Source organism: Microplitis mediator, chromosome 5 (genome assembly GCF_029852145.1).
Source record: "Microplitis mediator isolate UGA2020A chromosome 5, iyMicMedi2.1, whole genome shotgun sequence".
In the NCBI taxonomy this organism is placed as follows: domain Eukaryota; kingdom Metazoa; phylum Arthropoda; class Insecta; order Hymenoptera; family Braconidae; genus Microplitis; species Microplitis mediator.
Window position 1 is genome coordinate 11,986,958 of NC_079973.1, and position 121,896 is coordinate 12,108,853.

Below are 121,896 nucleotides of genomic sequence, written 5' to 3' on the forward strand. Positions count from 1 at the left end.
ATTTTACAATCGCCAACAGAAAACCTGACGTCAGCTATAAATTCCATTACCATTTCGTAGAACTGGTAATCCTAATAAGAGACTTACATACGGTAATAATTTTAAATTCGAGATAAAGAGGTCCAAGTGTATGTATTCGAGTTATGGAGGGTTAAAATGTATAGAAATAGCTTGTTGGGACTTACTAATTATTTCGACTTATAGAGGGTAAAAATTTCGAGCAACGGAGGTTTTGGAGCTTGGAGGGAAGGGGATGAAACGTTGCTTCGAGATTAGGAAGTTTTCGACTCATCGAGGTTTGACTTACAAAGTTTCTATTGTATTTCGGACTTTGAAGAATTTTAGATAGAAAAGGTAGGGGAGAGAATACGTCGAATGAGACATTTAGGGTTCGAATGTGGATAAAATTATGCCTTTATGTTTTGAGTATTTTGATGCTCTCATCCAGATTATGTTATTCCAGTTTATTCCTCACATTGGTAAAATGGGTCATAACTACTACTTTGAGGACTAAACTAGGATAACTTTCTATACTGTTGTCAATCTTAAAATTCTAAATTGATCCTCAAAAACTTCATTGAGAATTTTGAGACTTAAATCCGAATTTGTTTTTCGACTCGGGTAAGAATGGTTCGATTCAAGAAACCACGTGAAATAACACCATTTATTTAACAATATCGCTAGTTGTCCCGAGTTAGTGATTGGTTTCAAGCTTAAGTCGGCTAAAAAGAATTTTGTGTGATTAGTAGTATGCAAAAAATGTAAACTGATGTAATACAAAAGACCGAATTATTGACAGAGGGTATTTAGAATAGAGGCTCGAGATTATTACATTATGTACTGAACTTCCTTCGAAATTTAAAAAAATGTAAATATTGTTATGTGTATTCTTCGGAATAAAAAGAATCCTAGAAAATACAATTTAAATCCATAATACAAAAGATTCGACCAAAAGAAAATTAATTTCGTGATGTCCTGGGAAAGATCACGAGAATGATAAATTACCTAGAGATTATATGATATGTCAATAATTGGGACATTTAAGTGAATATGGAACAATTTTATATGTATCACTTAATTTTTCTATTGTTATTTCCACACTAAAAATTTTTTACAGTGTAATAAATAAATTATAATATCTTACATTTTTCTCAGAGTGCCAACAATGCAGGCTTTCATTATAGTGTAAGATTCAAAAGTAAGGCTATTTACATAATCACAATAATCTAAAACTCTCTTAAAAATCACAAAACTGATGACTGAACTATCTTGAAATTTGTGATTTATATACAACCAATATTCTTCAGTCATTTTGAACACATTGATAATAAATAACTTCAATTCGAATATGATTTACATACGTAGTATGAAGACTAATGTGAACTACGCTTTACTAAAACGAATCTATATGAATTTTAAATTTTACACAGCAAAAGATATTGTGTTAAAATCAACTCCATGTGTGAGTTAGAAACGGTCTACACAATATTTGTGTTATTTTTTAACACAAACTATTTGTGTTGAATTTCAATTCAATTTCAAATTTTTCGCTCAACCGATTTATTTCTAAGTTTGATCAAATCTAAGTCTCAATAAGCTCTTTCGGTTGCGGCAAAGCACGTGCAAATTGGTCAATTTGTTCCAAAGATATCGTCGATGAGCTCCAAAGTTTACCAATAGTAACGTTGTCAAGTTCTCTGAGCTCGAAAACATCAAGAAGTTTTGGGTTTGGCCCACCGAGTCAAAAATCAAACTTGATTCAGACTCGCTTCACCTTATTTTCTTTTAAAGTTATCGATTTGCCGACGATTTTTCGATAAGATCTCAACTTTTTTGACTTAAATTAAATTTTTTTTCAACTTTTTTTATCTTAGTATCAACTTATTTCAATTTTTTCATATTTTTTGGCCTTAGTTTCAACTTATTCATCTTTACTTCGAGCACAATAGTCATTCACTTAACTTTTGACTTGCTTAATCAAGTGAAAAAAAAGATATTTATTTGTCTTACTTTCACCTTAATATATAAAAATTATTTCACCTTAGTTTTGACGTTTTTGCGTTATAATTTAAGTCGAATAAGTCTAAACCAAGTCAACTTCGACTTGATCTTGACGTTTTCGTCTTCAAATTTAAGTCGAATAAGTCTAAACCAAGTCAATGTCGACTTGATTTCAACTTTTTCATCTTAAATCGTGACTAAGTAAGCCAGTTAAGTCTAAACCAAGGCGAAAATATATTTCATAGCTCCGTAAAAAAGTCGAGTTTGTCTTGTGAAAAACGGCTCCAAATTTCGACTTGGTGTAGACCAAGTCTAAATCAAGTTTCATTTTCGACCCGGGCAGGGTCAATCACTTTTCAGATTTTTTTTATAAATATTTAAGTGAAAGAAATAATTTTTCAATTTCAACAGTTCATATTTGTTTTCTTTACCTACAACATACGGAAGCAAAGTAATGTTGACTACTTCCCAGATAAAACTTTTTTTAAAGCACATCTTATCAAGTTTTTAACCATAAGAACCAAATAGGAGCACACTGGTGTATTGCATGCCCAACCGTCTTTATTTCTTTTTCAATTCGTCTTTCCGGCCTATTTTATATACCTCTTCTTGACAGCATTCCATTTTACGGCATTCGAATTGCAAATAACAGAATGTTTGCATGTTGTAGCCATCGCATCGAGTAACTTGAGGGTGGTATAAGGGTGCACAAGCAAGCAAGCGGCGCAGAGGGTGGTCTCTTCAGCTAGGGAGCTGTTGAGAAACTCTTCTCAAGAGGAAATGGAGAGGAACCGACGCGAGACTCGTAGATAAAGACGTATAAAAGTAGGAGAGTGAGCAAGCGAACGAAGAGATATAACGTGTGGGATGGAGACGGTGTTTCCTGCCTGGGAAACATTAGCGCTTTCGATACTCTCCGTACTTCCCCAGCAGAAAAAGAAAACTCTTCATGTAATTCCTCCATACCCATTCCTGCTTTTTCGTCTGATGATATCAATTATAGCTCAGTTCTTTTACATTTATAAGACATTAATTTATAGCTTTACAGATTTCAGAATAACATATAATTATTTTCGATATTATAATTATGGATGCACAGTAAAAAATATTGTGTCTCTGTGTTGAAAACGATCCGTGTTAAATTTTTAGTGTTGATTACTTTATGTTAAATCAACAATTTTCCCTGTGCTACTTAAAATTTTTAATCGATCTACTACTTAACTCTTTAAAAGTATTACTTGAAACGAAAATTGACATTATCAACATTGATTAAGTGTTACTTTAAAAGTAAAACAAAATTTATGTTGAAAACTCAATCAATTGCCACGGAAAGATTTTTATAAAAATGGAATGGAAGTCGACGATTTTCAAATGTCAATTTAACTTAAAAATTGTAATTATTAATCATTGAATTTACGATTTACTAAAGGGTGGAATGTTTATTATACAAGTAAAAAAGATATAGCTATAATTTCAAATTATTTCATGAAACGTAAAATTATTTTTCCGCTGAATGAAAATGTGTTTTGATCTTTTTTGAAAAAAAATTAATTGATTTAATATTTACATCCGATATGAAATATTTTGTGACTTTTTTTAATCTTCCCGAATCAAAAATAAAACTTGGTTTAGATTTGGTTTACCAAGTTCTAATTTAGAGCCGTTTTTTACAAAATCTTAGTTTTGACTTTTTCGTCTCATAATTATGCACTCAGAAAATTAAATAATAGAAACTACTATCTAGTTATGGTAAAATTTCTAGCATCAATCCGATAGTAGTGAATATTATCTAGACGATTGTATAAATCATCTAGATTGTAATATTTACCATATTTATAATAATTGTTACAATCCTGTATGTTAACTAGAGCTAATTATTATTATTATTCTAAATAATACAAGATTCAAACAATACTAAATGTTAATAATGACCAAATTTTATTTATTACTCAGTACTTGGATGGTTCTTATTTTGAATCGCATACTCAATCATTCAAAGATATTGACAGAAGCTCTCTCGCTTGGAAATATTTATTTTACGCTGATCTAGACGACTGTGCGGTTACTTATTTCAAAACTTTAAACAATAAAATGTACATTACTAAATTATGGATTTAAATACAAAATATTTGTTTACAATTTGAAAGTAAAATTAAAATAGGGCTAGTACGCCAATGAAGAGTTTATAATATAAATAATTTTAATACTTGTATTTTAACTTTGAAAAACTTGTGATTTTCTTGTAAAAATTTAACAAATAAATCTTAACTATGTTTGTCATCATATTTGTATTAGAAAATTAACAATTTTGCAGCAGTACTTGAAAATTATTGAATTTTCGATCGATTTTTTCATTGCAATCAATAATCTTAATTACCATCCTTGATAGTAAGTATTAACATCCTGATAGTAACTGTTACGAAATTTATTGCAGAAGTTATTATTAATACTTATTATTCACGTCTAAATAATTTACTTAAATACTAGCAAAGGATACTGCGGTGATTTTAAGTCTAAAAATTGTACGCTTAAACAAAATCACTAAAAAATGTGAATCAAATTATTCCAAAGTGAAGCACATGGCCAACAGCAAAAGATATGATTGACAAAGATTTCGACTTGATTTAGAATTTTTCGTCTTAAATCGTAGCTAAGCCAAAGTTAGTTAAGCCTAAACCATGGCGAAAATTCACTGTATTTCATATCTCCGTCGAAAAATTCGAGTTTGTCTTGTGAAAAACGGCTCCAAATTTCGACTTGAAACCAAGGTGAAATTAAGTTGAATTTTTGACCCGAGTACCAAAAACTACAAGAAACGCGGCTGACTCTGAGGGTAAGCCTAAAAACTTCCCCCTCCTTCCTGTTTTTCACGAAAAATAATAAATTTTTCCATTAAGTTATACTGTAAAAAGAGCGGTGTTAAAAATGGACTCATTTTAACTCCGCCCGGTGTTAAAATAAAATTAAACCGGTGTAGGAGGAGTAATTCACCAGTGTTAAAAATACCGGAGTTAAATCAGGATAACCGGTGTAACAGCGGAGTAAAATCGGTGTAACCAGTGTAAAAACTAAGTAATATCAGTGTAAAAGCGGGATTACCGGTGTAAAAGCGGAGTTATACCGGTGTAAAAGCTGGGTAACGGCGTTCGCTAGGAGTATTAACTTTAAAGATTATAAAACACAAAAAATGTCAGTTCTTTATGAAAATTAGTAAAAAATATCATTTATTAACTAGTATAGTGATCGAGTGAACACAAATATTCACAAAGTAAAATATTTTAACACCGGTCTAGAATATTTACACCGGTGGCGGTGTTATTTTAACACCGGAGAATTTTTTTTAACACCGGTACAGAATATTTACACCGGCGGTGGCGTTATTTTCACACCGCTTACGGGGGTAAATTTAACACCGATAATTTTAACACCTACACCGCTTGGACTTACCCCGGTGATTGTTTACAGTGCATGAGTAATAATTTTCTTAACTTTTCCATTTTTTTAAAATTCATAATTGTATTCATCATACGAACTTGAATTTATTCTACAAACAAGTAAAAATAATGACTTGAAAATAAATACTTATTTCTTTGAGCCGTAATAGGAGTAATATACATGAAAGATAATGCTTGGTTAAATCATCCACATGTATAAATAATACATAAATGCACCTGGAGAATTACATATACCTTGTTTTTTCTGCTTTTCCCGACCCTATAATATAAAAGCTATGTGTCAGAACTTGCTTCAGTCCGGAACAGGTCTTGCCATAGCCGCTCATCAAAAAACTACTCCCTAATTATAGTGTACTGAACAATATTAATGGTTTCTGATATATATACAACAGGATGTTTAAAAATCACACCTACTATTCACATGCCTTAAAAAAAAGAAATATTTAATGAATTCTCATTTAAACATAAAAGTACAGTAGAAATTTTAAATTCAATAAGTATTGAAATTAATTTAATTGACGTCGGTAGAATAAGTAAATCGATTGTTGTTTTAATTTCAAATAGAATTCTGGTATGATTGATAACTGAACATTTTTATAGCAATAGAGTTAGAGAAAACTTTACGCTTACTACGAATTGAACTGAGTTGAAATTAATGCATCTACGGAAAAAACTGTTTTGTAAAAATTTTAGAAAAAATTTTTTTTAATTTACTGATCATATTATCTGTAGCATGTACAGATAAAATATCTTATTTGTATATAAAATTATTGTAAGAAATTGTGTAGAAATTACAATACATTTTTTGTGGACTATGCATTATTGCTTTACGTAATATTTACTGATAGCACATATTTTTGTAATAAAATTTTTATTCATGAATTAAGATCTAAATTTCATGACGAAACTCACATCGTGACACAAATATGACTTTCATCATGAATTTGAATCAATAACTGTAATCACGACAAAATTATGACTCAGTCAAATTTTCATCCGAGTGATCCGAAGTTAATTCACTAAAATAATTTTACAATCGAAACTGTTTTACGTAAATCAAGTACTTGATAAAAGAATACGGAAAAAAATGAACTACAGAGATTGAGAATGACAAGTAATATAATGATAAAGTGATCAGTAAGTACCATTATTCTAAATAGTAATTTTTTAATTTATGATTAAAACGTGAATAATTACAGGATAAGTATGAAAATTTATTGTCTATGTAAGAAAAATTACTATTTGAACTTTAAAAATCGTAACTGATACTTAGAAAATAGACGACACGTATTATAAAATTTACTGTTTGAATGTTAAAATTCCCCATATTGACAACCGGGTTCCGGGTTATAATTTCAAATAGTAATTTTTTAAATTTATTTTTTTTTCCGTGAAATTTATTGGTAATTCCTGAATCGATAAATTTGACAAAAGGTTTATTTCATTAAAAATTCAGTCAAGTTTCTATCGAAGTCATCCTAAGTCCAATTCAAAGACGTAATAAATTAATTGTAGGGTTGATACGGATTTACTAGACGAAAAGTTGGAGTAAATTCATGATGAAAGTCATATTTGTGTCACGATCTAAGTCTCGTCATGAAATTAAGATCTAAATTCATTATGAATAAATTTTTATTTACACGGGTATGTTAAATCTACTACAGAAATAAAAATACTCAATTTTTCAGGAAGTTTTGAAAGTTTAAGTATAAGAATCTTTATACAAAATGAGTTTGGATTTCTTCAAAATGCCATACAAGTGTAAAAAAAAAGTTAACGAAAAATTGACAAAAATGTTGATCCAGATTAAGATCACTATTTTTCATAATTTTGAACTTCAAGGTAAACTCGTTTCAGCACTTTAAACTTTACCCAGATCGAAAAAATAACTCGGTTTTAGCGTAATTTTAAGAATTGGAAAAAAAAGGAAAAGAAATTCAAGTTTGAGTTCCTTTATTGAATAAATGAAAAACATATTTCAAGATATGAAAACACATTTGGTTTTTACTTACTTTCGACTAAGTTGTCTTACTTAGTATCGATTTACGCCAACTGAGTCAAATTAAAGTCACGTTGTCTTGGATTCGACTAAAGTGACTTTAATTTAAGTCATTTAAAACAATCCAAGCCATTCTGACTTGAATTCGACTTGATTGACTTAAATTTTTAGTTAAAAACGTCATATAGAAGTTAAAAGAAGTAATGCAGATGTACAAATATTGATAGTATATCAAAATCAAGTTATTTTTTTGACTTGGGTAAGAACCAGAAGCCGTTTCAGCTTAAATCTATGATTGATTTTGAGCATTATTTTGTTTATATAGAAGTTTCTTGTATATAAGTTAAATAAACACTACATAAGCGTATACTGAGATTGTAAGTGAACTATTATTTCAAACCTTATCTACACTACTTAAAATTCGTTAAAGAACATTCCTCAAGATTTATTTATGCGCTATTTTATATAATGATCCCAGTAAGTAATTACGAAATATATAAACATGCAGAAAAACTTTTAGTAAGAAATGAATATAATAGTTTATTTAAATTTAGCCCATGGCTATTCATTTTTACACATTAAATTAAAATTAAAATTAAAATTATCACAGATAAATACAATCAACATAACAGATTCATATCTATACATCAATATTTTCTCTAATATATCGTACCAACGATTGTTTAAACCGACAAACAGTAACTTGAATTCGGATTGCATTTGATAAGTTGTTGTACCAGTTAAAACCTACATAAATTATTGATTTTTCAGCCGATTTGGTTCTAGTATTGATCACGTTTATCAAGCTACTATTTCTGGTTTTGTAGAAACTTATATCTGAGTTAATCTTGACTCGTTCACACAAATATTGTGGTGAAAAACCATTTGCCATTTTAAATACCAAAATACATGTATTATAAGTCAGTCTTTGTTTTATAGATAGCCAATTAAGTGCGCTCAACATATCATTTACTGGTGTCTGTTTATTTACTTAAAAAGTTTGATACTGTGAAGCAGGGATGGGCAAAATAGGATTTAATAAATACTGAGTATTTAAGTAAAATTTGACTTGAAACCCAAATTAATTATTGGTACGTGTCTAAAAAATACTTATCCTCAGAAACAGAAAGAGTACTAAATAGTTTGTAACTTAGTATTTTTTACGATTTATCTATACTAAATACATTGTACTTGGTACTTTAAAGTTGTAGTACTTTTTACTTAAATTTGATATAAGTACTAAGCATAATTGTAATTAGAACTTATAATTGCCACAGTATCTATTAAAAAAAAATTTTTAATACTTATTCTATCACTACCAGAACTTTACATACGACGATTAAGACTTAAACTTATAATTTTTGAATATACTATTGCACTCCTAAGATATTAATGGTCAAATTTATTCATTAGATGATATTAATATATTATTGTCAAATTTATACTGTTTAGTTCAAATAAGTGCACGCGTACAGTTTATGTTTCAGCTTCAAGCAGTAAATTAATCAATCATTTTTATATGCCCCTGCAAAAATGATTATATGAAATTTTATAACATCATTTCTTTACGGGTTCTTAAAAAAAAAAAAACTTTTTTCTATTGACATAAAATTTTAAATAAAAAGTTCTTTTAGAGTTTAAAAGTTGAATCGTTTTAATTTATTATTGGCTTAACTTCTATCATCAATCTAAAAAATACTCTCGGAGTTTTTAATTATTTTTTGTTAGAAATACCAATGATCAAGTACTTAAATGCAACTTTTAATCTCAGTACAAATGTACTTAGTACTTGAACCGTTCTATGAGTACAAAAGTATTCTTATTTAGTTTAAAAATAAAATACTAAATACTATTGTATTTAGTACTAGGAAAAATTAAAAGTATAAAGTATAAAAGTATTTGTAATTTGATAATAAATAAAATACTAAGTACTTCGGTATGTCGTATTTAGTACTTGTTCGAAATACTAATTACTTGCATATTTTTACTCTATAAAAAAAAAATTATTATATATTAAAGTATTTATTACTTAATTAGTACTTAAAATACAAATGTACTTAAGTATGCCCATCACTGCTGTGAAGACATGTGTATAAAATATACTGTTCGATAGCATGTAAGTGAACTGCAATTTCTGCTAACACTATAGTAAAAATTTAGTTACTGGCTAGATGTCCATACAGTACCAAACTTCATGGGTAATCTCCACTCAAAAATTCTCTGCGTGGATAAATTAGTAACCAAAAATTTGTCTTGGTCAAATTTTCAGATAATTCCGAGCTAAATTTATAAATAATTTTATGCGCTACGTTTTATATCATACTTGTATACCTGAATAGGAATGAACCAGTTTATAATAGACAGCATTTATATGTTGTAGAATTTTTTACAGCACAGATTCATGTCGTAATTGCTAAAAAAATACCGGTCTAACAATGGCCCATGATTACAGTTATTGCTGGTATTTGGAATGAATCTTTGAAAAGTTGCTAAAAATTTAGGTCTGAAAACTATTTCTGCTAAATAACTATCTCTCCGTCATCAACAACCATTTGCTATGTTGCATAATTGGTAAACTATATAAAACATAGCTTTAAAAGTATCTAGTAATTATGAAATTGTTGTAGAAAAAAGTAATTCTTACAAAGTGATGTTAATTATACGTGTGCATAGAATATTTATATTCCAAAAGTAAATGATAGTTATATAAAACGGTGTGGCTGTATATTCGTGTTTTTATTCCTGATGCTAACTCTATTATCATGGCTTGTCTTGGTTAGTAACCGGAACTTGTTTCAACATGGCGGCTTATTACAATAATATTCCTTAATAATAGTGTGCTGTTGCATAGCAGTAAGCACCAATGGGATTCGAATTACGGGGATTGGTTCCCTCCAGCACGATAATAACTGTCTGCATGATGGTTATCGGTGGCGGGTATCAAACCGATGGCGATCGAGTTTTGAGGCTTTTTTCTCAATCGGATTGTTTATTCCTATTTTTACTCTTTTTCAATATCCCGCCGAAAAAATAATCATTTAAAATAAAAAAATATATCAACATCAGTCTGATTGTCAAGAATCAATTCCTTACTAGAAAGAAAAGACACCAACCTTAAAGAATGAATAATTCACTAAGAAAAAAAAACACAGTGCGACGAATGAAGCCGCCTTTGGTTAGATGGCTGGTATTTGAATGAAGCAGAGACGAAACGAATAAGTTTTCCGAAAGTTACTTTATTATTGCCCAATGCGATCAAATTATCACAAAATAATTATAATAGTAGACTATAATAAATTTATAGTTCCAGCTACTGTATTGGTTGAGCGGATTTAATTTTATCAACAAAATTAATTAAAAAATCAAATCGTTTTTTCTGTTTTTCAATTCAAGTGAATTATACGGATAACAAACTATAAATGACATTAATATTAAAGTGGGTCGAAAAAAAACTTTTTGTTTTGTTTTTCTTAGCATGGGGGGGGGGGGGGGGGGGTAGAATTTGTACTTTATAAAAAAAAAAAAAATTTTTTACTCAACATTTTTAGGTGGCCGATTTGTTTTTTTAAAAAAAAATAATTGATCAAACGGGGTAGTTCCAGTGACAAAATTTTTTTTTTGTCTAAAACCGTGGAAAACATCTAATAATTGTCGAATGTGATTTTTAATTACACCACTTTTATTTTAATTCAAAAGAAAATGCTTTTCATGTTTTGATTTTTTATTAAATTACAAAAATAATAGAAAAAAATTTTTTTCAACTTCTGACTTTCAGTTAGCTTTCGAGGGGACACCTTACAGATTCTAGAACACCATTTATATATTTTTTACTACCACCCGTTCTCAAGTTATTGATAAGGGAGAAGTTAATTAGTAACTCTGAAAATGTTTAATCGAAAATTTTATGAAAATTTGTAATAAAATTGTAGAGTGTTGAATATTTTTTTATTCATAACTAATCAATAACAACAAAATTAATTTATGAACCATATCAAAACAATATTAACAATGATAAAAATTCAATAATATTTAATTGAAAGTACAAAACCCAACTTCTCAATAACTTGAGAACGGGTAGTAGTAAAAAATATATATGTTAGTAATGTTTAGTTGATACTATTACTTTCAACAAAATAGGTTCCGGCATATGTGCCAATTTTTTTGGAATTTTTGTAGATATTTTTTTTGCTTCTATAAAAAATTCAAAAGTAGTTATTTTTGAACTATTTTGGCATGTTTCTGAAACGTCTTTAGTCTACAATATATGCAAACGTAGTGATTTTGGAATGTTTTAGAATACCTTTTCTGGTCCATAAAAAGGTCAAAAGTGGTGATTTTTGAACTTTTTTGGAATGTTTATATAAAATTCAAGAAAAGATCCAAAAACGTCTTTTTTTGACTCTAAATTTACTCAAAAACTTTTTTTCACTAACAAAATCACTAACGTACCAAAAAAGTTCCATTCATAGTTCTAATCTATCTCATTTTTAGAAGTTTCACATGCGGAACTTTTTTGGAATCTTTTGTACACTTTTTTGAATCACATGTATATGTTAATAATTATTTAGATTCAAAGTATGACTCAGATTTCGATTCGGGTTACAAGTATAAGGACTTTTTAGATCCATGTAAACAAACAGACATGAGCGTTATGAGTTACGAGAATGCCTCTTAAGGTGGGTATAGTTACGATTCAAAAATTGCAATGTAACATCGTAATTTAAATAACTTTCTAATATCACAATAGAGGCCGTACTGTAATATGGATTTTATTGAAAAGTAAAATGAAAGATAAATATATACATAATTATAGTTTTTGAATTGCAACTTTTTTGGTTCTTTTTGAGATGCTAATGTTGTAATTCTTAAAATAGTTCTTACTGAAATTTTTTTTCCGTGTATAATCAATTGCATATTTATTAGAAAATACAAAACTATTTGAAACATTGATAGTTATTGACGATGGCATTTAATTTATTTACACAGAGTAATTATTGGAAGTAGTTAGTTTTAATGATGCTTAGATAATATATATATATATATATATATATATATATATATATATATATATATATATATATATATATATATATATATATATATATACATTTATTTATCTGCAAAAAAACTTAAAATTTATTCCAATTATAATATCATCGTCCCTTATGATGCCACCAGGTGTTACACAGTCAAAGGTTATTTTTTGTAGGTCGACCATGTGTTTACAGTTTTGTGGGTAACTCTGCTGAAAATATTATGAAAAACATTTAAAGTTCACGATTCCATTTGACTGTGGCTACATTTAAATGCGAGAAAAGTAACGCAGTGCGACGGAAATGTGGCTTTTCAAAATTAAGCTTATACGGGCAGAAAATTGTTTAGTACAAATTACCAAAAAACTTTAGTAACGTGAGAGCATCTAGCCGGCATCTAAATTCTTACCATGTGCTTATAAGAAATGGTGTTCCATTTATTAAAACGTTCTTTGTCTGTATTTTTTGTGACTTTTGAGCAACTCAATGAAACAGTGCAATCATAAATCTTTCATCAAATATAGACTTCTAGATAGACTCAGAGAATTTTACGATTTTTTTACAACGATTTTAACATTTCAAAGTATATCGAACAAAATTTATAACGAGCATTGTCATTTTGAAAAAGCAACATAATAAAATGTGTGTTATGAATTTTTACAAGCTGCATCGTAATTTAATATGCTAAATTAAAAAATTAGGGGAGACCGGGGCACAACGGCCCCCTTAAGTCGGTAATTATTTTTTATGGCTTTTAATCTATAGGTCAACCTAATTTACTCCTTTCTTAAGCAAATCCATTAAGGTTTTACCAAAACTCAAAAAAAAAAAATTTTCTGTAGCAAATTTCATTTTGGTGGTCCATCTTGCCCCAGATATCGCAAATCAGCCTAAAATATCTTTAAAACATCAGAGGTGTCATGATTTGACCAAAAATGAAAAAAAAAAGTTTGTACAAAATTTTTAAGGGGGGCCGCCGTGCCTCGGTATCCCCTACATCGAACAAAATTTACAACGAGGACTGTAATTTTGAAAGAGCAACATAATAAAATGTGTGTTAAAAATTTTTACAAGCTGCATCGTAATCGAATATGCTAAAGTAAAAACTTACGTAAAATATTCGCACAATATGAAATAAAAGCACCAAATAAAAAAAAATTGTGATTGAAAGAAAGCTATAAAAAAGTAAAATAGGTATAAAGTGCGCATTTGCCTTGTGTTAAAATTAACTGTTTTACTTGGTCACGATTTAAGACGACCAAGTTTAAATCAAGTTTTATTTTTGACCCGAGACGTCATTTTCCAAAGAGTCAAACGTTATTAATTTTCCAAATGTCTATGGTTCAAATAATGAGGAGTACCTCAAGAACTCATTTTTATAAATTGGTAACAAAAGCTCTTCGATATTCTTTTTCTGCAAATTCAGAAAATTGAATGCTTACAGAAATCTTATTAGCGAAGTCAGAAAAAATAACTCTTCTTTAAGACGCCCTGTTGAGTTCGCTAGATGCAACATTTCACATTCAACATCTTGAGAACTTCTTGAAGACTTCTTTAAAGTGTTAAATCGGACGTCCAAATCATAAATAGTAACTCATCCGGAATTCATTAAGTTATCATATTGCTATCTGGCTTAATTACTGGTATCTTCAAAAATCTGTAAAATCGTTCGATGCGAAATTCACAGGGTAGTCGATGGTTAAAGAGTTCTTCCGATTGCCGCAAGAAAGATTTCGATTAGTTCATTAGTCGAAAATTTATAGAGAGTTTACACACACACACAAATGTGCGGAAAACGCTGTGAAAATAAAATAGTTTCTTAAAGCCTCAATACGATGCAATTCGATTAGCAGTCGTTTTTCTTAATTTTCGTCATGGGACGTGGAAAACGGACGATAATATACATCAATGAGATCGTCACATTTATGACAATTTCTAGGCATAATTATTGTTGAAACCACCAACAATTGCTTCAACCCAATCGTGGGAAATTACACATGAAAGTTATGATATCATTACATAGCAATTTGCTCGACAACTGTTATACAAGCTTGCCATAAGTTCATAGATATTCTCACGTAATATAAACTTTACATGTTATAATGGTTTCTTAGTATTTCAAAGCATAAATAGAATAAAATTTAATGGCATAATAACTATACGTGCGTGGTATATAACACTGAAATAGTTAATAATGAAATAAGTTGAGTTCATCAATGGAATGAAACCAAATATTTATTTAATGTATACTCAGATAGTTTCTTACAGGAATAAATAGTAAATTCATATTCAGCGATTCAGAAATCAACGCATTATAGTTCAACTTTGTAACCCAAAAAAATTTCTCAGTCGTAGAAATCTGATTATTGCAATGCATTTTCTGAAGCTAATCTTTCAAAACTTACTCTCATATATTTTTAATATATTGCGTATCGGATTCGGAAACTCCAATTAATGATGGAATAATCTCAAATAGTTGATGTAAATAGCTGATAAAACAACTATTGAAAAATTATATTTTATGAGTTTATCTTTAATTGAATTTAAAGTGATGACTATTCACTAAGGTACATTTTACTATTTACGTCTTTATCAATATGATTCTGGACTAAATTATTTATAAATATTCTAACTTATTCATAATTTGAAATTGAACAAAATCAGTCTATGGTCCTCCACTGTCTGCAAACTAAGTAGCATCCGCACCTCTATCTGGGAGTCTGAATCGCAGCTCAACTCTAGACGAGATCAATGCATTTATACGAGACTCAGAATTGGACGCACGTCCTTTTCGCATGGTCACATCATGAACAAAACTGAACCCAACCGTTGCCCAGCATGTAATAAGACGGTAACTGTCGCACATGTCTTCCCTGTTTAAAAATATTGATTGAAAAGAATTAGAAAAGAAGTGATAAAATTCGAATTCTTTTCAATAATTTCGACTGATTTCAATTTTTTTGTTTGTATATTTAGATATACAGTTTGCATGGAGTGGCCGCTTCTCAATTCTTTTCAATCAATATTTTTAATCAGACAGACTGCACCAACCTTGAGATTGAAAGAAGGAACCTACAGCTTCCGCCAGATCTACGAAGTCTACTTAATGACAAAAAAACCTGACACCCATCAAGGACATCATTAAGCATTTCAAATACTTACAAGACATTTAAAATTATAAGACCAGTTATTCTAGTTGAATTTTCGATCATGTTACAATAAAGCTATGTATAATAGTCGCTAAGGACCGTCTAGTTGATGCGACTTTAAATAAATAAAAAAAAAATCAGTCATTATCATTGTATAGTTAGTGCTTTATTTTGTGGTTAATTTTGAATCAAATTACATTGATATATATGGAAGTCATTATTGCGAGTAGAAAGTCTGATATTATACATAATTAAACTCATTTTAATTGTTTAAAAGCTCGTTCAATAAACTAAAAATGAACTAGCAGTTCAAACCTTTTTTGAACGGTATAAGACATGCATTAATATCTAAGTGGATACAGTTGCCCCGAAATAAATGGTAAAAAGTGGGGGGGAAGTGGGGTTGAATGTGATTTGAACTACACATTTGAATGCGTAAGAACAGAATGAAAACGGAATACTGTAGAAAGATAAAATAGATAGAGGTGAAAACCTTACCACTAAGTAGTAGGAGTGAGGAACGAGAAAACCTCGGGTATGTTAGACGAGAAAAGCAGCCACAACACTTGCAGCAGTCGTGCCACCAGCTTAACCAAAGATTAATGTACTATAGCTACGGGGGCAATTTGCGCCAAGTGTTCGAGAACAGAAGACCGTCGCGGTATGTTCTCTAAGTAGAGTAAATTTGTTTCTTGTATGTATTTCTCTAACACCCTGCATTTAAAAATTGTAAAAAGACTTATGATACTTTTAGGATAGAAAATAACAAAAAAACGCATTATCACATTATTTATAATTAACTCAAATATTTGTAGTATACATTTGAAAGCGATTTATTGGTTGCTTAAAATTCCAACTAGAGACAAAATGACAAATGCAAAATTAGATAAAATTATGATACAAAATTATTTTATGATCTGAACCACAGAACATGTTTGTTCATCAGGAAGTAGTACAGAAATAACGACAGTATAGATATTTGAATATCCGAATTGAAAAATTTGTCCTAAAAGAGTCCCCAAAAATTTGTTTTCAATTTCAACTCATAGAAATTTTCTATAAACTCTTTGAGATATCTTTATCTGCCTTCTTACCTTATAGGAAATAAACTATTGAGAACGAGGTCGGCACAATACTGGGCTACCCAGGCTCGGCCTCCAAAAGCTGGTCGGAGATCCAACCAACGTTTACGTGACGAGTCTTGGTGTGCCAGTTCAAGGTTGGGCCAAGATTCAGCCAATACTCAAGTAAGAAGCCTTAGTTTGCCAGTCTTAGGCCAAGATTCAGTCAATACTCAAGTGACGAGTCTTGGGCCAAGATTCAGCCAACGTTTTTGATTTCAAAAATTTATGGAAAAATTGAGTACAATCAGCATAGTATGATCGGAAATATTCCAAAAACAAAATTCTTTCAAAAATGATTTTTTGAGATAACTTGTAATATAATCAGTGGATTGATTCCAAAATGTAATTATTTCTAGAACTTCATAAGCCGCGTCGAATGCCACGTCAACCATCAAATTCGGTTCATTAGTTCAATGAAAGTCGTTGTTGAAAGAATATTAAAACAATCTTTTGTCCTCATAAAATCCAAATCATTGAACTAATTGATGACAGTTTTTTTTGAACGTTAGTAGTTAAGAAACTGCGTCGAATGTCACCTTGAATGTCAAAATCGATTCATTATTTTCAAAGATATTGCTAATATGAAATAAAAAAACAACGATTTATTACTTTTTTTTGTTGTTGTTTATTACTTGAATTTTCACAATGGAAGGTGCGACATTACTATTTTTGAGCTCAAAATTGTATTGAAAATAAGATTTTCGAGCTCCTTGAGCTCGAAATCAGCGGAAAGTATCGAAGCTGGCCCGCAGAGTCAAACGGTGTTCAGATTTTGTCCTATGAATATTACATAAGTCAATTTATAGAGAAATTTCTGTAAATTTGAGATTTTTCCGTAATTCTTACAGAACAGTTTTTTCCGTGTACGGGATTTTCAAGTATATCAACAAAAAAATATCACAAAAAGTACGTAATTTAAATTATAACTGAATAAAGGACATTTACACATCGAGTATTTGGCATGGAACTCCAACAATATTGACAGCCTGCAGTGTGCTTCAAAGACTGAAACAACTCGATGAAACTTTTAATAAATGGCGAAGTCGATATAAAACATAAGACTTTGACATATCGCGTGTCTGTAATGTATAGTTAAATCTGGCAACAGATGTGGCCAGCACTCTTGCCTCTTTTTTCCTCTAACCCTCCAACATCAAACCTAGGGATGGTTCGGGTGCGTCCTTGCAAAAATATTTTCAAATTTCATTAGACGTACCCTTTCTTTTAAACGAACTATATTTCATCACATAATTTATGAATGCTTCAAAACTTAATTTTGAATATTCTACCCGGGTTGAGAAACTAGATCAGTATCAAGTTGATGTGAGAATTCGAACAAATTTTATCTCAATAAAAATTGTGAATGGTGTGTTGTATACCTGTAAAATTAAGCCAAACTTTGTTCGTACGAGCCCATGATCAGACTAGTTTAAGATTTGCTTATAATTTTTTAGTCTGTTTTTAATCACGCCAGGGACCAAATCAAATCTTGTTTTAACACTTTTTACATTGTTTGTAATTGCTTTCAGAAGAATGCATACTTTTCTGCATAAAATCATGATAATGATAACAAATTCTACACGGAAAGAAAATTATGGAAAGGGTTCCCATAATTCTACAAAATTTTTTCCTATGCCAACATAGAAATTGTCATAAATTATGAGAGCAGTTCCTATCATTTTAGAAATGTTTTCCATAATTATAGGAACAGTTCCTGTAATTATGGGAATGCTACCCATAACATCATAGGAATGATTCTTACAATTTATAGGAATTGTTCCTATAATATAACGGGAATCAGTCCCATAATATATAGGAATGAACACTATATTTTATAGGAATCAATCCCATAAATTATAGGAACTATTCCCATATTATTATAGGAATGGTTCCTATACCATTATGGGAACCATTCCCATACTATTATGGGAACCATTCCCATACTATTATGGGAACCATTCCCATACTATTATGGGAACCATTCCCATACTATTATGGGAACCATTCCCATACTATTATGGGAACCATTCCCATACTATTATGGGAACTATTCCCATATATTATGGGAACCATTTCTATACTAGTATGGGTACAGTTCCTATACCATTGTGCGAACTATTCCTATTATGCATAGCAAAAGTTCCCATGATTTTCTTTTCGTGTATCGAGTTTTATAAAATATTTGGAAGTTCTGTCAGCTTTCATGAAATTGTATAAGATTTTATTAACCCGTATCAAAATTAAAAAAGTAGTTTGAACCTCAAAAGCCTCAGTTCTTTTGATCTTGGACTTGCCGCTGAATGTAATATGGTATTTAAGTCCTTGATGTCCTAGAAGTAGCGTATGAAGGAGTAAATCGCCTTTTTAAAACGATGTTTTAACCCTCCAAGGCCTACCATACTTTTAATATGTAATTTCGAATGAGCTCAATTCTTTAGCATGTTATTATTGTTACAATAATAGCTGCGTTCTAACTATATAAATATATTTCCAACTAATCGTGAGCGTCTAAGTAGCAGTGCGGCAGTGGTTGTGCTTCATATTCGTTAGGTCTTGGTTTCGAATCTCAGCGGCAGCAGATTATTTTTCAGCAGTTTTTTTCAATTTTATTGACAGTTTACGTTTTCCAATACATCGTTTGTGTTTATTGTTCACATAAGATAATTAATTAATCATATACTAATAAGTCAAAGGTTCTAATTATTCAATCCGAATTTCGAATGACTTATAGTACTATTCTATTCGAACGTTTACTCGTATAACTTTAGCTATTATTATTAATATTTTAGATTTCTTCATTTTTATCTTACAACAACACATTTATTACTAAAAAATTGTTTGCGGAATTTTTAAGTTTCAAATTTTCTTCGATCATGGCGGCCATTTCTAATTAGTGGCCCCCTTTTCCCGTCTGTTCTTTTACCAATTGTACGCGATGCGATAAGAGTCTTACTCGATCCATAAATTTAGGCTCTCGAGGCTTACTTTACCTGTTTAAAAAGATGATTTGAACCTAAACTTGGTAAAAGCGGACAAAGTTACCACGTTTAGGTTCAAATTACCTTTTTGATGTATGGATATTCATATTCTAAAAAGATGATTTGATCCTCCTTACCCTCGTGTAGGACTTGGAGGTTCAAATCAACTTTTTAATTTTGACTCGGGAAATTTCAAAAAATTTTATAAAGTTACTTTTCTTGTCGGAGGCAAAATAAACTTCAAATCTTATGGGTATTTCATAAAATCTATTAAAGTTTTATAAGATTATTTTTTTCGAAAAGTAAATTCAAGCTTATGAAAATTTAATAATTTAATGTGGCTCATAGAATTTAGTAAAATTTTATTATTGTTGTAATTTCAAATTACATTCAACTTAAAAATGTTTAATTAGATTCGACAAAATTTATGAGATTTTACTAAGTTCCGTGATATTATTTGTCCCGGTGCAGAATGGTTTTAATTTGAGTTATTTAATAACATTGATTGCTCAAAAACTGAAATTTTAACCAAAAATTGATTAAAACAATATTCGACGATTTATTATTGTTGCTGATATAAATGTATAGGTAATATATAGAAATCGTTGCCTACATTACACCACAAAATGAAATTATAAACCGTTGAGATAGAGGAGTGCCAACTACTGTCAGAGAGATTCTACATTATTAGGGACAGTTCTGATGACAGATTGTTCTGATTTGCTTTGTGAAGGAGCTATCGTTCCGACAGGCCGAATGATGGAATAGTTTACCGTACCATATAGCGCATAAAAGAATATCATCGTCTCTTTGAGGCATCACACAACAGATCCATTAAAAAATGCATCATAAGAGTACTTTTGTTATAATATTTATAAAATTATAGGGGAGGGGGCAAAGTGGGCCCCTTAAACTTTTCAAAACTTCAAAAAATATAAAAGCAAAGTGTGCCCCTTACGATTTTCTACATGCCAATAAATTCGGACGGATAATAAGTTTATCGAAATTTCGTACATAATGAGGGCTAAAATAGACCACCAAAACTGTTTATTAAATATAATTTATTAAGAAAGTTAAAGATAATAAAATTACATTTTAAAGTTATATTGCATCAGACTATAAAAATTATTTTTTATGTTATTAAAATACAATTAGTTTATAGTTATTTGCATATGTCACACGTGTAGCTTCGCACAACTTTGTTGAGTACATCGGTACATGAATCATGGGTCCAATTTTTACATTAGCTACATTAAATCCATGGCTCTAAAGATTCTGAATATAATTTGCGACAAAAAATACAAGCTGTATCATCCACCGACTGATTTGATTTGCTTTTTTCTTTTCCCTTTCTTTTGGTTATTGTCTTCTTTGAGACATATTTCAAATCCTCTTTTTTATTCATAAGAGTTTGTCTGTACGGCGAGCTAGTTAAAATCGCAGTTTTATTTTGTCGTGTTCTACGTTTACTAGTTTGATGTTCAGTAAAAGGAAGTATACTTTTCGGCGAAATGTCAAAATTGCCTATGTTTCTGTTTTTTCTGGTTCTAAATCTGTAGAAGAAGCTTCAAATGCTGATACTTATCAGCAGTTAAAGCTTCGCGAAAAAATTGTCGTTTGTATTCATCAGCAGTTGTTTATAATGAATGAGCGACAATTTCTTCTTCTTCCGAGTTGCTTTCTTCCCGATGACATTGACCAGTGCTACTGCGTCTTGTTCTGCGTCGATCAACTTTACTTTGAACCAAAGGAAAGATATTAGTCCCCAATGGAATTTCGGAACCATCCAATATTTTCTGGCTCTCTAATTTTTCATTTTTATAAATCTGAAAAACTCTTGCCCTTCAAAACATTTCGGAAAAATTGTCGCTTATGCTCATCAGCAGTAGTGTTTGAAGAGTGAGCGACGATTTCTTTTTCATGATGAGCTTGAATTTGAGAATCGCTATGTCCCACCTGATCCGCCAAAACAGAAATTGAACTCATTCTGCAACTGAGACACTGCAATTCGGGTCCGTCAACATTATTATCATCACCATCACCAACATTAACATCATTATCATCAAAATTAGCGTCACCATCATCAACATTAGCATCGTTAATATCTTCATCATTTTTCAAATCGTCATTACTACTGAGATTGGTGCTATTATCACCATCATCTTCATCACCATCATCATCAGCAGTAGCCGTAGTGGTAGTGGTTGTAGAAACACTCGATGAATTTTCAGGGCTCATAGCACCAGCTGCTACAAAATCATCATCACTGTAGACTTACCGATTGACAGGCCATATTCCAGTTTTTTTGGCCTCAAGCCCATACTTATCTGGTCAATTCTGCTATACAGATATGTAAGCTACACAAAATTTTCTGTACTATACAGTATGGTGAATAACGCCATACTTATGGTACTTGCTGCAATACTGTAATAAGAGTATAGTGATAAGTACCATACATTTCTTTCCGTGTACAATAGAAATTTTTAACAGTGAATATAGGCAATCTGTCACTTACTGTGTAAGTGCAACAAGGGTAGTATTGTTCGTCCACTTAAGAGGGATAAGGAGAAAAGAAACCTCTTTTAACATCTATATATTTCTACTTCATTCTTGGCAAATGAGTTTATTAATAGTTGCTTATAGAAAAGTTTTGTAAGACGGATACTACTTTTCTAAATTTAAATAATTCTAAACAGTGTACAAAAAAAAAGTTCATTATTACGCTAAAATTTTGGAAAGCTTGTTATTTCCAGCATGAAAAAACGTTATATGTGAAAAAATATACTTTAAAATATATGAATATTAATAATGTGATATATTGCACAATATATAAAATTATATTTATATCTTTGCCGTATTAAAATATGATAATATATTGAAAAAAAATATATTAATTATATATTTATCAATATAACTTTTTTTATGTATGTTTAGCATATATATATTTTGGTATATTTTATTACATATTGATATATTGCATTGAAAGTAGTATATTTATTAATATACAGTATGATGTATATTTTTTATATGTTTTCCAGTATATTGCAAAATATATGGTACTCCATATATTTTGCAATATATAACGTCCAATGTATTGCAAAATATATGGTACTATACATATTTTTCGTACTATGGTATGTTACTTAAAAAAAACTATGCATTTTAGTTTGTAATTTTCATTTCTATGCTATCGGGCAGCTTCTCAAAAAATATAGATATAAAGACTATAATTTTCGATATATCAAGAAAAATATAATTTTTAATATATTGAAAAAATATAATTTCAATGTACTGCAAACCATAGATTCAAACATATAATTTCTTCCATGTACGATCAATTATATACAAACAATATATCACTAATTATATGAGTCAAAATATATATAAATTTTATTATATTATAATTTATAAATTACATATATACCATCCATATATGACAAAAATATATTGAGCATTATATGAGATAATATATATAGAGAAAGATAAAACATTATATAAAAAGAAATATATTATTAAAATTATATAATCCAATATATGTAAAAAACATATATTCATATATATATATATATATATATATATATATATATATATATATATATATATATATATATATATATATATTTTTGCCGCCACATGTTCATCACATTTTCACCATATATATTCTTATATATTTTTAACAATATATAGTATTTCCATGCGGGTTATGACAGTGAGTTCAGTAATACATGCATGTGTTCATAATGTTAAAAGACCTAACGGTCTACTTTCTTAAATTTGAAATAGTGAAAATCGTGACTTCGCACTATTTACTAGTGAGAAGTACATTACTATATAATTTAAATAGTGGTATACTGTTCATAAGCGATAACTGAATATCTACTGCGAAATAGTGATTTCCACTAATTCATTTTTAAAGAGTATGAAAAATTTATTATTGACGTCAACGTTTTTATATTAATATAAGTTATCGAAACTTACTTTTTTGAAAATTACATTGCGTGCGTGCGCGTTTTTCTGATACACACAAAAAAAAAAAAAAAAAAAAAAGAAACACGGATTTGCTAGTGTACTGAGAAAATCTGAGTACATCAAGAGGAGGTATCCGCGTGGTCAGAGCACATGGCAGTGGAATCCCCACCATTATGAATTTCGAATAGCAGCGTTGGCGCGCTCGCGCGTCCCGCCCACAGCCCGATGGGATACTCAGCCGCCCTTGAAGTTTAGGAACCGCGAGTTTGAAGAGTTGCTTGCCCGCACTCGTGCTGTTCGCACCGATGCAGTGTGAGCTTTCGTGACAGAATTCAAGCAAGTGAGCGTCCGAAAGTACCCGTAGGAAATTCGTACCCTGCGTACTTATCGCGGGGGATTTGGGGGCCGAACCCGCCCCCAAACTAAGGAGAGGGTTGAACCTTCGCGAGACCGATACTGTAATTCTATTGGTGTATTCGAAATCACGTGATTACCACACAAACAGAATTTAGTTTTTTCTGGTGCCAGAAACGAAGAAAATAAATAAAAAAATAAGTAAGATAATAGCAACAACAGCGACACGTAACGTTGAGCGTAGAAAAAGTGAAAAAAAAAGACTCACATCAGAACTTCTTTGTGGCTAAGTTCTCTTTCTCTTCACCTGTTTTTATTTTTTCATTTATCATCATTCCGTTTAATATTTTTTTACTTAATTTCTCCTTCTCTACCAACTTTTTAACCTTTTTCAATTTTCACTGTACGCTCTTACAATCAGCATAAGTATTCTATGGGTTTAACCTCTTGTGAGAATCAGTGGCTACCAATCATATGTTTTGCAGTGTCTTGTAAAGTTTATCATCATCACTCACATACTTAAGATTCTTTAGCGGAATCAATTTTGTTGTGTTAACTTATATCAATTTAAATACTATTAGTGATTGTTAACAATGAAAAAAAGTTTTGTTCTAAACCTATTGATGATGGATAGTTGTGTTAAAAATAAGTTCTTACGACAGTTACATTAATGAAAACCATAGAATTTATTGTTCAGTGATGTCGGCTTACTTAACCTAAATCATTATGTTATTTTAACCATGTGAAAGAACAGTCTGTTATTAAACTTCTTAGTGCTACTAGAGTGTTGCAATAAATAAATACCTTAAAAAAGAAAATGAATAAATCAAAAGATTTACCAGTTATCAAGTGTGCTTGTATATTTCTTATCGATGCTATCGATCATTTGCTAAAATACTCCCAAATGATATCAAGTCCTTCTTATGAACTTGGGTTCAACAGAAAAAGTGGTTACAATAAAATTAACAGTTTAGTTTCAAAATCAAAGCCATGAATTATAGAGGAGAATTTTCACACAACGAAAAAAAATTGTGTCATGAAAATTGTTTATTCGATTAAAAAAAAAAATCGAACGTGTGAATTTTGAAAAAGTTCTCTGCAAATAAAGTGTCATAAATTTAAAGTGTAGGATACAGATAAAGAAATAAGATTAGACCAAAAATAGCAGTCCTGGCGAACGACGGGTGTACTAGTACAACGGGCGTTGAAGGCGACTTCTGGCTGGCCTCGGTTGCCGCAAGAACAGGTGCCGGGGCCAGTCCACCGTCGCATGCTTCTCTACCCACGATGGACCCAACCTGTGGTTCAAATGAAACTGGTTTCATCAATAGTCAGCCTTCAATGGCGGAATTTATGACAGCATTACCACAACTCGCGAACGATGGACCTCTTCAAGAAACATCTGGAAGTAGCAGAGCTCTAAGCCCTGGAACCCATCATTCTAATTACCATGACATATTAGATCCTCACAATGTTCCGGATCCATCGACTATAAATGTTCCTGAATATCCATGGATGAAGGAAAAAAAAACTACTAGAAAAAATAATCAACAAGGTAAGTGTAAAAAATCAGTGCGCTTGTTCAAACTCTTATTTATATGAATTTTGAATGGTGAGGATCAATTGAGGTAAACCTCAAAATCTTGCATTTGAGGTCTAAAACCGCCCGGGTCAAAAATAAAACTTGATTTATACTTGGTTTACCAAGTCGGAATTTGGGGCCGTTTTTCACAAGACATACTCGATTTTTTTTTACGGAGATAGAAAATACATTGAGTTTTCGCCTTGGTTTAGACTTAACCGGCTTACTTAGTTCCGATTTAAGACGAAAAAGTTGATATCGAGTCGAAATTGACTTGGTTTAGACTTATTTGACTTAAATTTTAAGACGAAAAAGTCAAGATTAAATCGAAATTGACTTGGCTTAGGCTTATTCGACTTAAAATATAAGGTGAAAAAGTCTAAATCAAGTCAAAATTGACTTGGTTCAGACTTATTTGACTTAAATTATAAGGCGAACAAGTCTAAACTACACTCAGAAAATTAAGTAATTGTGCTTATTATCCTAAATTTTAACTCCATTCATCTAGAATGATTCGAAAATTTTTAAATGCAAAGACAGTGAGTGTTATAATTTTTTTTAATAGAAATCATAATATCAGGATGGTAATGGTTATTATCAGGATGGTAAAAATTACCATCAGGATGATAACAGTTACTATCAGGGATTGTAATTAATATTATTACGATCTAGATGATTTATACAATCATCTAGATAATATTCATTACTAGCGGATCGGCAGTAAAAATTTTACCGAGACTAGATGATAATTTCTATCATTTAATTTTCTGAGTGTGAGGTGAAATAGTTTTTATCTATTGAGGCGAATGACTATCGTGCTCGAAGTAAAGACGAATAAGTTCAATCTAAGCTCAAAAAATACGAATAAGTTGAAATAAGTTGTAACTAAGATGAAAAAAGTTCAAAAAGTTGAAAAAAATTTAAGTCGAAAAAGTCGAGATCTTATCGAAAAATCCGAAAATAAGGTGAAGCAAATCTGAATCAAGTTTTATTTTTGACCCGGGCGGAATTATTTTTCGACTCTGGTGACCACGGCAATCATAATGAATGCAACATTTTACACATGAAACGAACCTACGATTAACCATTATATTTTCCTAAAAATTAGAATTTCTGAATGAAAGATAGGTGTCAAAATTTTTCAAAATATTAATACTTCCTCAAATCGAATCTACTTTAGAGCTCAATTGTTCCTTGTGAATGTCTCAAAGATGACCATAAAATGAATTGATTTGCTTGAGATATAATATATAAAGGATTTTTCCTCATATTTAGCAACCTCCAAACTTCCATCTAACTATAAGCTAGAAGGGCTCAAAACAAATGTAATATATATGTTTTGTGCTCGCAAAGTTCAAAAACACTTTTGTCGAAATACATATTCGAGCTTAAAGAGCTCGACAATATTTTTCAATACATTCGTATTGATGAGTTCTTCGAGCTCCAACAAGCAGTTTTTAAATTTTTTTTTACGATTCAGTTTTATGAAATCACTGAATTCCAAAAAAAAATAATAAATCCGATTTAGATAGAAAGTTGAATGAGTTTTGACTCAGGTCAGAGCGTTTATATATAGAGTATCCGAAAGAAGTGTAAAAAAACAGTGATTTTTCTTGTATTTTTTCGATAATATTACTAAAACCAATGAAACAATTGTAATCAAATCGGTAGTGATCGGAAAAGTCTGTACCATTGTAGAATTGGTTCATTTTTAGGTATATTTGGTAAATTATATAGTGAATTATCCCAGCAAAAATAGCTAATTGTTATTATTGAAATATTTCATCGCTGATATATTTTGAACTAGAAGACCGATTTTAACGTTCGAGGTGGCATTCGAAGCAGTTTTTAAGCCTCTGACACTGAAATTTTTTTTATAATAATAAACTAAACATTTTTCAAATTTTTTCGTCAAAGATATAATATCTTTTGAACAAATAATTTAATTTTGATGGTTGAGGTAGCAATCGACACGGCTTATCGAGTTCTAAAGCTGATCAAATTTTGTAATCAATCTATAAAGTAAGTTAGAAGTTATCCTAAAGAAAAATGCTTGAAAAAACTTTATTTTCGAAATATCTCTGAATATACCGTACCAATTATGCTCAATTTCTCAAGAATAGTTGGATTTAAGAAGCCGCTTCAAACGTCACATCAAACAGCCAAATCGAATCATTCGTTCAAAAATTACAGAATATTTATATACATACGTATACAGCGGAATCTATAAATTCTTAATAGTGGTTACTATATTTACATTGTCATGATAATAATATTCAAATAGGCTTTCTAACTATAGAAGTATGGTTGTCATCATAATTTTCTTCTGGACATGCTGAATAAGAAACTGTTAAATTTGCCACTAAATAGTCACCTTAACTATAATTTTCTGTTACTGTTAACTAATATCATATCAGTTAACGAAACTGCAGTTAATAGTGGAGGTCTCTGAACTATGTTTTTTATAGTTCAGAAAACCATTTTTTTCTCTCAGTGCAAACATATACTTGGATATCGTCTGAAAAGTATTAAAAATAGTTTCGTAGGATTCCAAATCGTTGACATCCGTCAAATACTAAATTTTAGAAAATCAGATTGAAATCTACAACTTTTCGAACGTTCCGTTTAATGTCTTAAGTTTTCATAACGAAAAATGAATAGATTTTTATTTAACTCGATTTTGGTTCGCGCGTCAAACGTTACATTCATTTTTGTAGAAGATTACAAACTTGGAGCAAATGTTGTGAAATCGTAACTGTTTAAATCACCTCATTGTAAACGTGTTACGTACAATATTTTTGTTGGTAATTCCTCAGAAAATTCAACTTGAAAGAAACACAAACTTCATGAGTTTTATTTATTACACTACGAATTATTACCAAAATAGCAATCATAGTGATTTCTTCTTACCTTAAATTGAGATTATATTGAATCATTAATCTGTAGACGGAAAAATAAGTGTAGGCAGCGGGGGGCATTAGTGCTACTTAGTAGGAAAAGAATTGGAATCCTTTCATACGATTAGTCAATAAAATATAATTTTTATGATGAGAAAATTTTGTCACTTTGGTGCGATAAAAAAAAAACTGTATAATACAGTGTCACTTTAAGGTTTAGTCTGGTAAACTATAAACCATAAGTAGAGTTTCTAATAACCGGCTAATTAGGGAAGACTACCTAGTGCTTAGAAATTAAACTTTCTGAGTAACCCAAGTAGAAATTTAAGAACCGATTTGATCGTAAAAGTTTCCAATCTCTTGGATTGACAATCTAAAAAGACATTCTGTTTGACAGTATAAGATGAAACGTACAAATAACTGCGATTAATACAGGCCCAAGATAATAATAATGATAAAAATCATGTTTTAAAATGTCTACCAAGAATGGGTTCGAATCCCATTTCGATTATTTTTTTTAACTTCCCGCTAGGAAAATCGACGATTTTCGAAAAATTGGGAAGTTATTGTTTTCACCCCGATTTTCGAAAGTCGAGTTTTCATCAAATGTCGACGTTTTGAGGTCCTAGGAAACTATTCTGACTATTTTCAGAATGATGTCCGAGTGTATGTGTGTGTGTGTGTGTGTGTGTGTGTGTGTGTGTGTGTGTGTGTGTGTGTGTGTGTGTGTGTGTGTGTGTGTGTGTGTGTGTGTGTGTGTGTGTGTGTGTGTGTGTGTGTGTGTGTGTGTGTGTGCGAAAGAGCTTGTTGGCCCTCAACTTTCCTGAAAATTTCAGATCATTTGATCAAGTAGACTCGAAAATATTGGCGAATTACGAAAAAAAAAATTTTTTTTTTAGTTTTTTAGTGATTTCTCAAAAACGACTTGAACGATCGACTCCAAAATCTAATCAGCTCTAGAACTTTATAAGCCGCGTCGAATGCCACCTCAACCATCTCAATCGGTTAATTTGTTCGAGAGAAATCATTGGCAAAAGAAATGATAAAAAACGGTTTTTTTCGATTATCTTTGAAGTGACTCATCCCATCAATTTCAAAATCTAATCAGCTCTAGAACTCAATAAAACGCGCCGAATGCCACCTCGAACGTCACAATCGGTTGATTAGTTCAAAAGATATCGGCGCTGAAAAGTTAAAATATAAAATGTTATTTTTTCCGGATAAATTAAAATATAATGTACTAAATGTTTTTGAAATCATACCAACTCTTTCTGTTTATAGTCTCTTTCGATTATCATTTATTGTCATCTAACTTTTTCTTTAGTTTAAAACATATCATCAGCAAAAAATTGAGAAAATCCAGTTTTTAATGTTTTTCTCGGATATTTCATATATTATTGCTCTGACCTAAGTCAAAACTCACTCAAATCTTGATTTTGATCACTGACATTAATTTCTGCCTCGATACATTTATTTCATTGAACATAATCGAGAATAAAAATTTGAAAACCGCTTCTTTATTAATAATTTTCAATTCTTAACTTGTCAAACTTTAGCAAAAAACGTAACTTGGTAGAGCTTGAAAAGCTCATAAAAAATAATTTCAGGTAGTAGCATTTTCGAGCTTGAGGATCTCAAAAATATATTCACAGTAATGTTTTCAAGCTCCCTGAGCTCGAAAACAGCGGGAAGTTTTGGGGCTGGCCCGCAGGGTCAACCGACGCCCAGATTTTTTTATTTATAATCATCCGTAAAAAATGAAATTCTAAAATAACATAATTTCATAAAACATTATAAAATTGTATAGTATTGTTTGTTCCTAAGCGATGTGATTTTTTTAACTTCCCGCTAAGAAAATTGAAAATTTTCAAAAATTCGGGAAGTTACCGGTTTCGGTCCGATTTGCAAAAACCGAATTTCTGTCAGATTTTGACGTTTTGAGGTTCTAGGAAGCTATCCTCACTAATTTTACGATGATGTCCGAGTGTATGTACGTACGTATGTCCGTATGTATGTATGTAAATATTTAAAACTCTTGAACGGATGAACCGATTTTGAACTTTAAGGTGTCATTCGACGTAACTTGTCAATATCTTCAAGCTGTAAAAATTTGAGCTTAATCGGTAGGGTGCGTTCAGAGATATTTCAAAAATAAAATTTTTCAAAAATGTTTTATTTGAATAACTTTTAATTTGCTCGATGGATTGATTCCAAAATTTGATCAGCTTTAGAACTTGATAAAACACGTCGATTGCAGCCTCATTCGTCTTAATCGGTCAATTCGTTTACGAGATATCGTTGATTAAAAAAATAGTGAAAAACGTTTTTTTTTCGGATATCTACAAAAAAAATTGAATCATTCGATTTAAAAATCTAATCAACTCTAGAACTTAATAAAACGCGTCGATTGCCGCCTTAACCATCAAAATCGGTTTATTCGTTCGCGAGATATCGTGGGAGAAAGAAATGCTAAAAAATGGTTTTTTCGAAAACAATGGCATACAAAAGTATTTTCAAGCTCGAGAAGCTCGAAAATGTATTCACAATAATGTTTTTGAGCTCAAGGAGCTCGAAAACAGCGGAAAGTTTTGAGGCTGGCCCGCAGGGTCAACCGATAGACCGATTTTTTTTTGACGTTATACTAGCAATAAAAAAAAACAATGATTTTGTATAGAAATTGTCAAAACGTAGTAGGCTTAAAAACATTTTCAATTCATTCTGTTTATACATCTTATTAGCAGAAGGTTATTCGATAATGTATTCGACTAAGAATATAAATTGTAGAGTCAATCATGACATAATGCTCACTTCATTTTCATTTATTAGTAATTCATTAATAATTTAATAAATTTACTATTTATGTTCATGCAATCACGTAAGAAAGTCAGCGCAGTGAATAGCAGCAATGACAGAATCGAATGAATCCGGGTTCGAGCCCATCAGACACCGGGTATTTTTTCATCAATAAAACATATAATCAATCCGTTTCAGTCAAAATCCTCATCCAATTAGATTATATACTACAGGGTCTAATTAAATTTTTTTTTGTTTATCTGTGATTTAAACTGTTATGCGAAATAATTACTGTCTGTAAAATGTTAGGAAACTTCAGAAAATTAAATGGAATTTTATGAAATAATGTTAACTTGAGTTATTACAAAATTATAAATAAACGTAAATGGGATTCGAACCCTCTCTCCCTGGGTATTTTTATACATGATGATTATTATTATTATTTTGGGCCTGGTTTCATCGTAAAGCACTCAAAAGAAGACAAAACTACTAGGTGCGATGAAACCAGGCATACTATAGTATATGTACTATTACTATAGAGATCTATTTCAATCTTCAAATTCGCGCCTGAAATGTACGGGTCAAAAATACGATTAAAATAGGCCTGAAAGTTCGACTCAGGAAGCGTAATAAAAATAGTTACTTCTGTGTCAAGTCAGTGAAGTATTTTATCTCAGTATAAATTATTCTCAGTGTGAGCCGAAAGAGTGAGATATATGTTAGAGCAGCACGAGTGGGCAAAATGTTATATATACTTAGATATGATCATGCATGAGCATACAAATAAGGTCATTTATGAGCATTTATAAAATGATACTAAAAACAGATTCGCTGTAAAAAATCACGCTAAGTATACATTCAACATTTATCAGTTATTTGGTCTGTGCCCGAGTCAAAAATATCACTTGATTCAGGCTCGCTTGACCTTATTTTCTTTTGAAGTTCGATTTGCCGACGATTTTCCGATAAATTTTTGTCAACTCTGAGAGCTTTTTCCATCTTAGATTGAACTTATTTGTATTTTTTGATCTTAGTTAGAACTTATTTATTTTTACTCGAGCGCGACAGTCATCCACTTTACTTTTGACTTGCTGAACCAAGTCGAACAAAAAGTTATTTATTCACCTTACTTTAGATTTGCTAAATCAAGTCAAAAGCGAAAAGTACGTTTTAGTGCAGAGTGTGCTTTTCGCGTTTCACCTTAGTTTTGACTTTTTCGCCTAATAATTCAAGTCTAAGAAGTCGAAACCAAGTCAATTTCGACTTGATTTCAACTTTTTCCTCTTAAATCGTGACTAAATAAGCCAGTTGAGTAGAAACCAGGGTAAAAACTCAATGTGTTTCATGTCTCCGTAAAACAAAAGTCGAGTTTGTCTTATGAAATACGGCTCTCAATTTCGAGTTAGTAAACCAAATCTAAATCAAGTTTAATTTTTGACCCGGGTAACATTATTGTATTAACTCGAAAGACGGAAATCAAGAAAATCACGAAGTAATTGAAATGCTGTACAGTGAAAAAAAAACTTTCCGCTAGAAAATTGTTAATTTCCATAAATTCAGAAAGTTATTGTTGGCAACCCGATTATCAAAAATCGAGTTTTCATCAGATGTCAATGTTTGAAGACCATAGAATGCTATGTTGATATTTTGAGAGAGAGATGTGTGTGTGTGTGTGTATTGATGTAAACCTCACATACCTTTTTAATAAATAAACCGATCTAGATGGTTATTGCGGCATTTAATCGAATAGATTCTGAGAAATTTAAGCAATGTGGACAAAAAAGAATATTTTTTTTATTTATGTTGAATATTTCGAAAACTGTAGAATCGATCAATTTCAAAATCTAATCAGCTCTACAGCTCGATGAAAGCTTTGATTGTCACCAAAAACGTCTGAATAGAATAATCCGTTCGAGAAATGTCGTTGACGAAAGAATCAAAAAAGTTTTTTTTTCCGAATATGTTAGAAACTTATAAATTGATCTATTTCAAATTCTAATCAGCTCTAAAGCTCTTAAAGCTGCAGTGACGCTTTGGCTGCCTCAACCATCGAACCCGGATTAATCATTCAAGAGATTTCGTTGACAAAATAATTTAAAAAAAAGTTTTTTTTTTCTAATGAACTTAAAAATTGCAAAACTAATTGATTCGGAAAACGTTTTAGTGTCAGAGGCTGGAAAACAGCGTCAAATGCTGCTTTAAGCCTAAAACACCACTGATTATTTCGAAAGGTATCCCTGGTCAAAAAAAAATCTTAAATTTGACTTGATTTAACTTAATTTCCTTTGAAGTCGTCGATATGTCGATAACTGTATTCCACATTTTAACTATTTAAACTTTTTTTGACTTAATATTGACTTAATCTTGACTTTTTTTAACTTTTTTGCCGTAGAGTAGACTTTTTTTTTACTTCAATTGTTTAGTTTCCTTTAATTTAACTTTTTTTGGCTTAAATTATTTCATTGCTTTAAATTTGACTTATTTTGTCTTAACAAAACTGATAAAATTCATAGTTATATGCAATTAAAATTTAGTAATATGTAGTGGTGTTTTGAAAAAAATTCTAATACGCGTTTTTATTCCTGGCGAATAAATTTGTCTCTCAGTGTAGTCTTTGCAAAGACTTTCATGATGGTCTACATAATTTATCGCAATCGGTCCGTTAGTATAAATAATATCATTAACAAAATTTTAGAAAAAATTATGTGTTTGACATTTTTTCCGGATGTTTCATATATTAACGCTTTGGTTTGATTCAAAGCTCATGTAACTCTCTATCTTGATCATTTATATTAACTTCTGTCCAAAATAATTAAATTTATTAAGCATAATCATGAGTGAAACGTCAAAAACCGGTCCTCATTGATTATTATTAATTTCTTGAATTCTTGGAAATTTATTCGAAACCTGATTTTTTTCGAGGTTGAAAATACAGAGGTACTAGAAGTTATTGTCATTTTTATTTAAAATATTGAAACAGATTCGACGCTATGAAAAATTTGAATTGGTCTCCGCTCTTCTATTGTATTCTGATTAATATCTTCATCCGAATCTTCTTCAGATAAAAATATAATATTGATTGGGCGGGATGATAAAAATGTTAAGTTATCGAAAATATTGTTGTTAAAAGCTTCTTTATTTATTATTAGAATTCAATTGCTTACTATTAACATTTTATGAAATTTCTCACAAGGACATTCACTTTTTCAATTAGCCTATTTCCTATGAAGATTTAAAAACGATCCGCCAGAGGCAGCAGTAGTGGGGAGTACATATGTTTTGAATTCCCTATTGACAGTAACGTTAAACGTATGTCTAATGATTAAAATAAATAAATTAATAACGCGAATAAAAAATATTAAAACATAAATTATCATGCCGACCAACCATTGTGCATTCGGGAATTGCACTTCTGACAGTCGATAAAAGCTAGATGTTATAAAATTTGTGATAATAATAAAACCTCAAGTTGACACGAACAACTGTTTGAAGTGGTTAATTCAAGTAAAAATTCAATTGTAAAAATTACATTGAAGCTTCGTTAAATTTTCGCTTAGAAAAAATCAATATTTACTTATTCATATAAAAATAGTTCAATCATACAAAAAGTAGAAATCGTTATCAGAATTATTAAGAGTTAGAACATTAGTCAAAACTTCTGTTTCGTAGTTGATAAATATTACATCTCTAATGTGATTCTACCTAGGTTATTGTACATTTTAGGATGTCGGTAAGACAAATTGCTACTCCGGGAAATAAAATTACTATTTGAGATTGTAATTTTTAGTTCAGGGTATATAATGCCATTGATATTGTATCCTACCCATATACTTGCTATAAATTCAGAATTTCTTATCGTCATTGTGGCTGAGCTGTCAATGTACTTGATCAGGGTGTGAAGAAACAGTGAGGACCGGGTTCGATCCCAACGTCGGGCAAATAATTTTATTTTCAAGCTTTGATTACAAATTATTCCGCGTTTGTATACGTATGTGTGTGTGTTGTGTGCATGTGTGTCTCGTAAAAGTGATTCCCCATATTCAACCTATGTGTGTGTGTGTGTGTAAGTCCTGTTCGTCAGTAGGTAGTAGTACCTGAATACCCGTCTCCCGACGCGCATGATTATTATTTTATGAGTGAGGACGAAATTACTATCTGGATTGTAAAAATTACTCGCCAGAATACATCTTTCACAAAGCGCGTTAAATAAAATTTACTAAGTACAATGGTAAAAATGATTGGTACATTATAGTTTTCATTTCGTCGTTAGTAAATTTTATCTTGAATGCAGTAATTAGTAGATTTCATAAAAATCTAACTATTGTATTTGTCCTCATAATGGAATTTTCGAAAAATTTTGCTACCTCTAAACTCAGCTCGGCAAGCTGAGTCAGGAAATACATTTGGTTCAAAAGTTTATGTGTATTTATATATATATATACAATATAACGCGCCGTTCTCCAACGATAGCGTCTGCAATTCTACACCGATCTTAATGAAACTCAGTATACTTATTGTATGGACAATTACCTTGGATGAGTTCGAAGATGAGCCAATTCGGCCAATAAGTTTAGAAGTTATGGTTAATTGAAATTCTGTACAATTTCCAAAAAAAATTTGTTTACTCATTTAACTGGATGTAACTTTCCAGAGGAAAAAAATGGCTTATTTTTGTTTGTTCTATGTTAAAGCTCGTTCGATTGCCTACAATTTTGACTATACAGCTCATCGATTTAACCATTTTTTCTAATAGATAAATGGTTCTGAACATTTACAAAATATTATAATAACTAATTTTATGCAGTTTGTCACTTTGACTATAGCCACGATTTCAAACCGATCGCTTTGAAACTTGGTATACGTATTCTGCAGGTGACTACACTGATCGAGTTTCAAAATGAGCTCAATCTGTCGATTAGTTTAGAAGTTATAGCATTTCAAAATTTTCAAAATGTCCAAAATTCATATTTTTACTTATTCTGTCTTCAATATCTTTTGAATGTGATAACTTATCGACTTTCTATAAAATTCATCTGAAAGCTTTCCAAATAAGCTTTAATTTTCATGCTTACATATGTGCCCCTATGTACCAATGAAATTACTTATTTTACCATTCATTTAATGAAATTTTGCTATTGCATTAGTTCTCCTACTTCTTAGTAAATTCATGGAGCTACTTAAATTCATATTATTTCAGTGTGACACTTATAAAATCCAAACATCTTAATTCAGTAGGTATACACAATTTTGTTTTATCGACAGTGTATAAATGATAGGACATATCAATAACAAGGTTAACATTATAGTTATGATTATAATATTCTCTATATCTACTCGTCGTTTGATATTCTAATAGGCTTTTTATTTCAAATATTAGTACTAATTTCAAGTATGGCACTTAGATATATCACAATCAAATTTTAATCTTAGATTATTTCATTAGTGGATTTTATTGAAAGCAAATTATTGTCTTTGTCCTTATGGTAGAATTTTCGAGGAATAAAACCATAATCTATCATAATTCTTCGAATAGGATCCGAAATACTACTGGTCCGATAGTTTGAATATATGCATACGGATCTTTAAATAACGTCAAATCAAAACATATAGTGCATTATCATTAAAAATTCTTCTGAAGCTCATTAAGTTAGCTTCAATTTTTGGCATCATACTTATAATTTTTTGTTTTTTTTTTTTGTTTTATCATCTTAAGAATTTTTAAGGAAATGTCAAAAAAAAATTTATTTCGTTATCAACTTTTATTTGAAAGGTGAAAAAAATCAAATAATGAGAAATCTACTTCCATTTCGGCTGCCGAATGGCCTTTTTTTTATAATGCACAGATTTTATTATTCTAAATAATATGCTGTAATTTTTACTTTGAGTTATGTAAAAGTTTTGATTTTTTTGAACATTTTGAGATTACTTTCTCGGATTGTAATTTTTTTTTTAAATTTAGTAAAAATTCTTTTTTAATTTTTTTCTCCGTGTAGAAATTTTATGTTGAATTCAACACAAATCGTGTGTTGCAAACGGTCTATACAAATTTTTGTGTTAATTCAACACATTGCGTTTGTGTTGATCTTTAACACTAATTTTATGTTAAATAAAATTGAACACATAAAATCTGTTCTTTTGACAGAAAATTTGTGTAAATTTAACACATTTTTCGTGTTAAAATCAACCAATAAACATAAACACATAACCTAACCAACTCAAGTAAACTGATCTACCCTTAGTAGAACTCACGTAAATTTAGCGAACAATTAAACCAGGTCAAAAAGGTATAAAAGTTATCTAAATTTAATTGTAAAATGTATATATTCGATTGTAACTGAATTATAATTCAAATTTCCCTGCAGACAATGCTCCTACAATGCTTTGCTTGGTTATAGTAATGAAGAATCGCGCGGAATCGTTTAGTCAAACAACACAAATTTTCGAATAACACAAGAAATGCTTTACATTCTAGATTTTCTAATCATTTAACATAAAATATCTGTTAAAGTAAAATAACACCAACGGCTTGTGTTAAATTAACAGATTTCTGTGTTAAAAATCAACACAAAAAATTTAACCAAATAATTTTTCAACACAAATACACAAAATTTCTAACTGTGTAACCTTATTCTATTTAAGAGAAGTTCGTACTTTTCTCTCTATTACATTCAAGCCCACAAACGCTACTATATCTTCGTTGCACTTGTGCAATAAATGGAAACTTTGGCCGAGTTTTTCTCGTAAACAAACGAATATTATCAAACAATTAAAGTGCAATGTGCTAGATAAGACGGTAGTGCATCAATGGGCGGTCTGTATTTTGTATTTAGAGATTTTGTTTCCGAAAAAAACTCAACCGAAAATATCTGATAACCCCTGTTAAAATAAATTATTTATAATTACTTTTTTTCAACAAAATACATAATATTCATTTGCCTCTTCACAATGAGACATTGCACTTATATTTTTTAGCGATCAGAAATTTTCATCGTTTTATTTATAAAAATTTGTCACACCTTCAACGGTCATGAGCATGATTGAGTGCCGTCGACAGATGTCGTTCTCGTCGTGCAGTCTGCCAATACATGTAAATTCTCTGCTCAATATTTATGTTTATTTCTATGTTCAGATTCGGAAATATTTCTGCATGCTAAAAATATACATTATGAAAATATATACAATTTATCAAAAATTAGAGATTTATGAATTTCATGTAAAATCCCACAAATGGCGCAGCAAAAAATTAGAAATGTAAAAATACGGAACTAGATATATGTAGAGAATTCAACAGTAAAAAATATCCAAAAGTTTTTAAATAACAATGGGACAACTCGATATTCTTGAGAATTATATTGTTGGTTTCAGTAATTTTGAATAAAATTTTATTAAAATATACTAGAAAAGTATATTATATATATTTTTAAGAAATCATTTCTTAAATAGTAAGAAATATTTGTTAAATACAAAAAAATGATGTGTAAGAAATGATTTCTTGTATACTAAGAAATCTTTTTTAAATGCTAAGAAATCCTTCTATCAGTGCAGCTCACAAAATATTTCTAATTATTTTCCAGCGTGTGATAAAGAAACATTTTTTTTCATGGTAGCTTGAAATTTGGGTATTTGTTGACAATAGCGACTCTACACATTTTCCAAAGTTCTAAGTGCTAAAACCTCAAATATCTATAATTAAACTTTTTCCGCCGTGTGGCAGAACACGTAATCTATCCGAACCTTGTAACTAAAGTGTGCAAAATTAATAAAAATGGCATAAATTATGCAAATTTTCCAAAATAAATTTAATAAATTTTCTAATAAATATAAATAATTAATTTAATTAATACCGTAAGATGGACGGTGGCGATAGAAAGGTCTAACTAAGAGCTACAAAGATTTTTGAACTCTTGTATAGTGAAAATTGGCATATTTCTGTTATTTCAATACACTAACGGTGTACAACAGCTCACCTAACATTTTGTCGCAAGTAGTTTGGACGGTATCCGCCTTCCTTTGCTAGTATGGTGTCTAGCTGAAGCCCACAACATAGTTTTACACCGGTACGTACTAGTAAGAGATGTCGTCTAAGGCAAGAGTACGTTAACATAGCCTTACTGACGAGTCCGTTAACGTACTTAGGACGAAACTACAGAAATTATGGCAAATAGGCAGACACCTCAAGTTTTGGTGGTTGACTTAAGAGTCAATGCATAGAATAAAAGGAAAAATATGTCAAATGGTGCAGTGTAGCACGGAACTGAAAAATTTCAAACAAAATCGCTAAATCAAGCATTATTTATACCTTTGGTATACACTTATAATTTATTAATGCTTAAATAACAACTAAATAAGCAATTATATCTTTAATCCGCCGACAAATGCCAGAAAATGAAACAAGTCTCTTGGCAATTTGAATATTTTTGGATTTATGCTTGATATAAATAGGTGGAGCCGCGATTCTAAACAACTACCGGAATTCGGTTTAGTTAGTTCGGATAAAAGTCGAAAAAATAAGTTTCCGTGTATTGATTCCACGAATATCCATTATTTCTTTAGCAGTTACGCATTACTATCCACTTTCTTATGGGTCATTATTTTACGACATGCTATTTATTAAATATTAGTCAATCAATTTATCAAATATTCAAAAATTTGCATCTCAATCTGATTTTTGGATTTTTTTTTTAATTTTAATGCAAAGCAATGTATGATTATTTTATTATAAATATATTACATATTTAACTTGTTCATTATATCGTATTTTACTTTATCTTTTTATAAAGTTGATATAATAACAATTCAAGGAAATATTCCAATGTATCCACTCTGAAACAAAGTGTGTTGCAAGTGTATTATTTTAACACATATTAAGTGTGTTCTATGTTTAAGGCCATAAACAAAACTATAGTTTTTTGTAGTCACTTAAAACACGTTTCACGGTGTGTTAAAAATCTATAGATTGCTTACGGCGTTTCAATGTTATTCGGCAAGTGTGTTAATTTCAACTACACACTTGGTTTTAGAGTGTCGTCCAATTATTATTATCATAATTACTGCACTATCAACTATCTGGGTTCGCTTATGACGTGTTACTCAAAATGGTAAAATGCTAAGCCGACAATTATATTTGCTATTAAAGTCTCCTATGCGAGGACCTGAACGATTTTTCGAGTATAAAAAGCTCTATTGTTTCACCAATCGATACCCAGAAGCTTCGAAAGATTCAACGGAACAGTATAGGTATAAGAGATTACAATTTTTGCTTTTACATTTTGAATTATTAGAATTGAGGATAATTTGAATAATAGATATACGGTTTGGAGGGAAGGGGATGAAACATTTCTTCGAGTTTAGGAGGTTTTCGACTTATCGAGGTTCGACTTACAGAGTTTCTACTGTATTATTAATACACGGAAAAAAAAAACTTTAAAAATTACTATTTGAAATTATAACCCGGAACCCGGTTGTCAATATGGGGAATTTTAACATTCAAATAGTAAATTTTATAATACGTGTCGTCTATTTTGTAAGTATCAGTTACGATTTTTGAAGTTCAAATAGTAATTTTTCTTACATAGACAATAAATTTTCATACTTATCCTGTAATTATTTACGTTTGAATCATAAACGAAAATATGTATTGATTACTGTTTAGAATGATGGTATTTACTGATCACTTTATTATTATATTACTTGTCATTCTCAATTTATATAGTTCATTTTTTTCCGTGTAATTTTATTCATTGGATGCTTCTATGCTGTTGCAGACAATTGTGACGTCCATTGGGTAAGTAACAATAATTACACCGGCACACAAAAAAAAATAAGTTCTCTGTACTTTTGACGGGACCGATTTATTCCCATGTATTTTGACCCGCTGAATCCGAATCCGAGGTCCGTTTAACCCGTACACCCTCAGATTTTTAGAAAACTTTAAAAAACCTCAAAAATACACAAAAATCGACCGTTTTTTAAATTTATAAATTTTTTTAACCCTAACTAAGCATGATTTTTATGTATTTCGGTCCTCCACATACTAACCTGAAGTTTATTTAAAACATTAGCCATTTAAAGTCTGAGTAAATTCCAAAAAACCCCAAAAAATTGCAAAAAAGCAAAAAAATTCTTAGTATTGTGATGAAAAAAATTTTATAGGGCTAAATAAATAATTATTTTCATGTATGTTTATCTGTCACATATAATTATCGAACACCCATGGCTTAGATATCTCTAAAATTTTAAATAAATGGCAAAAATTCCCAAAAAATCGAAAAAAATAAAATTTGGTATAACAAAAATCAATTTTTAAATCGAAATAAATAAAAGAAACCATATTGTTCGATCTGTGATATATATATAAAAAATATTTTGGCCTAAAACATAGAAAAATTTTAATATGCTTCAAAAAATTTTTTTCATCACAATACTAAGAATCTTTTTGCTTTTTTGCAATTTTTTGGGATTTTTTGGAATTTACTCAGACTTTAAATGGCTAATGTTTTAAACAAACTTCAGGTTAGTATGTGCCCAGGTAGGAATCGCCAAGGCTGACGATAGGCCGAGCCTTGGCCCTGTTGTCACTTGCCAAGCTTCGGCAGCTGACCATTGGCTCAAGCCTCGGCCAGGGCTTGGCCCAATGGTTTGATTACGTTAAGCCAAGTCTTGGCAGCTAACCATTGGCCCAAGTCTAGGCCAAGGCTTGGTCCAATGGTTTCATTAAATTAAGCCAAGCCTTGGGTAGTGACCATTGGCCCGAGCCTCGGCCAGGGCCAGGCCCGATAGTTAAATTTTTGTTAAATCGAGGCTTGGCCGCTGACCATTGGCCCGAGGATCGGCCGAGGCTAGGTCCGATAGTTTAATTTTTGTCAAGCCGAGCCTTGGCAGCTGACCATTGACCAATGCCTCAGCCTGGGTTAAATTTTTATTTAATATTAAAATTATCAACTTTGCATGTATCTATATATATGTATACAGAGAAGACCAGGGCATAACGGTCTACCGAGTATACGATTAATATCAAGAGTTGATATTTTTTAAAAAGTAAAATTATTTGATATACAATAATTTTCATTTAATTAGTTATTGCTATGCACAAAACTTTAGTTAACATGAAATTTTTATTTTTGGCGGTCAAAATGGGGTATCCTTTAAAAAAGTTGAAAAAAAAAATTCTGAAAGTTGATGAAATTTCATTAAATTCAAATTTTTTATATGTAATATACATAAAGAAAAATTACATTTCACATCATTGGTGGATACGAAGGCAAAAAAAAATTTTTTTTTGTGGGGCAGAGAGGCCCCTCTCCAAAAAATGATAATTTTTTTTTTTATTAAATTGTTTTCAACATTAAGAATATATTTCTTTCTCTTGACAATTATTTTTGGTTTTATAATACTCAAAAAAAATTTTTTTAGGTGTAATAAATCGTTTCCCTTCGATTAGCTTAATTACTAATTGTTATTTAATAAAAAATAACAATTCGATATTTTTTATCTGTCATTATTGTGAACCCAAAAAACGTGTTTTTTGATTTTTTAGATTACAGATTATTTTGCATTAAATTATTCATTTATATCAAATCATAAAATTACAAATTGATATAAATATGTCATTACTCATCAGACAATTTTAAGTTCATTAAATAAAACTACATTTCACCCCATGTTTACGATTTAATATTTTTAAATTAAATTGTATTTAAATAATTAACAAGCAAAAAAATCATGATTATTTGGACATCAGATTTAGCACAGTGGATAGCGTCCCGGCCTAGTAATCAGAAGGATCTCAGTTCGAACCCCGGTAGCCCCCAAATAATTTTATTCGTTATTTCTCATTAATTCAGTAATTAGTTAATTACAATTCAATGTAATGTTGATAAAAGTGTGATCAAACTTTTTTTTAATTATATTTATTAGTTTAAATAATAACATTTTAGATCGAGCATTGGGTGAGCCTTAGATTTTTTGCTTCCCGAGGTTTGGCCGAGGCTTGACTTTTTGTTTCCCAAGCCTTGGCCAAGGCTCAATTTTTCGTTTCCCAAGACTCGGCCGAGGCTTGATATTTTGTTGCCCAAGGCTTGGGACATGGCTATCATCCAAGGCTTGGACCAATCCTTGGCCCAATGCTCAGCCAAGGCACGTGCCAAGCCTTGCATAATCCTAGTGACGCTTGGCCAAGGCTTGGTCCAAACCTTGCCCAGTTGTTCTTTCCTACCTGGGTGGAGGACCGAAATACATAAAAATCATGCTTAGTTAGGGTTAAAAAAATTTATAAATTTAAAAAACGGTCGATTTTGTGTATTTTTGAGGTTTTTCAAAGTTTTCTAAAAATCTGAGGGTGTACGGGTTAAACGGACCTCGGATTCAGATTCAGCGGGTCAAAATACATGGGAATAAATCGGTCCCGTCAAAAGTACAGAGAACTTATTTTTTTTTGTGTGCCGGTGTTATGATACAGGAAAAAAAAAAATCAATTAAGAACACTAGACTTTAAATTCTGACTCATAATTTCAATTTCAATAACATCGACAAGAATTTTTTTTACTAATTTCTCAAAACATTATCTTATAATTTAATATTCGATACCCGTAAAAAAGCGCTCAATTTAAGTTATTTAACTTTTTAAAATGACAGATAATTTTTAAAATTTTGGTTTTACAAGCTCGCGTTACGAGACTTTTGTTGTAAAAAATTTCAATCTATACAAAAAAAAAAAAAACCCTATGATTTGAGCCAGTCAATGTTAATTTATAAAAATTTTAGCCTTTTTCTAAATTGCTATTTGTAGTTTTTTGTTAGTTCTTGCAATCTTTGTGATTGTGCATATTACGAGTGATCCGGATGTTTTAAAGGGATATATCGTTCAACCTACAGAACAGAGACCTTCATACCTATAAATGACTATTTTATAATAAATTAATATCATAAATGGCTGTTTTCAGTGTTCTTTGACCTCTCCTTGTGGCTGTTCAGATTGCAATTGTGACGGATATATCATCGGTAATTGCTTTTATCAACCGTATTAATTCAGACGAATAATACAGTAAGCCCGATTATCTCAGAAAGTAAAGTTTTACGAATTTGTAGTCATCATTGTACTACATATTGAAAATGGTTGCCACTTGTTACAATAAAATGGCGCTTCATAAATTTTGTAAAATTGGTCTTTTTCAATACTAATAAATATAATAATAATAACAATAATTTGTTGCAGTAATTATTAATGAACCTTGAAATAAAAAAATAAATATTTTTATCTCTTTAACAATCAAGTAGTATATTATTACTGAATTATTATGTATATTCGGTTTCTTTTCCAGCTGTACTACTGAGAATTAATAAATACTTATTAATTAATTTGATGAAATTTTATGTTGAATAATTAATTATATAGTTTATTTGACTAAAACATTTAATTGTATTGTTGGCTGTTGTTAAATGTATGATGAGAATTAAATTTATTTGGACATTGCATTTATTGTTAATTGATTAATGAGTGATTTTATAAAATTATAAAATTAGGAAATAAATAAAAAAATTTGTAATTCAGTTATAAATAATATCAATTAAGAAGTTTATTAATTAATATTAAGATTTCGAATTAGAAAATTAAATAATCAAAAAAGTTACCAAAAGTTAACATTCTCGCGGGTAAATTTTTCAATTATTTTCAAATTTATTCATAAGTGAACCCGGAAAGTTGATAGTGCAGTATTTATGATAATAATAATTGAATGATACAATGAAATATTCTCTTGAATTGTTATTATATAAGTTAATCACTGGCTAATTTGACTCATCAACTTTATAACAAGATAAAGTAAAATACGATATAATGAACAAGTTAAATAATATATTTATAATAAAATAATCATACATTGCTTTGCATTAAAATTAAAAAAAAAAAAAGTCCAAAAATCAGATTGAGATGAAAATTTTTGAATATTTGATAAATTTGATAATGACCCATAGGAGAGCGGATGGTAACGCGTAACTGCTAAAGAAATAATGGATTTTCGTGGATTCAAACACGCGGTAACTTATTTTTTCGACTTTTATCCGAAGTAACTAAACCAAATTTCAAGCTGCCATGAAAAAAAAATGTTTCTTTATCACACGCTGGAAAATAATTTGAAATATTTTGTGAGCTGCTAAGAAATGATAATTAGAGTGTAAAATATAAAAAAAAATTCTGGGCGTCGGTTGGCCCTTCGGGCCAGCCCCAAAACTTCTCACTGTTTTCAAGCTCAAAAAGCTAGAAAACATTAGTGTGAATACATTTTTGAGCTCTTCGATTCCTGGCTACTTATACTTAGATATAATCATATATGAACATATATAAAGGATAATTCTCTAACATAAATTTTACTGAAGAGGCTGGGTAGTATACAAAATACTCGAGCTACGCTTATGGCTTCTAACGAGTAATAACTAGAATTTTATTAATTCATTTTATACAGGATTAATCATACGCATGTTATTACGTATCTAATTTTTTTTTCTTTTTGTTACAGAAAATGGATTACCACGAAGACTACGGACTGCGTACACAAATACTCAACTACTTGAGCTCGAGAAAGAATTTCATTTCAATAAATATTTATGCCGTCCAAGAAGGATTGAGATTGCAGCTTCATTGGATCTCACGGAAAGGCAGGTGCGGCAGACGAAAGCCTTTCATTTTATTTTTCATAAAGTTTCAAGAGTGATTTCTGTTGGTTTTTTCTGATAATCTAAATAATAACACTATCTCATTTCATACTTAAATTAAAAATATAAAAAGTTCTAAATCTAAAATGAGAGCTTGTAGAAAATGAAGATTACATCTATAAAACTGAAAAAATCCATGAGTTTAGGGGAAAAAAGTTTCAATTGACTTAAAAGTCAATTAAATCGGAGTTAAAGTATCTGAAGGATCTGAATTCCATCCAGATGTTTCTAAATCAAATCCACTTCAAAGAAATGTAGACAATATCCCGATTTCTACAGATTTAAGTAAATATGAAAAAATCTGTAGAAATTTGGACAAAGTTTATTACATCAAATGGTCAAACCTTATGTATATATAACAATCAGATAGTCATCAGCTAAATTCAATACTTTCCTAAATATTGTGGGAATTTGATCGTGCGAAAAATGGAAGAACGTTTTATTCGTAGTGAGTAAGAAAAAAAATTAGGATATAGTAGTTCTTATGGACCCACCGAAACTTGCTACAGTTCAAAAGCAGAAGAAACTTGAAACATTTGGAAAACTTCCCGCTGTTTTCGAGCTCGAAGAGCTTTTTGTGCTCGAATATATTTTCTAATGCATCACGTTTATTGAGCTCTTTGAGGTTACAGATTCAAATTGGTTTTGATTTGTATCCAGTCACCAGGTATTAAAACCGAATGTTTTCGAACAAAAAACCCTGAAACGCAGTATGATCTAATTTGACGACAAAATATTTTATGAATACTGCTGTATAAAATACGTAGGCACTGTTTGTACTTTGTGAGTTTATCTTAGATTATGCGTTACTTATCATTTTTAGGACCCAGTCATATTATAACTACTCTTTTTAGAATTTTTGTTTGTATGTCAGTCTCTCTGTCTGTTTGTGTTTTTATAAGTTGCAGCCTTTATTTGTAAATATCTTAAAAATTATACATGGCCATACATGGCTTGATCAGAGCATCTAGAGTTTTCGAATGAATTCATATACAATTGTAGTTATACAGAGTCATATTTAAAAGTGTACCATAGATTTATTACATCTTGAATATTATAACTGCCTGTATATAGCTTACTCAGGGTATGTATCGTAATTTATAAGCGTATGAACTAGAGCCATCTATTTTTGTATATCTTACAGAATATCTATGGCTGTATCAGGGCATATGTGGTCATACATTATTTTTTGCATTTTTTTTTTTTTTGAAGTTCGAAGCTCACATAAGAATAGTTTAAAGTATACAAATACTATTTTCCAAGTTTCAATTCGATCAAAAGTTTTTTAGAGGTTACTTCCGAATTTTTAGTTTTTAAAAATCAACAAGAACCAATTATTTTTCTTTATACTCTCGGATTCCTCAGTTGTTTAATGTTTCTATGCTGGTCGGAGAGAAACTTACTAAAACTTAAAGTCTAAATATAAATTGTTAAGCTCACTCAATATCATTGCAATTTCCCGAAAGAGGTATTACCGATCTAATATTTAGTAAAATTTGGCAATTAATTATAATAATAATAATTATGTTTCACCGTCTCGTCTTCTAGATTAAGATGTAGTCACACTTTACCGATAGGTCTGAGTACAATTGTTCACAGATTTCATTCCCAAATATTAGAAATTCTTATTGTGGTGCCCTTTCTGGATACCTTTGAACCCTGTGTATCTCCGGACTTCATTACGTTTTTCTGTGCGGTTTGAGTACAACGGCAAAATTTAAGCAAAACGTTTACAATAATTAAAAATGTACCCAGAGGTACTCGTGAAAAGCACAGGGAACATTTAAGAACGAGAAAGCAGTCAAGAAGTCAGTCAAAATATGATAGATTATTAAATCAACTTAACCTTACACGAGAGGTTAGAGAGCAGACAAGACGGCGTCATCGGAAAAGAGACAGATGATCAGCTGAAAGTTATCCATCTGACAGAAGTGCAAAACGCTCTAGATACTTTAGAAGCTCGTCGTAGTGATTGGTCTAGTGACAGGTCATACGAATCATCGGATCAAAGTGAACCGTCATATTACAGGAAAAGCAAGCGTCATCGTCATGATGATAGAAGAGACAGATGCTCTTCATACCATTACCAAAAAGTCCGATAAGCCTACGGAAATCAGAAACAAGGACGCACTGACTATGGACAATGGAAAAGGAAATCCAGAGAAGGTTAGTGACAAAGATACACAACCTTCGAAAGTCAACCAAGATGGAACGAGTGGTGACAAAGATACGCCACCTCCTTCGAATCATCCTCAAGGTGGCGCGGCAGTGGTTGCCGCCAAGGATGTTTAACCAGCGGTCGATAATAATACTGAACAGATCCCGGCATGTCCAAATGACGAGTTATTAAATTTGTTAGGCGAGATTCCGTCATCGGAATGGCCTTTGGGTCCAAACAATCACGGCGCTGTAGCTGAACGTTGGCTGAGTATATTAAAAGATGGACTTACAAAGGAGGCTAGACTCGAATTATTGAAAAACTATCCCCCCGTAAAAAATTGTGAGACCATGAAAGCACCAGTTTTAAATTCAGAAGTCAAGTCAGCCTTTCACTCAACAGCAATAAAAAAAAATACTTTTCAAGTGCTAGCTCAGTCCAGAATTAGTGCATCATTGTCAGCAATTGGAGCTTTATTAACCTCAGTACTCCAACAAAGAGAAAATAAACAAGTTACAGACATAGGCCATATAAAATTAATTTCTGGTTTCAACGATGCGGGAAAAATATTAACGGATCTCCGTCACTCAATTTCAACATCCAGAGGGCAGGTCATTTTAATGGGTCGCAATCTGATAGCAAAAAGAATCGCAGTAAAATTGATACACTGTTATTCGAATCGAATTTTTTGGAAGCTCTGAAATCTGCAGAGACCATTGAGAAATTAACAAATGCAATCTTCAAACTAACAACACGTCAGAGTTCATCTCATCAAGAAAATTCATCACGAAATTTATATTATTCATCACGGACATCTGGGACGTCTTTAAACTCGGAGTTCCCATTGAGGAAAAAACACAGTCGTGTGAATCCTCAGCGGGAGAACCAAAAATCTCGGAGCAGCCACCGACGGTAGAGGTAAGTGGTTTAGCAGGTCGCTTAAAATCCTTTTTTAAACAATGGACCAATACGACCTCGAATTCGGTGATTTTAAATGTAATCAGGGGCTATAAAATACCTTTTACATATAAGGTACGACAGCCCCTGCCTCCACAGCCTAAATTATGAAATGGTGACAAACAAACTGCTGAGAAATTAGTTAAAAATGTAAATGATCGAAAGGTAGTCTGTAAGTGTAGGGATCAAAGAGGTCAGTTTATATCATCATATTTTCTCGTAGATAAATCTAATGGTGAGAAATAAAAAAATAGACTAGGTCCATTCGAAATTGATTTATTCGCATCACATTCATATAATAAATGTAAGAAATACGTTTCATGGGGCGAGGTTCTGACTCCTATGCCATTGATGCTTTTACTCTAAACTGGATTGATCATTATTTCTACGCCTTTCCTCTCTTATCGTTAATACCAAAAGTATGACAAAAAATCATAAGTGATAGGGCAGATGGAGTGGTTATAGTACCTCTATGGAGAGGTCAAAGTTGGTTTCCATTGTTTAAAAAACTACTATGTGAAGAGAAGATCAAATTTGTACCACGTGTTAAATTACTCTTATCTAATTTCAGGAACAGCCACCCGTTAGCATGGCGACTAACCCTGGTTGCCGGTTTATTATTTGCGAAGCATTTAGGAGGAAAGGAGTCCCTGAAAATTCACTAGACGTATCAATAGCATCTATGACAGAAAGCACATTGAAACAGAATAACGGAGTCTGGAAGAAGTGATGGTTATATTGCAACGAGCAGTAGATATCAACCTTTTCGGCAACAATTCCAGAAATTTTAACTATCCTCTCTAAATCCTTCGACAGAATAAATTCACATTCATCACTCAACACAGCCAGAGCAGCCTTATCTCTCATATCTCTTGAAGATGTTGGTAATGACACAAAAGTAAGTCGTTTTATTAAAGGGTTCAGCCCTCTAAAGCCTTAAACCTCAAAATATAACTATGTTTGGGACCCACAAATATTACTGGGTTACTCAAGTACATGATATTCTAATCATGAACTATCATTGGAAGTACTTAATAGGGAATTCGTTACATTGTTGGCAATATCTACGGCACAGAGAGTACAGACCTTTTCCAAGATAAAGACGAAAAATATTAAAACCGCAAAGGAACAAACTTTAATAACAATACATGATCGGTTAAAAACTTCAGGTAGAAATAGATTTCAGCCTCTGCTCCAAATACCATTCCGTTCTGAACTCCCAGGGATATGTGTCACCTCGACCATGATGGAATATCTCAAGAGAACTCATGATCTTCGCTCACCACAGTGTGACAACCTGATTATAATTACCAAGAAGCCTCACTCATCTGCATCGTCGCAAACTATTAGAAAATGGGTGAAGGTCACCTTAGCTCAGAGTGGTGTGCATACATCAATTTTCTCGGCTCATAGCACTAAGCATTCCGCCGCTTCAGCAGCAGCATTGGAAGGCCTCAATGTAGAGACCATCCGAAAAATGGTGGGTTGGACTGAAAAGTCTAGGATGTTTGCGGAAGTATATAATATTTTTCAGTTACAACAAGAAAATTTTGTGACAGCAATGTTGTCCAAGAACCAAAAATTATATAAGTTAGCTTAAAATTATACATTATAATTGGTACATTGTCAGAAACGGAGTGTGAATAAAAAAAAAATTAATTTTCGTCTCTCTGAATGGCTACATCTTGATCTAGAGGACGAGGTGGTAAAATATAATTGAAAGATCGATCGAACTTACCTGTAAGTGATGGTCGATCGACATTATATGAACCGTCTCGTCCGAATAGAACAAGTACCCTCCTTAATCCCACCTTAATTTCGATTGATTCTTTCTCTTTCCCTCTCGGAAACGTAATAAGTTCGAGGTTACACAGGTTTCAAAGGCACCCAGACAGGGCGCCACAATAAAAATTCCTAATACTTGGAAATAAAATCTGTGAAAAATTGTACTCAGATCTATCGGTAAAACGTGACTACATCTTGATCTGGAGGACGAGACGGTTCATATAGTTTTGATCGACCATCACTTACAAGTAAGTTCGATCGATCTTTCAGTTTTAAATCAATTTAGGGTGGACATAACATATGAAAGTTTCAAACGATGCTAAAATATGAATATCTTGATTCGATTAGAAATTCGATGATTACATTGTGTTGACCAACTGACATAACCAAAAACTTACGGCATCAGAAATCGCAGCACGACTCAACAAATCGAAGTGAAACCCAGTGAGTACTTTGACTGTCAAAAGGTGACGTTGCCGTGTTCACTGGGTAATACCAGATCAGGGACTAGTACCTGATAGCTTCATGTATTTGTATGAATACATTTATAAATATCGATGTACGAATACATGAAATGATGGGGTACTTGTCCATGATCAGGTATCAAGTCTCTTCTCTACATTTTATATTCAAGAACCAAGAATATTACTAAGCGTAGTCGATGTATAACATTTATAGAGTGAGTTTATTATCAAATCCAATAACTGTTATATCATAAAATAGGTAACCGTATACTCTATTACGTATATTCTATTCCGTAACAAATTTGTTCTAATGATCAAACTCGAATGTCTTATAATCTGTCATATTTATCAAAGTAAATCATGCATCAGGCATTAACTCAAGGCATACAAAATATTTAATTGAATATGGAGGAATTAAAAACGATTCCTATCAATCTATTTTATCGATTAATATAATTTACTTTTCTACTAATATAATATTGCGCTCTAGTGAAATGAATTTTAGTACTGTAGCTTCTCATAAATACGAAGGTACGATAGTGATTAGACCAATTCTATCAATTATTACTAACAATTGACTCACAATGACGAAGCCTCACTATACCTATCTACAAGTTAGGCAGTTAACTACTTTGCGATTGCTTTTCCAGGATCTTAGTTTAGCGCATTGAGTTGTCGATTTACTGTCTTTTACACGACCACTTAGTTGTGAAAATGTTTTTCCTCATAATATTCAGACTCGTCGATAGCTAAGGTCTACCAAATCTTTTAGGAGGCGTTAGCATACTCTTTTGAGCTATAATTTATGTAAGTTGAAACATATGTGGTTCTGTAACAATTAAACCGATGACAGTTCAACCGACGACACTATAACCGAACGACATTTCAACTGAAAATAACCTGGACCCCCTTATTTAGGTGCCCTCTTACAAGGGATTTTTGTCGGTTAAAATGTTGCTAGGTTGAACTGGCGTTCGGTTGAAGTGTCACCGGTTAAACTGTCGCGGTTGAACTATTGCGGTTGAACTGTCTTCGGTTTTATAGTCATGGCACCACATATGGAGTTCTACATGCAGCTGGTCAAATTGCTATCTATAATTTCATTTCAATGGAGACTAGGTAGTATTTCATAAGGCCTGGATGAATTGGAGAGGGAGATAGGTTGATAAGCATATATAGGCACAGGAGGGTCTTTCAGTTACACATTTAATTTACATAGTCTTAATCGAAGCTAATCCATTACATTGTATAAAGATCTATTACTGTTTAACGTATTAGCGGAACTGAGGTTCATTATTAACGAAAAGATACAATCAATAATGTTTGCTTTTGCCTTAGAATCTTTCGACATTGACTTTATGACTTAGTTATTAAATATTTTTTGTATATTTTTGATAATATATACTAATATCAAGGGGAACTTTATGTTAACAGGTGAAAGTATGGTTTCAAAATCGTCGAATGAAGCATAAAAGACAGACGTTGAGTAAAGAGGATTGCGACGAGAAAGATATTTTATCTTCAGATGGCGTAGAAAACATTAAAGGAGATAAATCGCTAACCGATGAAGACGAACAGAAAAACTGCCGTAAATGTGATATTTCTGGTGGAACTACTATAAAAAATACTCTAAATGAAATTAATGATAATAGTTTATTGCATTCTGGCAATAATTCCTTGAATACCGCGAGTAATAGAGGCTCGGGTTCAAATGTGACATTTAATAACAACAGTAACGGTGCTAGTAGCATTGGTAGTACAAATAGTGTATCAAGTTCATTTGAAAGATTGATAGCTGATGAAGATTCAAAATCCAATGACAATTGTGCAATAGCATCCCCAAAATTGACTGTAAAGAAAATGAATGAAGTGAAAATTAAAATAGAAAGTGATCACAAAAATTTGAACTCTGTTCAAAGTCAATTACTTCTAAACAAAAAATCTCCATCAACTTGTACTCAGGAAGTATGCAAAATTACAAATAGTGGAAGTAGATTAGCTATTTCGGATCCAACTGGAGTAAATCCGTCTGTACCTGGTCAAAATTCATCGACTAGAAGTTTAACACCATCATCAACACCAGGAACTCCAGCATCTATTCAATTACAACAAGGCAGTCCCTTAGGAGTTCAATCTAATCCAATTGCTTACATGCAAAGGCCACAAAGTTCTCCATCATCTGTAAATTCTGCCCTTAATACTGTTTCCCATGATCTTTCTAACACTGATCTTAAAACATCCCATACTTCGAGGAATAATCCTATTGCATCGCAGATAAACTCTCATCCATTACAAAATGCGTATCCATCCATTACAAAAAACTTCGATTATCGAAATAAGCAAACTATTAGCAGGCAAAATTTTCAAATCTCAAGTCATCATAATCAATCCCAAAGTCTGTATGGTAAAAGAGACACTTATCAGCAACGTATGTTACTAACAAATGAAGTACATCCACTATATTCTCGAAATAACCAAATAACTGCAAGTTTATCAAATCATAATAAAAGAACAAATGCAACTTCTAAGCCTAATTACAATCCTTCAACGCAATATCCGCAACAGCAAATGCTTTATTTACATTCAAGCGATTATAACGGATACTTGCAAAATGGACCTAACTATCATACATCATATCATAAAAATATGCAAGGTGAAAATATTTATGGTATCACTCAAAGTTATCCTAACTCTCAGAATGATCATACGTCCGAAGGGTATATAAGTGGTAATAACTACAATTATACTGCGTCCGGAATATATCATACATCTGAAGAAAGTATAAATTCACACCACCAGCACAGTATGTCATTGCAAACAGGTCATCATTACTATAATAGCATCCCCCCTCAACCACTGCAACAAGAAAATCCTACAGAAGTATATGCTGTTCATGGGCCATCTATACCATCAAGTCCGGGTGAAGAGAGATATGTAAACAAATATTCAAGCACTTACTATACACAAAATACTCAATTACAGATTCAACATGGTGGTGAAGCTTCAAATATACCTAGTAGTTATGTATCATCTCCAGATCCTTTCCCGACATCTGGAATAACAACTACGGCAACAGCCATAGCTGCTGCCACTGCTACTGTCATTACTCCTCCAGAAAGTGTTGGACAAGTTGAAAATAACTCAGAATCATATGATAATTTAAATAATTTTTATGTTGATCCAACTCATGCTGTAGCATCCTCGCCATCGGCTGATACTAGCAATAATTGCTCTGACTTTAATTTTCTTAGTAATTTAGCCAATGACTTTGTGCCAGAATACTACCAACTAAGCTGAGCTTTTGAAAACAAAATCTAATCAGCAGGACTGACTCTTTTGGTGCGTGATAATTTAGATATAAGTGTAATTTAATTAATTATAAAACATCATGTAGATCAAATTAATAAAATAAAAAGTTCTACATTGTTCTATATTACCTTCGTACTAGGTTTAAGATCGAATCCAGATGTAAATAAACTAATCAAAAATCTTATGATTAAACATTGTATTGCAGAGTTTAAATTAACGTTATCGAACCCTGTCATTGACTCTTTAGTTGTTTCCTAAAACAAACTGTATCCATAATCAGAAAGAATTAGCTTTTTCTAGTTTTGACTTGAAGTGAATCAATTTAATGGTTTTTCATCTACATTGTTTTGAATAAAAATAGAGCTATCGACTTCGCCATTCAAATAAAATATCTTTTGTAGTTACCTACAAACTATATTAAAATACTTTTAATTTATCGATCCTCAGGTATATCCTTTTTTTTTATCCTGTGAATGAGATTTATAACGTTCCTTAGATCTCAAAAACACTATTTTAAAAACTTGCAATATGAGCCCTTACAGCTCAAACATGCTTTTTTTTCTTTACAGAAAAAAAAAAAATTAGATTTAATTGAGGCAAATCTGATTTAAAAATATATACAAAATAAAATTGAAAAAAAAAATTGAGGAAACTGAAAGAATAACTATGGATTATCATTCTTTACCATTTTTCAATATAATTCATTGGTTTATAAAAATTGAATTTTTACGTTTTAACCAATAGAAAATGATTTGCTGTCACTGAGACCCACAGTCTGCATAAAATATCATGCATACTTATCTTCGAAATTCTGTGAGTTTTGACCCAATTAGATCTATGAAAATCTTATCTAATCTGAGATGATCTAATTTAATTTTTGTAACTCTGAATATTCTTGCTTGGGTCTAATAATTATTCCAAACTAGAAATTATGGTGTCGCGACTATTAAACCGAAGACAGTTCAACCGCAACAGTTCAACCGGGACAGTTCAACCGAACGCCAGTTCAACCTAGTGACATTTCAACGGAAAAAAATCCGTGATAAGAGAGCACCTAAATAAGGGGTCCAGGTTATTTTCAGTTGAAATGTCGCTAGGTTGAACTGTCGTTCGGTTGAAGTGTCCTCGGTTGAAATGTCGTACGGTTGAACTGTCGCAGTTGAACTGTCGTGGTTGAACTGTCTTTGGCTTAAAAGTCCTGGCACCTTGTGACAGATATTTGAAATGTACTATATTTAATGTTTATAAATGGCAGGCTATAATTCGCATTTATCCATTTTGGTAAGATTGTTCTGAGTATTTTTTGAAAATAAGAGAGAAGTTGGTAAGTGGACGAATTAAAATGATGATAAATTTTGTCACAAGATGGCTCGTTGAGTTAATTCGATATTTTTTGGTCGTTTGCTATCGCACATGTAACCAAAAAGCTGTATCTTATCTTATATTTTTAGTTGCTGACTATAGGCACTAAGTGTCGTAAATTTCAAGTGTCTGTCGCAAAAAAGTTATATTCATATATTTATCGAAACGGTAAGTCTCCTCTACGCAGTGGATACGTATGTAGACAGACTTACGTTCATAAAAACCAAGTTCCCCACGTGCTATTTTCTACGTAACACTGTTCTCAGTCAGGAAATCACCGAATCTTATCACCTTTTATTGACTTCGGGTCAAGCTGGCGTCTACCAGAACAATCATAGGACTGTTGAGCAATAAAAATAAAAGTACTTACCTGGTGATTCGAACGAGAAAGTGCAAGTAACCTTTCGTTGACATACAACGCTGACTGGAAACCGGACTGGAAACGTGACAGCGACCCAGGAACGATATTTACACGATCTTCTGACTTAAATATTTGATACAACTATCCACACTGATTTTAATAAAAGGAATTCTTACTCTTTATATAGAAATGAAGATAATATCATTTTATTCCACACTGTGTACTCGACCTACGAGACATTAACTTTTTGTATTTACAATATTTACATGATTTGACAGTACACAACTTTCATACGGCTCCAAGCCACTAGTAACAAGATCAATTTGTTTATCAAAATCAATATCAAACTCTATTACAATAGATTAAGCTGATTTATGCTTTATAATCTCAAAAGACGTCCAGTACACGACAAACGATAACCAAGAGTGATCCTCTTCTCTCTAAAATGTCGTCTGGTTACTAAATTCCCGTACGCCAACAGCGTAAAGCCTGGGGACTTGCTAGGGCCCTCATTTGTTGTCATTCCTAAAACAGTGTTGAGCTAGCCCACGCTCTGTCGCTCATTGTGTAAAATCTAAGCTAACGGTTTGTCTTACTCCTTAGAGATGGCGCCATATAGGCTGAACTGGCTTCATTTCGAATGAGCCAGCCACGTATATCCCTGCAAGGTGGATTGCAGGGCGCTGGACCAAAGTCTGTTCCGGTAGGTTGACTTAGGGGCTCTAAGGTAGGACATTGTGCCTTCTAGGAATAATGCAGACATCGCCCACTTCGTAGTACGACAGAAAATCATTACACGATTTTTTGGCCTCTTGGTGTCGTGATGTCGGTTAACTACCTCTAAACTTTATTCACGAGCAATTTTACGGTATATATGTATATTTAGTATATATACATACATTTTCGTTTATTTTTATGTTTTGTATTTCATGTTTTATAATGTTTTTTTTATTATTTTTTTTCTTAGATACTAATATATTTTATTCCTCATCCCTGAGTTATTTTTTCATGCTTAAAACGTTACATTATTTATTTATTTACAGTATACGATTCAAATAACATACCTCAAATTCTAGTAATTTAACCTTATGATATGCTTAGTCATTGTTTTCAGTTAATATTAGTTGAAACATTTCCTAATGATTGCTTGATCAGCTCCGCTAACTGACCTCCCCTTCTCAATCTTCACGTTATAAATACAAATAATTGTCCAAGAACGAAGGAAGCAGGAAAACTATTAGTGAATGGAAGCGTTATAGAGTCACTCCTTTATGCTAGCTCTGTGACATTAATACAGTTAATTATAGATATAACATATATTCTTTGTGAAACTTTTTAGACACATAAAAAGAGTAAGTATTCAGTTTGGTCAAACTTAGTCTATTAATTTTCAGGAAGCAAGAATTACTATAAACTAGTGTTAATTTTATCCAAAAGAAAATATAATATAATTGATATACTCAATAATGAGTATAAATTTGTTAGGATTCTTAAATTTTTACAAAAATCATTTGCATGTCTCGAAACTAGGTTATGTAATGAATTCTAGCTAAATGACGTCAAAATATCAATGATAGTTTTTCATTTTCTGAATTATGTAATAATAACGCATTGGAGACTTTTTCTAAATCATTTTTATTGTTAGGTTCTTTAGCATTAGTTTGTAGTTTAATATTGCATTATACACCCTTTGATTCATAACTTAAAATATTTTCATAGAAGTAGAAGAATATCACTCTCAATATGTTAGAATCGGTAAACATTGATGTATGTTTAATTTTTGCTTGAATGATATGCTGAACTTGATTTCTGACCATCAATAACAATATGTTTTACTTTCATCCCATAATGACATTATTCATCACGAAAAGATACTTCTACTTTATCTTGAACTGGCCTCTCAAGAGCATCTGTAACAGTAAAACGCACGAATTTAACGGATAAATGAATTCTCTGTTGTACAAGTACTTATCACGTTACCTTGTACAGCTAATTCTTTCCACAACTTCTTATTTTCAATTAGATATTGGACCCACGGTTTTGTAATTTTGATCTTTTTCTCGTCTAATAAATCTAATAATATTTAAAGCTTAAACATTGATTAAAACGATTGTCACCTTTTGAAAAAAATATCATTACCTGCATCGTCTGCATTACTTTTTGTACTTAGTGGTGATAATATGAATTCTAACATATCACTGCAAATCTGCATGCTTGGTTCGACAATGAAGTCAATAAATCCGATTTGTGATTCAGATATAAGAGTATTATTACGATCGCATAATGGTGAAAATGGTAATCCCAGTGCTTGTTCCATATCACCTTGTCTAAAAAATTCTTCCAACAACAGCATAGTCCATCTATCAATAAAAAATCATCAAATTACTATTTTTATCCGATTTCGATGGTTGAGGCAGCATTCAACGCAGTTTATAGAGCTTCACAGCTGAGTAGATTTTGAACGAGATCGATTCAATAAGTATTTAAATATTCAAGAAAAACGAAAAAAAAAAAATTTCTTTTATTCTTTCGTCCACGATTTCCATCGTACGGACTATTTGATTGAGACGTTTATGGCGGCAGTCGAAAGCTTTTATTGAGTTTCAAAGCTAATATGATTTTGGAATTAAACAATTGAACCGTGTTCCGTAATTAGCATGTTAAGCCGGTGAGCTGCATGCTTTGTTTAAAATGCTTCGGGTATTTCCGCTATGTCCGGGAGCACCCAAACGATTAACTGACTTCAAGGTCAGAATAGTACTGGGTCACTTACTATTTGAGCCCATCACGTATTTTCTCTTTCTCATAGCTGTGTCAAGCTGTCGCGAGAGCCCCGCTACTAGTCGATCAATCAGAGAAATTGGCAGCTAACTGCTACGAATTGGCGCGCTTTTAAGCTATTAGTAAAATTCGCTAAGGCGGCCATGCTGCATACGTCACCATCGCGCGGCAACGAAGGAAGAAGATGCCACCATTATATGCTTAAAGCCATCTTGTGTTCAAACGCTTTGCCTCGTGATTTATAACCACTACGCTTTCTTTGATATTTTGTTAAATATTCTTACGCTCTATATACGAAAAAAAAATAGATAGGAATGTTTACTATGCTACATTAGAATGATCGTAAAGTATGTAAAAAATTAACCTAGCACATTCCTAGTTCTCGTTGTAATAGGAATGGGTCGTTTTTACATACGACTGAGTACGATCCAACATAGCAACTATTACTATGCTACACATTATGACGAAAACATGACTAGTTATCGTGTTCACATCCACCATTCGCATTCCAGATAATACAGGTTCCTTTCAGCAGTCGATGTGTTACTATATAACATAGGTATAGGTCCTGTGTGGAGATGCGAAAGATTCCCCGGACAAATGCGTTCCATTGTCGTTCAGCATAGTAACCATTCCTGTGCTGGGCAGGAGCTGTTGCTATCAACCACATACCTGACCAGTCATGTTTTTGGCATAATGTGGAATATAGTAATAGTTGCTATGTTGGATCGTACTCAGTCGTATGTAAAAACGACTCATTTTTATCATAACAAGAACTAGTAATGTGCTAAGATTAATTCTTACATACTTTACGATCATTCTTGTGTAGCACAGTAATCATTCCTATCGTTTTTTTCCGTGTACCCACTCTGCAAGCTTAATAGTTTCTCAATAAATAGCTTGTAAATTAAAGACAACTATTTACTGAGTTAATATCCATGAAAAGAGTTTTTTGTATTGCAAATTTGGATTCAGCGTTAAAAAATACATAAAAAAAATTAGCTTCGTCAAAAGTAGGGTACTTTTTTATTTTGTGGTCCTGTAATATCTACAATATGCCAAATCAGGAAGTCGCGATAAACTAAAAGTCGATAAATTTTAACGGACCACGGAAAATTTAACACGAAAATATGAAAATATTAATTCAAGTAGATCATTAGGCTTTTTCCGGTAGCAACAGTGAATATTCTTGTTAAGATAGAATATAATAATACCTGTGATGTAAACTCCATTTTTTTGAAGGATGTGAGATGTCACAACAATGAAGAACAAGGCTGACGGCTTTGCTTTTGTCGATAATTGGTTCAGCAAGGCTAAGTAGATTTTTCATGTTCTTGAGTTGCTGAAAATGATAGCTCATATCTGTAGCAAGAACCATGTCGATTACTAGTGATCTGAATTCACGATAATCTTCTTTGGAAAGGTTATGTAATATATTGGATTCTTCGTCCTTGAGAAGTCTAGAAAATATATTTTTTTTATATGACTAATGTTCTTACGAAAAGTAATAAAAGATCAATAGATCACAACATAACCAGTATATACATGCACAGAGAGAAATTAATTATTGTATCTACAATACAAAAATTGTAATTTTAACCATCTAAAATGGTAATAAAATTTTTCAGTAGTGATAATGATCAGTATTACAATTGAAAATGATAACAGTTACAATTGATGATGGAAACGGTTACTATCGAAGATGCTAATTGTAATTATTAAAAATTACAATTGTTACGATAGAAGATGGTAACTTTTACCATTCAAAGTTGTAAAAATTTTTAACTATATAAGAATGTGTGTGTGCTCGCGTGAGTGTGTGCATGTGTACGTGCGTGGGTATATGTGTGTGCGTGTGTGTACATGTGTTCGCACGGGTGTGTGCGCACCCGTCTGTATGTGTGTGTGTGCATGTTCGCGGGCGAGTGTGCGCATTTGTGCATGCGTGTGTGCATGTGTGCAGGTAAGTGTGCGTATGTGTGCAGGTGTGGGGGTAAGTGTGCGCATGTGTCCGGGTGTCCGGTAAGTGTGCGCATGGGTGCGCGTGAGTGGGGGTAAGTGTGCGCATGTGTGTATGTGTGCGGGTAAGTGTGCGCATTCGTGCAGGTGTGCGGGTAAGTGTGCACATGGGTGCGCATTAGGGTGATTCAAAAAACGAACAAATTTTTTCTTTTTCTTCCAAACAGGTTTAAAAGTTTCGTTTAGATAAAAAAAGACGCCTGTGAAAATAAAAAAATATTCTTCTGATCGGTTTTAAGAGCTTGACATTAAAATAAAAATAACTAGAAAACAATGCGGAATTCAAAAAAACTTTATTTAAAATAACTTCTAGGGAATAAAATTGTCTACAAAAAAGGTCCAATGATATTTTGTCATAGGTCTGATAGTTTCGCCGGAAAAGTAAGAAAATCTCAAAATTTAATATGAATTTGACTTCAACCTCAAATAACTTTGGAACAAGTCGATTCCTCAAAAAATGATAAGAATCTTTTTTTGTAGAGCATTCAATCCCCTACAATAATATGCCTGCCAATTATTCCTATGACGCACCGTTAGCTACTTCTAAAAATCAGAAGACGGAAAAAAAATTTTTTCCATGTTATTCTTATGGGAAATAGAAAAGTGCAATGCGGACAATGTTAATGTTAATATTAAGAGCTCTAATTTTCACAGGCGTCTTTTTTTATCTAAACGAAACTTTTGAACCTGTTTGGAAAAAAAAAAAAAATTTGTTCGTTTTTTGAATCACCCTAGTGCGCATGTATGCGGGTAAGTGTGCGAATGTGTGCGGGTGAGTATGCGACCCCGTAGTTATGTACATGTGTGCGTGCATGTGTGTGTGTGTGTGTGTGTGTGTGTGTGTGTGTGTGTGTGTGTGTGTGTGTGTGTGTGTGTGTGTGTGTGTGTGTGTGTGTGTGTGTGTGTGTGTGTGTGTGTGTGTGTGTGTGTGTGTGGGTGGGTGTGTGTGTGTGTGTGTGTGTGTGTGTGTGTGTGTGTGAAATTAATCACTTCCCCAGTTAATCAAATTTCACATAGACAAGCGTCAGACTATAACGTTTATATTTTAATTTTTTATTAGCTTAGATGGTCATCATTATTTTGGCTGATAGTAACCATTACCATCAGGTTATTAAGAATTACGATTTTTTATAATAGTAGTAATTATTTTAGATAATAACAGTTATAATTTCTGGTTATCATAAATAATTGTAAACTTTACTATATAAATGGTAGATACTACCATTAAGATTGCTTATTTAATAATTTAAATGATATTATCAATCATATAATTCATTTTCAAAAATTGTACTATAACTTGATGGTAACTTTTACCACAAAATTTTCTCCGTGTGGGTCTATCAGACTTTTCCGTAATTTTTTTTTTATAATTAAAAATACAATAGCATACTATGTCAAGTAAGAAAGGGGTGCTGCAATAGTAACACTCAACAAAGAGTATCGATGATAACCAAAAAAAATTTTTTTTTCATTCTATTTTTTCTATGCTCCAATTAATGACATGAAAAAAATTTTCAGATTTTTACTTCGATTAAATATTAAGATATCTACATCTGTTTTAAATAACCGAGAAAACTTCGTTTCGATTTCTATTGCTACAGTTGGGATGCTGGATGTATCGGCATGTAAACTTTTCGTCTAACCCGTATGATAAAAACCATATATGTTAACGGTATACTTAAAAATATATTTAGAATTTCAGATAATTCATGTAGCGAAGTCAACTACCCAGGAAAAAAATAAATATGATCATATATGGAGAGTTCATGTCTGATGATATCAGATCATATAAGAAAATAGACCCTACATTATTTCATAAATCCATATATTACTATATAAGATCGCATAGTGTTTTGTATCTTCATTTATTCTCTTGTAAATTCATGCATAGTATTCTATGATCATATATGATTTATATATAATTCCAAAAAACATTATTCATACTAAGAAAATAATGATTCGATATAACAGTCTATTAACTTTCCGAGTTGAAATTTAAATCGTAGATTGAAAATACTAGACGTCGCAAACGTAAATTCAACCTTTGAAGGCGTAACTAATTGTAAAACATATTTTATGAAACAATTAAACTATATTGGAAACATTTAATTGCCAAAAGACAAGAAACGAAAATTCTTAGCAGCTGTAGGATAATAGTTTGGGCCTTGCAGGAGATAATTCTACTGATATCCAGTTTCACGTGCTTTTTGGGTCCTACGGACTAAGCTTGTAGATAAGAAATAAGAATTTTCAGCAGCTGTTTAAAAGTTTTTGGGAGCTTGCAAGAGATAGCTCGAGACTCTATACTCTATAAACTAGTCATCGGGAGAGTAATGTCTCACAAGGCTCTAAAATTGCTAAATCATTACTGATATAAAATAAAATTTGGAACTAATTGTAATTGAAAATAACTAAAATAACGACCATCCTAGTATGTATAGTTTTGCATAGAAATGCCCGAGATTTTTAAAAATTCACATAAATTAGTCACTCTAATATTTAATTCATATTAACATCATATATTTTTTAAATTATTAACAGCTTCCATCAAGTTTTATAAATAATATTCAAAGTATCATAAAATTATCTTTGAAACTGCGCATATATTTGCTAATCAATAGTCTGTATATATATGTGTGCATAAGTAAAATCAAGTCAGTGTATAAAAATAATCTTTGGCGTTCAGTCAGTTTTCTCATTCGTGTTAATATTTATCCGTATTTGAAAATAAGAGTGAACCCTAAAAATGTTATTTAACTACATTCGGACGCATTTCAATCTATGAATATCCTATCAACACCTGTAAATCATGACGAAATTCAAGCGAGGAAACACTTTAAGAATAGTTTCAGAAACGTATAAATATCTGAAATGAATAAATATAGTGGAGTTAGAGTAATTGAAGATTCGTTACACTTTCGAAACCCAATTTAAGATTGGGAACTGGATCTAGAAGAGAACGATTATACCCCTATTATATACGATTTTTTCCTTCATTCGCACGCGTTACCAGAACATTTTTCATGCTCTCTTTCTGTTTATAATTCTCACATTTATGAAATTTTTTCTGCAGTTGAATATACTCTGTATCCGGGTTAATTTTTAAGCAAGAGACGATGCAGCCTTTCTTTATCTTATCTCTAAAAATAAATACAATTCTTCGTTATAATCTGAGCCTAGAAATTTTCATTATCAAGGATAGAAAACAGGTCCAAATTTATCAACACACAAATCTACATTATCGACCACAGAACTTATCGATAATTCACATTTCAGTTAGTGACAACAGTATTCACCTTAAGTTGGTAAGGGACATTTCTAGGAAACCAGAGCATGAGCTAAGAAATTTAAAGGCAAGTTTTGACATCTCGATGACGCACAATCTATATAAAAAATTTCAATTTAACTTTGCAACTCTCTTCTACGTAAAATAACATAAATTTGACGTCAAAGTAAAGCTGGTATTTAACATCAAGGTTATATGTAATTTTACGTGTGGGACGAAGGAAAAACTTAAAATTAAATTTTTTATGTGTACTAGACATCATCGGTAATTGAATTCACGCTGGTGGAGATTGAAGAAAACAACGTTGTTAACTACGAAATATGCCGTTTCTCAGAGAAAACATAAGGCAGATTTTGCAAAGAAAGCTTAAAATTTTAAACCCTCAATAGTGTCACTGGAAATCATTATAAAATAATAATTAAAACGAGTTAAAGCCATTCCATGAAAATGTCAGGGACATATGGCCCGAAAAATTTCAATGCTTATAAAACCTAAATAAAATCCCTGTGAGTGAATGAATTGAATTCCATATCCCATAGAGGTCATAGCAGAGCTGCCAAAGTCCGGGTAGTTACCCATTTTCCGGGTAATTTTACCTCTTGCTAGTAATTCTTCGGGTAAGTTAAATATGCGGAAAAACTAGGTATCCAGGAAGAAGATGTTACATAAAAATGTACAAAATTGCATGAAATTTTAATTCAATTTCATGAATTTTTATAAAAGTTTATACGAATAAAAAAAATTTTACAAAATTGCTATTAAAATCTCCTTGAATTATTGGTATGAAATAATTTGTATTTTTATGGAATTATAGAGTTTTGTAAAATTTTAGAACATTTGAAATGAATTTATAAAATTCTGTGAAATTTTAATCTACTTGTAAAAAAATCTTTTTGCAAAACGTCATGGAGAGTTATGAAATGGTATAAACCTCTGCCATATTTCATATAATTTAATACGACTTTGCCGCATAAAATTTATAAATTTTATAAAATTTTATAATGAAGGAAAAAAAAATAATTGCAATGATAAAAAAATAAAGTATTTCTACTACTATCTAAATTTGTAGACTGTCTGTGTATTCGATTAATTTACTAAATTTTGCGTCAAATATTCATTTTATGACCCTCTTATCCGAATTCTACCATTTTTACAATTTTTGTCTGTCTATCTGTCTATTTGTCTGTATATATATATTTATCTTCTACTAACGCAAGAACGGATTGAATGATTTGAATAAAACTTGCAGAAATCAAAACAGCATCCGGCTGCGCGCGAAATATACTATGTATCATCTCAATAAATCGTATGGTAACTATAGAAAAAATCAACATTAAAAAGAATAAATCATTTTCGTTTCTGACTGCTATGTCGAAAAGACTTCGGATTATCAACTGTTTATACATCAAAATCCTACAGTTTTGAATTTTGGTACAAACTTTTCTCAGATGCTTGCAAAACTGCCATACACGGAGAGAAAAATATCCCCAGATTAAGTATACGTATCGCTATTCTGGCTATACGCTGTATAATCATCTTACTTAACAATACGCCGTATAGCCAATTCAGCTATACAGAGTATCCTTACAGTGGATCGTCAAAATGACGATCCGTATCCTTATTTTAGGCATTTTATGAATCGCTGACATGACTATTGCGCAAACTCTGTATTTAGGCATCCGGCAACCGAGAACGATGATATGTATAGCCAATTTAGCTATACGGATCCTCACGCTGGCGATGCAGATACCTATATCAACGAAACTACATATCGTTACAAAGGCTATTCATCGTATTGTTAAATTAAATAAACGAATACTTAACCTAACCCAAATACGTATCTTTATTTCAACGATACTATAGATTATTAAATTAATATGAGAGTATTTCTAAATTAGGTATACGAATCGTTATTCTGACGATACGTCATTTGAGGATACATTGGATAGTCATTCTGGCGATATTGTTCTCTCCGTGTAATCGCTTTTTTTCCGGAAACCAACTTCAAGGAAGGTTGGGGTAGGGTCAAAGATATTTATACACCTGTTTTATCATTTTGGGACTTAACGACTTGAAATTTGACACAAATTTTTTTTACGTTCTTACGAATCTACCATCACCGTCAAAATAGTTTAGCGCTCGCCGCTAGAGCACAGATGCTTCTCGTGCAAAGATTGTTATAGTAGATTTTTTATCAATGAAATCTGAGATCGATTTCGTCATTCAGCACTCTTCTGCTACAAAGTGAACTTCAGTGAGCTAATTGGCAAGTACCGACTGGAAGTGGTGCAGTATACCCTGTACAACATCCTTAATACATATTTTCTAAAGATATTATATTGTTTTTGACATAGCAGTAGTCTTCCCCATGGACAGTGCACTAAGTATGAGGGTACCGGTATAAGGTCCACGTGTTACAGATACAACCTAGCAGTCGCTTCACGGGAAATCCACGAGGAGGCCATTAAAGGATATTGGTGCTCTACTCATAAGCCAGAGGGCACTGGCGCTTCACTTACAATTCAGAGGGTATTGGTGTTCTAATTACAGGAAAGAGAGTACTGCAAAGTACTACCCAACATTGGAAGTAGTACAAAGCTAAGTTGAGACTACAGCATAGAAGATATACTCACTATTAGCTATGAGACATTGAAGGGAGGGTACTTCTTAACATCAAGAGTAGTACAACGAGCCAAGCAGAGACTACGACAACGAGAGACTACGTCAGAGAGCAGCATAGCTACTTGTATTATAAATAATACAAGGGGTACTGGCATCCTGACTATTAACACATGGGGCAGCTCCAGAGTGAACGGCGTACCAAATACGGATCATAGGCACCTGTGCTCCGTTGTTGCCCCAACTGAACAGAAATAGACCCACCAGCTCCAGTAATACTCAGTGAGATGACCAACTAGCTCACAAAGCCAGAAGAGAACCAGCAAATGAAATCTCTTCAGGACAAGAAATAGGTTGGGTCTGAACCCGTTAACACCAAGAGACCGATAAATAGAACAACATCCAGCCGCTGCCACAGCTTACGAAGAACTACGAGACTACTTTATGAGCAACGTCAAAAAGAGGTCGAGAGAATATAAAGATAGGCATTAGAAACAAAATTCGAGGCAATGCAGTGACTGATAGAACAGTTTTGAGTAACAGAGCAACAGCAATGGATGACAGAATAAGGAACAGATCGACAACGACAGTCACCTAGAGGAGCAGAGGAGGCAGAGCAAAGACGACTAACAGAGCAAATCCGCCGAACAAAACAAGAACGAGAGAGAGAGAGAGAGAGAGAGAGAGAGAGAGAGAGAGAGAGAGAGAGAGAGCAACTGCAGGGCTTTGCGCAAGAATAGTGACACAACCAAATTACTGAGCTGAGAGCTTAAATGGTCAGACTACAAGAACAAATCGAACAAGATAGGGCACAGGGTCATGCAATTAATCCAGACCCAAATTCAAGGTCAAAATTAAAGACCGAGTGAAATGGTATACTTCTTGTATGTATAGCATTGTTGCTGGAAGACAATGTGCTTCTGTGGTATAGATATGATAAACTGAGCTCGAGAAACTGGGATACAGTAAATGAGATAGATTATGTTATAATTTAAAGTCGAACTATCAACACTACATAAGACGAAGTGACGTAAACAGTGTACAAGACCTCATTCAACTCATGAATCACTATGAAAGAGTTTTTGCTCAAGAGAAAACCGATTAACCACCAACACAAACTCATGACACGTTAATGCAAGATGTTATGTACAAGCCCACACAGAAAAAAACGTCCGAGGAAGTTAGCTCAATCAATCAACCTCATTTTCCAATCATCCCCACTTACCAATTATGCTAGCGTTGCAGGCAGAAGGGTCATTACAGTGACAATTGCCAGAATCTATGGAAGAAATTTTGCATCAGATGTGGACGTCTTTCAAAAGATTGCACGTGGCTGAGGGTGGAAAACTGGCAAGAGACTGGCAGGAATGACGCACAGACTATCATGCCCCAGCAGCAACAACACATGGGTGGCAGAATCTTCCAATCAACAGCTACATCACAGGACAATTTTCAGGCATGAGTTTCATAGAACCAACAGGAGCAGCAGAATCGTCAGAATATGTGACGACCGAACAACCCAGGGCTACCAATAGCCAGTCAAAAGTAGATAAAATGTGAATAAGCTATAGAGATCACTACTTCTAAGAGCCGGATGATCGAATTTACACAAATGTCACAACGAAAGGTAAAACATTTGTAGTTTCAATTGATTAAGGGGCTATGTGATCTAGCATCAACTACGAAATATAAGACTGGATAAGGAGAAGTAGGACAGAAATGCAGTATCAACCATTTAGTTATGCAGCCACCCAGGCCAAGAGCAGTAGTCTACCCATTACCGACAACGTTCTATTAGCAGTCGAGACTGGAAGTAATAAAAGAATTTGTCAGTTTAGTACCATACCAACGATCGCAAAGCCAATGATCATTCACATGACCATATTAACTCGTTTAAGTTTTAAGTTCTAATAAAAACCACCTTAGAAAAAAACCAGGTAGCCAGAGGCTTACATAATGCAGAACGAAAGTAGTGACAAAGATGAGCAAGGCAATAAGGATCCGAAAGAACCAGAGAAAGAGGAACAGGTGGGTGAAGAAAAAGAAAAAATGAAGGAATGTATGTTGAAAAGGATCAAGGAGGAAATCAAACGGGTCAATAATGCAAAAGGATCCTCGGACCTCATAAAATATGAAATAAAACTAAAAACGTCGGGTTCCGTTAAATTTCGGTATGTGTCGAAAAACTCGTCAACGCAAGCTATCTCGGACGGAGAAGTTCATAGGGTGATCGAAGAAAACGTTACCGAATCATCTAATAGTCCCTGAACATCTCCAGTGAGGCTGATAAGAATGGAAAATCAAAAGTATCGATTATGTACTGATTTCTAACAAATAAATGAGGTGACGACTAAGTATGCATATCCATTACCATAAATGCCAGCCACACTGAACTACTAGAAAAAGTCTAATTATTCTTCATTCATTAACCTTAAGGATATTGACAGATACTACTAGAAGAATCAATTAAAGAGAATACAGCTTTTGCAGTGCCAAACCGAAGGTTATTCGTAAATGAATCACTTGAAATGAGGCCAGTTTGGCCTACATGAGGCCATCTCTGAGAGGGAAGCGGACCACAGCGACAAAGAGCCCTGGAATTTTCCTAGGTGCTATGCCGTTGATATACTCTGCTTTCAGTAACCAGAATCAACAATTTGGAAGATAATTCACTCTTGGTTCTCGCGATGCAGGATCTAGACGTTTTGTATCAAATTTATAAGTGCTCTGAGCTATGTAAAATTGATGTTGTTAAGTTGCTGCTTCTGGTCGTATGATAATTATAAATGATCAGCCTTCTTAAATATTATTAATATTAGTTGTATCAGGTATTTATTTGCATGTCGAATCAATGCGCACGTGACTGGAAGTTAAATCTAGTTCCTGATTCGGTTGTACTTATGTTATTATAACCGATGTGTATACTTAAGGTAGGTCGTAAGTTAGCGAGCATTGTTTTTGAGACATCTTGTTCTTTGTACCTGACTTATATATCAACGAGTATTTACTCGAGTGATCAAGTTCCTGATCAAGGTAAGTCCTTATACTTGAGTGCGCAATGCACCCATGTATGTTCTTGGTGGATGTCAGTTTGACAAAAGGTAATCATAGAGGCTTGTTATTTTAGCTAATAAATAGTATATTATTTAGGTTTTATACTTAAGATTTTCGAGCCACGTACTGTGGAGAGAACGTAGCGTTACACGTGTCTCGGTTTTTAGCGACCCACCGTTGATTGACAGTCAAGTCACTGTCAACATTCCGTGAATTACCATAAAAACCACAGCTTAGTGACAAAAACCACAGTGAACTTATCGCGATAAGATGAGTTTTTCACGAATGAAATATGTCATGATAATAAAAACAGAACTATGAAATCGTGTTTTTTTTGGAAGTCATTTTCATAGTCAATCGATCACCATTGTGTTACGCAAAATTTACTCAAACACACGAGTTATTTATCGTAGAATGTCTACAGTTGAATCATACATGTACGGCTTTCTTTGGTAGCATAATTTTACTGTGAATTGACGACTTTTTAACCGATTCATGATGTTTTTAAATGTGCCCAAAAATTGGCAAGGGTTTTATGGGAGTTTTACTTTTAAAATAACTAAAACTTCTGTTCAATAGCTAATTGCTAAAATAAATCTCAAATTGGTTGGATTCCATACTGCACGTTGAAACTGATAAAATAAGCGTGTGAATGCTGATTCATTTTTACCGATTTTATGATTGTTCCAAATTTCAGAATTTAATTTACAATCCAATTGTCAGGTAAAATTTGACTAACTATATTAATAAATAAAGAAAAAAATGCATAAATTAATCGAATGGATTAAAGATAATATTTTCTTAATCTTCATATAGTTCGTTAACATAATAAGTGTTATTCTTAAAAAGATCACTCAATTCGTGAGCATACGTTGCCAACTAAAGTCAGTGATGCTTAATTGATAGAGACTAGATCTTGAAAGGGTTCTAAGACTCAAATTTTAGACTCCATCTCAATTTTATTTGCAAAAGATTATTCCATATCTGTTTCTGATAACGGTATACTCTGTAGAGTATCTAATAAATTCAAAATGGTTACATCACGGCATTTGAAACTCTAGAAGGACGACAACGACAATTTACTTCGCAATAGTTTTTGCTCCATTCAATCTAACAAAATTGAAACATTAATGGACGCAAACAATTAATGTTCGTTCTAAATTCAATAATGCACCACAGTTTGTAAGATATAAGAAAAAAATTCTTTCTTCAATAATGTCAACAAATGTATAAGTTAGTAGTGAATAAACTAAAAAACAAAATGACTTATCGAATGCTAGATATATAAATAAAATCCTACCGAAATGTCGCTGACACATGATGATTCTCCAGTACTGCTCGATCATTATACAAAAGTGCTGTGTCACTACCAGCCATGACGTGAAAATTATTGGTAGTTCCTGTATGTTCATAGTCATGGATGATTGCAGCGATTAGAGCAGCAAATATTTCGAGTTCTGTTAGCCAACTCTATGTAAAAAAATTGTTCATTAAGTGGAATTATTAATATATTTTTTGTAAAAAAATTAAATATATAGTGATTGGGATTCATTCCATACCATTAATCCGATTGTACAAAGAATATGATGCATAGTTTGTGTGACGTCTGTGGCGTGAAGATTATTATGATAAGGATTTTTATGATGGCAGTATCCTTCTTCAATTTTAGTCAGAAAGTTTTCTAACACTTGAGGTGGAATTTTGAATTTCCGAATTAAACCGTAGCGATTGAGTAAAAAATATCCGATAAACTTCAAAGGTGAACCTTGTGCCACATCGTCCAGAGAAAATGCGTCGAATGACCAATCGTCTATATTCTGTAAGAATTATATTTGTGATGTTTTGACATAAAAATATTTCATGCACTTGTTCAAGTAAGAGCATAATATTTGCAGAATTGTTTCAGAAAAGTGTTGTTAATTAGTATTTGAATATTTTCCTAATATATCATTTTTTTACTGTCCGACCTTTTTCCTTCGAAATCCTTCACCCTTGGTTATAACGAGTTTAGACTGTGATATTATTTTCACTTTTGAAACACACAAATCTATAAAAGCGGAAAAACTAATATTATAGTTGGGCGAAATATTCAAATTCATGTCGTCATGTGCTGTCAACATTCTTGATGAAAAAGATCTAATTGATGAAGAAAAAAAATAATTTTTTTTGCGATAATCTGTACTACTAACACCTTTAACAACTTATGACCTTAGATAGAATATATCCTACGAAAATCGGATTCTTTGTGTTTATCACTTTCTACAAAAAATCAAAATTTACTCTACAAGAAATAACAAAATCTCAAATGACACCAAGTAGCTGGCGAAATCACAAATTGAGAGGAAAATTTTCATAGAAATACAGGAATTTGTAGCGGGCTAAAATCGTCAACATCAATTGCCCTATCTATTGTCATCAAATAAATTGACGATCGGTAATTTTGCCGTACCATTTACACCTAGAGCGTTACTATCTAATACGACTGGTCACTGGGTGGTATAAATTGAGGGGACTCGGTCCTCTACCATCTCTCTTCGTTCGTAAGTTTGGGAGAAAGGGCATTTTCGGTAAGTCCGGGAAGTGCTGCCCCAAGTGGCAATTCCAGTAATGACTAGTAATTCAAATCTCAGCCATTGTTGAACATTTCACCTGCCATGAACCACAGTATCGATGAATAGTTGAAATCTTGATGAGTATGGATGAGAACAACATTAGTAATTTAATTATGATGTAGTCGTTGTATTGTGGACTGCCATTTAGACAGTCTAGATGAGTTGATGTCCAGCAAGGAAGGTTTTGGTGTTAAGTTGATTGGATGACCAATTAGAAAATAGCCAGAAGTAAGAGCTTCCGAGTCATCTGGAGCTTCCGTGAGTTGTTCAAGTAGTATTGAATTGAGTACTGCCTCGATTTGTATTAAAAGAGCCGAAAGTCTTTCAAACTTAGAAGCGTGTCTTCAATGGTGCGAGTTATGTGATGTTTTACTGACTTTACAGCAGCCTCCCATTTACCACCTATATGTGGAGTGGCTGGTTTGTTGAAATGCCAGGTAATTGTGTTGAGTGAAGCATGATCGATGAGTTGATGGGATTCTTGAGTTATTTGAGTAGATAACTTCTTGATTTCCTTTTCAGCATCCTTGAAATTAGTGTCACAATCACTATAGAGTGTTGAGCACACTCCTCTTCTCCTAATGATTCTTCGGAAGGCAACTATGAATCCATCAGTAGAATAATCACTGAAAAGTTCCAAACCTATAGCTGACGTTGTCAGTCATACAATTACGCAAATCCAGCCCTTGGATATTTTTGCTCCTCGAACCTTCCAAGCTTTGAGTGTGATTGGGCCAACGTAGTTCACTCCAGTGTGAGTGAATGCTTTTGATGGAATAACTCAGACTGATCATAACTGGCCCATAAGTTGTTGAGCACGTTCGACACGATGACGTGCACACGTGATACAGTTAAATATTTGAGTTCGTACTGGCTGTCTTCCTCTAATGATCCAAAAATTTTGTCGAATATAAACCTGTATGAGTTGATTACCACCATGTAATATACGCTTATGAGCATCAGAAATAATGAGTTTAGTGAGTGGCTGATGTTGTATTAAAATTGTAGGGTGCTCAGCTTGATGAGTGATGAAGGCATTTTTCATTTTTCCTCTCACTCGAATGATGCCGTGTGCGTCTAGACGAGCTATCAGTTAAGCAAATGGATGACCAGCTGATCATTTCGCCCTTTGTGAAGAATCTTGAGTTCTAGTAAGAAATAAATTCTGAAGTAAATTGCTGTGACTCTGAGCACATGAGTGAGTGAGCTAGGCTTCTTTAGTGATGGCCAGTTAATGGATAGTGGCGATGTCGTTGTAACAGGAGCAAGACCAGGTTTTTTCTTCTGATTGAACTAATGGATCAAGTCCGGAGTTCTGTTTTGGCCAGGATGATGAGCTTTTGAGTAGCCATGGTGGGCTAGTCCACCAGAGCTGGTCAGTTTTGGCGTTAATCTCAAGTTGCACAATCAGCTGGATTTTCCTTGCTAGGTATGAATCTCCACGAGCCGGTTCGAGTAAGATCTTAAATTGTTGACACTATTTCTGACAAAGTCTTTCCACCGTGATGGGTGCGAGTTGATCCACGTAAGTGATACTGCTGAGTCGGTTTATTAGTACGTTTGCACTTGAGCTAAATTGAGAGTTTTCTGACAACGAGAGATGAGTTTTGCCAACAAGAGTGACTCACTGAGTTCGTCTCGAGATAATGAGACGTTTGAGCGGCGCTATTTTAGTTTAAGAACAAAGAAGCGTAATTTCTATACCAGATAATTTTGAGTGGACCTTGATATACATGGTTTCCCGATAATAAAACCAAAGAAAAAACAACCGTGCGACGTAACAACCGGAAAAATAATGAAATAGGTATTAGTGGGGATGGTGACCATATAATCATTGTGGTATTAGTGCCGATGTAAGAAACTGACGCACACAACCGCAATTACTTCAATTAGGATATTTTTTCCAATTATATTCTGTCACGGTTTATCTGTCCGCGGTTTAATTGTTACAAAACAATACATACAGCTGCCATTGTTGCAACTTGTGATCAGTCTGAGAATCCATGGATTTCGATTAATGAGCTTGTGGGTTGATTGATTCAACTTGGAATGAGTAGTTTGGAGATATCTGTGAGTTTTTTTTTAAAGTCAAATCTATTTGTCCCGTATATTACGTGGCGATGGAGTGTTCCAGCCAGATTTCTCTAGCCCAAGTACCAGCATGAATACTTTGGGACGAAATATGAGAGGCGATAGAAACCCAAGTGGATCGAAGATTTGAACTATTTCTGACAGAATGATTTTTTTGGTGAGCACGGAGGTTGATCTTAGTAGCTTGTGGACCAAATAAAATGAGTCTGATTGTGGTGGCAATTGGAGTCCCAAGAGTGTGGGACGACCATCTGAATCATCATAATGATGAGTCTTGATCAATTTCGCATGGTTGACTTGCTGCAAGCGTGGATAATTACTTGTCCATTTTTCAAGTGGAAAGCCGCCCACCTCGCAGATACCAATGAATTATAGAGTTTCGGTTTTATCTACACCACCGAAAATATCATCAACATATCTTCCATGAGTGATCAGTTTGCTGCCAGAGGGAATTGGCATCCTTCATCTTCGGTAAGCTGCAGGAGTACTTGTACTGATAAGTACGGTGCTGGTCTTGTCTCATACGTGATCGTCTTAAGGTTAAGCAGTATGATATTGTCAAGTTTATCGAACCGTGATGCCACGATGGGGCAAGTAGTATGACAGTTGAGTTAAATGAGTTGATTGCAGGTTCCATGTGATCAAGTTCCGAATATTCATTAAAAAAATCATCATAAAGTTGGTAGTGGCGCACATCATCATTAAGGCACCTGCATTGATACTGTAGGCATCGGTATACAGACGGATGAGAATCTCCTAGTTTTGGTGATGACTTGAGTGGCAAACGAACTATGTATCGTCCGGATGAGTCCCTGGAATGAGAGGATTTAAAATGTTCTTCACACGCCTGTTCATCTGGAGTGAGTATATTGGTTTTGACTACAGGAACCTCATTCTGAGTCCAAAATCTCGACGAAAGATCTCGTAATTGTTGAGTAGACTGATCGATTGATAGATGATGAGTAATAGCAGACTGCATCCCTGATTCACGTACAGGACCCAGAACGATCCACCCAAAATTTGTTGTATGGGCGATAGGCATGTTTAGTGAGCCTTTTATGAGTTGAGGTAGGATGATCAGTCCACAGAGTCTGTGCCGTGTGTAATATCAATGACACTAGGCTCCATGGAGTTAGGATCTGCTAGTTGTAGATTCTTCAAATGGTTCCAATAAATAAACTTCAATGAGACAGACGGAAGAGTACCGGTTGAGCCACCTAATAAATGAGCACTAACATTTACTGACTGAGGTTGGTGTCTCGATTTCGATGTGATCTCCAACAATACACGTGTCTTACCGGCGTTAGCTGACCCGATCCCTTGAATTGCTATAGATGACTGAGATTAAATTTACGCGCTATGATTTCTAAAATAAAAGTCAATTTAGAACCAGGATCAATTAATATTCTAATTTTATGATTACTTATCTGCGTAATGATGTCACCTAGACATGTAGCTAATAAGACTGATTGACGTTGAGTAGATTGAGCTTTGTGAGCTTAATGAGTACGTTGATAGTTCTGTTGAGTATTATGGCTACTCCTACGTTGATAAGTTCGTTGCTGCATATTTGAATGTTGGAAGTATGGAATATTATTGACTGGATGATTTTAGTTGCGATTGACCAGTTGATGAGTGTGATGTAGGATTAGGCTAATCCTGATGAATCATCGTGTGATGTTGGAGATCACATTCCTTGCGTGTTCGATCTGATCTACAAGTGTCCAGATGATGGTGGACTCATTAGTCAATGCACAGATTTTTGGATAACACAACTCTGTGTCGTTGTGCTGGAGTGAGTGAGGTACTTAGTGGATGATTCCATGAAAATCTCCCATTGCTCTCGTGTAGCTGAGTCGAGTTTTATGATGACAAAACGCACTAAAAGCTTGAATTCAGCTACATCTAATTACGTGTAATTCTTTATCTCTACTGCTATTACTTCTACCAACCTCTATAATAGTTTTTTCAACATACCCTGAACAATTTACAAACATCTTATCTACAAAACTCTCTCTCTCTCTCTATCTCTAACGTAAATAATTTTGCTTTGAATACTCTCGTAAGTTTACTGCTTTATTTGCTTTTCAGCGCATTTTTTACAAATTACTACCTGTGCACTTATACCGGTCCTCAGATTATCCAGAAATCTTCCAAGCTACGGCTTGTATTAATCTGCGATTAATTGATTTTTATCTACATCTTTGACACTTAGTAGATAAAGCTATCTTTGTCCTTAATACTCCTTCCTTCATGCACATTACACGCAGCCACAGGCCTTAGCTATACTGTGTTCAGCATCTTGCGTTAATTTAAATTCAGCAGTCAACGTTTTACTGCTCCAATAGAGGCCTAAAGCACTAGCGCTACCCTATTTCGCTTACATGATCTTGGCATAACGAAATCCGATAATAGATCCTATTAAATCTATCCTGGCTGAATTACCAGCACCTCTTTCTCCTACGAATTCTGATTCATCCTCTAAATCATCTACCTTGTCAAAGCGCACTCAAACAACTGAGGATGTGAATTTAGATCCACTCCTTCATAAAGGTCTGAGCCAGAAGCCAACGCTGCTTAGCGTCGTGTCTAGTATTGGCGATATTTGTGTCTTACGGTCAGTGTAAACCTTACGGTCTATGTAAATGAATTACTACCTGGTAACTTTCACGAACTACTTAACGAGGCCAAGAAAGTTCCCAAACTATCTGGGCATAAGTATATGTCACTCGTGTACCTAATACCACCCCAACAGTATATCTTTAAGATTAAGGCACTTCCTGCATCTCAATAACAATTTGCACCTCGGACAGTTGTTGCAAAATTATGTAGTTCTAGTATCAAAGATATTGCAATGAATAAGTTTAATAATTCTAGGTAATAATAATGAGTCACACTATGACCTGGGTGTTTGTTGTCGTAATACTAATTTACGGCAGGCGCACATGGATATCTTAAGACAGTTCTTGGACCCCAACCCTTTGCAATATGTTATCGCAATCACGGAAACCTAGCTGAGTCCTAGGTTTCCTGATTTGATAGTTCAACTCCAGGGCTATAATATCACAAGAAACAATCGCGATATTCATGGAGGTGGCATTGCTTTATACTTTCGGAAATCTTGACATCCAACCATCACCTCCAAGTCTCAAATCGTTTAGTCCAAACCACCTGGATCACCGGAATATTCGACATGCAAGTCAAATACCAAATGCTCACTGACTGTCTTTGTTGCAGTTGCACATCACCCATTGCATTGTCCATTTACTATTCCCGTAGATTTAGTATCGACTATCAGTGCTGCCATGGATGGATTTAGTCACAAACTAGTATTGGGTGATTTGAATGCTGATCAACTTGAACCTAGCGCTGATGCGGAATATCTTAGAATTTTTATAAACAGCAAAAATCTTAAACTAGCTGATCATGGTGCACGCATAATTCTCAAAATGCCGAAACGCAACCTGATCTTTGCATGGTGGACAGGACGAACACCATTTATGATTGGCCTATAGGTGCTGGACACTTTCTGATCTACGTTACTCTGAAACTGGTTAAGATATCACCTCAACGTTGGAAGTTGTCTGAAGAAAGTTGGTCAACTTGATGGATCCAACTGCAATTAGTTCTTTGCACATCCTATACATCATAAACCAAGTGGTAGATCACTTCAATAACATTATGACGTCGAACCTTGATGATACAGCACCGGCTCGGTTATCACAGTTGACTCAGTGAGATATGCTCCTTACATCTGCAGTGACCTCCGCAACTCAGAACATCACCTGCGTGTCTCATATCGTCGCTGATAGAGTAACAAAAGAAGGACGAGCTACTGGCCAACCATGCAGCTAGAGGTGCTCATGGCGCTCGGCTTCAGGTGGCAAGAAATGAATGCTACTGCTCTAAACTCTGTGGTTTTAGTGGTTTAGTAATGTGGGAAGAGCTTCACAACCTTGACTTGTTCTAACGTCATATACTCAAGACATTTGCTGTCAGTGCTAGTGGCCTACATCTGGCTTTTGCATCGATCTCTAAATCGTCAGATAACGATGTCGACCTTGCATCAAGTCCTGTCATCAAGCCAGGTGATCGGCCTAAATTCATGATTGGTGAACCATTTACTGAGACGGTTATGCGCGCTTTATTGACCTTTAGCTCTGATGCTACTGGTGTTGACAATGTCCCTAGACAAATCATTTCGCATACTATGCCCACTATCGCTACGCATATCACTGAGCGTTTCAACAAATCTATCAACAATTGTATTTCCCCCGAGGCCTGAAAGTGTATACTCAGCGTGCCTATAAATAAAGTACCCTTACCGGTTAGTGCTTGAAACTATCCCCCTACAGCACTACTTTCGGTACTCGGTAAAGTTCTTAAAAGGATCATCACTGAGCAAATTACTAAGTACATACATGATCGTCTCTCGGGTCCTCTTGAGTGTGGCTTCAGGATGAGGCATAGCACACTAATAGCTCTGCTTAAGCTAACGAACAATATCAGATACAACTCTAATAAGAGAATGCTGATGAAGCTCGTACTGTTTGACTTCTCGAAAGCGTTTAACACGGTGAGAACTAGTTTGTTGGTCCAAAAACTAGTCAGGATAGGCTTCTCAGAACACACACTTATTAGTGACTTTTTTATAAAACAATTACTATGGATTATTTTCAATGTCTCAAAGTCTCGGAGGTTACTACAAAATATCACTTTTTTCGAGGGTGAAGGGCTTGAAAATATCAATGTATTTGAAGGTAAGGCACCGCATTACATTGTTAAAACTGATATTTAATGCAGTTTAGGGTATAAGACGAATTATTAACATATAACACTTGGATAAAAAAAATATTGATGGATAATCTATCAAAATAAAATATGATTTAGATTCAAAAGGCATATAGAAGTAGTATAGATGTACGGTGGTCTCGCTAGACCCTTTAAAGTGCTGGGACTTTTTTAAACGTGTATGTGGCGAAAAATATTCGCATTCGTCACGGTAAATTATTATTGCGTTAGGTTTTCATTTACCTTAAAAACTTTCAAAACTTCTGGAGGAAACTGCATGAGAGTATAACTGTTCACTTTCCGAGAAATTCTTTCAACAAAAATACCAGCTCGAATTGCTTGAGCTACTGACCGAAATTTCGGTTTATCATCTTTTTTACGTTTAACGGTGGCTAATTGTCTTGTAAAAGTGGATGTCAGCCATTCTCTAACTTCAGAAGGTACAGCATTTGGTTGAACTCCCGAAAGTTCGTCATCTTCATCTGCTGATAGCCTGTAACATAAGCTTTATTAGAAAAAGTTCGACGACATTATTGTTTTATGATAACCTCCCGCAGTAAACCGGCAGTAAGACACATCTTTCCTATAGAAGAGTACCCTACGATAACATTCATGTACGACAACAGTCCAGTTCACACTGCTAGAACTGTCCAGGATTGGTTTAAAGATCATCCTGGAGTAATTGAGTCAAAACATCCACCATTGTCTCCAGATTCGAACCCGATATAACCCCGAATATATATGGTGTTATTAAAATGTCTGATTAGTTCTGGCTAATTTTACGATCAAGCTATGTATATTTCAATATCTTTCACAAACACATGATATGACAATTTCTACAAAAGAATCAGACGTTTGCAGTATGTTACTTTTAGAAAAGCTAAAGAATCGCGATTATAAATGAATTTATATTGATCAATGGCTGGTCGGATGAAACGACTTCTATTAACCAATTGCATGATCAGGATATCAATAATCTCCACCTAATTTTATAGTATCTAAAGTTCTGTATAGTTCACAACAGTTCACTAATGAACAGATAAGTCTATAGCATGATCAACCACAGAAGAGAAATTCTGTGATGTTAGTTAACTATTTTATTTATAAAAAGATAAGGAACAATTCAAAATATTCGACAATATTAGTCACATGAAATGACAGAATCACAAAGGACAAATTTTAATTTTAAAGAATGTGAAAAAATCTGCATACTTTTTTTCACGAATAAATACATTTTCCAGTACAGTAGCAGCATATTGTATGGTAAACTGTAATGAATCAGTTTGGATGTCACCTTGGTCAAGCTGCTCTAATATCCATCTCAATCTGTAATCAATAAAATTCAAATTTTAATTGTAGTATTAATACAAGTTTATCTCAATATGTATTGACAACGAGTTATGTTAGCTATAAAGTTTGAATATTGAATAAGAATGTTTCAACGAGAATTCTGATGAGAAGATTGAAGAAAATCAAATCTGTATTACATTTTGAAAAATCTATTGCTTAAAATTATTTGCTCTTAGCTATTTTCTATTGAATGATTTAGTTACTTTAGCATTTTGAAGGTGTTGATATACTCCAGACTAATATATTGTAACATGTGAAAAAAGTTTATGCCAATATGTGTTTTGAATTACTAAAAAATTGCAAATAATTACATATTCAATGTGGAACAACAAAATAATAGTTGTTTCAAGCGGATCACCCTAATACATAATATATATGAACAGGAAGTCTTAACAGTTTAGCTCATAAACACTTGATATTTCCACATTAATCAATAGATCTAAGATATAATTATGTTTGAGATGTTTGAATATGTATCGATTAAAGTAAAAACTAAAATAACAAAATATTTCTGACCTGCAGGCAGCACTATTGCAAGCTTCTGGGCTATCGATTGCTGGAAGTATGTCAACTTTTGAATCGGTACTGAGATAATACTTATTACAATTAGTAGATTGATTCTTAGATACAGTGGATATATTTGAGCTTGATGTTATACATGTTTTATCTACTTTGGTATAACTTTGATCGATTGCTGATGAACAACTGAATTCTGAAACAAATGAAAAGACTTGGATAAAAGATTTTCGTCAATAAAGATGTTAGCCATGTATAATTCATACAGCGCTCGAAATACTTGTTTATTTATTTGTATCTGAAGGTTTAACATACTATAGGTCCAATTTCAGAGTTGATTACATAATTGTTCTTGTTTTACGTATCATTGCATGAAATTGATATTTACTGAATATAACATATAAAATTTATAGAAACATACACAAGGAATATATATAATTAACAATATAGCTAATAGTAGAATCTAAAAATCACCAGTGGTAAATACGATAGAGTCCTTCTATGATTTTTGCATGAAATTCTATTCTGGGGATATTTCGTCTTGAGGACACTATGTGTGAAGATACTTAGTCCGGCATCACTGCCGAACCTAGCAGTCATATTATTATAAACCAAGCTCCATCAGCCAACTACTAAAAATCATATTTTGACTCAAAGCAATAAACGCAGTGAAAAAGATAGTTTTAATGGAACAGATTGTTAAGCATCTAGTAAAGGAGACTCATCTAAAAAACGGTTTGTATACTTTTCATGGATTAAAACATATTTCTGCAGAGCTTTTTTCACGCATGCATAAGCTTGTTCTATGAGAAAATACGATAAACAACGATGGACATTTCAAATATAAGTATCCGCCTAACTTACGATGTTTCGCGCTTACGTTACATTTTGAATCATCTTTGGCTTACAGTTACGTTCAAGAAAATCTTGAATGCGTGCTTCCTCATCTGCTCGTACTTCGGTTTCAGTATAGCAGCATCGATGCAGAAGCTGGTTTCTTAGATGAACGTTTAAGATCTTTGAAATTAAAAAGTGAAATCTTACAAAAAGAAGATAAAAAATCTGATTTGAACTTTGATTTTTGACAAGATGGGAATTAAGAAAGTCTTTCAGCAGACCCCACATGACAAGATGCGAGGGAATGAAAATAGTGGTACTGGTATTCACGATGACTGTCCAGAATACATAAGAAGTTATGATATAAGTCATGATTCGATAGTAAAAGATGCTTTAGTAATGCTAGTAGTCCCATTTGATAATAGTTGGAAGTTACTTGTAGCGTATTTAGTTAATGGTTTAAAAACAGATACTATAATAAATTGAATTCTTGAAGCTGTAAGGCGTGTGTATGATGTAGGGGTTGAAGTAGAATGATTGACTTTTAATATCCTAGCAGATCATACTTCGAATGTTGAAAAACTCAGAAGAGCAATGACTATGAATGAAATTGCAGAGTCGTTTTTTTCCCATTCAGTTCTTAATGCTCCAGATAATCACGTTGTTTTAGATGCTTGCCATGATTTAAAAATTATTCGGAATGCTTTTGCTGAATATCCAATATTTTGTGATAATAATTACAATCTCATTAAATGGAAATACATAAATAACTTAGCAATTCTTTAATAAAAGAAAGGATTGCATTTCAGGAACAAACTCCGTGATGTGCATGTAGAATACATAAACTCAATAATGAAAGTATTTTTCGCTGCATAATCACTCAGTGTTACACTCAGAGCAACACTACGAACAGATTGTAATTTCTGCAGACTGTTGGGTATTCAATGCATATTTTCAGTTAAATTTTATAGTTTCACGGAATCAGAATCGACGAATTATAAAATGAATTGTATTACTTAACGTAAAAATACGAATGAATTAGTTATAAAAGTAATAATATAGCGATTTTTCATATGAACACATAGTAACGATCAGCATTTTATGATTTTTACTATAAATTTAGTAATAAATAGAAAAAGAAATGCATTTATTGATTTGTATTAGTACCTTTTACAAAATTATACTAAAAATTGTAATATTTTCTAGACTCATTTTCTCCATGCAGTTATTCCAATGAAGAATGGAATTTGATTTCATTCTAGCATAGCTAACATTAGTATTTACAACTGGGCAAACTACTATGGCGAGTAAACGATAGGTTTAAAAGTTCTGCGTCATCATACTATATGGTAATGATTTATGTTACATTGAAGAAAATTCCATTTGCTTCGTTCCGTATACAAATAAAAAAAATTGGGTTTTTCAGTAGTATAACTATTTAGTCTTTTACAGTACCTTCCAATGCGTGTATCAACTTTTTACTTTCAGCAACAGGCAGATGTTCAAAGGTTCCTAAAAAGTTAAATTTAACAACTAATAAGATTCAAACCAACGCTTCTCTAGTACTCGTGATTCGAAGGCCAACTCGTGGATCACTTAGCCAGGAGTACCATTTCTATTACTCTTTTAATTATTTAGAATTTTACAGAACATCTGCTCCGTTTTTCAATCAAACAATTTAAAAACTTGATTAAAATGCAAGCTTGAGAAGCTGGTCTAAGCAAATCATTGACAAATATAATTTAATAGGCTATAGTGTCGTCTGAATGATTCAACAGTGAACATCGGCAAAACGCAATTCCTACCCTGTAAACTGAGTGAGAAGATCCCAAAAAAGTTAAAAAATTTTAGCTATGATGGCGAAGATTTAGCAGTGGTTGCAAGTTATGAATACTTGGGTCTAAAATTCAGTACCTCCCTAAAAGGCAACCTCACGGCTGAACACGCTACGAAAAAAGGAAAATCGGCCATTGGGATTGTACTTAACATTACCAAGAACCTCAAGGGTGACAACTGGTCAGCTGCAGTCAAACTGTATCATAGCATTGCTCGCTCCACGGTGACTTACTTGGCTCATATCAGTTGCTTGATTCCTGACTACCTAGAACAGCTTGAAGCCTCACAACTGTACTTCTACAAACGATTCCTTTCGCTCCCAGCCTGCACACCTGGGTACGTCATTCGTTACGAATTGTGCCCCGATCACACAGCAGTTTGGATTCTACGAGCTGCCATTGATTGGGTAATCGAGATATTGGGCATGGCTGATCACCGACTACCCATTATCTGTCTGCGAAAATTTGCCGCTTTAAGTAACATCTGGTCCTCCGAATTAAACTGGGTAAAACAGCTGAAAAACCTCCTCTCGCCAATACAAGAGGATGATATGCTGGATAGACTGGAGGCCAAGTACTGAATAAGCAAAAGAGAGACTATTTTGTCTAAGTTCCGCGCCCACATGCATAAACTAGATCGAGACCGATACTTTAGCTCCACTGCCTGCTAGTTTACATTTTTATCACTGATTCCGGAATCAAGACTTCAGAGAACACCTCTACATCTTCTGAAGCCTCTATTGCAACTAAGATTGGCAAGTAAATACGCCTGTCATATCATCGTTGATGGTATCACCGATGCCCTCTCCCCCACGAAGACGTGCCCATATTGCCAGCTCTACGCACCCGAATCGGTTCTGCATTTCATCTGTGATTGTCCACACTTCATGAATTGCAGACTAAAATACCTCAAGGAATAGATCATACACGATTGCCCGCTGTAACTCACGCCATCACCTTTTGAAGACTCTAGCCTGAATTCCCTGGAAAAACTTGAGGGCTACTGCAGGGAGTGTCACAAACTTAAAGCTAATGTATTGTCTTAATTTCCCAGTATTTACTTTTGTACCATTACTTCGTCTGTCATCTTATTGAGTTTTTTTTTTATATGTGTTATCTTTTATGTATAATAATTACTACACTTGTACTCAAGGCTAATAGCTACGAGAATTTTTGTATTCTATTACTTGCAATAAAATTGATTAAATTTATTAATTTAATAGGCTGACCTTTGTGCATAAAATATGGACTGGTGTTCACCGAAGTTGTGGAACTATCAATGCCTCCAGAACTGGAACTTGAGAATTTACATTTATTTGCAATAGTTGTAGAAATAGAACTGGTCCCTGCGTTATCATCTTTTGTAAATCGCTCGTCTGGCCGGGTAGAGAATACTAAAATCGAAATTAAAAACACACATGTTTAAAAATAGTTTGGCTGACACATCATAATTATTAATAATTTTAACTCAAATTTTCTTTTAATGAAGCTAACTGTATTGCACTTTCAAAAAATTGAAAAACCAAAATCGTTTTATTGTTGAACAATTTTTAGGCCTGTAGAAAAAGCAGCTTTAACCAGAGTGAATCTGAATAGTTTTTATACGCCTGTACAGAAAGCAGTCTTAACCAAAATAAATCAGATAGCATCCAAGCTAGCTTTGTTAAAAACATTATAATAAGATGATGTATTCAATAGTTCTAGGCAAATATCATTCGGCATTTTCCGATTTTCAAGTAAAAAGAAATTTTCTCTTCAAATTATGGTTCGAAAACTATGTGACTTATATTGCTAATATCTAACGAAAAGTTACAGAACGGTAAAAATCACACTGTTTTTTTATTAAGCTTATTTTGGACAATAAATCGTTATTCGTGCCAAAAAATTACCGAGAAAAGCTGAAACCATTGTCAATTTTTCAATTTCTTGGCACGGTGAATTTCTACAGAAAGTTCATTAAGAACGCTGCAGAAATTATAGCACCGTTAAATAAAATTTTGGCAGGACCAAAAATTAAAGGCTCACATCCAGTCAACTAGACATCTGAGCTTCAGGAGTCTGTGACGTAACGACTTGAATAATTCATTCTTTACTAGTTTCTAAGTATTCAATTTATTTTTCTTTTTGATTTTAAAACGTTCTGCGAGCATTCCCTCATCAGATCAGCGTCAAGACAGCTGTCTGCTCACTAGCGGCACATGCGTGCTACCGTGTATGGATGCGCGTGTAAGAGTTATTCACAACTGATGAATTAAAATATTTAATAATTAGCATTTATTAGTTTTAAGAAATTATTTATAATTTTAAGGTCATTGGTGGGCATAATCCATCATAATATTATGCCCCAATATATATTTTATGTGTAGAATAAAATATTTCAGCCAGGTGTAGAAGTCACGAGAACATCGATCGTGAAACGGGATTAAATCGATAGTTCCCCTTAACCCACGGTAGCTGATTTCTTAGATAAATCAATTATCATTCAATGATGGGTAAAACGTGAAAATATAAATTTTAGGGAAATAAATATTACACGGAGTTAGGAATTCTACGGCATATCATTCAGTTCAGAATGAAATATTGTGAATATTTTATTAATTAATTAAATAAGGCCGAAAGCTAGAGCGGTAGAGGAGGAAGTTAGGTACTCTCTACGGGCTTGCTATCTGCCGGCTATCAAAAAAAAAAACCGGCAGAGAGTTACAGGTTGTGTTAGCAAGCAGTTGTATTGGAATTTAGCTTTGATTAAAATTCTTTTGTTTGGAAAAAAATAAATAAAGTTGACAATAATAGTAAGTAATAGATACACTACTGGGATATTTTTACTTCACGTTCAGCTCAGAAGAATCCTCAAGTCATGTCATCTAGTTATGAGTGGTTCATCTGAACTAATGGTAGTTCATATTGTATTTGGATGGGCAATGCTGGATCCAGTATCTGCAGACACTCATGAGATGTCTCTCTATGATCTCTTCATCTCACAAATGATATCGACTTGCAAGAGACTTACACAAAATACTGAGTACAAGCCGAAGTACAAACTGCGTCAGAAGCACGTCTTAGTCTTGCTGAGTCCGAATGTTAAAAACATTTCAAGTTGACTCTCTTCAGAGACTCATCATTTCGCTACACTGAGTAACTCCCTCTTAATTCAGATGTTTTGAGACTTGAGAACTTTAAGTTGATTTTGAGTTTTTTTAAATGTCTCTCATCTGATACGCTTCTCACAAAACAGTACACCTGCTTTTAGCGAGAGTATAAATCTCTTGGTCACATGGTTGCGATTCCGGTGAACGCTCTAGGGCCTACTTGCATGTACAACCTTCCTCATCGCAAGGTTTTACGTAATCAGAGTACATCCATTAAGTTACGAGCAGTATTCAATGGATCCAGCAGGACGTTATGTCACGTTTCTCTCAACGACATTATGCATACTGGCCCAAGGAATCAACCTGACAACTTTGATGAGTCGTCATATATTCAACAACACAAATACATCGTTATTACTGACATTAACTAAGATGTTTTATCAGATCAAACTTCATGACGATGATTGTGATCTTTAGCGCATTCTCTGGCTGGATAAGGTTTCTCAGATCTGAGCCTATAGATTAACTACAGTAACTTACGGCACACGATCAGCTCCATACTTGACTTGTCATGTACTTACGCAATTAGTTTCTGATGAAGGCGCTAATTATCCATTGGCAGTGGATTTAACTTTCGAAGGCAGTTATGTTGATGGTATCTCAGATGGCGTTGAAATTCTATAACAACTCAACCATATTCCTACTCAATTAAAAACATGTGCCTATCAACCTGCCTACTACTTGACAGGTGTAAAAGCAATCATCCAAACTTCTCAGTACCATGCTTGCCATTTCAAGAAGTATGACCAGTTCACTCATTCAAAGATCTCACCTTGAAGATATGGAGAATCTCGTAACATTATCACGACGGCATCTTTTCATTTTAAGGCAACGTCTCTTTCAAGCTGGTCATAACTAAAAGAACGATCCTATCAGAAGCAGCTCAGCTTTTTGATTCACTAAGACTAATCCCACTGGTTGTAATCACAGCGGAAATCCTAATGCAGCAGCTCTGGTTAGAAAAAATTATCAATTGCTGCTCTTCTACTAAATCATGACAAACATGTGCAAATGACTGTAAATCTTAGCGACATTCTCACGTTTTTTCTAGATAAACTCCTCAGTGACTTTTGCCTGGCTAAAATAGCTCTCACATGCTTATTGAGGATTTACTTCGAGAAAACTCAACCCAGTGAAATGTGGATGTCGTGGTATTAGTGCTTCTCAACTCATTGAGCACGCTTGTAGTGGACAGGTTCATCATGGCTCACTGGTCTATCTCGCGTCCGGGTATATCTCTCTCGGTGACATCGCAAAATGCTCTGTAGGATCTCATTGACTTATCTCAAGTGAAATCATTCAATAAAAGCCTGACTGAACTCCTCAGAATTACAGCACTTTGCCAGCGAGCTATCTCATGTTTTAAGAAGGAACCTAACTCAAGCCTAGCCATCTCACTAATCAATCCAGTTGACTTTGAAGCTGCAACAATGTTCTAGAAAAGTGCAACTCAACGAGCATATTTTTCATCAGAAATTGGAGCAATTCAAGCTGTTAAAGTACTTCATAAAAATTATGTCTTCTCACGACTAACTGTGTAACGAGTAAAATAAATGGGTTAAATTAAAATTATTAATTAAACATTAAATATAAGCCGAATTAATTATGACAAATCATTTTAAATACCAGAAAATCAGAACTTAGATGAATTTTGCAATTTGTTATCAATTATACATCACCACATTGATAATTTCAAATAAACAGTTACCCCTTTTTGCTCGGTTTAGCTCGCCGGAGTCCAGGGTTCAAAAGGGGTTTTTAATTTATAGACAGTTTTATAAATAAACAATAATCAAAACTTTATTTAAACAAGAAAACAAAACAAAAACCTTTTTACATGAGCTCCGATGCTCAGTTCTACTACCCTTACAATAATTAACATCCTTAATTTAACGCGGGTTAATAACAAAATGTCGCTGGTTATTAATATTTCTACGCGGTCACGTAACACACAAAATACACACACACACACACACACATACCAAAAGTTATGCGGCCTAACATCGCGGTCTACCCCTTCCCGGTTGCTTCAGGGGAGTCTGGTTGACTTCCCCGTCAGCCCTACACGAGTTCCTTTCCCCCGAGGGTAAGCGGATGGTCTCCGACAAACCCCCATCTACTCGGCTAAATTCACCTTTTGGCAGAAGGCCTCTGGGTGAAGATGCTCAACCCTCCATGAGAGAAAAGGTTCGCTTACCTGGTTCGGTCGAACTCCTGGTAAACGGCCTTCCTTGATGTTGACTAGGAATGGTCTTCCTCGGACAACCTCTTGGAGAGACTAAGTTCGCCTCTACGGACTTATATGCGCGGTTTTATCATTATATCTATCCGCTGTGGATATGGACGGGAATAAATTCCATCGCCCTCTATTGTCGACAGCGAAAGTATACTGTTTGTGAAATTCTTCTAAGTCCCGAGTTATAAAGTCAAAGGGAATTGAGAAAAAATAATTTTATCAATTGTAAAACTGAATTTAAAGACAAAGAATTCGTTTAAGATGTTAAGTAAATACTAACTACCGAGAACTTAGCCGTGCGAGCGACGGTAATCCGGGCGGACGGATAGAAAATGAAAGAATGAACAATTGAAATATTAGAGTTTATTTTAATTTCAACTAATATTTCTCGTATTTCAGTTTATTTTATAATTCTTTCAATCTCTTGAATCTTTTAACCGATTCATTTGAGATCTCTATCAGCGTTTTTATTTTATTTCCTTTGACTTTGCCTGCTCAGGACTTAAAATAATTTTCGCTCGGCGCGCATTCACATACTCATACAGTTCATCCATATAATTTTATATTTCGCTACATTCGTTCAACTTAAACTTAAAAGTCAATAAACACAGCCATATAAATAAATCGTGTTTATCATAAGAAAATAATCCCCATAGTATGTAAAAATAATACAAGTAATTCAGAAATTAGTTGTAAACAAAAATAAGTAAATTATAAGTTTTAATAATAATAGTCATATTAATAAGAAATAGTCTTTAAGTCAGTAGTTTTAAGTGTAGTAGTAGTATTAATACTAGTTTTAAGTAATTATAGTAATAACAATAAGTATAGTAATATTTGAACGATAAGTAGTCATAGTAATAAGAAAAATTAGGATAGCACATAGTATCACAAAAACAAATCACAGGTGCCCTCAATACTGGTTATCTCCGCAGTATACCATCCCACCATCACAACTGCGAGAATTGACCCCGCTGGTGTCTTGTGAGTAGGTGGTCGTCTCCAGGATTCTCAATTAAGCGAGGACAAAAAACATTCAGCTCTTTTACCGTGTCAATATAAGCTCTTAGATTTCATCACAGCAGATATTTATTCAAAAACTTTTCATGGTGGCACTCAATTGATTCCCTTTCATATCAGGCAGACTTTTTTCTTAGCCGGAAGTTAAAAATCGGTGACATCACAATAAACAAATGAAGAGTTCCTGATCAATTTATGGTGAAATGAGAGTGTTTCAATGGTGAATGTCGAATAAAATTATTACATACCTACTGAGAAAATTTATGAATCCAAGGCTCAAAAAAGGTTTTTCATGATAAATCTATGGTTTAACGCCAGTACAACATTTGCACAAAATCACCATTTTTTGCCTATAATCTTATGAATTAATCTCGAGTTAACTATAAAACTACAATGGGTTCATGATATTTTCACTGTGATCATAAATCCGTCAGGTGTACTATATCAACAATTGATATTTATTTTTAAAAAATGTATACAAAATCTTAAATAATAAAATTCTAACTCTCTCAAGATTATTTCATGATATCAATCATTTTAAAGTCGATTTGAAAAAATGTAATTGATAATGAATATATTTTATTCTGAACTTATTTGAATATAACAACAATAATAAAAAATTTTCAGTTTTTCGTATGAAAAACATTTGTATCAATTGAAATATAATTTTGTTATTTATTTTCAACAAAACTTTGCTTAATTTTGTGCGCAGAAAATCAATAATATGTTTCCATAAAACTTAAGTAATTATCTGGTACTCATATTTCGATAAGTATGTACATGATAAGCTTTTAAGAATGACTTCACCCAAGCCCAACGCTTAATAATATCAGTTAAACATCGTACTGAATTTCTTACATTTTGAAGACATTCATTTCATCGAAATTTTATATTTTTTATAGATTTATGTCAAAATTATACATAATGAAAATGAGTTATTTTATGAAAATTGAAAATTTTTAAATGACTGTAAGATTTAGAAACACTGCGAATGTTGAATTGTACGTAGAGTTCACCTGTGCTATACTTGTAATTGGCTACCGTTGAATATCTTTGAATCCAACACGATTATGTGATCGCATTTTCATATATTAATGTGGAGGACATATAGGTATGAGTTATATGATATGGATATAAACTCTAATCACATACAAATCTTAATTCTGTTTCTATTTTTTTTCACTGTCTGAATTCATTAAGTGAAATTCTATTGAATTAATCGTAGCTGGTTAGTGATACATTATTCAAGCTTTAAAAGTTTACGCTGGTTACATTAAATGGCGTTTTATCCCTGGTTAATATTCGACGCCTAAATTATAAAGTCCCTTCTAGAAAGTAAAGTCACCGTCGGTTTTTTGTCATTACTAAACATTAATCTGGTTCAGTATAAGACAATGCTAAATACTTATGGTTGAATTCGTGACTTAGTATTATCATCAGCAACCTGCTTAGTTGAATACAATCGCTATCCGATTGTTAAACTAGACCAACATCACCCTACGCTAAATATTTTGTTTAAATCAATCACTGATAAGGCAACAAGGCTCATAATAAAACCGGTTGGCGAGGACAACTTTCATAAATATGATAAAGATAAGCTGATCAGAGAACTAGATAAAATTGACTAGACTGAGTTAGATGTTGATATGCTGGCTAATGCTACATGTAATAAATTTTATTATCTTCTAGACCAGGGGTTCAGTAAGGTCATCCGGCAAGTAAAGACAGGTACATATCACACAACAACCTATTCAACACCCTGATTAAAAGAAACGATTCGAAATGATTTGCAATGTGAAATTCCCATAAGAAAGGCGATTCAAAAGTATTCAAAATCATTCAAAAGTATTTAATAATTTTTTTTCTTATCGTTTTAAATCGTTTCTTTTAATAAAGGCATAGTTTACAATCGATATTATTATTGATTGTAAACTTTAGGAAAAGATTAGAAAGAAAAACTGCACAAGACCTTCATCATATCTTATGAATTAATATTAAAGCCTTCGGAGTTCACTTAAAATTAGAATTAAGTTGGCTTTTAATAGTTATCAGTATGTGGCTAAAAATAATTTAATTGGGAACCCCAAGAGTTTTTGGAATCTTATAGACAAAAAAAAATCAGAATCAATTTCTAGCAAGCTTTATACAGTTGGTAACAATACTTGTACTCATCTGTAAATGATAGCAAATGCATTTGCTGATTATTTTAGTAGTGTTGTTACTTCAATGAGTGACCAGGCGGATATATTTTTTTATAAGACGGACTGTGACTTGGTAGGTAGTCTGCAACCGCTTAAAGGGAGTGATGTGTTAAGATGCGTTAATAAGTTACGGAGTAAGTGGTCAGCAGATATAGACGGTATATCCTATATTGTTGTCAGGGACTGCGCAAGATGCTTCAAATTTTCACTCAAACTAGTATTTACATGGTACATAGTTGCGGGTATTTTTCCTGAGGTCTGGAAGACTGCTGAAGTCTTTCCAGTTCATAAGTATAACAATAACTATGAAGCGAAAAATTAAAGACCAATATCAATTATACCAACATTTGCCAAGATATTCGAAATGTTGACTTATGACTTATTATTACCTTACTTTAGTCTTATTACACGGTAAGAAATGCATGGCGTTTAACACCATGTCTCAAGACCGATACTTAAACAGTATGTTAGTTATTCCGAACATTAATGAAGCGAGTCCCAGAAGTATGGCGTTATTTATTGTACTGTATAGTACTGGAGCTATTGTATTGCTCACACGTATACATAGCAGGAACGGCGAAACAGCATGGCCTTGAGACACATACTACAATGGCGAGGACACAATGCTACTAGTTTTTCCTGCCATAGTTTCTGGCGTGTCGATCAATGTATACTATCGAATTACCACCAAAACTATATAGATGTCATTAGAGTAGGGCTTATCGACCAGAAGCATTGTGGATACGGCAACGCAGTATGGGCCTGACGGCCAAACTGACATTGCGGTGTCCGCGAAAACTATTGCCAATGTTACTATTCCCGTAATGGTCGAATCATCTATGCATACAATTTTATAACCTATAAAAATCTTCGATACCATACAGTATGGTGTTCACGCCTATACTGGCATAGTGATATCCGCATAACATTTCTTACCGTGTATCAGGCCTACACAACATGGTTTTTTTTTTTTGGTGAAAGATCTACTCACCTGACACCTTACACGCAATATTTGGAAGACTCTATCGCTAGTGGTAGATAAGTTGATGTCGTCAGAACTGACTTTTCTAAGCGCTTTGAAAAAGTTAATATCATTTTGTTAATTCAGATATTAGTGGAGCTAGGATTACCTTAGAGGTTACTTAATCTATTAATATCACATTTTATTAAGCATTTCAATATTGTTTTATTTAATGGTTATCGGTCACCTTTGTACATATCTACTTCAAGGGTACCTCAAGGGTCTAATCTCCGGCCACTTCTATTTACTATCTTCATTAGCTCCCTTGGCCAAATTTTATCTTGTTTTTTCGAGCTTTTTGCTGATGATTGCAAATATTATTTACGTAATAATTCTCGAAATGATTGTCAGTTCTTACAAAAAAATCTTGGCACTGTAGCTACATGGTGTAGGGACAATAGATGAATTTTAAGTGGAACCAAATGTAAAGCGTTTTCATTCACCGGATCTCGCTAGCCATTAGTTTTCCATACGTTATAAAGAAATCCCATTCATCCGAATACTACTTGGAGGGACTTGGAGATTATATATGACACCAAGCTTACATTTTCTGAACACATCTCGTCAATTTTCTAACAGCTCTCAAAACACTAGGATTTGTAATTAAAATCCCAAAAAATTTAACAATCTGAATACAATAAGGATACTGTATGCATCATAGGTCCATAGACTAAGTACGTAATTTTAATTCATAATTATCATGATATCAGATTGTACATGGGTATAAAATGTTCAATAATTTAATTTCTGTTATATTAAACGATATTCAGTGCAAATTTACACGGTTATTCTTTTTTAAGAAGTCTAATGTAGTGTGAAATTCAACGAGCGGAATAACCAACTTAACAGGGGTTATCAGATATTTTCAGCTGGGTTTTTTTCGGCAACAAAATCTCTCAATGCAAAACATAGACCGCACTTTGATGTATTACTGTCTAATGTAGCGAAGTGTGCTTTAATTGTTTCATAATATTCGTTTGTTTAAGTGAAAAACTAGGTCAAAGTTTCCATTTACTGTACAAGTGCAACAAAGATAGTACCATTCGTGGACTTGAGTGTAATAGAGAGGTAAGTGCGAACCCCTGTTTAAATAAACATCACAAAGAATATCTTAGTATTGGAATCTACTTTATCAACACTTACTCCAATCACCTAATATATTACCGAATAATGAAAATAATGTAACAGATTAATGATCAGGAAGTTCATACATACAAAATTCAGTATCACAATCTGTGTACATCCACACTGCATTATTAATACGAATATTTGCCGGTGCCATAAACTCATCTTAGTCAATTTGGACAGCTAAACAAATCATTATAATATTTTTTTTTGTTTTTTTATTTCATCGATGTTAAAAAAATATTTATTGTACGAATAACCTTGTTAAATGATATACAATAATACAAACTTACATATCATCATATTGGACCAGAAATGAAATACAGTTATAGACAACCATTTAGATATTATTAATGATAATTATACAAAAAAAAAATTTCCCGGGTCATCAACTAAAAGCTTAACGAATTACTGATTTTTCCTATGTAGCGAAATATTTATAAACCTAATGGTCAGGTCTAATTGAACTTGGTCAATACTCCGTCTCAAGTGCTTCTTTAATTGCTGTCTCAATCCATTCGTTTCATTATCAATAATTGTAAAAAAAAAAATTGAGAATTGTTTGTGTAAATATTCATTATTTTTAATTTTCTCGTGTTATTTCGGGATATATTATAGAGCTCTAATACCCTAGTGATATATTCTAAATTTTCGGGCCATTCGAGCTTAGAAGCAGCAAAAAGTTTTAGAGCTGTTCACTAGAGCCAATCATTTGTCAAATTTGCCAAATGAATTCTTATACTGTACGACGATAATTTGTAAAATTAATAAAATCATTCGCACAAAAAGACAACAGGTATTAAGACGGTTGCAAAAAACAATTTCGTAATATCTAATCATATCTTTATCAGGTCGGAAAAATATTGTACAGTGATATAAAAATAGCATAAATTTTTTTCTATATATACAGCAAAGTTTTTGTCAGTTAACTTACTGATAACAATCTCAATGATTGATCATTAACGCTCATGCAATACACCTGCGCATTTATAAATAGTATGGTAACGTAACCGCTACTAGCAATATCGACCGACTGCCTCAATTTTTCTCGGTCTTAGTGAGGTCACACTATGAGACTCACTCACTGCTGCTAATATTAGCTAGGTCTCGAACTTGTGACCTTCTGTATATGGTTAAGCATAATTGAATCATTTATCCCCTTTTTTTTTATTATTAATTTTCCCTGATACCCGATTGCTATTAATTTCTAAAGAAGCTAAACTAAATTGAATACTATTTCTTAATACGAAAATTGTAAGAATTCAAGTATACTATTTAATGTGAAACACATTCTATAATGACATAAAAATTACTTGATTATCAAAAATATTTTTCATGTAGTACTGTATCATTAATTTAGAAATTTTGATTATTCATCCTGACGAGTTAATGAATATGATATTGTATTGACTTATTTTTTAATAATACGTATTGATAGCTTGGTAAATGTGTCTATTACAGTTCATATGCCAAAAAGTGTCATTACTTTCTGAAAAATAAAACTTCTTTTGATGCTCATCTTTTATATGCATTGTTTGTTAATTCTAACAGTATTTCCATTTTTCTATTGTAGATAATAAAAAAAATACAAAATAATCCGTGGATTGACTCTATAGTACTCACGAATCTTGCATGAAATTTAATCATTTGTATATCCATTTCCTGATCACAATTTATATTTTTCCAATAAATTAATTTTATTGAATTCAATCGAAATTTATTACGACGTGACTTCCATTATAAACACAAATGATCATAACTCATCATAAATTCACTGTCTTCGCTTCTTATCACTTTTATATAACTCTCGTGAATAAAGAGTACAAGAGTTCACTCTATAATTATTTGTTGCTTTACAAAATATGATCAGCTGAATTTTAAACTATATGTTTACTATCAATTTTTGCAGACAACATTTATTAGACAATTCATTTACTTGATTATCGAAAGAAACATCACATAAAATATTAGCATTAAGTTATAAACTTCACAGTCAACTAAAGAAACTCAATTTAATTTTCAAAATAGTTTGTAAAAAAAAAAACGTGTCAGTAGGTAAAAACTAGATTCGCAAATGTACAAAAAAAAGAAGATGAAAATATGTGATCCATACCACGGTTGTATTACGACTGGAACATGCGCAATCTTTCTCCGCTTGTTACCTTTTACTTTCGTCTTCATTTACATGAAAGTAAAAGAGTTGGCTTTAACAAATCATTAAAAATATATTATCCTTCAGAAAATTACTATCGCAAAAGTTGAAAAAAAAAATGATTGTCGCTCATTAGAAACTATTTGAAAACAATCTATTAGAGTAATGGATTAAAAGTTGATGAACATCATAGCTGTCTATAATATATGAGAGAAAATATACATTAGGGTGTTCCGTTTGAAACGAAGATTTTTTTTTTTTCATTCCCCATCAAAAATCTTGTTCTACATGTAAAAATAAAAATTCAGTGAAGTTTTGAGCTTTTAATAACAATTTTAAGAACTGGAACAACGTCATTGTAGCTTTCTCATGCTAAAAGCATGTAAATTTTGATTCTTTTTTTTTTATCAAATAAAACTCAGCCCCATATTCACGTATCTTATCGGTTCAAAGTTTTCTTGGGAGAGAATTGTATGCTCTTTGAAAAAGCCTGTATGTGCTTAGCAGTACCTTTAACTACAGCCCTCGTGGAAGCCTTGAAAGTCTAATTTCATACGAAATGAGTGGTTTTTTGTTGTTAACTTGTAAACGGTCGACTTTTGGGAAAAAAAGTACCCGACATTTTTTGTAGGAAATTTAGTCTTCTACAAAAAAGTTCTCATAGTTCAAATCTCTAAAAGCAATATTTAAAAAGATATATGAACTTCAACTAAGTAAAATTCGAAATTTTAGCTAAATGTCAGGATTAACGGTTTTATAATTCAAAACCATGATATAAACCATGTTTTTTTAAACATACTCCATATTTTAGGTCCCAAGGACATTGAAAATTCGAACGAGATTCTTCAAACCTGTGTTTTAATCATTCAATTTTTGAAAAGAATTGCAAATGAGGTTGGTACTTAAGAACAATTTCGATGAATATTTACGGGCATCTTATATTTTATATAAATATGTATTTATTGATACTTACCATAAGTTAATAACTGAATATATTTTATAGTATTGAACGTTGACATTTAGCTAAAATTTCGAATTTTACTTAGTTGAAGTTCATATATCTTTTTAAATATTGATTTTAGAGATGTGACTTATGAGAACTTTTTTGTAGAAGACTAGATTTCCTACAAAAAATGTCACGTACTTTTTTTCCCAAAAGTCGACCGTTTACAAGTTAACAACAAAAAACCACTAATTTCGTAGGAAATTAGACTTTCAAGGCTTCCACGAGGGCTGTAGTTGAAGGTACTGCTAAGCACATACAGGCTTTTTCAAAGAGCATACAATTCTCTTCCAAGAAAACTTTGAACCGATAAGATACGTGAATATGGGGCTGAGTTTTATTCGATAAAAAGAAAAGAATCAAAATTTACATGCTTTTAGGATGGGAAAACTTCAACGACGTTGTTTCAGTTCTTAAAATTGTTATTAAGAGCTCAAAACTTCACTGAATTTTTATTTTTACATGGAGAACAAGATTTTTGATGGGGAACGAAAAATAAAAAATCTTCGTTTCAAACGGAGCACCCTAATATACATATTCAACAGGGTGATTCAAAAAATATTTTTAAGTTTTTTTTTTATCTTACCCTCTAAACGTTCGTGGTTACCTATAAAAAAACGGGCTCCAAAAGACGGGCTCTCTAGCTCAACTCTAAGAGGTTGCTATTTTAATTTTAATTTCTTATGTAATTACCATCTATTACGTTTATTATTATTGATACTTATTTTCACTTCATTATACTGCGTCCATTGAAATTGAAAAATCGAGAACTAAGGGCAAAGTTGTTCTCCTAAAAATTTCGGATTTAATATTTTTTATTTTTTACACGTGTGATAATTGCAAATAACTATAAGACAATTGTATTTTAATAATATAAAAAATCATTTTAATAGTCTGCAGTGGTATAACTTTAAAATGTAATTTTATTAGGGAAGGATGGTACAGAGAGGCCTTCTTCCAAAAATAACAATATTTTTAACTTCCCGCTGAGAAAATTGACGATTTTTGAAAAATTCAGGAAGTTATTGGTTTCACCCCGATTTTCAAAAACCGGGTTTTTATCATATGTCGACATTTGAAGGTGCTAGGATGCTCATTATCAGAAAAAAGAACGTCTCAATCAGATAATCCGTTCAAAAGATATCGTCGACGAAAGAAACAGTAGGAAACGGTTTTTACAAATATCGTCGAAACGACAAAACCAATCATTCCCAAAATTTTATCAGCTCAAGACCTCAATAAAACACGTCGTTTGCCACCTCCACCGTCTTAATCGGTCAATTCGTTTACGAGATATCGTTGATTAAAAAAATAGTGAAAAACGTTTTTTTCCAGATATCTACAGAAAAATTGAATCATTCGATTTTAAAATCTAATCAGCTCTAGAACTTAATAAAACGCGTCGATTGCCGCCTCAACCATCAAAATCGGTTAATTCGTGCGCGAGATATCGTGGGAGATAGAAATGCTAAAAAATGTTTTTTTAGAAAACAATGGCATACAAAAGTATTTTCGAGCTCGAAGAGCTCGAAAATGTATCCACAATAATGTTTTCGAGCTCAACGAGCTCGAAAACAGCGGGAAGTTTTGGGGCTGGCCCGCAGGGTTAACCGATAGACCGATTTTTTTTTTTTTTTGAATCTTTTTTATCATTAAGAATGTATTTCATTCTCTTGAAAACGATTTTTAGTTTTATGGTACTCAAAAAAAAGTTATTTAAGGTGTAATAAATCGTTCCCCCACGATTAGTTTAATTACCAAAGGTTATTTAAAAGACATAAACAATTCTATGTATCTCATTTGTCATAATTTTCAACCCCAAAAACGTGTTTTTTGATTTTCTAGATTATAGATAATTTTTCTTTATTTAAAAAATTTTATCAATTAAAAAAAAAATTATTATTTTCAAATATTTTTAGTGGCTAAATTTTCCCCAGCTATAGAGAATCAGCCGAAAAATGAATTAATATATTTAATTTTTAATAATTTGACGACGTAACTATAAAAGAATCATTTTTTCAGAATTTTCGGCTGGTCCATTTTGCTCTAGGTGTATTTGTAGGATTACAAATGCGCAAATATATCGGATTGATAGTACTCAGACAAAAAAATCGGTCTATCGGTTAACCCTGCGGGCCAACCCTAAAACTTCCCGCTGTTTTCGAGATCGTTGAGCTCGAAAACATTATTGTGAATATATTTTCGAGCTCTTCGAGCTTGAAAATACTTTTGTATGCCATTGTTTTCTAAAAAAACATTTTTTAGCATTTCTTTCTCCCACGATATCTCGTGGACGAATTAACCGATTTTGATGGTTGAGGCGGCAATCGACGCGTTTTATTAAGTTCTAGAGCTGATTAGATTTTAAAATCGAATGATTCAATTTTTCTGTAGATATCTGGAAAAAAACGTTTTTTACTATTTTTTTAATCAACGATATTTCATAAACGAATTGACCAATTAAGACGGCTGAGGTGGCAATCGACGTGTTTTATTGAGCTCTAGAGCTGATAAAATTTTAGGAATGATTGGTTTAGTCGTTTCGACGATATTTGCAAAAAACTGTTTTCTACTGTTTCTTTCGTCGACGATATCTTTTGAACGGATTATCTGATTGAGACGTTCTTGGTGGCAATCGAAAGCTTTTATCGAGTTCTAGAGCTGATTAGATTTTGGAATTGATCGATCCAACAGTTTTCACAATATCCAAAAAAAACGAAAAAAAAAAATTTTTTTTTTTTCGTATTTCTTAAATATCTCAGAGTTTATTTGACTAAATGGTCTAAAATTTTTTTGAAAATCTAAGTTCAGAAAAATCTTTCGAATGCCGCAAGAACCATTTAAATCGGTTTATTCATCAAAAAGATACACACACACACACACACACACACACACACACACACACACACACACACACACACACACACACACACACACACACACACATACATACAGACATCGCTCTGAAAATGTCAGAAGAGCATCCTAGCACCTTCAAATGTCGACATATGATAAAAACCCGGTTTTTTAAAATCGGGGTGAAACCAATAACTCCCTGAATTTTTTGAAAACCGTCGATTTTCTCAGCGGGAAGTTAAAAAAGAAATTTTTTTTTGGTTCAAAATCTCGGGAGGGACTCTCTGCCCCAAGGAGCCTCTCTGTCCCACCCTTCCCTATCCATAACTTTCTTAATAAATCATATTTAATGAACAGTTTTGGTGGTCTATTTTAGCCCTCATTTTATAAGAAATTTTGATAAGCTTATCATCCGTCCAAATTTATTGATGTATAGAAAATTTTGAGACTTAGGAGAAGCGGTGCATGTTCACTTCGGAGGCTCTTAACAGGCCGCTCCGATCCGAAACTTGACATTTAGAAATTTGTATTTGTACAACGCCGTGGACCTTTGTTATGGAAACTACGAGCAGGAAGTAATGTTGTAGAATGTAACAGCACACTGCGTATGCGCTCAAATGGTGGGTCCAGGCATTTCTCTCTACGTGGTATCGTCATACTTCCAGTGTCGTGACGGAATAGAAATTCAAATCACGCAATTAGAAAAAGTAGCTCAGGCACTAAGGGGAAATAGGATTTTATTTGGGATGGATGTGAACGCTAGGTCTATTAGATGGGGCCCAGAAACAAATGAGAAGGGAGAGAAATTGGAAGATTCTATAGATGGCTATGGGTTGGAGATTTTAAACATAAAAGGAGAGGGCCCAACTTATGCTTCAACATCAGGGGAATCATACGGAGATGTCACCTTAGCCACCCCAAAACTTGCAAGGTATGTTCGAGACTGGTCCATCAAACGCGAGTAAGTGCAAAATACCGACCACTATGCGCTCGATATCAGCCTAGGAATCCCAAGAGATCAGAGAAGCGTCTCAATAGGGTGGATCCCAAGCGGTTCAACCTTGCGTTGGCCAACTGGGAGAATTTCTGCGAGAAACTACCAGAACTCGCAAGAGTGAATCTTGAAGGTCTAGCGTTGGAAACGTTCGAGGACGTGGAAAAGTATACCGTTGCGCTTACTAAAACCATAATAGAGTCATGCGAATTTGCTATCCCGCAGAAAAAGGCGCACATAAAATCATACCCGTAATGGACCAGAGAACTAACAAAAAAAAAAGAGAGTAGTCTACAAATCTAGAAGGGGATATAAGAGGGTGGCAGATGAAGGTGAAAGGACAGAACATAAAGAGACGTACTTAGGACTTTGCAAAACATACTCTAAGCACATAAAAAGACAAAGAGAAAACAGCTGGCGATAGTTTGTCACGTCGAACGGTAACAAGGAGCACTGGGGCATCGTTTACAAGCTTCAGGCAGACAAACACCGAGTTAATGAGTGCTCACCACACTCCTGCGTGACGGACGATCCACAGAAAGCTTTAAGAACACAGCTAGCCTCTTTCTCAACACACACATTGTAGACAACAAACCAGAGGAAGAAACGGAGGAGCAGAAAGTAACCTGGGGGAATTCAGAGACGCCACCAGACACCGCGGACACCGATTGGAACATTATGTTTAATGACTTGCTTAAGGAATTAGAATTAACAGAACACGAAAGTAAATTTGTAGCCTATGCTGACAACCTCCTCGTCATCATAGAAGGCACCTCACGCACGGACAAAGGTACCCCGACGAAGCGAAAAGACAGAAAAAGCCCAAATATGATTCAAAGCCACCGAAAATCTTTATAGGTAAAACGAAAATAGCATTTAAAAAAAGCGTTAGATACTTAGGGGTACACTTCGACCAGGACCTCAAGCCAACAACATAAAGACAAGGCACGCGAAATTAGACAAAACTTTTGGTCGTTCACGCTGTCTCGCACGGACTGACTGGGGACTGCGCTCTCCGGCGATGTCCACCATCTACAGGGGCTACTTCCTGCCTGTTGCCACTTATGCGGCAGCAGGTTGGAGTGACCTATGTGGGGTGGGGGATCGGAAGGCTCTGAGGGCCCTGCAACGGCGAGCCCTGATTACTAGGACGTCTTCATACAAGACGGCATCGTATGAGGGACTTTGTGTAGTTGCAGGGGCAGTGCCCATTCGGCTTATAATTGACGAACGTTGCACTTGTTTCAATCTTCGCACTGACAAACAGGCAACCCTTGGATCCGTGACCGGGCAGCCAAATGACGAAGAAGGCCTAGTCTCCCTCAGAAAAGAAACCATTCGCAGATGGCAAGAACAGTGGTCCACAACGGATAACGGATGAATGGCATTCAACTTCTTCCCCGCCGTTACTGAACGTCTAGCGAGCAAACACATCAGCCCTAACTTCTGGCTTACCAAGGTTTTAATTGGTCACGGCTGTTTCAAAAATAGACTCTTCAAGTACGGACTCGCAAAAGATCGCAAATGCCTCCAATGTAACAAAGGGTGGGATAACGTTCAGCACTTACTGCTAAAATGCACTGAGTTCAAGCTTCAGCGTGAGATGCTCCAGAGCATAGAAGGTTGGGTCGCGGAGTGGCCACAAATCGGTCGGGTTCTTGCCTCATTCCCAAAATTAAAAATTTGTAATGGTTTCAGCAAAGATTGTCTCCACCACAAGCTCAGCAGTCAATTCCAACACCGAGAGGAAGGAGGACTACTAAATCGTGGTGTAACTGGTATCCACCCAGTTGTGTCGAAGCATCTGGGCATGGGTTTGCAGAACTTGCGATTTGTGAGGACTCTGTACATCCCGGGTGTCAGTCCGAAGTTAGGTGTGTGTGTGAGAATGTATTGATGTATAGATGGATGAATGTGAACAAAACCGGGTGTGTTCATAGGGAGGCAGGGGAAAAAACCACGTCCCCTCTCGACCAAGTGGTATGTCGACCAATACATAGAATTGGTACCATGGGGGGCCCACTCCAAGCCTCAATTCGACCAGAGTCTCTTTATTTTCTGAGATTGGAGGAGTGATGGGCCCGTTTGAGGTTGGACACGTGGTGGCTGTGGTTAGATACCACGCACAATGAGGATTTTTGACTATACCTTCGGTTAATGTCCACCTTAGTTTCGACTGAGTATGTCGTCTAAGTAGAAGAGAGGGGATTTCGTAGCGTGAGGTTGCTTAAAAGGGTGAGGTATCGGCTTCCGGTCAGCGGAGATGGACTTAGGTCCCGTTACATTAATTAATTGTGCGATTGTGGCCCGAATTGTGCTTATTAGGGTGATTCAAAATACAAAAAAAAATTTTTTTTTTCTTCCAAACAGCCTCAAAAGTTTTGTTTAGATAAAAAAAGACGCTGTGAAAATTAGAGCTCTTAATATTAATATTAACATTGTCCGCATTGCACTTTTCTATTTCCCATAAGAATAACATGGAAAAAATTTTTTTTACGTCTTCTGATTTTTATAAGTAGCTAACGATGCGTCATAGGAATAATTGGCAGGCATATTTTTGTAGGGAATAGAATCAGACCTATTACAAAATATTATTGGACCTTTTATGTAGACAATTTTATTTCCTAGAAGTTATTTGAAATGAAATTTTTTCGAATTCCGCATTGTTTTCTAGTTATTTTTATTTTAATGTCAAGCTCTTAAAATCGATCAGAAGACTATTTTTTTTATGAGCATGACATTAAAATAAAATTAACTGGAAAACAATGCAGAATTCGAAAAAACTTTATTCGGTATAACTTCTAGGGAATAAAATTGTCTACAAAAAAGGTCCAATAATATTTTGTCATAGGTCTGATAGTTTCGCCGGAAAAGTAAGAAAATCTCAAAATTTAATATGAATTCGACTTCAACCTCAAATAACTTTTGAACAAATAGATTCCTCAAAAAATGATAAGAATCTTTTTTCATAGAGCATTCAATTCCCTACAATAATATGCCTGCCAATTATTCCTATGACGCACCGTTAGCTACTTATAAAAATCAGAAGACGTAAAAAAATTTTTTCCATGTTATTCGTATGGGAAATAGAAAAGTGCAATGCGGACAATGTTAATATTAATATTAAGAGCTCTAATTTTCACAGGCGTCTTTTTTATCTAAGCGAAACTTTTGAACCTGTTTGGAAGAAAAAAAAATTTTTTTTTGTTTTTTGAATCACCCTAGTGCTTATACTGTACTGTATCGTTACGGTGACACCCTACCCCCCACTTTTGCTGTAGAATTGTAGCAGCAAGAGAAACTACAGAGAAAACCATTGCCAGTATAGTTCGGTTTGGGTGAGACTCTAGTGATCGATAAAATTGCCATTTTACCGATCACTAGATTCTCAACCCGCGCCTAACGGTCAGAGACCTCCAATCGAGCTCAACACGTGGCTTAGCGGTAACCCAACCAAGTAGCCATCATGCTCAATGCTGCTTAATTTGGGTGATTGCCCGAGCCACACAAGAACCGCTGGGCTGCCTCTATCTCCTTTAATCGTCATTAATAATATAATTTTGTGTTTCTGGCACTAACGACAAATATATCATGAAAGTCAACAATGACCACGAAAAGCTTGACACGATAGTCCAGATAAAGTTTGCCAATTTAAAACAGAAGATCCTAATTAGATATAATCTCAGCGGAATCAACACCTCATGAGCTTATTCTCTTTATGCTCCAATACCTTGGGGTCAATCGCGATACAGTGGGATGCATTCAGCATACGATCAAACTTTGCTGAACACGGTTCCACATTTCATGTGGCAACGACGAACGTGTGACCGAAGTTGTAGAGTATACAAGAGGAGTATTTCAGCGAGATTCTTTGAGCCCTCTGCTGTTTTGCATCTCACTGCTGCTAATATCTGTTGCACTACGTCGTACCCGTGAATACTCAGTGGGCCCACCAACTGATCGAACGTATTCGATCACCCACTTACTCTACATGGACGATCTGAAGGTATATGCTCCTGATGAGAAACACCTTCAGACAGCCTTAAACATTGTAGGGGAGTATACACGGGATGTCGGCATGGATTTTGGGTTGGACAAATGCGCGGACGTTAATCTGATAAAGGGTAAGTGCTCTGATTTGCGCGAAGATATCGAGTTAGTAGATGGGAGCGTCATAGATCATCTTGATGCCGGAGAGTCGTACAAATATCTAGGGATTGACGAGAGTCCTATGCAGGACGTCTCTAAAATCAAAACGACTCTCTGCAGCAAGTATGTGCGGAGACTCCAGAAAATCTGGTCATTAAAACTTTCCGGGAAAAACAAAGTCGCCGCAACAAACATGCTTGCTGTCCCGGTACTTCTTTGCCCTTTCGGTGTCCTTAAATGGGCCCGAAAAGAGCTCAGAGACCTCGACACGATACCAAGACACGCAAAGTCATGAACATGAATCGGAGCATGCACTCTAAGTCCTTAGTCACCAGATTGTACCTTTCCCGGCACATCAGAGGGAGAGGTCTACAGAGCTTGGAGTGTCTATACGATCGTTTGGTTTTGGGTTTAACATATGAAGTTGTCAGTTGCACTGCAGATGAAGGCGACTTCCTTATGCAAATTATTTATCGTCATGAGAATGGGCATAAGGGAGTGTTTTTATATAAGGCAGCAATATAAGCAACAAAATCCCTTGATCTCGGAAGAGTAAACCCACTTATTGAACTCCCCAAAGAGGAATTTAAGAGGTTCATCAGGAACGCTGAGCAGCAAGAACTGCTCAGGACACACATGGACAAGTCCATGCACAGCGTGTTCAACCACGTTCGTGATCATGACTTGTCCACCCAGCTGACGTTTTCCGTCCTTAAGTCAGCTGGCCTGATATCCGAGATGAAGAATATATTTTTGCTTGCCAAGATGGTGTAATCAACACTTTCGAATACCGTGCTAAAGTGCTACAGATGCAGCTACCCGACAAACTGTGTAAAGTGTGTAAGCAACATCCTGAGACGCTCATGCATCTCTTCTCAGCATGTCCTGTGTTGGCAAGAAATGCATACATACAGCGTCATAGCGCTGCTCTGCGAGTACTTTATCACCACCTTAGACATACGCATGATATCGATAAAACACCAGTGCTGCCTTATCTGCCAGGAGATATTCCGCAAGTTTTTGAGAGTGACCGTTGCCGTATTTATTGGAACGTGCCATTCGCAACAACGTGGAAAATAGATCACAATTAACCTGATATTGAGCTCTTCGATAAAACTGTTCGTATCGTTTATGTCATTGAGTTTTCAGCTCCAGCCGAGTATAACATCACGGTTAAAGAAGAGCACAAACACGAGATATATCAGGATCTCCTGTTCGAAATTGACAAACTTCACCCAGGCTACCGTGTCAAACTTGTCTTTCTCATTGTTGGCGTCCCCAGAGGGATGAAGCAGTCGTTTGTGTCTGCACTAGCTAGAATACCAATTTGTTCATCGCAAGTTGAGTTTCTGGCATCGCGGATGCAGAAGGCTGTTATCCTCGGATCCCTCCGTCTCCGAAGACACCGAAACTTGGCCTGCTGCGCATGCTGACTATCTTGTTAATAGAGCATCCTAGCAGTAACGACTTGGCGCTCAAGTGAGGCCCTCGGTAGAGTCGGACTCTTGGGGATAACTCACTGAGCATTTAACAAAAAAAAGAAATACTAATAATAATAAAAATAATAATAATAATAATAATAATAATAATAATAATAATAATAATAATAATAATAATAATAATAATAACGGTTATCGTTATTTTTCTTATTTATTCAATAAATCACAAGATAAAACTGATTTTTATTATTTATTGTTAATGTAGAGGATGTAAACATCCTGTCTCACGATTAATAAAACACTCGTATCAATTTTAAGTAATCAATCTAGATTTTATTGAACAACAATGTATCACAAAAAAAAATCACATAATTACTTTTGATACCAGATAAATTTTATATGAAAATCCGTATAAATAGCTGTGAAAATACATTGTATCATCACTTTGAATTATACTTTGTTCACAAGTTTCAATTACTGTTGGTAAAACCATGAAGCATTTATTGATTCAATTTTTATTGACTGTTTTATCAGTCAATTTAGCAATCGGACAACAGGTAAGTTTTCATAAAGTTTTTCTTTATTATAAAAGTAAATAACTAATAAGAATAAATAAATATTATCACGATTTAAATAAATGAATAATTTGAAGAAAAAGTATCTCATATAAAATTTATATTCTCGGCGCCGCTGGTCGGTTTCTGTTTAAATGTTTGAGTATACAGGGAAATACGGAAATTCAATCAAAACTCAGAGTACATGGTAAAATTATTCTCGTTTTAAATGCCATGGTGCCATATAGTAAAGCCAGAACATTCATGTTGGTAATCTGACGAAAATTTTAATAAACATATCCAAAAATTACGATATGACCATAGTCAAATTTACAAAAAGATTGCGTATTAATTTGTGCTATATATTATCGGTATTAATTTTACTATGACCCCGAAGTAAAAGGTAGCCACATAGCCACGTAGCTATGTAGCCAGCTATACAAGTATCTTAAAATATTATGCAGCAAGTCGGATCTGATGCGTCTTATTACGCAAATATTTTAACCAAATAATGCAACAGATTTATTAAGATATGTTACAGAAGTATCTTGTCTTAGATTCTTTCAAGATCGAAGGAAAATAAAATTAGTGGAAAGATTCAATGTATATATACAAGATTTATTACTTAGATATTATTCTTTATAATAATAATAATAATAATAATAATAATAATAATAATAATAATAATAATAATAATAATAATAATAATAATAATAATAATAATAATAATAATAATAATAATAATAATAATAATAATAATAACAACAATAATAACAATAATAATAATAATAATAATAATAATAATAATAATAATAATAATAATAATAATAATAATAATAATAATAATAATAATAATAATAATAATAATAATAATAATAATAATAATAATAATAATAATAATAATAATAATAATAATTAATAATGATAAATTATCTCAGGCAAAGGTTAAGTTACATAAAATAACAGTTAATACTGTGGCAAATAATCCATTCTTCGATGATTGGTCCGGCGAAATATTTAGTCCTGGTGATACAGTCTCTATAAAGTCTCCAGTTAAAAAAGATTTGCCTGAAAATATGAGGGTAATGTATCTAATTAAATAAAAATAAAAAAAAAATAATAATTCACTGTATTAAGAAACTCGTTTAAAAAAAGATGTCAGCAGTTATTCAATTCGACGGCAATCAAGTTGCTGATGTAGATACAACTGTTTGCGAAGCATTCGATGATGAAACTCTTGGTAAAGATATTTTGGCAAAAGGAATACCTGACGGTAAATTCCCCAAAAATTGTCCAGTAAAACCCGTAAGTATTTCTATTCAATAACTCAATTCCTTATAGATTTTAATTTGTTATTTCATTTATTTACAGGGTAGTAATTTTGAAATAAGCAAATATATTATTACCAAAGATAAAATACCAGAAGGTGCACCAGACGGTAAAATAATCGCTGATGTAACTATTTATGAACCTGAAAAAGATCCGTATGTAACAATTCATGTCGAGGGTGAATTGACTCATTTTTAAACTCGACCCGGAAATTGATTTTTTATTTCAAAGGATCGTGTTTCCGCGAATAATGGTTTTGATTTTATTATTTTAATCCATGATTACATATATTCTTTATAGATAATTATCCTGCTTGTATAGATAAATAAATTAGATGCTGCATAAATTATTTTTTAATTTATTTATACCCAGGTAGAAAATTGTCTTAGTTGGACAAGTTTGAAACTTCAAAATAGCTTTATTTTAGCTTAACATCTAAGTCTTGTTTTGTAAGCTTTATTCTAGGTTTTTATTAGAATGAATTCTATGACAGTCTTTAGAGTGTAACTAACCTTCAAATATACCTTTCTGTTACCTTTTTTTCCACGCGTATGATAAGATTCGTTCTAAGCTTGGATTCTAAACTTAAAACTACCTTATCTGCTAACATTACTCCAAGTGTACATTGAAAACTGAAATTTTAGGTTAATTAGGAGTTTGTGTTATTGTTTATAAGTGACAAATGAGTTCGATTTTATTTGCAACATATGTAAAGAAAAATATTTACTAAGTACCTAAGTAAGTTTTAATTTTTTAAATTATTGAATCACAAGTTTTTAATGTTCATAATAAAAAAATTTGTATTTTTTAGAATGTCGTTACATTACAAGCATAAAACTGATTATGTTATAAATTACTGTTAAAACGATGAATGACAACCATAAAAGAACATTTACTGTTTTATATTTCTAAAATATATATAACACTATACATTTAATGCCCAATATCTGATGTTTGTGTACAGAAAAAAATATAATAAAATAATTTTCTCTGTAAACATGTTTTCAAACTTGAATTACCAAATCTATTCTAGCTAAGAATAAGATATATTTTTAACCTTATAATAAGCTGAATTGTCACTATTTATGCAAGCTAAATCTGCAAGCTTTGAGTTAGCGATCCAAAGCGTTACCAACTAACCTTGTGTTAACCAAAGTTTGTTAGCTCATTTTAGGTTAAAACTGATAAAATTAGCTTAATACAATCCCTTGCGACCTTCAACCCACTCTGGAAACACTCTGGAATCATAGTCAGAATGTAAACATTCTAAATCCAGTATGTTTCCAGAGTGGTTTTGTGCCCTTTTTCCAGAGTGAAACCAAAGTGGTTTCAGAATTGATCCAGAGTAGATCAAAGTGTTTTCAGAATGGACTCAAAGTGAATCCAGAATGAAATCAAAGTGTTTTCAGAATGGGCCCACAGTGAGTCCAGAATGGAATCAAAGTGTTTTCAAAATGGGCTCAAAATGAGTACAGGATGAAATCAGAGTGTTTTCAAAATGGGCCCAGAGTCGATAAAATTTAAATACTAAGGAATAAAAAAAATTGGGTACTTTCTAAACTCATAAATCAATAATAATCTACAGAAAAACAATTTTAACCCCAATTTTTTAATTAACTATGCTTTTGTTAATTAGTTAATTTTTACTTGTTGAAAGTTTACATAAAAACTCTGATTATTTCCAAACTAAAAACCCCGAATTTTTTTTACTTCTTAAAGCTATTCTTGAAAGGGTTTAGAAAAGATAGCTGGTGAAAAAATAAAAAAATTTCGATTTTATTAACAATCTAAGCCATTGAAAAATAAAAAACGTAAATAAAGCAATCAAGAAAATTTATTTTTTTGATTATTTTGTTTTTTTATTGCTGAAAGCTATATAACAATAATTTGAAAAAAATTTTTACTTGCATTGTTTAAATAATTGTCATAAACAAATACATTGCTAATTAGATTTAATAAGATTTTTTTTTGGGAAAAAAACGCTTAATAAAAATAAGGAATTTTAAGAAAAAAATCGTTTCTTAAAAAAATTTTTTTTGCTAAACAGCGCATTAGCTAATTAACAATTTTTTTTTTTTACTCAATATTGATATTAAGGAACCATTATTTTTTTTAAATAATTATTTATCATGTTCTGTTATATTAGAAAAAAAATTTTTTTCATTCATTTATTATTTGTTTATTAAACAAACAATTTGTTGTAAACAAATAAATTTTCACGCCATATTTTTTTCAAATACTAAAAATAACCATGCGTTTTATTTTGTAGAAAAAATTTTTTTTTAATCTTTTATATAATTTTTTAAATTATTGTACACTTGGACTTGTCGCTACCTTTCTGTTCTTCTCTATTGTTATTAAAATAACTTATTGAAGGCACAACTACAACACTTCAAGTCTTTTTTATTATCCATTAATCATTAAACAAATCGAGCTTGTAACCGAAGCTCTAACTCAATTGCTTAAGGAATTATGAATAACAGTAATTTTTATGAATACTTTGTAATAAATACAAAAAAATTATTAATTAGCAAATTCGCTTTTTAGCAATAAAAAATATTTTTTAAGAAACAATTGTTTTTTTAAAAATTGTTATTTTCATTAAGTATTTTTATCCCAAAAAAAAATTTTTGCTTTGACCCGGGTTTTAATGTGAAAGACTTGAGAGAAAAATTTGCTGGGAGAAGATATATGTGAAGGAGGAGAAAGTCACTGGTGCTAAGCAGCAGTGGAAGTAGTTCAGTGTTCGCCGCTAGATCGCGCCCAACTTATGATTGTCCTGTTCCTGGTTAGATAGGTGTTTCAGAGTTTTTATATTCTATATTTAAAAATAATTCTGTCACGGCTATTTCTCTGTTATTTGACAGAGTGACAAGTGCCTGTTTGGATGGTCATATAGTAGATGCTATATTACATTGTGACAATAATGTCAAATATTTTTGTTTTCTTGAAAAAATTGTTTTTACAATCCAGAAACATAAAATACGTTTCAGGTAATGACAAAAAAAAATTGATTTTTGTATTCAATAAATGCTCTTGAATATTCTTAAAATAATATATTTCGGTGAATTTTTTTTTTCTTTCAGTATTCATTTACTCTGAATACCCTCTGGTTTGAGTATGTATTCACTCTGATCCCACTCTGATCCCACTCTGGAAACATTCTGGAAACACTTTGGTATCAGTTTGTGTTCAATGTGGATGCATAACGGTGTCAGTATGTATCCACTCTGGATACTTTCTGGAAACACTTTGGATTTACTCCATATCCGCTCTGGAAATACTCTGGGTTCACTCTCAGAAAAGGGCACAAAACCATTCTGGTAATACTCTGGAGTCCGTATGGTTGCATCGTGTTACCAGAATATTTCCAGAGTGTATCCAGAATGTTTTTAATGTCGCAAGGGAAGCTTATTCCATTGATTTCTTACTACCTGGGTACTCAAAATTTAATTTAAGAAGCTTAGTTTACTTAATATAATTTTTTTTTTTTTCAAATTTATATGCCAGTAAGGAGTATACGCCGGATAGAAACAATAATAAAGCCCCTAGTAGTATTGTTATTAACAATAAATAATAATAATAATAGAATACATAACATCCTGTCTCACGATTAGTTTAATACCACGTATCAATTAAAAGTAATCAATCTAGATTTAAAAAAAAATTATATAAGAGATTTAGTTATTAGATAATTAGGATAAAAGTAAATAAAAATAGCGGTAAAAATGCATATCATATTAAATTTCAATTTTTTCATGAGTTTTAATTACTTGTGAATAACATCATGAAACGCTTGTTGATTCAATTTTTATTGACTATTTTATCGGTCAATTTAGCACTAGGACAAGGAGATGTAAGTTTTCATAAATTTTTAATTAATTCCAAACTTAAATAACTAATAATAGAAAATAAGTATTATTAAGTATTTTTTAACGGCAGCTAAAAATTTTGTCTATTTATCTCGAATATCACTAAAAACAAAAAGATTTAGCGTATTTTAGTCCTCGAAAACTTAGAAATTTTTTTTTAAAGAAATCAATTTCGAAGCAGTTTAGGTTTCCACTATATAAAATGGTGTATTACCGTAAGAAGGACGGTGTGGCTCAATAAGTTATAGATCAAATTGAACGGAATATAGTATAGGGCCGGATAGCTCAACTGGTAGAGCACTCGGCGCGTTACCGAATTGGTCTGGGTTCGATTCCCAGTTTGGGCTATCTATATTTTTCTCAATTTATCTATAAATTGTCTTATTGAGAGGTTTGCATGTTTAGGTTTCCACTATATAAAATGAAACCTAATTTTCGAAGCCCCTCTTCCCTATATATATATATATATATATATATATATATATATATATATATATATTAATTAACAAATCAATTCCGTATACACTAAATCTTATTTTTTTTAATGAAATTCAAAGTAAATAAAAAAATTATCAGTTATCGTTGCAAAAAACAAATTTTCCATTTTTGCGGGCAAAATGATGTACCCCCTAAAAAAGGTAGAAATAAAAATTCTGGATTCCAAATGAATTCGATTAAATTAAATTTTTTTGCAAGTAATTTACATGAAGAAAAATTGTATTTTACATAATTATTGGATAGAAAAGAAGAAAAACAAATTTTAAATAGTTTTTTTGATAAAAAAACGTCATTAACATTTTTTAACTGACAATTGATTTGTGAAAAAGTTAAAAAAAAAAAATTCAAAATAACGCTTAATTATATTTATAATAGTGATTTTGAAATGTTTAAAAACCATTTAAAATATAAAATTTTGGGGGCACCCCGTTTTGACTACCCTACCCCATTTTGCCCCCCTTCCCCTATAACGTACGTTTAATGGTACAAAGATTTGTATACATATATGGAAGAAAAACTGATTCTATGACTTTGACTATGATTTTGACCCGGGCAACGTCTAGTTTTGCAGCTAGTAATTGTATAAAATGTATGATAATCACAGTTAATTCGTTAATTTTATGTTACGGCGGTAAATTTAAAATAAAATTTTTTTTTTTTTTAATTCATTTTAAATATTATTTAATTTAATAACTAAATTGTTTATTTGAGAAACCCCATAAGTCAAGAAAACAAAATTTTTCAGGAAACACAAAAAACATTTTTTTGGAAAAACTTGACATTAAAATAATCGAATACAATAATGTCAGCGTTTCTGAAAATGATTCCAAAAAGAAAAATTTAATTTTTTAACTGAAACAACATTTGAAATTTATTTTCCAAATAAGCGTGAATTCTAAATAAAAAAAAAAAAATTTAGTTGTAAAACTAAAACTGAATATGTTTATTTGAGTCATTGACTTATGGGGTTTCTCAATTAAATGAAATTGCTGTCACTCCGTTAATTTTTTTTTTATCGTTGATTTGATGCATATTTTGATTGATTGCTATGGAGGGACATCTAGAGAATCCAAAAATGCAAAAAACCTAATTTTGTTAAAAACATGACTTATGGGGTTTCTCAAATAAACGATTCAATTATAAAAATGATAAATAAATTATATTCTAGCCAACTGCTGAGCTCAAATTTACTAATGTAACAATCACTAATGTGCCAAATCCATATTTGGGTGATTGGAGTGCTGAAATTCTTAGTCCTGGAGATATAGTTACTATTAAAAGTCCAGTAAAAAAACATATACCTCATGATATTATGATGGTAATTTACTCGCTAATAAATTGATAATAAAAATAAAATAATAAAATAAAATAATTTATTACTTAAAAATAGATGGGTGGAGTAATGGAATATGAAGGATTCGAATTCGCTAACTTTAACATTCCAGCATGCGATGCATTTACAGACAAGGCTTATGGTGAAGATATACTTAAAAAGGGAAAACCTGATGGTAAATTTCCTAAAAGTTGCCCAGTTGCACCGGTAATTATTTTTATTATTTATTTTATTATTTTTATATTTGTAAATTAATTTATTTTATTTATCGACAGGCTGACTATTATGAAATCTATAAATATAAAGTTTCAACAGAAAAATTACCACCGGCTGTACCAAACGGTAAATTTTCTGGTGTGATTACTGTGTATGAAAAGGGTAAAGATCCTGCTTATGTGAAAATAGAATTCGATGGAACATTATCACACAAATTACCCGGAGTACCTGGAGGACTTGGAATCGGCGGATAATTTTTAACTATTTAGTTTTGGTTTTTTTTATGTTGACTATGGCAATAATTTCTTTTTTGAATTGATAGTTCGGGCTATTAGTTTGTATAATCAAATAACTAACATTATTATTATAATGATAATTACTTACTTGGGTAAATTATAATAAATTAGTTACTTATAAATATTGTGTAAAATTCATTTTAACCAGAAATTTGATGATAATATATATTTCTTTGATGATTTAATTTTTCAATCCTTATAAATTTGTTTTTACTTCAAGAAGCACTACACGGAAAGAAAATTATGGCAGCGGTTCCAAAAATTTTGTGAAATTTTTTCCTATACCAACATAGGAATTACGACCATAAATTATGGGAGCGGTTCCTATAATTATAGGAATGTTTCCCATAATTATAGGAATAGTTCCTATAATTATGGGAATGATACCCATAACACTATAGGAATGGTTCCTATAATTATAGGAATGGTTCCTATAATTTATAGGAATACTTTCTATAATATTATGGGAATCATTCCTATAATTTATGGGAATGGTTCCTATAATTTATAGGAACCATTCCCATAAACTATAGGAACCATTTCCATAATATTATAGGAATGGTTCCTATAATAGTATGGGAACTATTCCCATAATATTATGGGAATGATTCCCATAATGTAATTGGAATGGTTCCTATACCATTATGGGAATCATTCCCATAATATTATGAGAATAGTTCCCATACTATTATAGGAACCATTCCTATAATATTATGGGAATGGTTCCCATATTATCATGAAAAAATTAATTTAAAGAAGTGTGGTAATCACTTCTACAATACACAGAAATATTATTAAACATAAAAACAAAAATTCAAAAATTGAAAAAAAAAATCGTATTTGGCAAAAAAACATTAAAATTTTTAACAAGAATTTTTTGTCAATACAAAACATTCAAGAAAATTCAAATTTTGGAAAATTTCTACATTATTGTGCAAAAAAAGAATTTTATGATATTATAGGGATGGTTCCCATAACATTATGGGAATAGTTCCCATAATATTATAGGAATAGTTCCTATACCAATATAGGAACCATTCCTATAATAGTATGGGAATGATTCCCATACCAATATGGGAATGGTTCCTATATTGGTATAGGAACTATTCCTATAATATTATGGGAACCATTCCCATAATGGTATGGGAACCATTCCTATATCATTATGGGAACCATTCCCATAATGGTATGGGAACTATTCTCATACTATTATGGGGATGGTTCCCATAATATATGGGAACCATTCCTATAGTAGTATAGGTACTATTCCCATACCATTATGGGAACCATTCCCATAATGCATAGGAAAAGTTCCCATAATTTTCTTTCCGTGTATGCTTTTTGTGTGCTTTTTCTTAAGCATTTTCCTTTTTAATATCAATATTTTGTTTAGAATGATTCCTAGTAAATTGCCTTAAGTAAGTAAATACTTATTCATGAAGATTCTTTAGCAAGTCCTCTTACGAAAGATTTAAAAAAGACTTAATGGATAAGATGTAAGCATCAATAAGTTAATGAGTATCTTTTCAAAGGTTTCATAAAGTTTTACCCCGAGTCAAAATTAAAACAGTAGTTTGAGCCTCCAAAGCCTCAGTCTGTTTGATGTTGGGCTTGCCGCTGAGTGTAATATGTTATTTAAGTCCTCGATGTCCTAAAAGTAGTGTATGGAGGAGTAAATCACCTTTTTAAAAAGATGTTTTAACCCTCCAAGGCCTACCATACTTTTAATCTGTAACTTCGAATGAGCTCAATTCTTTAGCATGATATTATTGTTATAATAATATCTGCGCTCTAAATACATAAAGATATTTCCAACTGATCGTGAGCGTCCGAGTAGCAGTGCGACAGTGATTGTGCTTCATATTCGTAAGGTCGTGGTTTTGAATTCCGGCGGCAGCAGTTTTGTTCAAATTCTTTGGCAGTTTCAGTTTTCCAATACATCGTTTATATTTATTGTTCACATAAAATAAATAATTAATCATATACTAATAAGCCAAAGGTTCTAATTATTCAATTCGAATTTCGAATGACAGTACTATTCTATTCGAACGTCTATTCGTATAACGAGCTATTATTATTAATAGTTTAAATTTTATTGTTTTTAATCTTACGACAAAACATTTGTTACTAAAACATTATTTTTGGAATTCTTAAATTTTAAATTTTTTTCGATGATGGCGGCCATTTCTAATAAGTGGCCCCCTTTTCCCTTCTGTTTCTTCACCAATTGTACGCGATCCGATGAGTCTTTTTCGATCAATAAATTTAGGCTCTGGAGGCTTATTTTATCTTTTTAAAAGATGATTTGAAATTTGAACCTTACGGTGGTAAAAGCGGACAAATTTACCACATTTAGGTTCAAATCACCTTTTTAATGCATGGATCTTCATATTCTAAAAAGATAATTTGAAGCTTCTTACCCTTGTGTAGGATTTGGAGGCTCCAATCACCTTTTTAATTTTGACTCGGGTGATTTTCGAAAATCGAATTTCTAAGAGATCTTGACGTTTTGAAGTTCTAGGAAGCTATTCTGACTAATTTCGAGATGATGTCCAAGTGTACGTATGTAAACATCTGTAACTTTTGAACGAATGGACCGATTTTGACTGTCAAGGTGGCATTCGACACGGCTTGTCAATGTCTGAAAGCTGTGAAAAATTGAGCTTGATCAGTAGGGCTCGTTCAGAGATATTACAAAAATGAAATTTTTTCAAAAATGTTTTTTTTGGATAGCTTGTAATGTGCTCGATAGATCGATTTCAAAATGGACTGGGCTCTAAAACTTTATAAGCCGCGCCGAATGCGACCTGAACCATCAAAATCGGTTTATTCGTTTTAGAGAACCGTTGTCGAAAGAATTAAAAAACTTTTATATTTAGTATTTTTGAAATTTCTCAAAAACGACTAGATCAATAAATTCTAAAATCTAATCAGCTTCAGAACTCAATAAAACACGTCGATTGCTACCTTAACCGTCTCAATCGATCCATTCGTTTGAGAGATATCGTTGGAAAAAAAATGGTCTAAAACTTTATTTTCGAAAAGAACGGCACACAAAAGTATTTTCGAGCTTTAGGAGCTTGACAATGTATTCACAACAATTTTTCGTACTCAAGGAGCTCGAAAACAGCGCACGGAAAAAACAGTTCTGTAAAAATGATAGAAAAGTCTGTAAAATTGACAGATGTTTCTCTGTCAATTAAATTATGTAATTTTTACAGAACCAAAAATGTAATTTTTACATTGTGAGTTCTGTAAACCTAAATCTGTAATTTTTACATTTTGAGGCTGTAAAAGTTACATAGTGAAGTTGTAGAATTCACAGAAGTATTTATGTAAAAAATACAGAGCAAGTTATGTAAATATAATATCTGAGAAGAGTATAATTTAGGTAGGGCAATTCTTTATGAAAAAAAGTTTATTTTTAAAAAATGAACAAATTTTTATTATATTTTTTGAAACAATTAAATCAACTCTTAGAAAATATTACTTTTTTAACTTTTTAATTACTTTTATGAAAAATTAATCTTATTAATTACAGGGCATGTCTGGTCGCAACAAATCATTGATTAATTTTTTTAATAAGTAAACATTGCATAACTTTTGGTAGATCGTCAACACATTTAATTAAATTTCATTTATCACTAAGAATAACTTTATAAGCGTGATAGTGTTTATCAAAGCTAATGGTTTGTAATGGGTACATCACGAAAAATAATTTATCACCTACAATGTAAATACCAGAAATCTTGCCAATAGAAGGGCCATCATTTTCATCAATATATGTCACAATTACAGTATCATACAGTAATTTCTTTCTGTACATTTTTCAAAAAATTGTTCAAAAACTTAAAACTGATGTAAAAAATTCTGAAATATTTAAAATTTTTTTTAAAAAACAAACTTCAAAATTACGAAACGATTCTGCAACGTATATATAAACACCATACTCATATTGATTTTACATGAACTATAAGTAAATATTACATAAAGTAATAATGTATAATCTTCAAAAGAAAGATGTAATTTTTGCAGAATATTATCTGCTAGTATTACATTATGTTATTTTTAAAAATAACATATTTTATCTGTAAATGTTACAAATAATATCATCGGTAAATTTTACAGATTTTTTTCTGTAACTTTTACAGAACTGTTTTTTCTGTGCGGGAAGTTTTGGGGCTGTCCCGCAGGGTCAACCGATAGACCGATTTGTTTTTAATTATTTGGAAGAGTTTGAGGAGGCGTAACGAATAAAGTTCAAAGGCAACTTTCATAAAGACCACCTGAATATATATATCCTTTGATGGCAACAGTTGTTCATTTAAAAGTAGGTGTCGACTAGTTATGATCAACTTGATGACAACTCCAAGGTAACTTCACCCGAAGTAACTATTGTTAACTACAATCCGGATTGAACTTTCCTAGAAAGTTGACGTCACAATACTGCCGCAACTTGTCGCCGAGCTGGCACAAAAAACTGCCGTCAAGTTGCCGTCAATTTATGCATTCTCAACTGATTGCATTCAGCTTGGCAACCTCCCTGATAGCCACTTTTCAAATGTAATTGCTCAACAAGTTCCACAGCTAAACATTCACGGCTAACTTAACGACAAGTTTCTGGTAAACCTTGGCTGGATAATACTTGCCTGCAAGTTGATACACATTAACTGCCGGCACCTGAATGTAATTTGACAGAAAAACTTGCCATCAATTTAAAGTGAAACTTTCAATTGACTTAACGGCATCGTCTGACAATAACACTTGTAGTCAAATTAAATTCAAGTTACAGTCAGTTTACTGTCAACTTAAAGATAACTGCTTGCTCTCCAACACATTCCTATAAGTTAGCTTTAGAATACAGCAGTAACTTGAAGATAACTTGTGGATAATGTGGCTATCAGGGCTGTAGCGTCAGTAGATCGACGCTTACTTACCATCCAACTCCGCTTACAGGGTATCTAGAGAATGATTTCCTTTACATCTGCTCATTTAATAATTTCATGATTTTATCAATTTATAATAACGAAACTATCTCAGAAATTATCGTTATCCCTTTCGATATGCGAATAATGCAATTAAACTTTAGTTTACGACAAACAGTACATATTATGTACTATTTGATGTCAATTTTAGCTCAACTGGTAGTTGGAACAACTACTTTGAGTTCATAAATAACTGATTTTATCTTCAGTTGATGAAAATGAAAGTTATTGCGTCAGGTCCAATTATCGAAAATCGAGTTTTCAACAGATGATGATGTCGTAAAGTCCTAGAAACTATTCTAGAGATTTTGGAATCGACTTCCACGTGTGTGTGTGTGTGTAAATGTTCTATGACTTATTAATTAATTAACCAATTCAAAGGGTTCTTGCAGTAATCGACAGAGTCTCTCAGTTAACTTTCCCGTGAATTTTAGATTATTCGATCTCGTAGACTCTGAAAAATTTCAAGACCAGAAAAAAAAAAATTCATTTTTTTAATTTTTTTTTTTTCATTTTTCAGAATTGACTCAATAAATCGTTTCCAAAATTCTGTCAGCTATATAATGGAACAATACGCGTTGATTGTCACAAGAACTATCTCAATTGATTCATGTGTTCAAGAGTTACCATAGAAGAATGGAATAGTAGAAAACGTTTTTTTTTTCGAATATCTCTGGAGCGACTCTGTCGATCAATGGCAAAATTAAAAAAACTTTAAAGCATATTCATTAAGTCATTCTTTCAAGAGATACTGTTCACGATAGAAATTAAAAAATAAAAATTTACCTGATTTTTCTCAGATACACGGAGAAAAGTGAATGGAATATTCTCCAATGTAACATAGTAATTATTACCACGTAGCATGGTAATGCAAATTGTTTTCGCCGTATTATTTATTTGACATAGTAGTTTGTCCGATTTTGAATGGTAACGCTAGTCATGCTAGCATGATAATCATTCCTATGCTACATTAGAATCATTCCTATGCTACATTGGAATTATTACAATTTCGATGAAGCTGCTTCCAATTCAAGGTAGTAAGGTTACTGTTAAAATAAGGTTTGATAATTAAAAAATTAGGTTATTTAATTAATAATAAACAAATTTTTAACTGATTTAAAAAATTTTTAAATAAAACAAGAAATATTAACATTAACATATTTTAACATGGGTTAGTTTTATTCGAAAAATATTATAATAATTTAATTACTTCTGGAAAATAAATTTAATTAATATTT

The 121,896-nt window shown here is 32.7% G+C and overlaps 4 protein-coding genes across 7 annotated transcripts; 3 read left to right on the top strand and 1 right to left on the bottom strand.

Annotated features, from left to right (window-relative positions):
- The first annotated feature begins 24,879 nt into the window (after positions 1-24,879).
- On the top strand, positions 24,880-55,112 carry LOC130668838 (homeotic protein proboscipedia). Its single transcript, XM_057471328.1, has 4 exons — positions 24,880-25,012; positions 25,201-25,617; positions 45,848-45,990; positions 52,842-55,112. Exons 1-4 carry the CDS (start codon positions 24,880-24,882, stop codon positions 54,702-54,704), a joined length of 2,556 nt encoding a protein of 851 aa, XP_057327311.1. The 3' UTR covers positions 54,705-55,112.
- A 2,938-nt stretch (positions 55,113-58,050) lies between these two features.
- On the bottom strand, positions 58,051-97,046 carry LOC130668140 (dual specificity calcium/calmodulin-dependent 3',5'-cyclic nucleotide phosphodiesterase 1-like). 4 transcript variants are annotated; one of them, XM_057470255.1, is made up of 11 exons: positions 96,469-96,585; positions 85,460-85,624; positions 81,559-81,754; positions 80,905-81,018; positions 79,936-80,185; positions 71,758-72,015; positions 71,499-71,668; positions 60,435-60,680; positions 58,579-58,799; positions 58,420-58,503; positions 58,051-58,349 (listed from the first exon to the last, which is right to left on the bottom strand). In XM_057470255.1, exons 1-11 carry the CDS (start codon positions 96,512-96,514, stop codon positions 58,294-58,296), a joined length of 1,806 nt encoding a protein of 601 aa, XP_057326238.1. In that variant the 5' UTR covers positions 96,515-96,585; the 3' UTR covers positions 58,051-58,293. The 4 variants fall into 4 exon arrangements, with proteins under 4 accessions (XP_057326238.1, XP_057326237.1, XP_057326239.1 ...); XM_057470254.1 differs by having other exon boundaries at positions 58,052-58,349; positions 58,420-58,512; positions 96,469-96,583; XM_057470256.1 differs by lacking the exon at positions 96,469-96,585 and adding an exon at positions 96,606-97,046 and having other exon boundaries at positions 58,054-58,349; positions 58,420-58,512.
- Positions 97,047-107,978: 10,932 nt separating this feature from the next.
- Positions 107,979-109,804, top strand: LOC130668143 (uncharacterized). Its single transcript, XM_057470259.1, has 4 exons — positions 107,979-108,132; positions 109,068-109,211; positions 109,285-109,434; positions 109,501-109,804. The coding sequence occupies exons 1-4, from the start codon at positions 108,067-108,069 to the stop codon at positions 109,654-109,656; spliced, it is 516 nt and encodes a 171-aa protein (XP_057326242.1). The 5' UTR covers positions 107,979-108,066; the 3' UTR covers positions 109,657-109,804.
- Positions 109,805-113,197: 3,393 nt separating this feature from the next.
- On the top strand, positions 113,198-115,733 carry LOC130668142 (uncharacterized). Its single transcript, XM_057470258.1, has 4 exons — positions 113,198-113,314; positions 114,997-115,146; positions 115,219-115,368; positions 115,437-115,733. The coding sequence occupies exons 1-4, from the start codon at positions 113,246-113,248 to the stop codon at positions 115,629-115,631; spliced, it is 564 nt and encodes a 187-aa protein (XP_057326241.1). The 5' UTR covers positions 113,198-113,245; the 3' UTR covers positions 115,632-115,733.
- The last annotated feature ends 6,163 nt before the right edge of the window (positions 115,734-121,896 follow it).

What these genes read in the sequence shown, in the direction of transcription:
- LOC130668143 (XM_057470259.1), top strand. Translation starts at nt 108,067, where the DNA reads ATGAAGCATTTATTGATTCAATTTTTATTGACTGTTTTATCAGTCAAT. An exon ending in ATTTAGCAATCGGACAACAG is followed by an intron (nt 108,133 to 109,067) that starts GTAAGTTTTCAT and finishes AAATTATCTCAG; the next exon opens with GCAAAGGTTAAGTTACATAA. An exon ending in AAAATTGTCCAGTAAAACCC is followed by an intron (nt 109,435 to 109,500) that starts GTAAGTATTTCT and finishes ATTTATTTACAG; the next exon opens with GGTAGTAATTTTGAAATAAG.
- LOC130668142 (XM_057470258.1), top strand. Translation starts at nt 113,246, where the DNA reads ATGAAACGCTTGTTGATTCAATTTTTATTGACTATTTTATCGGTCAAT. An exon ending in TACCTCATGATATTATGATG is followed by an intron (nt 115,147 to 115,218) that starts GTAATTTACTCG and finishes ACTTAAAAATAG; the next exon opens with ATGGGTGGAGTAATGGAATA. An exon ending in AAAGTTGCCCAGTTGCACCG is followed by an intron (nt 115,369 to 115,436) that starts GTAATTATTTTT and finishes ATTTATCGACAG; the next exon opens with GCTGACTATTATGAAATCTA.
- LOC130668140 (XM_057470254.1), bottom strand. Translation starts at nt 96,514, where the DNA reads ATGCATATAAAAGATGAGCATCAAAAGAAGTTTTATTTTTCAGAAA. An exon ending in TCCATATTTTATGCACAAAG is followed by an intron (nt 81,755 to 85,459) that starts GTCAGCCTATTA and finishes CATTTGTTTCAG; the next exon opens with AATTCAGTTGTTCATCAGCA. An exon ending in AAATGGAGTTTACATCACAG is followed by an intron (nt 58,800 to 60,434) that starts GTATTATTATAT and finishes TTTTATTGATAG; the next exon opens with ATGGACTATGCTGTTGTTGG.
- LOC130668838 (XM_057471328.1), top strand. Translation starts at nt 24,880, where the DNA reads ATGAATAAATCAAAAGATTTACCAGTTATCAAGTGTGCTTGTATATTT. An exon ending in TGGGTTCAACAGAAAAAGTG is followed by an intron (nt 25,013 to 25,200) that starts GTTACAATAAAA and finishes TAGGATACAGAT; the next exon opens with AAAGAAATAAGATTAGACCA. An exon ending in TGGATCTCACGGAAAGGCAG is followed by an intron (nt 45,991 to 52,841) that starts GTGCGGCAGACG and finishes TTATGTTAACAG; the next exon opens with GTGAAAGTATGGTTTCAAAA.